Source organism: Melanaphis sacchari, unplaced genomic scaffold (assembly GCF_002803265.2).
Source record: "Melanaphis sacchari strain LSU unplaced genomic scaffold, SCAv2.0 Contig221_pilon_pilon, whole genome shotgun sequence".
Taxonomy (NCBI): domain Eukaryota; kingdom Metazoa; phylum Arthropoda; class Insecta; order Hemiptera; family Aphididae; genus Melanaphis; species Melanaphis sacchari.
This window is the reverse complement of record NW_020271098.1, coordinates 993,510-1,137,688: the sequence shown is the minus strand read 5'-3', so window position 1 is coordinate 1,137,688 and position 144,179 is coordinate 993,510. Positions and strand designations below refer to the sequence as shown.

Here is a 144,179-nt window from a genome sequence, read left to right as displayed (position 1 = left end):
ATTTTCCATCTATACATTTGCTTGTGTGTAAGAACATAAATTTGAGCTAATCTGAAGAGAATACTACAAAAGTGAAGCCAACCAGTATCCAGTGAGTCATTATCCTGAAACAGTACAACAGTTAATTTTTAATAAAGTTAAATTGAAAAATAGTGGTTTGTAAAAAGATAAAAATTAAAAAGTCTATAAATATTTTCCATCCATATTATTATTTTCTAGTTAAAATGTAATTAGTTGTATAGGTATATACTAAATGTTGTTTACACTATTTAAATCATTATTATTATTAAAAATATTACATACCTCAGCCGTCCAACTCCTCCATGTATCTATTACTATGACAATACTATGAATAATTAAACATATTGTAAAAATTAAAGATGTTTTATCAATGAAAGATAAAGGTTCTAAAGTAGGCAGTGGTCCAACTGAAAAAAAAAATGATGTTAATTATTTACCTATATTTTTAAACAAGATATTGGGTATATAATTTATACTCAAAAATAATATACAAATATAAATATACATATTATATCATTTTGTTTTTTACAATATTACTTTAAAAAAGTAAAATATAATACAGAATTCTACAAATATTAGGAATTTACATTCACTAAAGCCATTATAGAATAATTTTATGTTATTAAATTTAAAATTAATCATAAGAAAGGTGGAAAAGGCACTTATTTTTTACATGGTAGTTGTCAAATGAATCATTGAGATAGACACTAAATTTGACTCCAATGATATATCATTACATAAGAAAAATGATGCTGAGTAAAGATGGTTTGTTCAGCTTATATCACCAAGTATATTAATTCATGATACGCTTTTTAATATTTCTATTAAATTAATTTAATTTACTATTAATATTATGATATAAATTATAAAAATTTAATTTTTACCAAAATAATTTCAATTGAACATATTGTATGTATAAAATATAAAAATATATCCAATAGTTGTATTAATTTCCCTATGAATAATGTTTTTGGACTGTAATCAAATAATGAATATTGTTATTTATAGTTTAAATATTTGATTTTGTCCAAATTAAAACTACAAACACTTATTAAAAATTAATATGATTTTCTGGTAAACCTTTTTTTTCTTAAAAAGCGTACAAAGAATTTAATATTAAAATTTTAAATTTAAGGAATAAAAATTATTTATTTGATTAATTTATAGTTACAAAATAACTTGAACATTTTTATGATTTCACAAATTTTGTCAGAATTCAAAATTAAAATACATATAAAAATATAAGTACGTATTTTCAATTTTTTTTTTTTTTAATTGGAAATTGAATAACTTATAAAGAATTTAGTATTAAATTTTTAAGTATTTTTACCCAGTGAAGAATATTATAAAACGTATGTATTTAGAAACTATTAAATAAATCATCATTTCAAAAAGCATTAAAAAGTAGAGAATATAAGATTATAAGTAGAACTTTATTATTTTTATTTATAAGTATTCTATTATACCTATACCAATATAAACTCATTATTGGACTTAATTATAAATTTTAAATTTACCTCGTACAGTCGGAGGAATAACTTGTGTACAAGTATTATTTATAGAATTTTCTTCAACAATAAATACTTCTTGAGGTGGATCTAATGTAATATCACGAGTAATTTCAGCCAAATTTATTCTGGATGTCAGTTGTTGCGGTTTATTATACATTTGTTGAATAGGATGTATAGTAGTATCTAAATTATATTGTAAGAATATGAATTAATGTTAATATTAATAAACCATATACTGACCAATAGGCAGTATATTTTTTATAAAATTAAACTATACATTAATATTTTTTTTTTCTAAGTATGATCTCAGAAAATAATTTTCAACTATAAAATTGCATGCATACATCAGAACATTTAAAAATTTAACATGTAATTTAAATTTTGATAATTGGAGAATTTTTTTCATAGGTGAACTATTAATATAAAGATTAAAAAAATAAGTTTTTGAAAATGTATGTTTACTTAAAAAAAAATCATTTAATTAAAGCTATCTAGCTGAACATTATTACCAATGTAATCTACATAATTTTCTAAGTTCTTAAAATATTCTTGATAATGGAAATATAATATAATAATGAATTTTTAATACTAAGCACTACAAATAACTATTTTCGTTTTTATTTTAAAAATACAATTTTTGGATGTTAGTTACTTATGAACATATGTTTGCAAATTTTGGGAAAGTATTTTTTATTTTTGATATAGGAGAATATTTTGTCAAGTGTGTTAAGTTCATATGGCAATTAAAATACATTTATTAAGAGTAAAGAAAAATAATTAGATGAATTAGAAAAAACTAAGATATATTTTGAAGAAAAGCTCAATCACAATCTGAATTCAATTTTATTACATTTTTAAGATATTTGGTCGTATTTTTATGGGTTTTTTCTAATTTTCTAAAAAAAAGCATTAAAGTTTGTGTTATAGTAGCATACATAAGTATATATTAAATTATGCAAATACATCAAACAATTTAAAAATAAATATTTTAAATATATTACCAAATTCAATAAGATGATAGGGCCTTAAAGCTTGTTCAACTTTAAAAGGCTGATATTTTTTTGTAAATTCTCCAGCTAGTTCTTCTAAGAAGCTGTAGGCTAAGACTTGAGGATATGAAGGATTGCACATGGCCATGCAAGTTATATTTAAACATGGTAAAAAGCTAAAACAAATAAATTTAATAGATAAACATTACAATATTTAAAATTATTAATTTATTACATATCAAGTTATAGGCCATTAATATTATGAAAAATAAAATAGTCTTAAATAAAATACCTATTAAAGTTTGAATTTTATGTATCATTAAAATAAAAATGTTTTATACAAATTGTAAAAAATTCATTTTTCAGCTTGATAATTTTAGTTTTGGCATATATGTATCAAAAAATAATATAAAAATAAGATTTCATCAAAGATAGATACTAAAGTATCTATAAAGGATGAAATCTATATGTTTTTTCTTTCTTGTTGTCGGACAACATGGATAAATTGCATTCAAGCAAAATCAGATTTTTTTATATTTTTGAGTAATATTGAGAGGAAAATCACTTTTATAAAATTATAAAGAATAATATTTTAGGGAGTATACATATCAATTTGTCTAAATATTGTCTCAAAACAATATAAAATTTATTTAAATTTACAAAAAAAAAATTTTTTAAGTTAAATACTTAGTCAAATAATAATAAAATATACAGTCGATAGTCAAACACTCAAAAATATTATCCTTCATAATTTTTGTGATAAGTTTTATTTTACTCAAAAAATCATAAAAAAAAAAAAAACTATTTTATGAGATAGCATTTTATTTTGAGCGTGGGTCTATGAAAGGAAATAAATATTTTGCTGACATCTTAATAAGTGGTACAAAAATCTCAAATATTTAAAAATATGGTCTTAGAATGTATTTAAAAATTCTAAATATCCGATTTCAAATAACTCTGGTATTAAAGAAAAAATGAAGAAAACATCCTTATAATTCATTAAGTATACAGCAAATTTATACATGTTCATAATCTAAAAAATTATACATTAAAGGATTAAACACTTATTTAAACAAAAAACTCAAATATATTATTGAATATTTAATATTTATTTTTATAATAATAAAGTAACAAAAAAAATATTTATAGATATTTTACCTACAGTAAGAAAATATTATTAAAATGTATCAATTAAAAACAATTAATATATGTGCACACAGTAATTAATCAATATATGTTTAAGCATTACATTTAGTTAATATTTTAAAATATACAGTCTTTTTTTAATACTTTTTAAAGATAGTATTTTTAAACCTATATGTAAGCTTATTTTTGATTAAGTCATTCAAACATTTAAAAAAATATATACATACTAATAGGTTTTGTCGTTGATGCGAAGGAAACATTTATTTTTGGGTATATCATTTTTCTTTAAAACATTCTTTACAATCTTGTTAATTAATTTTAAGTCAATGGCACTCTTGCCATTACTACAGTGGTAATTGGTAGTGGACGTCAGAGGTAGGAGATCCCGACTTCTTAAAATTAAAGCATACAAAATCATATCCTTAAGTTGATGTACTACTAGTTTTACACTTAAGAGAAGTTCATTATTAATTAACAACAGAAATTTTTATTACTGTTTGTATATTTTAATGGCTAAATTGAGCGCTTAAATTCAAGATTAAAAATTAATAAGTAATAACTAAAAATTAATAACATTTGGAAAGTATTGAAGAATTAATATTTTAATTTTTTACACTTAATGTTAATAACTAATTTGCTAATAATAATAATTACAACTACTATATAGATATGCAGTATTATTAATTTATTATAGTTTTCGTGGCTATTATCAGTTAATCTTATCATTTTATCATTTCACCGATTCAGTTGTACCACGACCGTCCCAAAATACTATAATATCAAAGAATAATCGTAATATTTGATTTAAGAGTGGTGTTCAAGCTCAAGTCAAATCAAAATAAAATAAAAACCATTTCATTTATGAACTACTTAAATAATAATTTAGTCTAGGACCTAGATATACGTATAAGTGTATAGCCGTATAAAGTATTTATGCATAAATATGTATTTTTTATAAACGATTTTGAATTAAATTTTGATTTTAATTTAAAATAGGCAGTTTACTAAAACGGCTTACTTATATTTTTTTCTCAGATATAAAATTTTATTTAAATCGTTTTGCGTTTAATTTTAGTATGAACTGAGGTTAAATACAAAATGCGACTTTTAGTTCCTTAGAATTATTTGACTTTAAAATGTGACCATAGGTTATAAACAAAAATCGAATCATACACTGATACAACTAAATCTTACCTACACGATTACATATATGATATATATAAATAATATGTTCTACAGGAAATCGCAAATTATTCGCAATAAACAACAATTCTAGTTAGAAACTGTATGTAAACACGTATGCGGTATGTCATAATATGGTAAGCACTATTCAGTATAATTATTTTTTTTTAATATTATAAAACTATTTATTAAACCTAACAATTATAAAACAGAGTATAAATTATTAATATTTTTTTATTTATATTAATTTTTTATTGTATATTCTACAAGCATTGCTAAATTATATTATTGATACTGATGTCATTATGTACAATATGTACATAGTATAGTTTATATTAGGCAGTGGCGTAATGGTAATGCTAGAAATTAGAATTAAAAGCAGTAATTTTGTAATTACAAGAAAACTGTCAAGAACTCAAAAATATTCATCAATATGGAAAAATTATTAGCGATTTTGAATTTCTGGCATAATTTTCTATCTGTTTTAATAAAAAGTACACTCAACATTTTTAATTAATTAGAAAATGATAAAAACACAAACTTTATTTTCCTGATAATTTTATATTTGTAGTTACTGATATTCCATGGTAGCAATGCATACCATAGATTAAATTATATTATAATCATATTATTATTATTAATTATATTTAATCTATGTGCATTCATACTAAAATGTAATACAATAATGTATATAAAATGCCTATACATGTTGTTACAGGCTAAATTGTTTGAAATTATGTATTATTAATAATTGTTTTATTTTATTATACTACTAGTTATTAATTATTAAAATGAAAACTAATCAGTCAGTAGTTTAGTACTATATATCTGGAGTGTCGTTGCTGAATTTTCTTCTATTCCAGTGGTTCCTAAACTGGAGGGGGGGCACAAGCAGTCATCACAAAGTAAAATTTTTATTTATCAAATTTTATTATATTAAAAATTCCACTATAATACTATATTATTTACAATTATTTATATTTTATAATTACTATCATCAATAAAAAAGTAGTCTTTCCGAATATTATATAATATATATTTTATATATAAAATGTGAAGTAAACAAAAAAAAATTATAATTTTTTCAATTTATGGGTGGGGTTGGGCGAGATTTATGAAAATCTACAAAGGGGGCGTAGAATAAATAAGGTTGGGAACCACTGTTCTATTCAAACCACATAACTGCTAATTCTAATTTCTATTTTATTGACTTATTGTACAAACAATGACGTACCTATAGATTATTGAATTTCTCAAATAAAATTTAAAAAAAAAAAAGTTCTATACTTACATTTTATTGATACCTTAAGTATAGTTTATAGAAACTTTAATTTATCATTTATTTATAAAAATTTAATGTTCAATAGCTTGCTGATAGTTAGTTTAAAATCAAAACACTTTAGAAAAATGATTTTAGTCTGTATACGGATTTAGCTTTCGATATATTTACTTAAGAATTATTCTGCTCGTATTTATTAGTTGAAATAATATAACCCCTTTAGCTTAATCCGTAGTTATTACTTAAATTAGTTATTTTTAAATGTTTAAAATATAAATCTAGCTGTAAAATTAGTATAAATATTGTAAGTATATATAATTTTTATACTTTACAGCCTTGATTAGGTTATATTTAGTTGGCTGTCCGTCTGTACCCTAAACCTATTTTTATTGAAATTATAGGTGTACATAAATATTTAGGAACATCACACATGTTGGATAGTGATTTCCCATTGACTTTAATATGGTGGGGGAGGGGGAGGACTGATGGCTGTTCTTTTTCTTCGACAGTTGCCAGCTCTAGAGAGAAAAAAACCACCCATGACCGAGATTTGAACAGACAACGTTACACGTTGATACCATCGCCTTACTCTACTCGGCCACTCCGTATCCTAGAATTTATTAAAAATTGTTATAGTATTCATCTCACGTATTAGTTATCATATGCTCAGATATAAGTATTGAGTAGTCTTATGTCATAAACTAAGATGATTTATTAGCATTTTGTTTCCATGTATGATAGCCAGTTATTGAAAACGCCTTAAATGGCTTACATTATAGATTAATTATTTCATTGGAATTATAGTTTGTAAATGGACTGATGAAACCTCTGTGTTTATTAGATCCCATGTTATTTTTAGGAATAAGATATAATAATTCATTTAAAGAAAAAAATAGTAATTAATACCGGATTTGATAAAAAAAAACTAGTGGTGTATGTATCCTTCAGCTTGTCATTTATACGACATTCTTTTCGTCCTTTTTCTTGCTTACGCAAATGGGGAAGATGAAGAGTGAATGTCAATAATGAAAGATTGCGTCTTAATACAAGTACGATTAATGACTAAATTACATTAATAAACTGTTTTTATAACAGAGCAAAAAATGATTAAATATTACAAAATATATATAAATGTAGATATATGTATAACAATCATATAATATATATTTATTATGAAGTGATTTGGTAAAGAGTATAGTCTATAATGGTGTATGTATTTAATATTCTTATATCGTATAATACAGCTAAAATACTGTAGCCTATACTTAATTGGGCTTTTTACTATTCATCTGTAACTAATGACGTTGTTTTAATATTTTAAAACAAAAAAATCTTAAAAAATTATTTTAAATTTTAACTTTACTATTGCATGTATACATATTTTAATATCGAAAGATGGTAGTCAATGTTTAATTCTCAATTTAAATATTTGGTAGAGGTAACTATGAGTACTAGTAAGTATTTTAGTATATTTTAGTAACTACTTAAAAACATAATATTTTTGGAATAGGTATTCTTTTTGGCTAAACATTTTTTTTTTAATATATGAAAGGAATAAGCATACATAGTAAACATTTAAAATTATGAAAGGAATAAGAATACATTGTAAACATTTAAAATTATGATAATATGATAGTTAAAAATCTATAATAACCTTTAAATAAGCCTATAAAATTAAAAAAAAATATGTAGGTACCTATTTAACTAAATATTATTTAATTAAAGAAATGCATACGCATTGTGAGCCCTAACGGCTACATAGATTATTAATAAACAAATTTGAGTGAAAATACATATAGATAGTAAATGCTTTTAGGTATGTATTTTAACAATTTAGTATAATGATACAATAATACTATTATAATATAATAAGGCTATGCATATCATTTTACATGGCTCTTGTATTATAGTTGTGTTAATTATACTCGATAATTGATTCATTATATATTATTAATTATTAAAATATATAATATTTTTAATTTACGCGTTACTATTTTTGAGAATAATTAAAAATTGTAATAATAAAATACAAACATAATATTCATAATCATGTGTGTAAAAGACTTAAGTAGGAGTAAATTTATTATATACTAATATACCATTAATTATAAAATAATATAGATAATAATAATAAAATATAGTATCTACAACAAATGAGTATATTAATATCCTGTATCTTAATACATATTTTAATCAATGTTTGTTCTGAACGAGGAATATAAATCGACTAATTTCTTGTCGCACTTTTTAGTGTATAGTATAATATTATAATATTATTATTAGTTTGTATATTTATACACACATGTATTATTATTATTACATCGACATTCGAGATTCGGCATATTTGAAGGAATAGAGAAGTGTATTGTCACTATAAAATATCTAACGGACTAAACTATACATCTGGTTACCATACATATAATACACTATCAGCTATCATAAAAATTACACGTGTTTACTATAAATTGTAATATGGATTGTTTTTAATTCAGTCAATACTCAGCATTCAACATTCTTTACTCATATAACATTCTGTGACTATAGAGAATCAGTATGTTTGATCTTTAATATAATTGAAATTGTCATTAATGAGTGTCTTTTTTGTCAGGGTTTTTATATAATCATTAATTTCTTGAATATGAAGATATTTGTGAAGATTAGCATATCTTACGAACCATGGGGCATTTGCAATTATTCTTAATACTTTATTTTGAACAGTTTGAATTTGTTTAATGTGTGATATAGTAGGCGTAGGTAAGAAGTGGATGTATAATTTGTTTGTAAATTAGGAGAGAGCATTTTTTTCTGTAAGGTTGATTTTTTATTCAGTATGGGATAAAGCATAGAAATGCGCTGGTAAGCTTGCTGAATTTTGGATGAAATGTGAAGCCGTCATGTGAGTCGTTTATCGAGAATTAAAAAAGCAACGTCTAATTTATATCACAACAGTCATATAGATTTCCTTTAAGACCTTAATAAGTTGTTTCTTATTTTTCACTGTTATATTTATTTTTAAATTACAGGCTGAGCATTAGGAACGAAAATGGTTTATAACATAAATTAAACAAAAATTCAACGGTAATAATTAATAAAAATAATAACAAATAAAACTAAAATATATAAATTTTAAAACAGATTTTACAAAAATGAATAAATTAAATTTGAAAGGTGGGGTCCAAATTAGTAATGGATACTAGATATAGTCTTGTGGAGTTATATACTCGTAATTACTTTGAATTAGAAAATATGAAAATATATATGTTAATGGAAAAAATATTATGCAATATATTTATATTATAAGAAATTACAAGTTGATAATTAACTACCTATATATTATTATTTAGATTATAGATAGGTTCTATAAGATAGTATAATATTATAATAAAATTATCAATTTTATTTATTTATTTTTATCAATAAATTTTTCTTCTCATTTTGACTTTAAAGCTTGTTAGGAAATAAAGGCTTTATGCATTATGTGTACAATTTATTGTTTCTAAATGAGTAAATGCATAAATTAAAAAAATGTATTGTATTATCTATATCAGGAGTAGATGATTAAATTCTATGGGGTCCAGATAATTTGAAAAAAAATTTTCAGGGCCAGTAAATACTTCAATATTAATTAATAATTGTTGTATAATCGTGATTATTATTGTAAACAGCGATAAACAATAAATAACGCCATAGTAATTTCCAAATATATCATAAAAATAGATAAAATATCTTATTTCTGCGTATTAGGTGTGAAAAACCAGTATAAAAAAAAATGTTTTTGGTGGTTCAGTTATTCCGTTCCACGAATCGAATTTGGCCCACAGACCGCTTATTGCCGACTCCTGATCCTATATCTTAAGTTAATGGTGAAAAAAAAAGGTAATGATCTATTTTATCATTATCATTTAAATGAGTTCTAATTTTCTAAAAAAATATGCTTGCATGTAAATATGTTAAATTATTAGATTTTTAAACAACTTGGTTCTACATACTTAAATTGAATACCAAGTAAATGTTAAGTTTTATTATTTATAACATTTGTGTTGTTAATTTCTTGTATGTTATAGTCTTTTGTAAGATTATTTGTTTCGTAAGTGTAGCGATTGGCTTTATAATATACCTATAATTTTAACTAAATTATTATTGGCTCGATAAAATTTTGCTTCACCCTAAGAAAAACAAATTTCGACACTGATTAGTAATCAATATTACTCTCGCATTACATAAACTTAATATTCTATATTATATCTATGAAACTGTTTTTTCAGAAGTTACTGTGGTAGCGTAATTATTTTAAGTGTTAAATGTATTAAGGGCAACCTAGATAGTATAACGTGAAATTATTATATTATGGTAGAAGCAACCCATACACCCAGGTACTATAAAGAATAAAATAACATGTTAGAAAATGCAACATTGTACTTACTCTAAAAATCTATTTATGCTAAAAAAAAGTGATAGATATCTACGAATTTTTACTAACTTTACATATAACTCATACCTCTGAATGCTATAAGCATAGACACAAATAATGTTTGAGATTTGAGGTGCCTAATTTTCAAGACTATTTCGGACTCTTATAAGATTTGTTTGGTGTTTTAAAACCTCTAAAAAAAAATGTTTTCGCTGCGCTCAAATAAGGATAAGTACAATATTCTCACAAACGCGTTTTATCCTAGACACTCTTTTGTCTGTATACTATTTGTATTATACTATTATAGTATTATACTTACCTTATTTGCAAATATAAAATATACCTATTACCTATATTGAAACGCCTGTTTGTCAATAAATCGGAATTCAACAGCGAACGTTTTTTACACACACATATCATTTATGATAAAATATACATATTACATTTAAATATAATATATTATATTTATGTAAAACCGCGCGATGAGTAGCTATGGCGTTAGGTAGCAAATATATAATATAATACGTATAATATATAAGTTGGCCGCGTTCCCACAGAAGGCCGTCACGACATATCCAGTAAATCCTGCCGCCGGCATTTGCTACCGTGGGAGTCGGTCTGCATCGGTGGCCGGTGGATATATGTATATATACATTATACATGTATACCGATATTAAGTATATATACATATATCGAGTATATGTATATGTATTACGCGTGTATAAAAATCGTGTATATCGTCTGTACATTGTATATATACTTAGATGTATACTCGCACGCAGTAACACAGGGGTCGCTTTGCTATTATTATGTTGTTACATACGGAATATACATATACTAAGTACAATACTATTGAGATAAGTTACTATATGTATAACTTTTATCATACACTCTCAGATAAATCAAGATTGACGTTAGCAACAACTTACAAGTAATAGCATAAGAGAAGATATAGTATAATAATATATATTAGGTTTATATCGCAATTATAAACATATAAAAGGTACTCCCTTGTTGTACCTTTTATAATATTAATACTATATAATATGTATAGATATATTATTTTAGTTTATATAATATATACATACTATACTAGGTATATTTACCGACTTTTCTAGATTAAAATTAATTTATCTCTATATCATTTTTTGTTTTATTTCAGTTGAATTAGATACCTATACTGCAATTTTACGATTTTCCACTTCTTAATTCTAGAATTATTATTGATTCAAATAAAAAAATTTGAAAAAAGATTTAACAAATACTTAAAATTCGACGTAAATCCAATTTCATTAAAATTGATATTCGTCTTTATGTGTTAACATCAAAAATACATCCTGCAGAATTAAAAAAAGCAATTTATAATAAATCATAAAAGTAATCATTGTAATTTATTGTTTCCATAATTAATTGATTTTAAAGTTGTTCTTTTAATTTACTTGTAAAAAATGTATGTTCCACATTTTTATTAACTATTATAATAGCTAGTAATATCTATGAAATGTGCAACTAATGGCAACTAAAATTTTTTCGAGAATCCAAACCAAATTTTATGTGTGAACACTGTAAACTACTTTATAGACAATTTTAGTGGTTGAAATAATAAACTATAAACATTATCCGAGTCAAAAAGAATCTATTGTTAGACTTTTTATAATTAACAATTATTAAAAACAGTTAAGTCGTTGAAATTTTACACCATTATAACAGATGCACAAAATAATTATACATATAGTTACATATGGACAGTATGATTTACGTAACATGCTCATCCACCCCTCATTTTTTAATAATAATAAATTCATTAAAATTCAGGTACTGTAATATTTAAGTACTCGTATACCTATACTTAATGTCTAAAAATTATATTCTCAAGTACAATATATTATTTTCATACCACTAAAAGAGTGTACATCCTTTAACGATACAAATCTCTCTTATACACATCACAGGATACATCTTATAACTTTAAAAGTTTAAGTCCTAAAATTTTAATTTTTAATTTTTTGAGTTCAGGGGCATCAAAATATAAAGAATAACCAAACTTCATAATTTTCACATCAATAATGTACACTTGCCAAGTTAAGGGTTAATCAATAACCACCTTTTTAATCGTAAATTATTATAATGCAATTTTTTTTTTTGAATGTTGATATTTATATAACATTAAATTCAGACGAGTAGTTACATAGTATAATTTCAAACTTATTAAATATTTCGTGTGTATACTGTATACCTATTAATTATAGTAAAGATATCACTTCAATAAATATTAGACTAATATAATTATTAATTGCATATGTTTTGTATACTTTTACATAGAGAATTAAAATAATTACTAAGGATAATTTTATTATCTTTGTATAACATACTGCAAAAAGCTTAATAACTCAGAAACTATTCATTAAAATTTCATTTATTTATTTAAATAAACATTCTGATCAATAATTTAAGTTAAAAATGGTGGTTCTCGTTTGGACAAAAGGAACGTATATGACCTTTGCGGCGAGTGCACACTCCATAAATAATTAAATTACATAAAAAGTTTATCATCTTAAAATAATGTATTAAATAAATGTAATACTAAAAGATAAAACCGACGATTGCGTCGATCTATAAAACTTTAAGTTACATCATAATATCATACGTATATTATACTTTTTAATATGCATGTGCAATCGGTAGGAATACAGATGTAATAATACGTATATACGTGCATATAGTATCGAAACGCAATAACACTAGTATTTTAGGTACATCCGTACATGATAATATATACGTTTACGAATAAGGATCCCATCGCCGTATTATTTTTATACGTGTGTGTTTTAAGTATCTAGATGTACTGTTGTGTGCGTGTCCACCACTATATTATAACTATGTATTGCAGACGAAAAGTCTAAAATGCGGTTCAAGAATGCGAGTTTTGGAATTTCGTCGCGAGACTATTATGTAGTACGGCGGCGGCGGTTCGGCGGTCGCCTGTTTGGTATGGTCATCAGGTGCAACGGCGCGCGTTCGGTCACGATGCAGAAACCTGTGTGGGGCTGGCGTCTATCCGTCCGTACGTGTCTAGGACGGTCCGCAGGCCCGAATGTGCGTGCGCCCGCAGTACGTACATAGTATTATATTAGTACGTATAAATACATATATTTAATATATATATATATAAACTAAAGGCGCACGCGTAGATGTGTAATATACTAATACGTGTATGCACGTGTGGTGTGTACGTGCCGTTTATATATAATGTACTATGTGTAAGGTGTATTATATGTGTCATTATGAAATTGTGTGATGTATATGCGGCCCAAAGACAATAGGACGAGAGTCAGATAATAGGTACACTACTGCAGAGAGAAGACCTGGCACTATAAATAATAGACTAAATATTATAGAACGGTTAGGAATATTCTATCGCGGTCGATTAGATTTTTATTTCAACCGTGTCCGTTGCGTACGTTTTTTTTTTTTTTTTTTTTTTTTTTTTACCAGCCACATTTACACATAATATACTCGCGCCAAGTTTCGCGAAAGCTTTCGGACACGCGTTTTGGCAACCACGACACCCCTGTCGCCGACACATTGCAGCCACGCGACGATACGAAAATAACAACTTTTACATGTTATGTTTATAAATATATAACTGCATATGGCGTGCGTGGTGCACACATATATATATATATATATATATATACAATTATTAGTACATGTGGTGATTTTTTTTTTTTTTAACGCCATACAAAACACTCGTTCATACACTACATTTTCCCTCTCGGTGGTTTTTTTTTTTTTTTTAAACAATTTAAAATATGAATTATGAATAGAATAAGTTGAATAAAGACGTTCTAACTTTAATCTTTTATAATTTATCTACACTATTGATTTAAAATTTATAAAGCCTGAAACAAAATTTAATATATAGTAACGAAAACTTTAAAAAAAAAAGTAAAATCAGTGATATTAAAAACTGAAAATAAATTTGATTTTAAAAATGATGTATACTACAGTATGTATTTCATTTTTTTACTGAAATTAAAAATGTTAGGTTTAGTTTCCCAGAAAATTATTATTATATATAAATTGCGCTCATTATTATAGTATACTCAATGTATGGAGACATAGAATTATGTAAATGCCAACTGATGACATATGAATCCAATATACCGTTAAGGCTTTAAACAAATAGGATATAATCAAATATCCTAAGTACTATCAAGTTAGCGTGTATTTTAATAGAAATTATATAGATATTCAATAATTTATATAAATAATTACACTCATAAAGTCAATTAGTTGAATTTCAAAAAATTATTATTTTAAAAACAATCTGATATCTACACGTTCAAAAATTTACCCAAGAGAGAAGAGGCGAGAATACGAATTTAATATGATCTGTATTTCTGTTCATTATTGTTTCATTATTGTCAGCCTTTTGTATTCGCTTCGTTTATAGTATTACTTATTAGTCATTAATAGAGACAGAATGTACACGGTTTTTGTATTTTTTCCCTTTAAACATAATATCTTATTATTATCTTAGATGAATTGTCGATATTAATGCTTCATAGATTCAGAATATGAAATTTTATTTTGCATTTTAATATCTTAAAATTGTTGATCATTTATATATTGTAGATAAATATATTTTTTAATTGTTATTATATAATAATAATAATTAATAATAAACAAGATTAAATTAACATTGACATTTAGACCGACATTAATTGTTAAGGGAACTATAATAATTATTATAATTTATTTAATCTTAAGTCAGTGTGGTGAACTATTGATTCAGCTATCAAGTAAACACAATTCTATACGATCTTTTCAAAATTTTAAATTTCAACAGTAACTATTTTAAACATGCCAAAATCATAATTTCAGTCTTATGTCAGGCATGAAATAAAAGAAATAATACAATTTTTTTAAATTGACTCCGTATTAATTTAATTTGATATCATGTTTATTCTTAACTTAATTTAAATACTCCTATATTAAATAAATATAAAATCAAATAAACAAATAATTTTTCAATATATATATTTAAAATTACTGTGCAGATATCTTTGAAATATATTTTTTTAAATTGTTTATATAATTTTAAATAATTTTTAGATCATTAAAAAAATACTTTTTTAGATCATTAACACTTATCTCCAGCCATTACCCATTGTTCGTTTATCTGTGTCTGATTCTCGTCAATGTTTGTATTAAAACTATTTTCGTGTTTTTATGGTGATGTGCACTGTGATTTAAACAGTTTGATGATAATCCAAAAAATAAAGCTTAAAACATAATATTCATTACACATTTATTGATTTAGATACCAAGCCTGAAACGAACCAGTTTTAAAGATTAAAATCTTCCAATAACCTACGCTCCTGTCGGAACATCACGATGAGTGATATAAAAAATCTGGATTTTTAGTTATCTGAATTATCCGGATATCCGAATCCAAAATGTAATAACCAAATAATCCAAATAATTCAAATTTTTTAGAGATGGAAAATTTAAATCAAACTATTATTTTTAAATTTTAAGTTTTACCAAATTTAATAAAACACAGTCTAAAACCTATAAATTAAATAACAAATATTTAAATTTTGATATATAAACAACAATTTTAAAATATCCGAATAGTATTGGAATCCGAATATTATAGTGACACCACTAGTCACGATACACATAATAATCACTCGTATATTTTCACGGGTCCCTGTGATAGAAAAAGATAGTTATATAATCTCTAGTATATAGATTTGGGTTGTTGCTTAGAAATTTTTTGTATTTAAATATTATAATATACACTATGCTTTATATCATAATAATATATTATATGTAAGTTTGTAAAATCCAGGTAAAATCTTGGCAAAAATATCAGATGACGTAACATATTTTTAATATAATTTACTTTTTTTTATTTACTTTATCGTTACTTCGTGTTAAACATGTTTATTCTACTCATCATATATTCATACTGGTATAATAGATTATTATAATGGTATTATACCTATAATATTGTAACCTGAGTGTGGCGACGAATATTTGGTTTTTTCTTTGGCGTCGACTGTCGTTTATTATAATCGTGACTCGTGACATTAGTTGAGTGGCGTATTGAAAGGTATACGCATATATATAGTATACTTTTACGAATATTATACATGAGTACTTTAAAAAGTTTATTTGTATTAAAAAAAAGTTATTTTAAGATTTTTTAAAAATTAAACATATTAGATAATTTAAGCATAACAAGAAATAGATAATAAAATATTTAAAAGGTGCATTATATTGGAATATACCTATACTTATTTATTATTATCATTGTTTTAAACATTTATCAAATAAAAAATATCCAACATCTAATACACAATATAAAAATAAATACATATTTTATTTTTAAATTATATTAAATCGATTCTTTAAGGGTACTGTTTATTATGTTCAGTACTAATAAAATATTTTATAAAGTATTATTAAATTTAGTTTTTATAATGTTGACCTAAAAATATGATGTACCTACTCAACTTAAACAACCAATATCATAAAAATATTTAACAACATTCACATTTTTTGATTGTTGTAATAATTTAAATAATTATTATACCTGATATTAAAATATTCGCACGAAACAAATATAAATAATATGTATACTATCGTATTATACATATTTCTATATATAAGGGTGGCCAAAAGTCACGCAACAACCTATCGTCTCTAAGGCAACGCGCGTTACTGTGCAGTTTCTCCCTTCCACATCGTTTTATTGCGAAACTTTTGACCACTCCGATATTGTAATCAAAACAAAAATATATTTTTTTTAATTGTTATATAATAATTTTGTAGTGATTGTTATAAACTTTAGTATATAAATTAGTTACAATAGTTTAATAGTAATCATTTTAAAATATATAACTATTTATTAAAATCATATATTTAAGTATACTTGCTTTAATAGTATGAACAATAAACAGTGTGAGCAACTAACAAGTTATAATTTACAATTTTTTGAGTTAATTGTAATGTGTATTAGTTACACGAACCACATAGACATATAGTATATGTTTATTAATACAACAAACCTACTAAATCATTATTAATCACTTAAATTTCCAATTCCGTTAAAACTTTATTTACATAACTTGATAAAAAATTTTAAATGCCTATAAAGAGTTCAAAAATATCCAAAATATTTTTAAAATTATAAAATGTCTAGAATACGCAAACATAAACATGATACAATTTCAAGTCTCTAAAGTTATTATTTTTTTTTTAACTACTTCAACTATATAACAAAGTAACTTTGTCAAAAATTGATTTTTCATAAATACTACTGTTTTCCACAGTTTTTGTTTTAATTATACCAGATTATTTTTACTACAATAGGTACTAAGTAGGAACTAGGTTCAATTTATTACCACAAACCACCGTCAATTATGAAGATCGAAAGATTTCTTATGCTCCAAAACTTGATAACTTATTACGGAGAACAGACACACACAATTTTTTTTGTAAAAACACATTGTAAATTCAATATATTCATACCATCACTTAGAATTTAAAGTAGTCAAGTTTTAATGAAATAATTTCTATTATCATAATATTATAGACTAATTTCAAATTCAAATTCATTGAATGTCATATCCCATTATTATGTTTAGTTGTTAAATGTATTAGTATTAATATCACAACTCACAATCAACTATTCTGGTGGTCATGGAAATAATAATTATTTATTATACATTTTATTATTAATGTAATATTCATAGCAATTATAAGAAGATTTATAATTTATCATAACATTATATTCTAGACATTTTTTTAAGACACACGTAAAATAATTCAATGTATAACTGAATTAGATTATTTTAATACTCTTAAAACCAACCAAGTAAAATAACAATAAAAATAAATAATTAATAATCTGCTTGATGAAATTAAAAAAAAAAATTGGAAGGCGCTTTATTTTTACTTTATTGTATGTTTTGACTCAATTTTGAGTGTACCTTGTCATTCTAACTTCCAAGTATGAAGTAGATTACTTTAATAGATGTGCTAAATTTGAATTCAATGATAAATTATTGTATTTAATGAACTTCGACTTTGAGTGGAGTCAGCTTTTATTTTTAAGAATATTTTGCTTTAATGCTAAAGTAATACTGAAACTTGAATTTATTTTTTCCAATAAAAAAAATCACATATATTATATAGTTTAATTCATAATAAATTGTTAATTGTTATATAGTAACATTTTTTATATTGTTAAAAATATTATAAATATACTTGTAAATATTGTTTATTTATGATGTTGAAACTTTTAAAACCAAACCAATACTTTTTATTATATTGGTAAAAATTTAAAAATTAGTGTGATATATACAATGTTTTTAATTCATGTAATCTAAGAACACATCAGTTTAATAAACAAATTATAAAATATTTAATTAATTTTTTACAAAGTTTTATTGACTAGATAATCTATTATGATTTACGAGTATAAGTTATTGGGTGAAAAAGTATTATTCAAAAACAATTTAGTCATCAAAATTAAAATTTTTTGATTAAAAAATGTTTGCTCTTTTACTCTTTTTTTAAATAATATAAATTCATATTATGTTTACATACTATTATATTAGATCTTCATTACTATACTGTTAAAAGTTCAACTATCAGTAAAGAAGTTCAACTGAGTTTATCACATTTACTAAAAAGTTCCCACGATCCATTGACCCCAGCATGACCTATACTAACATTACTAACATAATAAAAAGATATTGAATAATATAACGTATAAAAAATACGTGTTAGATATTTAGTATTGTCATTATACATATTTTTAGTCACCTATATAGGTCACCCATTCAGGTTCGTTCAAAATAAAAAATAAATATAATATTATTGTAATTAAAATTTTTGATAAATTAATATAATGTAACTCTTTTTTTCAGCTGGTATTTTAAATTAGCTGAGTAATACCAATGTTATTCTACTTACACCTTGATCAAAATATTGTCGTAAATTGTTATTAACGAATACAATTATTCGTTATAAATAATATCTAAATAATATATCATATCATTTCGCCTTTCATTTCTCAGTTTCTTGCTTGCAATGTTGTTCACGACAAATCTTGAGTCTTATTTAATGTTTCCTAACCGCGGGATTGCTGGAATTGACTATAATAATATAATATTTGATTTATCTAAGATGTTATTACTTATAAATGTGAATAGGTATAAGTACCAAGTACAAAGTACTTAACTACATTTATTAGTATTAATATTATATTTGATTATTGACAACTAAGATAACCTAGTACACATTCCTAACCCTGTGCGTCATCTAGACTTTTTTTTTCTGTTTGAACTGACGACCGGGAGGGGACTGCTTTCGCATTACTTCCTCTAGGACGTCATCTAGACTTAGTAATGTATTAGTTTACTTTAAATATAAATAATAATTAATAAATAAAAAAATATAACTTTTCAAAAGAAATATTGTATTGTAAAATCAAAAATCTTCTTTTTTTAAAAAAAAATAATATTATTTATTATGCCACATCAAATAGGGAATACATATAAAAATTCTGCTATATTATTATCTTCACAGATTCCACTTGTATTCGTAAACGATTTGATGCAATTGACCGAAAATGCCAAATGAAAAACTTGGAGAAATTATATAAAGACGCGTACCTACCATGTAGTCGTGTAGAAGAAAAAATTGTAGTAAATTTGACCACACGAGTGTTTGAAGAGAACGTTACCACACCTACTTGCAGTAGTCGTCGTATAAATAGATCATAAATAATATAAAATCGGAAAGGTCGTCGCGACACGACCTTGTCACACAAGAAAAAAATTGCGCATTCGGCACCCCGGTCGTTACGATCTCTTTGTCTCTCCCTCTTTCTCTCTCTCTCTCTCTCTACGGTTATACGTATAGTTCTTGCGCACATGTGACGGTGTTCAGATTTTATGACCGACGGTAGGTAAGTACCTACACTATAAATTGTTTATCGTGTATCATATTTAAAAAACGAATTTTATTATTATTATTATGCGACAATAATTCGTGAGCGCGGGAGTGACTGCTGGTGAACGGGTGGTGGTCAGGGAGGCGTCGCAGACTGCATTCCTCAGGTAGCTCGGGTGCGCGCACACACACACATACACGTCGTCAAAACGTAATGGAACGTATTTATATAATATATATATATATATATATATATGTGTGTGTGTGTATATTACACATATGGAACGCGACGCAGGTATAGAGCGTATTGTGCGCACGTATTCTTCTGTATGGGTCCGGCCGGCGCCAACACGAACCCTGTTCCATTAACGACGCGCACAGGTGTATTAAAATACATATATACATCACACGATGTACAATAATAATAATAATAAAAATATTATTATCATTACTTTTGAGCGCTTATGGGTTCGTACTCGGCCGTGTGTGTGAACAAGGATAGTTTATATTGAACACATATAATAATATATATGTGTCGTTGCCGTTGCGCCCGTCCTTTCACCACCGCCTCCGCCATCACCGACCTGCAATACAATACATGCGTGACACCTGTACAGGTGAGCACCTGTGTGTGCGTGTGTGTGTATGTGTGGTGTATCGACGCCATCGTTGTGAGTGTGTGTGTGTGTGTGTGTGTGTACGAGAAGAGTCTAGACGAACTCATGGCGCCTACGTATACGTATATTATACGGTCCCCTTTCTCTCTCTTGCACACCTCGCGACTGCAGTGGCGGCGGTAGGTTCCACTCACATAACTCTCCCGAGGACCGTCGCCGCCATCACGGCCAATAATATTCACGTGCGCCCGACGCATACATAATACCATAATATTATACAGGGCACCCCGAATAACCCGGAATATTACGGCGACCGAATAAAATCTTAAAATACGTTTCGCTCATACACAACAGATGGGACTAAAAGCATCGCCGAATACGTGCTTCGTGGACTTTCGCGCTCGCGACGAAAGCCCAACGATTGTCACATTATATTAACACTGCCCGTTTGAGCATTTTCGAGTGCCCTGTATATAAAGTGCACAGACAGAGAAAAACCCGCGGTGAACCTGTTACCTACCAGGTGGCCGATTAAAATGAATACATTCCTCGTGTTAGGCGCATACCCGATCCATTATATTCTTCTTCTTATTATTATTATTACTATTATATATATATATATATATATATATATATACGTGTGTGTATGTACGCATTTGGTATCTCTTGCAGTGTGGACGAATGAATAATAATAAAAGAAAATCATTTATATTATACAAGTGTTTATGTGTATGAGCTGCGTAACTATATGCGAGTCACACAAAAGAAGGTAGCCGCTGCGTGACGCCTGATTTACCTATTGAAATAGGACCGTTTACCGTGTTCAAGAGTATAGCCCGACTGCCGAGTGCAGTTGATAAATCATATATATACAAGGGTCGACGAACTCGCGATAATCGATCGTAAATTGATTCCAGGTATCCCTTTAATATTCGTTATCGTTCAAACGGTATAATAAATATAAGAATTCCCATTGTAAAGGGACAATATGCGTCTTCGCCCTTTCGGTGGTAAGTTTATTGTGCATGTCCAATGCGGTGATATTGAATTGAATCTAGATTATTACCTTAATATCTATAAACGGAGTCCATATAGATAAAATGTCATATCTACCTATATAGCCGGTTACACACAATTAGTCAATACTTACTTAATAATTAAATTATAATGAGTGAAAAATGGAGTGTATGTTTAGATATTCACCCGTAAAATAATTATTTCGCCTCAAACAATTTTTAATATTTTGTTATATTTTCAAAAATAATAAGATAAGCATATACTTGAAATTTCAAATTATTATTTTCAATATACCTAAGTTATGATAAAATTTTAACTCTTTTTAAAATATTTATAAATATGACAAATTTTCAATTTTTTTCAGTATTTTTTTTTACTGTCGATAAAAATATATTCTCTATGTAAAAAGTACCTTATTTATATTATTTTTAATATTTTTTAATTAATTGACTCTTTATATTTATTATTAAAATTAAAGAAAGGACTCAACTCGAATAACCCACAAATATTTGCGAGACTCAATTCAATGCTAACCATCCTATGTTATACTTTAAAATTGAGTAGGATTCCTGTGTAATGATAATATATACTACACATAAATACACAATACATTTTTCCACTAAATTCAATCACCTCATAAATCACATAATTTAAAAATATTGCTATCTTACAATATAGTATAAAAATTATCTTTCCATATAAAATAATTTTATTTAAATTGTTTACGCAAAATACTTTGTTACTAATTATAAACAATAATTTTGTATATTATAGAATATAGATATTAAATTATTTTTATTATAATTTACTTTATAGAATTCAAGGTTATAATAATTTTAATTTATTTATGATACAAAAATAAAGTTTAATAATATAGAAGTAAATAAGACCAGTATTTAAATATTTAAATTACATTTTTTTTACCTACATCAAATCAACTTCCATGTTCTTTTTAAAATATAAAATTCACAGATTTTATGTTTGATTAATCATTGACAAATTTTTCTCATAATTTACCCACGAGGAATAAATAAATGCACTCACTTATACAATTATAAAGAATTGTAAAATGTATTTAAATGCATTACCAAACTTTTTATTATTTTTTTATTAGTTATTGTGTAACTTAAAATATTTCTATTTATTTATATTATACTGTATATTTGTTTCTCAATATTAATCATTTCATGGCTATCGTGTTTTTTTTAAAAATATAAAAAGTAAATATTAATTTGCACTTTAATCGAATGGGTACTAAGATAATTTAACTTTAAACTCAAACAATACATCATAGGTAGCTTATATGTATCTATATAATATACTAATACACCTAGCCCCCCCCTCCTCCGTGTTTTGTTTATGCCATTGACCTCATTTGTTTATGATTTAAATAAAATATTAGAATCTGTATTCAAAAGACAATGACAAAATCAATAATCCTACTATTTCTAATGTTAAATGTATTAATTCATTACACATAACATTTCTATTGTATATAATTATGTATAATGTGTTTAATACCACGGTCAATATTTTATGTATAAATGAATAAATGTAGCTATTATTTTAATTAAAATCATAAGATAATCTATCAATTAAATGTATTATAACAATAATTAGCCATGATGATATCATAAAGCTATAAAATCATTTTTATTGATTATATTATATTGATAGTTTTAATTTCCGTGTTGGCTGTTGCACAGTATAATATACCCTTCTTCATTCTTGTACTTCCAGTAGCATATAAAATAATCAATTGTAATTTTCATAAGAAAAATAATTTATGTATAGGTTCAAGTATTCAACTATATAATATTAAAGGTTATAATTGTCTTCTTAAATCGAAGTGATTAGTATATTTTGCCGAGTTGGTAGAGTGGCCTACCCACATAGTCACCAAATACGAGTATGTATAGATGAAATTTCTTGTTCATTAAAATTCACCCAACAGTTCACCCACAACATTGCGTGTTTAAAGACGCACAACGTGATCAAAATACACAAATCTAAAATAATTCAATTTTATCTCACAAGATTTTCTAAACACACGTAACCATGATATTATTTTTAATCATAAACTAGTTGTAAATATAATATCTATACGTTAATTATATCTATATTATATTATATTATATGGTCACGCATAAATGTATAAATTATAATTTTATTAATAGTTTGTTATACCTTTTTAACTTATATAATATTTATAATCATCTCGTAAAAAGATTATTTAAGTAAGTATACAATTAAATTATCAATTTTTCATAAAATGAACGCTCATTTAAAAAATGAAAATACATTTATAATTTATAAATTATTTATTTTATTCTTAAGCTTTATAGTTTTTAGTAAATATATCTGCCATATGTCATGTGTGTGTTGTGTATCAATCAATTTTACATACATACAAAATATAGATAAAATAGATCATTAAACACATCACTATAACATTACTTTACTTAAACCTATAACCGATATAATTTTTTTATCAATATCAATTTTAATTTAACTAAATAAATAGTTATAGTTTGACTTAAAAATATATAACAATTTATATATTATGTGTATAGATGTACTCACTTACTCGCTATGATAATATTTTAACAAGTGTATATAGTTTTCAATTTACGACATTATTGTCGTTTTGCCTTTTAGATATAAAAGTGTAAATATTTAATACGTCAAATATATTATATGATAAAAAAAAATGTGTGGTAATTAAATGAAAATAAAACTACCAATGATCAACTTATACTGGGTGATTCATCATGGATTTTGAATTTTTAAGCATGTATACTTCAAGATTATTATTTAAAATACTTAAAATTGTTAAGTCAATTAAGTGTCTCTAATAGTTCTTACAATAATAAAAATATCTATATTACTTATACTTTAGTCTATAGTACCTATAATTATTAATTAATAAGTAGATATTAGGACAAATTTGAATCCCTTAAATGTTAATAGATGAATATGAATTGCATCATTTTTATATCATCAATCATCATAGTCCTTATATCTTTTAAATCTAAACTATAGACAAATATCTTATTAGTACATATATAGTTTAATAACTTAAAAGCTTTATGTATTTATTAAGTCGTTCACATTTTAATTTACATACTAACATAAATACATCAACATTTTACTAAAACATCATCCATTTAATTGGCAAAGAAAAATTCTACTCATTAACTGGTTAACAGCATACTGTAAAATACATGGTTATTATTAAAAAAAAAAAAGATATGTTTGTAAATAAGTAAAAATTACGACACACCTTAAATGTAAAAATTAGAAAATAATACTTTGGTCTTAAAATTTGAAGTAAGCATACTTAAAAATTTCAAAAATCTGAATTTTAATTACTGTTGGTATAATAAATTAAAAAAAAAATGTAGGTAATAATGCTCGCAGGTAAATTGCTTATTTAAATTATAATTTTCGTATAAAATATTAATACGTATGTGTATATGCTATACTAAGAATAAATATTACGATGGAAAATAGAAAATAATAATATGTTTATTAAGTTCATCTTATAAAAACATTGTGTATATAATGTTATTTGTTAATTGTTTGTTTGTCTGCTAATACACTGGCATTTTCACTATCTAACATCAGAATGAAAAATTACCTATTATAACTATATTATACTGAGATCGTCGTGCTTCTCGTATACCTACATAAGCTGTGAAATCTATAAATGGATAATTTATTTCTCGATACAGAATCCTTCTTACAAACCACCTTAGATAATTATTAACATTGCCTATAATCTATAAAGACCGAATTCAGAACCGACACCATTCGAATACCCGTAATATTATATTAAATTGAATTTGTTTTTTTTCCATACAACGACAATGTGACTATATATATTGCTAACCGTGCAACAATGGTAATAATAATGATAATAACAGTAATAATAAAAATGAAAAAAATGTTGATAATAAAAACCTAATGCTGAGTATAATATATTATATTATACGATAAATTAGTATGTATTATGTTATCCTGACATCACACCCGTGATATACGGGGTTCGTTTGCTGCAGCGACTTTAATATTATTATACGTTGTACAATCGTCGTCGTCGTCATCGCCGCCGCCGCCACTGACGCGTTTTCTGGGAATTCGTTTCCCTTGTAATGTGTTTTTACGACGAAACGGTGCGCCGCGCGACGACGGTCCTTTTGTCGGCCGAAACCGATTGGCGCCTGCGGTGGCGGCGACGGCGGCTTCAACAGTGTCGGCCGCCCGCGGAGATCCCTTATTCGCAGCAACTCCGAAACAGATGTGTATGTGTGTGTGTGTGTAGTTTGAGTATGAGTATGGGTGTTGGACGTCGGTTATATATATAATACGTCAACGCTTGTGGGTGTGTGCAGTATTTGATTTTTATAATATATACATTCTATACCTAGGTATACGCTACACCTATACCAATACATAAATTATGTATATATGGTAGGAGCGCACCCTCTGGCAGTCCTTGTGACGACTATCACAATATCGGTATGTTATTATATTGTTATAATAACGATGAGTGTTTAAAATATAATTTAATATAATAAAGAGCATTAATATTTCTGCTGTGAAAAAATAATTTTACGTACACATCCCCTTTGGTCTATCGACACCGCTGAGGTACGTTTCCACCACCCATGCTGACTGAAGTAATACAACTTTGTACATGCAGTGGGCTAAATATGTGTATAAAAATTAGTGCTTTGAATTTGAGGCGGGAAAAATAACTTGAGTTTTTTTAAATATTTCACGTACCGTGTGTTTTAAACAATGTTATCTTATTGATAACTTCAACACTGACAAAAAGTTAATTTTAATACTAAATATCGCAAATATTTAGTCAAATATACAGTAACTTTTTTTCTAATTACAAGTTTTTAATAACTATAATATTTTGTAAAAGTATTTCATATTATAATATATCCAAAATATAATGTTTATAACCATACAATTTTATTAAATTTTATAAATCTTAGTTATAAGATTTAAAAGACAATATATGAATCATATGCAAGGATGTGTATGCACCAAGCTTATAGTTGGCGAGGATATCAAGAGAGAGACGACCAGAGGTATACAATATAGTGTTGATACCATTTGTTAATACAATAGACCGACGAAATTTTTTATACATCATTACACCATAATTATCCATCCTGCAGCATCTACTACATTCGATCACGTTACACCTATACAATTTCAATAAGGTTGAAAACAGTTGTAACACCCTATAATTTATTCTAGTTGGATTTTCATTTTTATTATGCAGGTGTTATATTATGTTGGATAAATTTTCTTGGGAAAAATAAAATAAAAATAATTAGAAATCCAGAAAACCTAGTGAAATTCGCGTTATTCCACCGGAACCATATTTTATTAAATGCAGCACGTGTATGCATTGTAACAATTTGTTGGCGAAAAATCGTTTCCCGAAACTTCCCCACCCGCTGACAGCGACGCTCACGAAACCACACGCCACGTAATATCATAATACGCATAACATTATACTACCGGACGTACGCACCACGCGGGACGCGGTGCGGTATACCCGGGTTGTCGTGACCACAGCGGCGGCGCTATACACCCGCGATAATTGTTGCAGCCGCCCACCCCCTCGAGCTGGCATATACGTCGCATACACTTATAATAACATGTATATGCTCGGCCGGCCAGTCCGTGGGAATGTTAACGTGATGCTTTCGTCGTCATCGACCGCGGGCGTCGTCAGACGGACTTGGTTGTTTTTATTTTTTTCCACGATACTCATTTCGACCTCCACGGCCGTCGAAGACGGTACTTTGCGTGCGTGCGTCGCCTTTATCGCGCAGTTACATAATATACTTGTACAGGTGTGTGTGTGTATCAGTTGCTGCTCGTCTATAAAAAGTGAGAGAGAAGTATTAAAAACATAATAATTCAAGAAATTATAAAATGTCCCTAGGTACCTACTTGACAACACAACAACCGTGACACATTTATCGAGCATCGTATAATATATCGTTGTGCCACCCATACCTACATTACCACGAGTTAGGCGAAAAATGTCTTTTCTATTTTGAGCGATACGAATAAAAATAAATGATAGAGAAGGAGATCCAAAAATAATTATTTTAAAACAATTTACGATGTATTACGTCAAATATGTGACATAAAAACTATTATCTCAGAAGTAAACGTTAATACGCCGATCAGTTAGGTATACTAAACGAAAGAATTTCAACTATTAGAAAAATCAGTATATGTTTTAATTTAAACGATATTATTATTACATCGATGTTTATTATGCATTTATACATTTAGTATTCATGATGTTATGATTATACTTTGTATAGACATATTTAAGTTATTCATAATAGTGTTTTTAATAAATACTTAAGTATTTCCGTAAACGTTTTTGTTTCTCACAGCAATGTTGAAAATATCTACCTAACCACTTATGTGTGCAGTGTGTGAACTGCTACAGGTAACATATATATGTATGCGATAGGCGGCGTAAACACTAACTCCCCGTAGTTATTTTACTATTAAAAATACTACGACGACGACTGTGGCAATGACTATTAATACCATGATAATATTGTCTATCCCGAGGGATTGTATACACGAAAGAGACCTTAAAATAGTTCCGCTGTCCATCCTTGAGAGACGCGATACCTACTATAAAGTCACAGCGGAGAGCATTCTGAACCGCACTCGCCGCAGGACATCTCCTCCCGAATGACATAATGATAATTATTGGTCGTTCAAATAACGTTTAATTTATAACCACTACCGAAAATGTACATTATTACTTACTATAATATTTTATAAAAATCACTTTTAAATCGCGTTCTCGCGATCAAATATTCAAATATATTTTTTAAACAAATAATAATTATTATTTGCATAAACTTCATTGCAAATTTAATGTAATACATACAATTTTTTTGTGTACAATTTGACACGCATATCTATAATCGGATACTAAATATTATAAATACAATTAACACAATTTTAATCGGTTTTCGGAAATTGTATAAAATATGAACTGTTGCGAAAAAAAAATGAACTTTTGAAATATTGGTTCCAGTACTATATAATATATTTTATAATATTATTACAAAATATTAATTAAACATAATGAAACAAACATAACCAGTGTCCAGTATCCACATAATGAACTATCTTGAAAATTTCATAGTAGATAATACAATTATCCGAATTACACGTTTCAACTTTTAATATTATTCCAGTCACGGTAAATTTTTGAAAAAAAGTTCTGCCAAAAAAAAAAGAGATAAGATAAATTATTTTTGTGTACCTTACCTTCCTTCATAAATGTGTCGTTCACTTTAACGATATCGATGAAATCCCATTATCCTTATCCTTGATTGTATTCGTAAACGTATTTAAAATGAATAAATATTAAAATTAATATTAAAATAAACTATCTTAGTAGTTAGCATATAAAATAATAAGGTTTAGTTATAATATAATATTATTTGAAATAACTCACTTACTGTAAGAGCACATTAAAAAGAAATTTATGTTAAAAAAAGTTTTGGATTTAAAACAATTTGTTTACAAGAAAAAATGTGTATCTAATTTATTATGCTACTATTTTTGCTATGCATATCAGCACATGGGTAAATATATGTGACAACGTTATAGTATCGATCTATCATTATTACTCTATTGTATTCTATATTCTATATAGAATACTGTTTGTTATTATAAACAATAGGTACAACGCACACATAAGAATATAGTGAGTCAAATAAACAAGCAAATGGTTTATTTCTTACGCGTGTGTAAACGGGTACTGTGTAAAATTGAATAAGCTTGTATGGTTTTGTGAAACTGTTTGTATTAGTAATTTTATTTCAATGATGTATATCTTTGAACAACACAAAGCGGATCTATTTAAACAATGAAATACACCTCTATTCATCCCTAAAACGATGGATAGCATTGTTATGTTACTTTTTCTCAATGGTTAACAATATTCAAATTGTGTCTTCCTCTAAAAAGTAAAATTATAACTTTACTATCAATAATATTCGTATTCAATGACTAAACTAAAATTATACAGCACATATGAAATAAATATGCTAAGTAATAAATAGACAACTATACAAAAATATTACGCAATTTTCAAAAATTCGTAAGACCATTAGATCGCTGTAATTAGAAACATTTAAAAAAATTAAGTTGAGCTATGAAAATATTTTGTAGGATAGGTGATGGTAATATATTACAATAGTCAATATAAATTATTATACAATAGATATATGAATGTATTTTTAGATATGTTTGTTGAATTATTTAATATTTTTGATAAAATATCTACTTTGTGTCATCATTTACAATATAATACAATAACAAAAAATAAATACGTTGATACTCAATACTAAAATTTAAATTAATTTTCTGTTGACATTATTATTATGTTAATGTTAACTTAAGCTCTTACGTACTAAAAGTCTAAAAGTCAAATTTTATTACCACTTAGTACTTATTGTTGTTACTGGATTACTGGAATACTAGCCACTAGGTATCCTCTTCATTTTTAATAATAATTAAATACAAAATACTATGATATTGTGTATCGTTGGGTCAGGTGGCATGGAAATTATTTTTTCCCGGAGCGTTGTTTTTTTCTTTTTTATCCCCTTAACGTAATAAAATTATAATAATTATTCGTTCGTGGACTATTAATAATTTAATATACATAATTATATGTACATCGTATATAATATAGAACATTCCGTCGTGTAGGGAAATTATGCTATCTCTCAAGCACCAGAGACTCATCTGTGAGTTACAGACCTAAAACTGGTCCATATTTCAAAGCAAAAATTCCACGCATACCCATCAATTAACCAAATAAATATCTCGATAATAAATTACACAGAGTCGATAACAATTTATAATATGTATAATGTGCAAAAATACGTCATTGAAAGATCGTGTTTACATTTTTTCAATCTTCCGAGCCCTCCAAACATAAAATAACACATATCAAATCTATTATATACACAATAGTTATAAAATATCTATATATGTATCATCATAATAATATATGTATTACACCTGTAGGATGTTTTTTTTTAGCATCCGCATCTGCCCGTGAGTGCCAAATGGTCAACACACCTGCACGTGGGATGATGTATATAGAGTAATTAGCCGGGAATAAAAGGTATAGACTTACAGAAAAACACACCCCGACGGCGTATACAAACGATTTCCTGGGTTAATTAGACCACGCGCACACGTAAAAAAGTGATGAAGAATCTTGATAAAAAAAAACTGGTCCCTGCGACATCGCAATAGGGATATTATTATTTCCTTCAGATCGGAGCCGGCGTTTCATTTATATACCTACTAGTTACTAGTTACAACATATACATTTAAGTATAACATATACTATATACTATATAGTCGTATACACCATAACGAAACATTTACACGTCTATAAACCGAGTATAACGCCTACAACTCGTCAATTTTTTTTTTTTGTGGGAGGAGGGTCATACGGGCAATGAGGGTTTGTATTATAAATTCAAGGATGTCACCGATTACTGATAGGATGTATTTTAATATATAGTGCATTCATATTACACAGTGAGCGCAGGAGGTAACACCGCGCTTACACGCGTACAGCCAGGTGTATAACGACTAAAAAACAAGGGGGAAGTTTAGGTACGTCGCACGTGCCGTTCCGGCGATACGCACCTGGATAATGTGTGTACTTGCGTTTAGTTACACGAATACATACATATACATATACACCTTATATTATAGTAAGTAATTGCAATCAGCTGCGACGAAACAATGATATTATATATATATTATATATATATATAACCTACAGTGTGTTAAAATAGTTGCAGAGAATCCTCGATTTTTAACGGTGTCTGCCGTCTGGGGATCTATTACACTCACAAATTAAAACATGCTACTCTACAAAATATACATAATACATTACTAATTTAGTGCAATATGGTATGCAATGCTTATATCGAATTTCGTCAAAATAGAAAATATTGTACGTTACACGCTTATTATTATATGTATCCGATACAGTGATATTTCCTAAAAATATACCTCAAGCTTTTTACGCGCGCTGTATGAAGTCTGTTGTCTGTACATTTAAAATTTAAATATATACATTCAGTACCTAAGTTCGAAGGGCGCTTGTTCGATTCACATGGTATTATCGACCGTCACTACAGTAGTATAATAGATAGATACGGATATCCCCAATTAGTTATATTCGGATACTGAATACATTTTTCCAATGGACGAAATGTATATACACACACAACACCCGGTCTCCGATACCTATCCTTTATATTATAGATATTTATAACATAGTAACAGCAATATAATATAATGTGTAATACGCTGACGACAGCAGTTGTTGTAAATTATAAAAATAACAATATTATAATTTAGTATCGTTACGGTATTGTTTCTTCGGTTGAAAATGAAACGTGGCAACCAATAGGCAATATTGTATATACAATTTTATTAAAGTTATAATAATATAAGAATGTGTATCTCGCGCATGTGGACACCACACGCTTAGCTGCCCGTTACCAATGAGATCCGGTCGTTTTCTTTCACGGTCAATTTGTTCATAGAGTTCGTTATAATGTATTTATGGGCTACGCGACTATCGTTTTTCGGACGCACTCGCGTGTATAACTCTCCCGCATCCGCCGCGAAGAACCGCCCCCGCGTGGCCACGGTTATGCAATTATCAAGAGGGTTTGAATTATATGTTTAAGTATAATGAGTACGTCAAATATGTTATGTATATATAATGTGCACAGTGTGACACCAACGATTGTATACTATACTTAATATATTTTTGTTTCAAAAACAAAACACTTTGAGCCTTAAACTAATTTTGAGCTATTATATAAACTAACCAAGAATTTATAGCCAATAACCGGCTTATTATATACACATGTGTATAATATTGCAATATTATATAAAGCATTAAGATTATTTTGGCGGAATGTGGCCTGCAGGAGTGATACAAGTAATAGATTCAATTTTATGATAGTTTAGTTTATGAACAATGATATTTTTCTTCCTAAATACTTTAAGTGAAAAAAAACTATTATCAAATGCATAAAATATGTACTTTATTGTTGAGGTTTAGGTATATAAGTCCTTATGATGGTCGTTAGAGATGTTTTTGTTATTAAAAAATTGGTTACTTCATTCGTGATATTAAGCTTTAAGAGCTTTGTACGTTAAACAAAGTTTATATTTTCATATCTACATAATAAAGATTCAACACATATAAAATTCTAAGTTTAAATTAATTAATTAATTGTTTTTTAATTTAAAATAGGTACTGTCTAATGTCTATATACACGACGGTATTAGTTTCCTCCCAGATTCGGCGTAATTGTATAAAGTATCTACTTAAAAAATTACTCTGGGACTGTATAAATGCCTCTCAATTCATCCCTTCTGATAAAAAAGGGTTATAAGTAATCACTTTCCGGTCACACAGACATTGTGTACATACGCATGCCTGTCCAAACACATGCGTTCGTTAAATGTTGTACAGGAGAAATTATAAACGCCTCGTTATTGTACTCATAAATGTGTATTGTGTATTTTTGTTTAAAGTATATGTTATGTACATATGAGTTTGAATTATATTAGAATACATTCATGAACGCGTGTTATTATTAATACTCAGGGTGACCGTGTTTGTGCAGTCCATTATGATATACGTGACCCCGAAACCATCTGGGCCACCCCAAGACCCACGTGCTCTTCGTTTCGGTGTAATTTCAGTGTAAAAAAAACCGCCAAGATAATAAATATCCACGTCCTTAATTAGAGTCCGTTTGTCAAATGTCCGGTATGTGTGTGTGTGTGTGTGTGTGTGTGTTTGTGTAAAGAGCGAACACGTTTAAACGTTTTTTTGCAACGCCTTATATTGGTCACATGCCGCCTGCAGCAGGAGATGACCCGCACTGTCGCAAAACAGGAAACGACCCTCTCACGATACTTTTTCCTTTCCGCTGCATACATTTTAAAAGACGTGTTATATGTGCGTAAATATATAATATAATATAAATATACATATATATATATTATATACTACGCAACCAATAATTTTTTCCTCCGTCACAATTTCGAGTTTTATATTCAGTATATCTATAATTAGGTAATTAATTAAAAATATCTAAATTATATATTAAATAGTTAAATTGTATTTTAATCATAGTATAACTTTAATAATTTTGGCAATCCAAATATTATATTATCTTTTTAATCCTTTTAGATTTATGTCATAATACAATGCAGACGATGCATTATTTATATATACATATAATTTAAGTACTAATATAATAGCAAATATTTATAGTTATTATAAGATTATTATAATGCATCAATAAAAAGACAACTTTAACAAGGGTTGTAGTTATAAACACATGAATTTGTTTAAATTAAAAAACTGCAGTTTATACTTATAAAATATATAATGTATTTTATTTTTTACATGAGTTTATTAATTTTAAATTTAACAAAATTAAAGCTTCACTTATTTTTTTTTTTAAATTTAATACGGCATTTTTTTTATAATTTTACGGGTTAGCATTTTAGAGTATTTAAACTGCAGATAAGTTATTACACCAAAAGTTGCATGTATTATAAAATATATACTTCATTACAATCAAAATTTTATACATAATAATTTATTATAAAAAATATAAGTACCTATTTATATATAATAGTTAACATTTTAATAGTGATAAATAATACTTTTAATTTGTTAGTATTATAAAGTACTTTAGCGTTACAAAACTGATTTATCAAGTAAAATAATCAATATTCATATAAGACAATTTTTTTTAAAATAGAAATTACATCTGATTTTTAAGTTTGCTGAGTTTACATTATGATTATAGTTACAATCTATACTTTTATTAATTAGGTACCTAATTTTTTATTCCCATAAAAACGGGGTCTTAATATATTTTTAAAAGGTAAAATAATTTTAAAATTGTATAATATTATTTCTAAGACAGAATTCCACATTCACAACGTGTTGAAACAAAATAAACTAAATTATTCTAAAAGCTAGAACATGTCATTTTTATAAATGTGTCAACATTTTTTATTTTTTACTTCTTACACAAGTATAAAAAAAATTTAAGTCTTTGTTAAAATATATTTTTTGTCAACTCATAGTCAAACAGATTATAAACATAGGTATATCGGGAAATATACTAAAATCGTACTTGTTTTTGGCAACAGTATAGAACTACAGTTGAGATTGAACCTATGACACATATTTACAACGGTACCTCCATATTTAAAATAACAATATATCATTGCGCTAAATATAGGAAATTAACACAAAATATTTGAAAAATTATACTGATAATAATAACTGAATATTATTACATCAAAAAATATATCCTTAAGAATATAGACTGACTCCGTTTATCTTTGTTCAAAAACTTTCTTCATATATAATGAATCAATGATTTATCATTTAATTTAAATACTTTCCACTTTTCCGTTAACACACAGTGCGTATGTGTGTGTGGTGTTGTTTTTAATTGTTATTACATCTTTAGTTACGTATTTACTTTTTGTCTTTTTTTTACTTTTTTTAATATTTGTGTTTATTACTTTTTTCGAATTATGTAAAATATACTTTTGTTCTTTACAATTAATTATTAATTATATATTCTTTTAATAATAATGGGTCGGCGTAAAAGCAACGCCACCTACAAATTCAGAAGTAGGATTGATGCAATCCAAATGGATGCAAATTGCGAAGTCGTGAAAACACATGATCACTATATCGCTGCTAATGCCTAATGGTGATGCTGACCAAGAAGGTATCGTAACACCTCCAATTATTGCACCACCTGTGAGTAGCGCAAAACACTACGTATTCCTGACTTTAACGCGATGTTTCAATTACTAATGGAACAAAATCGCATGCTTATTCAACATTTTTCAGTTTTGAATTCAAAGGACAATAACGAACAAAGTAATTCATTCTATGTTATGCCTGACTTGAATAAAAGTATCAAGTTGTTTACGGGTCACGAAACCAGCTCCGAAGCAAAAGATTGATTGGCTTAAAACTTTTGTTGGAATAGCAGAAATTAAAAAATGGTCTGATGCATTAAAAATTGATTTATTGAGTGTTAATTTGAGTGGTCTAGCCCAGCAATGGTTTAAAAGAACACATCAGTAATCAATTACGAATTATACACTTGACTTCTATAGGTACCTATGCTGTAGGTACAGCTACGTGACTTTTCCGATTTTCACTTATTAAATTGTTGTAAAATATCATTTTTTTTTTAATGTAATTGTTGGAATTATAGGAATTTTAGATTTTACAGATCCCTTTGTAATATTAAAACATTTTAAAATGCCGCCAAAGGATATAAATATCAATAAAATATGATTTATAAGAAAAAATAATAGATTATAAACAAAATAATATTTATGTATATATATATAGGTAATATAAGACATAAGTAATAGGTACTAAATTTTATGTACATAAATTGTAGATACTGTAGTGTCTGTATAGCTATACAGAAAATATATTTTAAAAGTTAATTTAAAAAATATATATATAAACTCATACAACTTTAAAATATGATGTATTATTATTTATTACCTATTCAATTTCTAAACTTTAATTAAAAGAGTTCATAATATAGAATCCAATTGATGGTTGTGTGATTATTGTCAATGTGACATATTATCTAAAGTAATGTATCTATTTATTATACATTTATGTAATAGTATATTACACAACAAAAAAATATTTTCGTGTTTTCTTAACTCTTTATACACATTTTAATGAGAAATTAAAAATATTTTACCTGCCTAAATTATTATGTTAAAAGTATGAGAATACTATTTATACGAAAATGTAAAATATTAATTGTTCGCATAATATATACACAAAAAGATAATTCGGTTAAAACATATTAAACATCAGGATATAACATGTTACTTTCAAGAATTTTCAACATTGCCATTTTTGTAAACATTCTACTTTTTTTTCCAACCGAACGTTTTCTTTTGCTTTTTTGTACTTTGATAGCTAATATTCTACAATAAAATACATAATTATATATTAAAGTGTACTAAGGTAATAGGTTTCTCTAATTAACGTAAAAAATTAAACAAAGACTAGTAAACGATGGTGGCAATAATAATACATTAATGAGACGCCACGCCTGGTCGGATTAATTTTAAAAGAGTTGTAGTCGAGGTCTTCGTGGTAATAAAAATAGGGATAACTAACGGGGCATAACAAAATAATATAGGTAATACTGTGTATGAGTACCAGTGGCGTACATATAAAATAATTTCAGGGTGGATTACAATATAGATATTAGATAGCATATAATTTAGCACCTAGTGGCTACTGTTAATACTAATTTTTAAAGAGAACTTTCAAAAACCATCCTATGCTACAGAAGCTAATAGGTAATTATTTCATGATAAACAAAGATATTTAAAGGCTAAAATGATAGTTGTTTTAATTTTAATATAAACTTTATTAATAAAAGCGAGATATTGATAAGTTATAATACTTGTAATAATTACTGCAATGACCGCAATTAAAATGTATGTGACATTAAATTATGTTTACAGAAACGTAATAATAAAATATTAGAATTCATTTAGGAATGTAGGTATATAAAAATTCAAATTTACTTTACCTACATAAACCACCAAACAAGTTATATTATAACCTTATACCTATTATAAGTACATTCTTATGATCGTTTTTCTACGCTGTCCAAAACATAGTGAAAAATAGCAAAATAGAAGTTACTGAAAAAGTAATAATAATTCCCCGTATCTAATTCAATACACAATAATAACTATATTTACGTCGTCTATCGTCAACGGATCACAAAATTTCTAACGAGTGCCTATAAATACAATTTGTAGTCCTTTATCGACGGTTTTATACGACGTAAACCGACTGTAATTTCTAGGGAGGGTTGCGGTACTCTCTAGAAAAAAAAAGAAAAAAAAAAAAAGGCCTATTCGCGCCACTGCAGATATATTACACGTTCGTGTAGTTCGTAACATTTTGTGTCAATCGATGTACACAGACAATGAGACAACATTAGTGTTGATAAACTGATATCAAAATATTGTATACACACATGTTTTTGTGTAACACACACGTTTGTGTGTACCATTTTGTTTATATCGATGTATTATAATATATTGTGTGGTTTGTGTATGTTTGAGTGTACTTCAGTGTTTGCAGTAACGTGTGTGCGCGTGTATTTTATAATAATATATAATAATAATAATAATAATAATATATTGTGTGTGCGCGCCGTATAGTAATGCTCCGCGGTGTGCGCGCGCGGGACGGTACGGGGACCACATGTTCAAACCGAACAAATGCGGCGGAGACCCGAAGACACTATACCGCAGTACCGCGCGCTGCTGACCAGCCACCAGTACTGGTCTAGAAGACGTCGCGTTCGGTTGACGGTTGTCCGACAAGAGCGGACGGTTTTTCTTGAATCGAGTGTTTCATTCGCGTTGTCCTCCGAGCGTGCGAGTGTGCCGACGACGAAAGCGTTTTATCAGAAATCAGTCGATCGATAGATCTGTGCACCGACGCCGTACCAACGCGCTTGGCTTTATCGCAATACGCGTTTACATAATGGTGACTTCGCGCGTAGCATTGGAAGGGCTTTTGCAGAATAGACTGACTACAGACATTTGCAAAGACACGTTAAGAATGCAAGGAAACGCAGCAGAATTGTTTCATTTATGTAAGTTGTAAACGATTATGTTTATTAATGTTGATTGTCAATAATAGAGACACCGGCCACGGGCCAATATCCGAATATATATTATTATATTTGACCGTTCGGCACTAATATGTTATTAACTATGTACATTTTATGTTACACAATACACTCTAGTTCCTAATAACAGTTAATAACGAATTGAATGTTTTTATTTTTTTTTTTTTTTCAAATTTACTTGCAAACATAATACCAGTAATTAACCGTTGATAATTATCTTCATTTTAGGTTTAAGAAACGTTATATGATAGCAATTTTATTTTCACACAATTTTTACTTTAAATCGCACATCTACTGCAGATTATTAATTAAATCACGTTTTGCTTTTATTTTTAAGCGTAATTTTTAAAACGGAATTTTTGTTCATTTCAAAGTTTAATAATATATGTACACAATAAAGTAATATTTAAATGTAATAAACACCACCTAACTACTATCGTCAATCAATTACCGTGGGATACCTGAAATACTATATTATAATGTAGACAATGATTTTCAGTCAATCTAGCGTACATCATAAAACTCATTGGATGACTTATCACTAAAATTTGTCATTCACGTATCTACATCTAATATAGAACATTAGATTTAAACCACACCTAAATCTAAAAAAAATCCAAAACGCCCACGCAGGGATTTATAGAGTAATATAAGCTAACACCTACGGAATAATTTTTATGAATGAATCTTCATTTAATACAATAAATCCTATTGTTGTAGAAAAAAGTTAAATAATTCTAACATTGTTTATGTTACATTAAAAATACTATGTTGTGTTAAATTTGCATACATTGTCGAATACGGAGTGATAAAGAGCGTAGGTCTACACTAGAAAAACTGCGGTCAAGATGATAATACAGACTTATAGCTATATAACTACGTATATTATTAAGTATAAAATATTTTACATATTCAATTATTATATCGTGGAAACATACGATAACACGAACAGTGTACGTAATTTAATTCTATATTTACTACGTATAGTGTGGAAATAGGTATTACTGTATACTTGAGTTTTAAAGTACTTAAATAAAACTTAATTAATAATGAAGGGTCGACATTTCTGTTAACTTTTCATGTTAAAATAATATGAAAAAATTATAGCTGTATAAATAAATTACATCAAACAACTGACACTGGTCAAATTTTAAAATGTTAACATATGCTTAAGTTACGTAAAATAATTGATGAACAAAAAGCCAAAGACATTTTTTTTTTTATATATATAAACGTTGAGTAACTATTTTTAGTATTTTTACATTTATTTTATTTATAAACTAATAGATATATTTATATACTAATTTAACTTACCTATATAATCTTGATGTTTAAATTATTCAATACAATGAAATTTTTATTTTGTGTGAAAACATACATGATGATAAACTATTAAAAAATAAAATATTCTAAATGTTTAATTAAATTAAAATAATCAAGTGCTTACAAACAATAAATTTATATATTTATAGAAACGTATTTAAAAATTTCTTAGGTTCATAATATATATTTGTGTTTTGGACCCACTTATAAAAATACACCACTGATCTATCATATTATTATAAGTTACGATATTATTACTACATGACTTATTTAATCAAAACACAAACAAAATTGTTATGAAATCAGTTAGTCTTAAATAGTACTTAATAAACACGATTATAATCGAAGAACTTGGCATTAAAATTCAAATTATTAATAATTTTAGTCTATACTAATTAGTTTTCAAGTCATTTGAACAAAAAGTATATATAGAGATATTAGATACCATTAAATACCAATATTAATAATTTTATTAGCAACCTTTTTCAGTTATGCTTATTTGCTTAAAAAATACGATTATAAAACTTTATGTAATTTCGGTGGCTGATTTTGTGGATTTCAGACAAACTATATGAAATGATTGTATCACCAATCTAATTATCAAACACAGCTGTAGATTTATGCCAATTAACAAAGTTAACCAAAGTATACGACTGATACTTACTATGTAAGCTGTGAATATATTATATAATATATAAATAATATTTTAATACTTTATTAGAAAAATAAGTATTATACGTACTGAGATGGCGAAACCAGTTGGGAATTTATTTATGTTTAAATAAAACATTTAATGCAAGGAAAACATTTTTTTCATATCATCCATAAAATAACATCTAAATATTAAAATTTTAATTCTTCATAAAAATAATTGTAACTTATAAGATTATTGCATTTGAAGTAGCATCAATAAATCACCTTTTATAATCCTTAATCAATTTATTTATTACGTTATGTATTGTAAATCTCTTATATTTTTAAAATAATTAAAAAAAAAAAGATTATTGTAAATTATGTGACTTTGATTATAACAACAATATTGTTTGTTAATAAAAAGCCATATTAAGATAAATATTTTAATTCATTGTTCATTTTCAATACAAATATTTATTTTGTTCATATTTTATTTAACATAAAGACGGAAGCAACATACCTACATAACATATTGATATTTTGCATACCTTCACAGCAATAAAACGTAGACATACAGAAAACTGTAAATATACGTATAAAATTGGAAGAATATTATTGTTAGTATTATTAGTATTAGCCACTTTCAATATAGCTATCAACCAAATTTATGTATCAATTCGTATAGTCACTCATAAAATTACCGAAGTATATATAGGTTTAAAGTTAATAATTCAATATATTTTGCGAAAACAAAATGACTGATGCAAACCAGCTGTGGCTCTGCATTACGTTTATTATGTATTTTATCAACAAGAATTGTTTTAATTTATAAATATACACATAACATATTACAAACTATATCAAAATTAAAATAAAACAAAACCACTATTTAATAATATTTATACACATTATTATTCAAAATTTAACGCAACCCGTGAATTAATATGTTTCGAGACACCTGCAGCAGCCACGAATGAAACAAAATTAAGCCAATCGTTATACCTTATATTCACCCAAGTGTGGCTGTTGCAGTGGTGGAAAACAAAACCATAATTTATAACATATAAATGAGATTTGAAATCGGGGCTAATACCTATACACTTACCTAACACCCACCGGAATTTCTCCAGGGATGACTGATAGAGAAAACAGATTACGATATTATTTATGTATTTACGATATGTATGTTTACCCCTGTGTGCATTTACATATTTTTAAACAGTAATACATTTTTAGTACTAAATTAAAATAGCCCAATTCGTAGAACTTTTATGAATAAACTTATTTTCTATCTCAACGGTCTAAACTGATTTATAGTAATTTAAAGTGAGTTATTAAAAGAGGGGAGGTGTTACAATGACTCAAAAAAAAATTCGACTTCTGTTTTTAGGTACCTAACTATATGCACACAAAAAAAAAAAAAAAATATTAGTGAAAATAATGAAAAATCGTAAAATAAAAACGTCTGGTGACAGGGGCACGTGAAATAAATAATAAAAAGATAGTATCTATCAGCTGACAACTTATACCAGGTGTTCAGTAAGTTTAGAAACTCTTAATTACCGCGAACGCATATTTTAATACCTAGTTGGATAACACTTTTTACATTTACAATGTAAAATATTTAATAACCCCGTTAATTACGTCATAACCATCGTTTGTCAGTCCCAATTAGTCTAATGACCGTTTCCAGACTTGCCGAACCCTCTGAATATAAGCAATGTGATTATTATATTAGCAATATTATTAGACTTTTAATTTGTATTAGTGTATAATGTCGTATTTTTAACGTTTCACAGACGCGGGAAAACATCACGCGGACGACACGTCGTCGTCTTCGTGCGGCGCAGAGATGATGACCACCGTGACAATCAAACGGGAAGCGCATACGCCGACCACCGACCAGAGCGAGGACTCGGGCGTGGACGTGTCGGCAGTGGCCGATGGTCGCGACGGCCACGGGACGTTCAAACGAAAACGGATGGACGATTCCGATGACGGGGACGGGTGTCCGACCGCAGCCAAGTTCAGCAGGACGGCCGACGCTGCCGCGGCCACCGTGCTGCGGTCGATCAACATGGACGCCTGTCCGCCGTTCAGGCCGTGGAGCTGCAACGAAGAGTCGTCGTCAGAAGTGGGCCTCCGGCTGTTCCACGACATACGCAACGTGGACAGGATACTGACGCTGACGCAACAGCGCCGCGGCGAACAACAGTCCCCGTTGCCGCCCCCGGCGGAACCTCAACCCTTGGACCTGACCAAAGGCCAACGCGGCGGGACGAGACCGGTGGACTCCGCCGCTGGGACCGTCGTGAACACAACCACAGCCGATGCCGACAACGGGACCTGCAGATACGCCGCGCCGTCGACTGTGGCGTCGTTCCCGTGCAGCGCAGTCGCGGAAACCGCCGCGGCCACCGGCGCATCGACCACCACCGCGACCACGACCAGGTACAGCAAAAACATGTCGCGGGCTCGGAGGATAGAGGCCAACGCCCGGGAACGGTCTCGGGTGCACACCATCAGCGCGGCATTCGACACGCTCCGAGCAACCATACCCTCGTACTCCCGGAACCAGAAGCTTTCCAAACTGTCGACGATCCGGATCGCCAGCGCTTACATACTAACGCTGTCCCGACTACTGGACATGGACTACAGCGCGGAGCGTGACAATCCGTCGGTGGCCGAGTGCGTGGATAACGTCACCGGAATCATACACATGGAGGGCAAGGCGAGAAAGCGAAAAGACGATCGGTAATAATAACTATACTGTGTAACAACGACGAGGTCAATGATGCCGCATAAACGCGGATCAATTTATTTTCCCATATTATAATAAATAATAAATATCAATATTATATTTTTTTATCGTGGTCGATTGAGATGAAATTCGAAACGGTCGCTGAGTTTATCGTACGTGTAATACCATTCAGTCTACTGTCAAAACAAAACAAAAACTAAAAAACAAGAAGATTTCGATTAGTACCTGCAGTGTTTGTATAATTTTCAAAGATATTGTATTTTTATATTTTCGTTTGGGAAATGTTATTTTTACCTAAAACCTTGTAACCTGCATTTTCGGCCGCTCGTCTCTGCGCGTTTATTGTTGATGCACACTCATCGTCGAGTCATGAAGCGCGGAATAAATCGTTTTGAGTTCGAAAGCGTTGACGATAAGAGTTGTAAAATAAACGCAACTTCTAGTCAAAAGCACGCGACGAGAAGACTGCTGAATGAAAAAGAGAAACAGAGAGATAAAACGTATATAATTTAAATACTTTACATCGTTATACATAATACGATCGCGTTGGAGCGAAATTTGAAAGTAATTCCAAAGCAGCGATGACAGATCACTTCTACCCCTCTTGGACATGGCAAGCGTCGCTCCAATACGCACAACGCACCTTTTTTCACCCTCGAAGATGATCACATAAGCCAGACTCTCGTGATCCACATGTTAAAACACATGGCCAGCACTTGTCGCGTAAATATAAGGCTGTAATATATTATATTGTTATTACGACGAGTACACAGCGCTTGCGTACTGTACATGCGTTGACCTATAAAAATAAGACTTCTAATGTACACAATAAATATTATACAATATATTATTATGTGTTGTATATTGTTATGTATTTATAAATAATATTGTACTGCACGCACGCTGAAACACGACATTTTGTAACATTTGCAATAAACGTGGTGTACGGATGCATATTATTATATATTATATTGATATAATATTTATTGTCGTACATTTTAATAATATATATATATATGTTATAAACTATAATATACTAAGTAAATTTTATAATATTGTATACACATTCCGTAAAAATTCACTTGCGTATCGCTGTAAAAAACCATCGATTGTTAAATTAATAAAATATTAACGTCGATACGTTGTCGATAACGCATATTATATGCTACAATAATTATTATGTATTATATACGCTAGTTAGGTAGTGTTTTATGTATCAATCGTCAACTTGACTACCTGATTGCCAGCGTCGACCACTGCAGTCGCGGTCACAAAGCGGTATAATCTAAGGTTACTACACCCTGCCAGTATGCCCATCCACTATTATAATATTATTATATCATATCCTATTTTTATTTTTACGTTTTGTTATTTATACATAATTACGTATACTAGTCAATTATTATTTTTTTTTTTAAAAAAAAGTCTATGCCTACAATTATTGTAATATCTTTTTTTTTTTTAAATTATAAATTAAAATTTTATTTTAACTACAATCGTCTATACTTTTATCTATCGTGTACTTAGGAACTTATTTTTACCATGATGCCAATCACTGGATTCTTCCATGTATCAATGACACTTAATGTTACTCATATATACAATTTTTTTTTACTAAAATTAATTGCAGTTAACATTTTTGATAATGAAAATAAAAATATTTAAAAATATATAATGGTATTATATTACTACAGAGCTGTTTAAAGGCACACAAACTTCTATAATAGACCATGAATTTTCCAAGGTTTTTCATTTTAAAATTATTCACAAATTATTTTAAATTTATTATTAAAATTAGGTATATAATAAATCCATAAATACAAACTATGAAACATATACGTATAACTTACCTACCATCTATCTATTAATTATTATCTAATGTGTGAGTGAGTAGTATAAATATTTAACATTATAATATATTCGTATTTATTGTACATAATTTATACCTAAGTAAAGTACTACTTTTGAAATACTTATTAAATAATACAAATTCAAACTACTAATTCAACAAAACAACACCAACAAATTTTGGTTAGACGTTTAGCATCAAACCTGCTGAAACAAAATACTAAAACTCCACTATCTCGTAATGAAATTCAATACAAATTTTTCAAACAGTACAATTAAATAACACAAAATGTTATTGCTATATTGGATTTTAGTGCTATTATCGAAGCAGCCGTTGTAAAATATGGAAAAATCAATAACTTGTAATAGCGAGGAAACACGGCATTCATTCATAAATTGATAGTGTTGAATAGAACTATAATTGAGCTATGACTTTTAACTACTGATATTGGAAGTCCATTACGTAAAGTTAACGGAGAAAATGAAGCTTCTTAAATCTTATAATTTTTTAATGGACAGAGCAAAAGTTGGAAAACGATTCTACTGAATATAGCACTAATTTAGAAATAATAAATAATAATATTAAAATAACGTAGATATATTCAAGTCCGTTTATATTATCAAAATTCATAGAAGTCTGATTTTAATATCTAAAGTTTGTAAATTGTACTCTGGATTTTTCATAAATTAATCTAACTGGAATTAAAATAAAAAAGTTTATAACATAAAATTACACCATCATCATAATTTACAATTAAGGATGGCAATTGTCGTGATGCACATAATATATTATATTATGTTAGTTTACTGTTAATAATTGATTATAATATGTGCTGTACATGGAAACCCTATGAGACACACCTCGCATCATGATGAAAGACATGCCTGTGAACATTAGACTGACCACAATATCCATACTCGCAGACGGTTTGTATGAGAACGAAACGGTGAATATTATAATGATTACCAGCTCGAGAGTAAACTGTATACCTATAATATACAGTTACGAACCGTGGTTATTGAATTTTCAAAAATTCACAATTTTGAAATACTAGAATGTTAAATTGGTTCATTTAAAATATGATAAAAACCTATACGCTGGGCCCTAGATAATAATCATACATTAAAATTTTGTCTTAAATTCACTCTAAATTTAAAAATATCAGAAAAAAATTAATTCTTCTGAACGTATAATTTATCGTGTTGTTTAGTTTTATTTAGTAGGTATAAGACAGTGAAAATTAATAATTAAGGCTATTGCATGAAAAATATTATCCTAAATTAATAATATTATACATCATTTATTATTATTTATATAATCATACCATTTGATTGGCTGATCAGTATTATGAGGAAAATGAAGTCGTCGCCGGTCGGTCTATTTCTTTGCGCCGTTCGATTTTCAATCAAACCGTCTCTGCGTCGCCATTCATGAGTGCATAAAGTGTAGTGTGTATACTGTATATAGTATATACCTACTAAAGTGTGATGAAATTTCGACACTAGTCTATAAAAATCCAGTAATCATATGTGTCAATAAATCGTATTCAAGAATTCGTAATCTTCGTGTACCTAACTGTTGACAATCTAAAAAACACTGTCACCATACTACTATTGGTGTTAAAATGTTGACATCATAATGACACTAAGCACTATTTAATGTTTAAGTCATGGCCTGTTAGTTTAAAAAAAAAATGCAGATGGAGTTCAAAGCTTAATGAACAGCGTTAACAGTTATGATTTGCAATTCGTACAAAAATACGTATGATAACTTAACGAAATAAAAAAAAAATTAACATATTTATTTATATAGCTCGGACTTGAGACAATGTGTATGGGTATATAACTGCATAAGTTGTAAATGAGTACTTTACCTACTTACGTTAGATACTCACATTAAATTACGTGCAATAAATATTAATGCATTGCGTATCAATTTAATCGCATACCGATAAAAATATTTCCTTTGGATGTTAAACATACTAAACTTTCACAAACGTAGACTTAATTAAATATGGCCGTATGAGAGGCTCGAGGTCGTTGTATTTTCATTTGACCCAAGTTTATTTCTAAAAATTTGATGTCACTGATTAGCATAATTTTAACTATTAATGCGTGTGACAGGAAGATAAACAAAATAACACTGGAGACTGAAGTTCGACAAATGTTGGTAATTTAAATACGTTCAATACTTCCTATAGGTACATTTTTTGAGTCAATTTATTTAAAATGTCAAATAAATAGTTTAGTAATATTTTAATTATTATTATTTTGATTATATTACCTGTTGTTGATCACCGGAAGTCATTGATCAATTTATAATGTATACTATATAACTGTAGCGATAACATTGCAGTGACGTTGTGGTTGTTTATTATGTAGAGGCTTTACGATAGGATTCTTATAGGTTTGGTATACTAATTCCGTGGATACCTATACAATATTTTAGACTTTTACAGCAACTTACATATAAATTATAGTTTTCATAGGTACATTTTTGGCCTTTGCAAGATCTTGACGTGATATCAGATGCGGTTAGGACAATCCTTCTGTGGTGAATCCGTATATAAATTAATTTTTATTAGACTTATATAATATTTATATTTAATTTTCAAACAAATCAACTTATCAAAGATAAGATATCTACTCGTCCACTATGGATACCAAGGGCAAATTCAAAAATTGTCCATGGGGGGTTGCGCATAGACAGCAAAAAATTGGTCATCAGATAAAAAAGCAAAAAACTTGACCCAATAATATCTTTTTTATTTAATTTTGGAAGGCGTCCCCTTCCCCCACCATTAGATTCGCCACTGACAAATAGATACCTACTTGGTATCTTATTAATATAAGCTGAGTTAATTTTCGTTTAAATGTATAATAATCCCACTACTGATCGAGTTACTCCTCGCTTTTTAGTTAAAATTAAATTTCCTTTCCTAATTTTACAGGCTATTAAGACTGTCAACTTAAAAGTAGATATGGTTAAAAATATGTACTAGCGATCGTCGAAGTAAAAGTCAACCATTAATCTCTTAGGTAGGTATATACAATTTAAATTTTAAATTTTAGATAGTTGTGTTGTAAGTTAAGTTAAACTAACCTTGCAAATTTGAAACAAACTTTTTTCCAAATATTTCAATCATGAAAGTTCTCATTAATGTAGCCAATCATAGAATACTTTTTTCCAAATATTGGTTGTTTTTTCTTGTTTGTTGGTAAGTTCCTATTATTACTACAGCAATATTTAATATAATTTAATGTTTGAACACTGTTCAAAGTCTCTATAAAATAAAATATTATATGAGGACGGGCGCTGGTAAATTCTTTATTTAGTTTTGAATGATTCGCAACAGTTTTGGTAGAATCGTTGTCATAAATAAAATTTTCTCCAAGATTAGTTACCAATAAATATTCGCTGAAACTTTTGTGAAGTTTTTAAGATTAATAAGAAACTTAGGAATTATTCTTTATTTAGCATCCAAATTTTTACACACTCTATTAATATAATTTTGAAGTAGTGATTCACTATTATTTACTAGTTGAAACTTGCAGAGTTGCAGCTATTTCCTTGCGTATAACTTTACCTTTTTTAAATGGGAACCATTTTGGCATGTAAGGTAGGGGCTCGGGAACCAATTAGATATCAGCTATTTTTTTTATTATTATTATTCATACCTAGTATTTTTTCATAGAGTTTTTATATCGTTTAATGATATTGTTTATTTCTGTTAAAAATCTACAATAATAGTTAAGGATCATCTATACCGATCTATTTATATTTTATGTGTAGTAATGAATTATATAAAATTTCTACCTGTGGTCGTACAGTGTCCTAGTGTCCTACAACCTACATAGTATACATTATCATGTTATGGGTAACAACGGTCAAATAAATCAGTAACACAGTCATTATTATGAAATATAATAAAATACACATAATTTGACTAATGACACAATACCTAACTTGAAATAGCGATAATTAAATCCGTTAAACAATTTAAACAGTTAGTCATAAATGCATAAGTCATGCAACATACAATCATACAGGCTAAAAATTATAATAACACTGAACATAATTTTAATTGTTTACCAATGAAATGATCTATGAGCTTCGAACACCTGTGCGATTGCATCAGCAATTATTGTTAAAAACATTTCTGATGTAACAATTAATGAACAGTATAATATTCGCACGATTATTTACAATATTACGACCCCTATAAATAAATAAAGTTTAAATAGCAATTAAAAAAAAAAAAAAAACTAAATATCAAAATATATAATTAATGTAGTATTATAGATAAATAGATACAATGGCGTATACCTATCGTTGCACTGTAGTTATAGAAACTAGAGCTGGCTGCAGTTACAGATTACAGTTACAACTTAAATCATAGATGAATGATCAAAAGTGCAAGGACGCTGGAGTATAATATACCTACATAATATAATACAAGGAAATAACTAATAATTATCTTATAAAAAGTAGAAAAGTGTAATTTTTTTTTTTTTTTTTTTTTTTTATTGAACTTAAGCCCGGCAACTAGGGCCATTAGCTGTTTGTAAGGGTTACGTTGTAGGTTGGTACGGTAGGTTGTATTTTTATGATTGTTACGGTTGATAGCAAACACGTGTATGTGTGGCAAGGTTTTTTAACCACTATGATCCTGAGTGGTCACCCATCCGGGAGCTAGTAGCTGTGGCCGTTACTTACTCTCAGTCGCATTCCGCGACTGGTAGCAGCCAACGCGCCACGCCAAGCCACAAAAGTGTAATTTATATTTTGTGAGAATTGAAAATAGTAATAATATTACAATGAGTAAAATCAGTGGCGCCAAATTACAAAAAATCACTATAAAAATTATTTAACATTAAACTTTAATCATTTTCGTCAATACTATGTGACTATTGTACAGGCGTAATCGCGACTGATGTGTTTTAATGTTTTTGTATTTAATACGTTTGTATTATTTATTATTATTATGTACATGGTTTATGTGACACCAATCCAACCACCACATGATTTACTATTCAGTCGCCGTACACTTAGGTATAGAGATTGTCACCACAGAATACAATATTCACATTGTTTTTGAAGGAAATGTACAAAATAACTGCCGTCTATCAACAATTAAAATAATTTTTGTAAAACTCGAATCGTGAAAATATTATTAGTTTTAATCAAATCAACTCTAGAGATACTACAATTTTCAATAATTTTATTCTTCTAATAGGTGTCTAAATTATTGTAGACACTGCCCCCATAGTGTATTACAAAAGATTTTTCTAATAATATCAAAACAATTCAGAAATATCAATACAACATGTCTTTATGTGTTAGTATGTTTGAATTTGAAATAACATTTTAATTTTTAATCAATATTAAATAAAATAAAATCTATTTTAATCCAAAACTATAACAATAAATTTTACTGCAATTTTCATGCTAAAATGATTATTAAATATAATGCAACAAATCCAAAAAAAAATGCGAGACAATATAAGATTTAGTGTAATGTAAAAATATTTACAATTTTAAAAATTTTATCTCGTAAATAGAAAATGATAACATAAATATTCGTTAAAAAATTAAGTTATCTTGTAATTCGTTACCAACACCAAAAAAAAAAAAAATAAATAGATTTTGTCGAAAATTCAAAACATTTCATCGACAACTTATCGAATAGGTTATAAACTCGCCACAAAAAATCATTGTAAAATCATTAGATTCATCGTTCCGCTCAGACTTTAAAATAATATATCTATATGTAATAACAAAATGTCCCTTCAAAGTTCAAATAATATTTTTTTTAATTACAGAAAAATAGTTAAAATTGTTATCAGGGGAAAAACAGTATTTATCGTTTAATATCCAATTATATCACTAATCACTATCACAAATTTAACTAAAAATGTCTATTAAAAAAAAAAGTTCATAATATGTACCTATATTATGTTACCATAATATGTAATAAGTAGGTACCTGTTGTTGATATTTTTTAATTAGTGCAAGAAAAACCTAAAAGAACTTTGTGTTAAATTTTCAAGCGTTTCGTTTAACAAACATAAGTTTAAAAAGAGTCTATATTAGTTTTAAATGTTTAATAAGTAACTTAAGAACAGCAAAACTACACATTTTTAAAATTTTATCATGCATAGAAAAAGTGAATACAAACAAAAACTTAATCGATTTTATCAAAATTCTCTTTATATTTTTAAAATGTATTTAGAAGTTTAGGAACTATCTGATTTTAATCTCACAAAGTGCCAAATAACTCCAATTTGCTACCAGGAATAATTGATAAAATAAAAGATTTAAGCATTTTTACTGCTCCAAAACTTCTTCACAAATCAGTTTTAAAATAGAAAAATAAAATATACTGTTAAACAAATTCATTTACTTCATCACTAAGAATGTAAAATATTTAACTATTACCCGTTTTAGCAATTAAATATTCTAATGATTTTAATGAATCTAAGAAGCCCAAAATTGAAGTTAAAATTAATGTTTCATTACAAAAAATTAAAAAATAATAATTTTTCTGACTAACAAAATTTGTTGCATGGATAAATGTTCTTAATACAATGCATGTGTAGTGAATTGAAAAAAAAATTTACCCAAACATATACACTGGCACACTGCTGTTTTAATTTTTCTAACTTTTATATTACATTTATTTAGTAATTACTCATTTTTTTAAAAAAAATAGCATTAGAACCAGACATAAATCCAAAATGAAAATTTTGTATTTATGATTGTTCATCACGCTAATAAGTAATATTTTCATTAAACATTTTTGTTTATAAAAATATCATATATTTCTATTTATCTATTTGTATACATAATCTAATTATTGAATTAGTATGTTTCTCTCAACAATTTGGTGTTAGTATCTTGTGATTGGGAGGATGGAGCTTGACTCTTATTATAAATAAGAATTTTGATGATGATCTATGCCACATTACTTTTTCAGTAAATTTCACACTTATACTTGTGTACTAATTTGTATATTTATAATATAAATGTTTAATGTTTTTTTTTTTTTTTTTACAGATATACGTAAATAACAAAATATAGACTTTACAAACCTAACAAATAATAATAATTTAATAATTTATTAAAAATAAAATTTTTTTTCATAAAAAAAAAAATGAATATAATTTGGTAATTATACAAAAACAATTTTATCAAAAAAAAAACAACATATCAATACAAATAAAATCACAATAATAACAATAAATAATAATAGGTAGAATATTTTTAAACAGGTAATGAATTTGACACTTTATTTTTCACCATAGATGAACATAAACGTCCAAAAAATGATAAACCTTTTTGACCAAATGGTATGGAGTTTAATAAAAACCAAAAAATTAGTATCAGATGAACAGTCAATGATAGTAAAGTAAATGGAGTACTCTTCATCCACAATGAAAAATACAAAGTACTTAAAAGAGTTGTAATGTAGCCAAACATGAAAGGAAGCTTTTCTTTAGACGTCACATACTTGTAATGATTCAATGGACCCGTCAAAAATGACACACTAAATTTAAAAAAAAAATTAAATATTTATGAATTTATTTAATGTAAGTTATCGACATGTGCTTTTAATTACACAAAAATACTATGTGCACATTTAGATTTCATATAAAAAATTTAAAAATGTTAAAAGTTCCAGTCTAAAAATACAGATTGGTTTTAATAAAAATAATTTTTCAAGAAATTTTCCTATTCTAAAAAATTTTAAAATAATTTAGTTCAAAATATTATTAAAAGTTATTGACTATTTATGATTTTATTTGTTTGTACTATAGACTCTATTTTTCCTGACTCATTAATATTTTTGAACTAATCCCCACTAATCTGAGTAAAGTTTTGATCTTGAACTTAAAGCTATACCTCAGTTATATGAAATCTGAGTTGTTACTATGAGAAAATATCAGTCAAAAATCAGGATAATTAAAAAAAATTAATTTTTTTCCTTTATAAAATTATGAAATAAAATAATAAATTGATCATACTGTAATAAAACAATTTATCTTTCTTTACAATCTCATCAATTTTCAACAATATTCCAAAAAATGTTGTGATCTCAAAATGTACCTATCTCAATACAATTCACCATAAAAAAGGTTAAAAATCCTTGCTCTAGACTAATTGCATTATTAGATTATACAAATCAACTTTTAATGAGATGTAATTAACTAAAAAGTTAATATTAATTGTAAATTCCTATGACAAATTAATTAATAAAAAAATAATAGATATTATTAAGGACATCTAAAAATATTAAAAAAACTTGTTATTGAAAAACAATAAGCGTCATAGATTACCTGGCAAAAGCAAAAATGCTTCCAAAAGCATATAAAATTGCAAACTTCCTAGCTTTTATCAGAAGCACAGGCAAATATAATGCTGACAAAGAGAACATCAAACAACTGATGGACACACAAACTATAAATCCCAATATTCTTTGGGTTTTACTCTGTAAAATCAAATTACAGTAAATGTAAATATTCAGGAAGACAATCATTAAAATTTAAATATAATTTAAAACCAATAAAATTGAATATATTAAGTCTTACCATTTGTGGAAAATTAAAATATGTTGTCTGTGTTGACTCCAACAGGTTTTCTGTTTGTTCTCCCGATTCGCTGTTGAGAAGTTTCTTAAATACTTTGGGAATATGAACATGGCGCCCATTATGGGTTTTATTTTTTTGACTTTTGTTAAGATACTCATCAAGTTCCAGTTTTAAATTGGACATTATGAAGTTATTTTGTCTAATGACATTATTTCAACTAAGATATTGTGAAACACTATACATAAACTTACTGGCGAGTAAAAGTACAATTTCGTAAACAGTTCCGAGTTGTATACAAATTTCACTCTTATAGTTGATTTGACATGCACACAATTAACATCGGTACCGTAGAATAAGAATATGATCGTTACTAGTGCTGAATGATTAACTCAAGTGTCAACTGTCAAGATGACAAGACGCGACTTACTACTTACAACTTTTCCCAATTTTAAAGTTGATGAATATTATGGTATTAACATCTATTCAATGATATTAATAAGACTAATGCTTATAGAATAAACAGATTACTCATTAGTCATCACCGTTTTAGAATACTCATTCTGCAATATGCATTCAACGACTACAATATTCGATATTTCGATAACATACGAATCTAAAGAACTAAGTTACATAGATAAGAATATTCTTCATCACTATGAATCTGTGGTCCGGAGATAATAATATTTTTAATTGTTATTACCACAGAACAATTCTACTGATAAACACAAATTTAGATAACGTTAATTTACAGAATATATTATAGAAATAAACTATTATGATATCTGTTATTTAGCATAAGGTCTACGGAGTATAGCTACAGCCTACAAATAGTACAAATCAATTAAGTCTGTAACGGTTTATCTTATATGTGTTTAATATTAATAATTAATATGTAACATGTACACGTTGCAAATTTGCATTCAGTAAAAGCCATTTTATACTATTGTCTATTAGCTTTAATGTTATATTCAATTTACTTATTATGAAACTTAGTCTAAAGGTATGATACAGATTATATATAATCTTAGACATCACATAGGCTTTTATTAATTTTTTTCATTTAAGAGTTCCAATATTTTACATAGTTATAATTCTATAATTCATTTAAAAAATAAATTATCGATAAAATGCTACGTAATAGACTCTATTATTAAAACTAGGAGCTTAAAATTAATTCTGTTGAAGGCAAATTTGTTATATTGTAGATGAGAGTAAAACAATCCCTCTCAAAGGTGAGCTATACCCATTTCTGTGAGGTTTAGGGGCAGTTCATCGACTGAGAAATATAAAGGTCCTTGAACTTGATGAATAAAGCCAACAGACATAGGTAGATACTATTAGTTATATAAAGTTAAAAATTAAAATTTCACGCATATGTGAAAAAACAGAAAATCAGGATATTTAAAATGCTCAATACCAAGTTCTAGGAATAAATTATAATTCTACCATCGTTCTTGGCGTAACTAGAACCATAGTTTTTAGGAACTTGTAGCCCCTCGTTTTCTATACTTGTAAATGTGTTAGAACGTTCATCCAACACTGAGTACATGTTTCTACTAAATTTGAATATATGCAAATGGCTCATAACAAATATAAATTTACATCAATATTAATCTAATAATTCATTAAGAATACTGGATAAACAACAAATGTGTTGCCAAAATTATCAAAGTAAAACTTATACCAATACATAAAACGCATGTACATCTATTTTTCTCTAAAAATAATCAGTATGGAATTCTCATAATAATCTATTCATTAAAATTCTGATTATTGGAATTTTTAAATATAATAAGGAGTATATTATCAATTATTATCTAAATATCTAAGTAAAAAATCAGCTCAATAATTTAAAGTAAAAAGAATGTTTCAATATTAAAAAAAAAAAGCTAGAATTACCACAAGTCTCTTAAATAGAATAGCAAATCTTTAGATCAACAATGCCATTACTGACGTACAGTATAATAAATCTAACTGTTTACTAAACTTGAAATATAGTATTGCAATTTGCAGCATACTTACTCATTCTTAACTCTTGTTTCTCACCAACATATAACTGTTGCTAAACATTAATAGATAATACATTTATAAGTTTTTGATTGTAGTTCAAAATAAGTTTACAATTTTTTTTTTTTTTGGCGTATGGCACGCTCATGTTCAAGAGTAGGCCTGAAAGCCTAGTTTGGACGTCTATTTGGCAGAATTTTTAGTTGGGCACCCGTAGGTTTCTGCCATGCCTGGTTAGTGGATGGCAGCCTTGCTACCTAGACAGTTGCCTGCTCAAAGAGCGATACCGCCCGTAGTCAGGATTCGAACCAGCAATAGTGTGTGTCACAATCGAGGCCTTAGTCTGCTCGGCTACTCCGTCCCCCAGTTTACAAATACGAATTGAATAATAAATCAAACAAATACTCCACAAAAATAAATTAACTAATTTCATATGAATTATTTTACATAGGTACCATTATAATGCACACTAACTGATGTAATACATTTGATTTAATTTAAATTATTATGAATGCAATACAATAACTATTGTGAAGCAACTTAAATCAATTTATAATTAGTTATTTGAAGATAAGTTTTTTAATAATAAATATGTATTCATAAAAATCAATAATACAAATGATTGTAACATATTAAAATTCTTGATTTTTTTTTTAAATTTAATCCACACATACAAGTAGTATGTACATGTGTAAATATGTACACACATATATATATTATAGTTAAAATAAAATAAGGACTAAAGAACATAAACATATTATGAGTTAAGTAAAATATTTACTGAATTAGGAAGCAATAAATGGTTAATGATGCAAAATAAAAATTATAAAAATTAAGAATTTTCAATATAATTAATGGTAAATATGACGAATAAATGAACTATAATTTTATTGTTCAAATTATAAGTTTATGTAAAATTAATTATTAACTATTGTGTAAATAAAAAAAAACCATTGAATTTAGACAAAAATTATACTATTGTTTAAAGCTTTATTACAATATTTTATGATATAATTTCATCATTTGAAAAATAAAATAATCATGAGATCAACTATTTTATACAATGAATACAAGTCGGCTTTTAACAGCTGAAAATATGATTTAAATATTACAATAATTCGCTACTTAACACCAGGTTAGGTTTTTAATATTTTTCTAAGCTTAAAAAGAAAAAATATATAATAAAGAATGATTTATTACATAACTAAAAAAAACGTGTTGAAACTGTAACTTAAATCTAAATAAATGTTTTTTAAAATACAATACATTTATAATCAAACTAAAAGTTAAAAGCTATTACTTATTTTATGAAGTCAATGAAATTTTTAATAACATTTAAATAAAATATATTTAAATATGTAAAACTATTGAACACATTTAAAATACAACATTCACATGTTGTTCACAAAAAAAAAAAAAAAAAATGCACAGCTAAAATCAGTACTAGGTGACGAAGACGAGAAGTCTCGCCTTAGTTTATGGCAGTGATAAGTTGTTATACTCAAATGTAGCTAAAAATTAAATTACTATCAAATTGAACTAAACACATTTTTGACTAAATTTGAAAAAAAATATACTAATTAACACAATAATAGTTTTAAATTAACGTCCAAAAATATTTTTTTACTAAAAAAAATTAAACAAGGAACCCAAAAATTGACCAGATGAAAATAATATAATTAATATATTGAAAAAAAAAAAATCATAAATATATTTAAATATAAAGAGGAAATGGACCATACATTTTACTTAAAATATATTGTTTTGAATTTTTATTTAGATTATTTAAATTTAGAGAAAAGAACCAAGAAACAAAATATAATTATACATAGTAATATCATTTAAAATATTTTAACCTAATACTTAAATAGGTTTATAAACCTATTAAAAATATGGTCATCAAATAAAATTTACTTATAATCAGTAACTTATCAAATATTTTTAAAAAAATACAATGGTATACATATAATGTTTTTTGGACCTCATAATATGTATGTAACTCAAGCTTTAAAATATAAGGCTCATTGTTTTGTACTACTGTATAAGTAATAACTAATAATGATGAAGATAATAAATCGAAATTCAATATCCTTATGACTGTATAGTATTATAAATTTAAAAAAAAAACATATAATTTTGTACTTCGAAAAAGTAATTTCAGAATAAAGGCACAGAAAAAAAATAATCAGATAAAAATAAAACATTAATTTGATTTTTCAGTATAAAAATATCATGTTAATAGAACATTTAAGTAAAAAAAAATGTTGAGATCTGAAAAATTCTAGAAAGGTGTGTAGCTATTACAACCAAATTTAAATTTACACATTATATATACAATATTTTTCTACTTGTTTCTTATAGTTATTATGCATTTACTATAAATGGCATTAACAGTCCTTTAAATTTTGTACAATTTATGTGAACACATGTGTGCAATGAGCTGCCATAAACTTAAATTTAAAATTTACCTTAATAGACAATTAAATGGAAAAATTCTTCATGAAATACATTTTATACTTAAGAACCGTTTACTATAAAATTTTCATGTTAAGCACGAAGTAGTTTAAGCTTTAAGAATCTACAATTTAAAAAATATATGTAGATTTAAATTATGTATAAAAGTGTAAAAGTCAAAATAGTTATCAAATAAAGAAAATGTATACATAAAGAATAGATTCATAAGCCATTATATGATGTATACATTTGTTGCTTACATATACATCACAAATCAGACAATTTACATTTTATTCATTATATATGTAAGCTGCTATGATGTTTAAACTTGTTACCTTAATAAGACTTTTAAATATAATAAACGGTTCAAAAATAAATTCAATGCTGATATTTTTCACAGTTGAGAATCATTGGTGTTCATTAATTTTTTCAAAATTAAAGTTTTGTAGAAAATATTTTTTTTAAATTAGGTAAAATACTTAAAACATTCAAATATTTTGAACTGTTTGTATACATAAATATACATACAAATACACTATATATATATATATATATATATATATATATATATATCTATATACAAACACATACATATATGTATTCATTACATATTAATAATAAAAAAAAATTTTTTTTTTTTTTTTTATCGCAGTAACTTACGTTAATTGCGCTGTAGTATTATTACTAGGTGGCAATACAGGAGTAGTATGACAATGTAATACAAAACTGTTGTAAATTTCTATTAGCTCAGACATTTTATACTCTTCTAAGCAGACAAATCCTTCCAAATTAGGAGATTGTTTCTTTGCACAAATAACACAATAAACACAATGTTTTTTCTCTTGTTCTCGGATTAAAAGAATATTGAATACTTCCACCTAAACAATTATTTAAAATTAATAAGAGCACAGAAATAATAAAATCTCAAAATTTTAATATAATTATGGTATCTAACAAAATAGCATTCGCAATTTCTTTTTTTTTTTAAGTACTATGATATAGTATTATTTGTCATTAAATGCACATAGTGGATACCAGTAGTAATAAACATAATAAATATGAAAAATAAAAATATCTTACATCACAGTCATGACAATAATGTGAAGCTTCATTTTTGCCTCTTCCGTGAAAACGAGTTTGAATTTTTTTAACTTTTATGAATTCCAAGGTTATACCGCATTGACGTAAAGAGCACATTAAGCACATTCTATTTCAACAACAACATTATTTTATTTTTTTAATAACATGTTATTAGTGAAATAACGTTATAATAACTTACTTAATAAGATCATAAAGTCTTGGGTCTGACACTTTAATATTCCTTGCTAAATTCCAACTTAAATGAATCATTGGTACAATGCTCTTATAACTTTGCAGTTTATTCCATTCGTAGCGTTCTATAGCAAGATGATATTGTCTAGCTGTTAAAGGACCAACATTCCACGCAATATTATTACACCAACCAACAGCTTGAACCCAATGAACACAACCTAATAATATAGAAATTTTAGAAATTTAATTAAACACACACGCAATAGTTTTTTTCAACCAATATTACCTGAATTAACCCAAACCATATCACCAGGTCTTTGTAAAAATCTATACAAAGGGACATTTGCTGCAAGTAAATCTTCAACCAATGGCCACCAAGATCCATGTAAGTAATTTAAGCCATATCTTTGGTAAAATAACAAAAATTGATATTTATTAAGTTATTCAATAAAAATGTTGATTTTATCAACCAATTTATTTTTTGTTAAACTTACTTTTCGCAAAGATTATTAATAACACCCCAGTAAGCATCAGGCGCAGCAAACCATTCACAATCACCAGGACCAATATTAATATTAATCGAACAAAAATTGTTATTCTCTTGATGTCCAGGTGTTCTGCTACCAGGAACCTTTTTAAAAATGAAAAAAAAAATAATAAGCTTAGTGTCTCAATAAAATTAGACACAATAATAGATAATTCTTACTTTCATGTATAACTGAACAGTATTCATGCCTAATATTGAATGTCCAACATGTGAAAGCATATTAGCAGCAGAGACTACTCTTGCAAATGCTGGTAGCTTAGTAAGTTCTTGGAGTTGTGGTCGCCATTTTTTCTCATCAGACAAATCCACATTGGTTCCAAACTTGAGCATTTTACTACCAGCAGGAGGTTTCACACCAGGTAAATTCTTTAAAATTTAAAACCATTGTTAAACAGATACTATAAGTATTGCTATAATAAACAACTCACAAAATTCTTTTTTCGTTTTTTTTCCATTGTAATTGAGTCTTTAGAATCAGAGTCAGACAAATTTGAATTAGGAACTGAATGAACACTTGGTATACCATCTTTTTCATCCTAAATTTATATTAAATATAAATAAATAAAAATTATACACAAATAATAACTAAAAGTTAACACAATTTAAACCAATAATAAAATTTATTAATTTATTTTTGCAGTTTACCATTTATTACACTAAATTCTACTTTTTAAGTATTTTTTAAAACTCAGAGATTAATTAACACACTAAAAGACTATACCCAACCATGCAGTGACACAAAATATTATTAACTTGAATAATTCAAAGTATATTAATTTATTTGAAACTTTAAGAGAGTTCACTATATTTTAAGTATTAAAATAATAAATTACTATACCTATAATAAAAAATATAATTCAAAACATTTATATAGAAGTTTACTAATTTAAATAGAAATTCTTTAATTGAAGAATACTCACTTAGATTATTTTAACTATTAAAATTAATCGATTATATTTTCATTTAATTTGTAGCCCCATCAAAAACAAAAAATTTATAAATTTTTATAACTGTAATTTAATTTATTAACATTAAAATAATTAAAAAATGTTTTACTTTGAAGTATAAAACCTATATCATATTTAAAAAAAGTAAAAATGAAAAAAATTGTACTTAAAAAAAATTGGTAAAAAAAAATATTTTATTTTGAGATAATGAGTGTACACAATTAATATTAATCACCAAGTATAAAATAAATAATATATATTTTAATTACAGTTAATAAATGACCATTAAAAAATACTAACTCTTATTGATTCATGAAAACTGGAAGCTTGGTATTGAGCATATTTAGCAATGGTTGTATGTGATCGATGACTTATACAAGCCCATCCTCTTCGATTTTGTTTTACATCCCAATTATCATCGCTACTCTGCATTACTTGAGTTCGAACTTCAACAGAATGATCTGGATTAGTTTCTACTAATGACCGAGTTGAAAATAATCCCAAATCTAAAAATAATAAATAAATAAATACATTTAAATAATAATACTAAACATTTAAACTAATAGTACAATACCAATATTTTATTTACCTAATTTTAGGGCACCAGCTAAGCATCGAACAACAGCAATAGGATTTTTTAAACAAAATTCTTGTAATCTTGGACTAAATGCATCTTTTTTATTTTCAAGCATAACCGATGGAGTAGATGGCAGTAATTGTTCACGTGTTAATTGTTGAGGAGGAGGTTCAGGAGGTGTGGGTGGCGGTCCATTTGGACTCAATACATTTCTATTCCACATACCAGGCCCTGTTTCTTTCCTAAATATATAAGTACAAATTACAAATAAATATACTCAAGTCAAGATACAATTTGAATTGTAAATAATATTTAATTTTAATTCCAAGTCGTTTGATTATATTATATTAATTAATTTGTAAAAAGTAGAAACATTAAAATTGACTTTAATAGGACTTAATATCAATTTACAATTGGCACTGAATGTTCTCAGTTTATTTTATTGTCTAGCATATCATAAACAAAAATTCCAAATGAAGAAAAATGTATTCATTATGAAACCTTAATCAAACAATTTTTAACAAATTCATTACACAACCCAAACTATATAATCGATTGAAACTTGAAACTAATATTATGCAGACAATAGTATTATAAGACCAAATATAAATCATTAAATTGTAAAAATAGGTTGTTAAGCTTTTAGTGTGTAGTGTTGATGAATAAAAAAATAAATATTTTACTAGATTGGTTATAAACAGAAAACCAATTTTCTAGGTGGCTTTTGAATATTACTTTAATACAATAATAATAAAAAAAAAAACTATTAAACAATTAAAATAGTAAATAAATAAAACAAAAAGTAAGTAATACATAGTCAGGTGTTTAAAAACAAAGAAACACAGGTGATAAGTGAACACAAAGAACACAAAATCACCTGTTAGTCAAATTGAAAATGGATGCATTTTCTCCTTAAGTGATGTTAGGTAAGATTTTTCTCATATATTTAAGACTGTATAAATTTATAATAAAATTAAATGTTTATTTTTCCCTTTTATCATCAATTAAACTTTAGTAATTATTAATCATTTTTAACTTCTAAATTTAATCATAAAAATATTTATAAAAGTATCTCATACCTCAATTTTATTATATTGTAGCTATAATTTATTTCATTAAATTTATACCATTATAAAGAAATTAAAAAAAAATATTGATAATATTAATATTATAGAAATCACATATAAATAAATATTAAGAAGATGCTATAGTGCTATACCCACATGCATTGTGGCAATCTTACAAACATAAAACATAGCAAATTAAATGTTCAGAAGAATCCTTTGAATTCTTTTATGCTTAATATTACAGTGAATGTACCTATTAATAAATTTAAAAATAAAAATATTACCAATTAAGGTACTTTTAAATTTGAATTTTAAAGCAAGTTATGAACATTGAAAAATTCAAAAATAATTTAAAATTTTAAAACACTATAAAACTTGCTTAATTAAAATATTAAAAAACCTACAAGGTTTACTAGTTAATATTCTAACTTTTAAATTTGAAATAGGTAAATTCACTATAATATTAAGCTTAAAGGAGTTAAAATAATTCTTCAGAATGTACAATTTGCTATTTTATATGTTTATAAGATGAAGAGAATGATTATAAGTGTAATGTCTTATTGAAACCCAAAGTATTAAAAGGATGTCATACTTATATAATTTATTGTGTACTATTTGTTTGTTGCGATTACAGACTATTTTGGGGTATATTTATACGTTTATTATGTTGGTGGTTCTGAAATTCCCATTTTTATTACAAAAATTACAGTATTTGTAATCAAAAATAATATTAATAATATTAACACTGCATTTAGATTTTTGGCGTGGTTATAAAACAGAAGAATTAGAAAAGGCTGGTTTTAATCACCAAACAGTTAACCACACATACTATTTTGTAAATTCAAAAACAAGTGCTCACACACAGAATATTGAACAGTTATAAAGATCAACTAAATGGCAAAACAATAAATTAGGAGAACATCTCTTCAACATCTAAATAGCTATTTAGTTGAGTTTTATGTGACATCAAGCTCTTCAAATAGATGATCCATCCTATCGTCGAAAAACCAACCAATATATCACATTTTCTACCACATGTAAATTATTAACTTAATTTTAACAATCGTTAATAGAAGCAGTACTCAAACATTGTTAATAGTCACCGACCAAAAGTACCATGTATGTCTCCATCTTCTAAACTATAAATGTGTGTTCAGAGAAACCAATTTTGTATTATTAGCTTTATTATTAGAGTAAATTAACAACCTATTATTTAACTGAAAGGTAATATTATTTGTTTTAAGGCCAATATTATTGAAAACAGTAATCACAACAAACTTAAAAATTGAATCATAAATAATGTATGTAAAAACAAAGATAATATTCTTATTTTAAGTTTGATAATTTTGCTCCAACATTTAAGTTAAAAAATAAAATTACTTTTGGTGAACTCAAATGTGTTATAGTATATGTATATGTTTGCAAGAAAATAACATGTAAAAGTTAATGATGAGGATTTAATGAGTTTGTCATTATTAATGAATACTGGATACAAAATAAACGTATGATAAATTAATACTAAGAGAACAGACATTTTTTTTAACTTGAATTCAATATAATTATGTAATTAATACCCAAGTTTTATTGAAATCACAATTTATAAATCCTAAAAAGATAATTATTGATACTTCCTTATGAATCACAGATTATTAAATAATTGAATTTATGAAGTTCCTTTAATATTATTATATCATACGTTGACAACTCAATATATTAATTATTTATGGTTTTATATAATAACAGTAAAATCAATTAATGCTGAACTTTGAATTAAATTTATTTTAATTATTACTCACTGAGCAATCTCTAAAACCTCTTCAGCAGTTAAATCCAAAGAATAATCAGTGTCCAATGAACTTGAATCTTGATACCTAACCACTTTTTCAGTTGTAGGCTGTTGTATGGTTTTAACTTCTTAAAATATTTAAATAAAGTTTGATTTTAGCAATATATATTATTGTAGTGTATAAACAAAATATAATTATTTGATTTTAAATAGTTATACCTTGAGGTGATGTAGTGGTGTTAGTTTCATTTTTAATATTTAATTCATCTGATGAACCAAACTGTTTGAGCAAATCTTCAGCTAATGAAGTAGTTAATTCCTTATGGGATAGGAGAGCTTGCAATTCTCTATCCAATTCTTGATTTTCGCTTGAACCATCAATTAAATCATTGGATTTTGAATCTCCACGATTTTGGTCAGAGAACTGTTTTATCACAGTAGTATTTTGATATTGTCCTTGTTGACTAGGGCTATTTTGCTGTTTCAACCGTAATTGTTGTTGATGTTGTTGCATCATACGATAGTTATTTTGCAGCTGTTGTAGCAAAGCCTAGATAGATTAAATCCCATAAATAAGATATACTTATGAGTAAAATCAACAAAATGCATCTATATTATTATTATTTACTTGTTGTTGATGTGATAAATTATGAGAATTTTGTTGAAGAACATTCATTGTATGCATTTGCTGACTATTTAAATAAAATGCAGGTTGAGGAGGATTACTGTTACTACCAGTTTGAGGCTCAACCTAATAGTAAAATTTTTTTTTTTTTTTTAATTTGAAAATAGAAATAATTTATTAAGCAACAAACATTTACTTTGATTCGTTTGATGTTATTTTCTAACGGGTTATCTTGTTTGGATGAATTATACGGGGGTGGTTGCCCATGGGGAGTAGCAATCATATCCTGTGACTTTTGAAATGGAGTTTGTCCAGTCTTTTGTTGTTGCTGTTGTTGCTGCTGCTGCTGCTGTTGTTGTTGTTGTTGTTGTCTTGAAGACATTTCTGCTGAAATTGGTAAATTCCAAGCCTCTTCAATTGAAGGTAATTGTCGTCGCCTAAAATATTCATACAACATATCAATACAAATTTCACCAAAATACAAGTTTAAAAAATAAAACTTACTTGCTAGTAATACTAGGCATAGGTGCATTGCATAAATGAGTTTGTAAAAATTTAATTCGCTGACCAAGATTAGGATTCATGTTCGATACAGCAGATGCTGGAACATTTAAGGTTGTTTTGATCGACGTTTCATTTATTACTGCATTACCTTTTGTTGCATTAACATAACAAGCAAGAGCGTCTTTTGGTTGGTTACAACTTTCATATAATATACCTGAAACAAAAATGTTATTAAAATTCTTATAAACTTAGTATGATCATGTAAAATTAACATACCAAGATTAGTCCAAGCTGCACTGTGGCCTTTATCTAATTGCACTGCACATATGTATGCTTGCAATGCATCCATAGGCTGATTCTGTTGTTGATAGAGTACTCTATAATACAATTAACAAATAAGTAAATTCTCAATAATGAAAAATTAAATGATTACTTGATTTTAAAACAATGCATTAGTTATTTTAATAAGTTTATTCAAGAAAAAATAAACAATATATTTTGAAAAAATATTAACTATTTTTAAGTAAAACATACATTATTTAAAATCTATTTTATTAATATAACAATTATTGTTTATGGTTATAAAATGTAATTATATCCATTTAAATCTTGAAGGTCATAATTTTTTAAAAATATTATTCAGTAAATCATAAATTATAATATCTTAAATCATGTGATAAAAATTTTAATTTACCCAATAGAACACCATGTGTCTGCATTTCCTTCAGATTTTTCCACAGAATTACGATATGCTATAAATGCGTCATGAACTTTTCCAACACTTGCATAACAACGTCCTAATAAATAAAGAGACTGTCCTGATTTATTGTCAGCTTCAATAGATTTTTGTAAATATTGAATAGCAACTGTTTCACGGTGATTTTTATCCCCTAGACATTCACAACTGTGGTACATCCATCCTATAAAAATATTTAATTCATTTTAACTTTATAAAACACCTTTTAATATCTTGTATGTACTAACCTAACTGTCTACAAATATCAGCACGTAAATGAACAGTAATTTTTGAATCATTTAAGAGTTGTTCATAATGATCTTTAGCTAACTTATACTTGCCTTGTACTTCATATAAGTGTGCTATGTGAAAACTTACTAAAAATAAAAATAAATAAATAAAGGAATAAAAAACCTTAAAAAATTATAAAAATCATACTTTCAAGTTTTGAAAATGTGCTTAAACTAACATCTGAATAAGCATGTTTTAAATGTTTTAACGCTGTTTCCCATTCGTTAAACACTTTGTACATCAAACCCAATCTAAGATGTACTTCATTGGCTCGTTGGTAATTTGGGTCAATATAAAGTAATTTTTGAAAAAACTGAATAGACCTGAAAACCAATTAGTTAAATTTATTCTACAATAAAGTATACTAGATTTGTTAAAAAAATTTGAAAGCTAAATACAAATGCATTATGTGTTCATACCAAGAGCTTAAAATAACTTTATAATAGTCAATAGGATAAATAGTGATTAGTGATGTTTGATGATTTTGACAAAATGCCAAACTGGCAGAATATACGTAAAGTATAATGTTGGTTTATTTAATTATTATTTTTTTTTAAATTATTTTAACAATCATTAAATTAAAGTATATTGAAATTAAAATTTAATAAAAGGGCGTCTCAAATATTTTAAACCTATAATGAATGATCTGATTAATAACAATTATACTTGTTATACCTACATAGATTATTGTTTTAAATGTAAAATATTGTTAAGTTATAAAATATTGAGATTTAATTTAAATATAATCCTAAATATTTTTAACAAATAACTTAGTTTCAATTTTTCAGTAAATTTTTATTCATAAAAATTATATAAAAAACATTTTTCATGCCTGAGTGTTAAAAAGAATAATTTTGACCATAATGACATCGTAATAAGATAAGATTAGTATAGAATTAATTAAGTAACTAGGTAAGTAAGGTATGAAATTTTTTAAGGCTAAAACAAAATTAGAATTAAACAATTAAAAACTATTTATTTTCTACCATTAATTGTCCATAAAATTAAAAACTTGTAACTAAAAAAATTTATAGTTGCTGATAATTATTTTTATTTAATAATTCCAAAAATAATAATTATTATTAAATAATATAAATTCATTAATACCTACTACCTATGATTTATTTTTTTAAATTTTGAATTATGAACTATTGAAAAAATGAAGCAATAAAATATTAAATAATATTAATCCAATTAACAATATAGTTAATGAAGAATATTTTTTTAAACCATTATTTGTTATAATAGGTAAATAAAATATATTTAGAATAAGTATTGGCTTAAATAGATTTAAGAAATTATTAGTTTTATAATAATACTATCTAAGTATAAATACAAATGTTTCCTTTAACATTAAAATAAAGTGTTGATAATACAAATACTTAAAGTAGAGAAATATAACTGTTATTTAACATTTGTTTTGTAATAATTATTAACTGAGAGTACCGAGTCAATAGCATAATGACCAACTATTTAGAAAGAATAAAATATTAATAATTGTTTTAAGTAAGTAGGTGTAGGACCAACTATACAATTGTTACAGCTTAGCTCCTGGCATATAATAAATAATAGGTATTCAACGCTTGTTGTCCTCGAAATAGAAATTTATATCTTTTAGCACATAAAACATTACCGTAGAATATGATAAAATATACTCAACTATTAAAATAAAAAAAAAATTGTAAATACAAATTATTGTACATGTCTTAGGTAAACAATTCATTGTTAGATAACATTTTTTAACAATTCAAACATTAATAATTAAAAAGTTATTTTAAAAATTACTCATTAAATAGATATTAAACGAAAAAAAAAACTATAACATATAAGTGTTGTCAACAAATACTGTTGATCATACTCTAACCAAACAGCAAAAATGGTAAATGCCACTACTACAAATTACAATAAAGTAGGCTACAGAGTATGACACTAAATACCTAATCATTGTTGACAACAAAACTCCATAATATTCAATAACATACCCATTATTACAATATCATAGAAATAACAAACGACGTAGACAAGATTGAATGAAAGAAACCAACACTGAACGAAGACGGTCCGTTGTATATATATATTTATCGTACTAGTTTTAGACGGTCGTACAAACGTGCAGCGTAAAGAGGAAAATCAACGACGAAGCGAAGCCACGTTTGAAAACAAAAAAATAATACAGTAACGAAAAACCCGAACGAAAACCAACTAAAACTACATATTACACAACGATGACCGCAGGCAACAGTGGCAGCAGGACGGCAAAAGGCCAATGCGCCTAGTGCCTACGCGAGACACGGTGGTTCAGCGCGTTGGCGTTTTGTTTACAAGCCGCGAGCGACACGGCCGATACTATGCGCGGTGCGGCGGTGATGATAGCGTAATGTTTATTATCTTGGGAAAAATAAAAATGCGTGAAAAAAAAAACAAAAAAAAAAAACCACTTAGCGGCGGTATGATCGTAGATCGGTCATCGGTGCCACCGCGCTGACGGATTGAACGCGCGAGAGTGCCGTCTTCGTCGTCGTCGGAGACAAGACAGGAAACATTTATAATACCTATGGTAATTATAATACTATACAACAATACACACATATATATATACATGCGTCAACATTTACCTGAGATAACAGGAGACAGTACGTGCGTATGCGCGAGGAGCACGCGCGTGAGTGTTTGAGTGTGCGCGTGTGGATGTGTGTACGACGAGTTATGAACACAGAACAAAACGAACCGTACGAACGTCGAACACTAAAACAACAGCGGTGGCTTACAAACTAATGAACACTGAACGCTACGTGCGAAATTATCAATCGGTATATGTAAACAACGACCGAAGGCATTTGAAACGGACAAACGGCGGTGACTAAAACTAACAAGAAGGAAATAAATAAAATTTATTGTCGACCCGCACGGCCGCACAGTAAAAACAAAAACGGAGGAGGGAAAGGATAAGATTTTTTTAAAAAGACGAAACAATATATAATATTATTATTGTTATAAAATGAACAGTTGCAGGTCGTGCGGTGTTGAGGACATTGTCGTCGTCGGTCGTTGTGAAAAAAAAGAGGGTCTTTCGGATGGATGTGCGTGCGTCGGGCGTCTCCCCCCCGAATAGCAGCAGCGGCGCGGTGGGAGGGAACGCAGCGCGAGTGAGAAGGGATGCGCAATGGGAAGAGACGGGCGCGTGAGAGAGACAGATTAAAAAAAACGAGTGGGAGAAGGGCTGCCCCGCCGCCGAGGCAAATTACGGGCGACCACGGTTGTGAAGAAACGACGGCAGCGGGTCGGGGGGTGGGGCGGAAACAATAATGACGAAGAGGTTATAAGAGAAGAAGGATGCCGAAGAGGAGGCGGCGGCGGCAGCGCATCCCTACTACGGCCTACGGGTGTACGTTCGAAGGCGACTACGAACACGTACAAGATATACACTGCGTCACTGCTGCGCGTACATGAAAACGCTCTAAACGTTGACCTGTGGGACGCTAATCTCGGCGCGTGAGACACTTCAGTGGTTGCCAAACTCACATCTGTCCGGTCCGTCGCCGAGCGGTATTGTTGTTATCGCGCACGCGCAAAGAGTAAACAATTGTACTCTGTTCAGTGTCGGCCAGACGGCAGTTGTCGCTGACCGGCGGACTGGTGAATAAGCTTTGAGTAGTCGGCTCTTGAAGGCAACGATTCGCGAGCTACAACTGTGATAGCCGTGTACGTTCTATCTCAGAGGAACGTATAACAGCGACCGTAAACACGATTTTAAAAACCATCATAACTATAATTATTATAATTATTACTTTATTACTGTAATTACAACAATCTACTTATTCCTTATTGGATATTAATTATTATTATCATTATGAATTTATGACGTATTGACGTTACAGAAAGCTGTATGTAAACGGACGGTTTACGCCACAGCCATCTACCCAACTGGTTTATTTTACTCCACAATATATCCTATAAAATATAAATTATAATATATACAATATACAATATCAGTACAACGTACGTAGTTATATATCGAGTGAATTTTATCAAACTAAAAGCGCTATTTTCTCAATCTACCTTTGCATTTTTAAAGGAACGAATGTATATTTCTTTATCACAACTACTAACTATTTACTTAATACTTTTAGTTCATAGATTTTTTTTTTAAGTTCCTCGTTTTAAATATTTTGAAGATCAAAATTTATTAGAATGAAACTACGTTTACACAGTTTTCTAAGCCACTTTAAATCTATTATCTAGGTTTGAAATATTTATAAATAATAGATTAATTTGTAAAACGTTTATCTGCTTTATTGATTCATAAAACTATGATAATCTTCAGTAAAAATCATCTAATTTTCTACATTTACGATACATTTATTAGATGAAATTTTAACTATCTTAAATTTATATTTACTCACAGACAAAACAGTTACAAAAGAATAAAATTAAAAACATTTTTTATGGGGATCTTTATATAAATATAGTGTTTAAAAACTGATGATTGTAAAAATAAATAATTCAAAGTAATATCTAATGAGAAATAGATATGAATGTTTTTATAGTAACTTAATTAGATCATACTTAATAACTGAATATTATTTAAAAATATACGGCCTAACCTAATTATAAATATTTAAAATTAGTTATTTCATTATTTTATATTTTTAAACTGATACATTGGTTAATCTATATTTATGTTTTTTTAAGAAAATATTTTGGTTCTAGATTTTAAATTAAATTTTTGATAATTTGTCACAATCACTTTTAGAAATATGATTATTTATTATTAATTTTAAATTTAAAAACAACCCTCCTCAATATATTACAAAAACTAACTGACATAAATTGTCAAAATTTCCATGTACCAAACAGGTATCAAAAATATTTTTTATTTTGTTTATTTTCATATTATACCTATTATATAATGAAGCTCATCTGTAAATACAAAATAAATAAATACAAATTTTTTATTTTAGTATATAACAGAGTTTATAATATATAATTTATACATTGTAATGTAAGAAGTATAATTTTATAAAAAAAAATTTTTGTTAAATCAAAATACTTTAAAAGTAAAAATAAAATTCAATACCAAATACTATAGATTAAAAAAGTTATTATTTATGTATTGTTATTGATGATTTAGAATTTAGATACTCTATTAAAAATATATAATTAAATAGCGATATGTGTAAATTACTATAGTTCTTACCATTGATATGAGTTAAAATGAAAATATACAAGACCAAGACCATACAAAAAATTAGCATCTTTCCAATGATTAGTTTCTGCATCATTATAATATTTGTGGTATGCAGACATTGCTGAAACAAAATTAAATTATAAATGTATATAATTTAAAGTAATAATGAAAACAACTACAATATAAGTTTAAAATGATAATAATGCTAACAAATATTATAAATATTAACCCAAATGTTTTTAATAGATAATATTCATAAAAATATTAACTACTAAGCTTAAAATCAAAATAAATCTTTAATAATTGAATAATAATATAACCAGGTAATAATTAATATTATTCATTGTTTGACCATAAAAGATTGACATGAACTAATAGTGATATAAGTACACAGGTACTGTGAAGTGTAATATTTTTATTTTATCAGTTATCTATTAAAATATTAAATATAACTTATAGGATTAGTTTTAATATATCAATATAGGTTTTTACTTTGGAAATAGCTCTCAATAGTGAGAAATTTTAATTTTAAATCATTACACATTTTTTATAGAATGTAACTCATAATAATAACATAAATAAAATTTAATAACATAATAAATATACTAATAGAACTCATAATAAAATACCTTTAGAATAGTTTTCCAGCAATAAATGGAAATGTCCTAGTTTACAATAAGTTTTGGAATCAATGCTGATTGCTTTAGAGGATTCATCTTCTGTTTTTTCTTTCTGCATTTGCATTAACATCCTTTCAAGGTACTTTATTGCCTAGAAATAACCAATTCATAATTTAGAATAAATTCAAACAATTATATTTTATAAAAATACTTAAAGTAATAAATAGAAATTGCTGATTAGATTGGGTATGTTGGGATCATGTATAATTAAATTTAAGCTACTACTTAAATTAATAACTCATTTTATAAACTGATTTTTTATCTATCGAAAACAAAATTAGTTTGAAATATTACAAATATAACAAAGGTATATAGTTATTTATTAGTAGAAAACAATAATAATACTATAAATTTTAAAAATATAATAAATACCCATGTATTATTAAACAATATGAGTAAACTTATTAGCCCTTATAAGGAAATAAATCTATATGATGATTATATGGTTTCAAATTATTTACATTAAAATAGTAGAAACTGCATTAGGAAATTAATCCCAAAAAACTAATGAAGGCAATCTTTAATTAATTTCATGGAAAAACTTTAAAAAAAGAAAATAGAGAAACTGATTTTAAGGTTTAAAGGTTTAAACTTTTAAATAATAGGCTATTTAAATATCAAATTAATTATTATATATAAATGTTATATGAACCTATACTTTTTTAATTCACATGTTAAGTACCAGCTATTAAAATACTTTATAGAAATATTATAATAAAATATTATTTTTAATTATCAGATTATTATCAACAAATTCAGAAAAATTAAAATTTTACTTAATTTTTTTATACTTAATTCAATGTTCTGCAGAAGAACACAACTAATCATGTAGGCACATTTTAAGTATCTGACATGTTTTTTTTGTCTTTTTCACATTAACACATTCTTTGTTTAAAAAATGTATGATGATAAATCTTGTGCATTATAAGTTTTGCTTTGGTGATAATTTATATTATAAAAAAAAATAAAAATGTATACCAAATATTCTACAATGTATCTTAATATAGCTTTTCAACAATGCGTCATTATTTAAGAACATATTTAATGCAATTATATCAATGTAAATCTTTAGGTGTAATCGTATAAATTATAGGCTTTATATAACACTCAGTAAATGCTTCAAGTACTACCACATACTTACCTAAGTTAGATTAAGTTAAATATTATACTTTTTAGCATGTGATTATGTTTTTTAATGTATATAAAGCAATATATATTTATATGATATTTTCAAAATTTAAAATAAACAGATAAATTATAAATATCTTCTTTTAAAAAATATGATTAATGTTAGAGAATAGCTAGATTTCTAATAGATATAAGAAGATGAAATATAAAAAAAAAAAATGTATCATATCTTTAATGATTGTTCAATGGTTTTATTTTTGAGATAATATTCATTATTAAGTTGTTTCATGAAGAACAAAGTTTTTAATTTTACTAAAATTCAATTTTATTTTATAAGAAATACATTATAAATAATACAAATTTTTTCACTTCAAGTTGAGGTTTAAGTGTAAAATATTTAAGCAAAATCTTGTGTTCTTTAAGAAACTATATAGTATAAATATGTTATTAATGAAAAACATATACATACCTTTAAAACTAATGTTTTTTTCTTTTCTTCTTTTGGATCATTTAACTTCAAAAATCCATACATTCGACTAGAATAAAATATATATATTATATATCAAATATAAAAATATATGTGTGTTTAATAACTTTTTTCAATTATAATTATGAATAATTAAAATATAAAAAGAATATATAGATGTACAACATCACTATTTTATATAAAAAAAAGTTAATTAATTATAGAATAAAAAAAGGTATACAAATCAAAATAATAATAGTAAATACTGTATATTACTATTATTAAAGTTCAAATAAGAGTAAATCTTAAATAATTCAAATTTTTTTTTTACTTAATTTGAAATCATTACAAAGCAATATTTTATGTAGAAAATATACTTTCAAGAACATTAATACTTTTTAAGAAAATTATTATTTATCTTCTAAAGAATTGCATTATATATTGAAAGAGCTAACACAAATAGTTGATAAAAATCTTATCTTCATATGTTATAAAATAGATCTAATGTCAGTACACTTCTATTTAAAAAGATAATTATTAATAAAATATATCATTAACAAATATCTTTAATGACAAATACTAGGTTAGGTAATTAGGTAATATGTAGATAATAGATATCACAATAACAAAAAAATAAAAAATATATAAATTTAATGTTGGTATAGTCAATAACTAACATAAAATAGTATATTATACATCAACATACTATAAATAATAATACTAATATATATATATATTAGTTAATCATAAAAAGTTAGCACTTTTAAAAAATAATTTACAAATGTATTATCAAAAAAGTTCCTTTGACCATAAGGAAAATTTACCAAGAACTATCAAGTGATTTTTTTAATTGGAATATAAAAAAGTTTCAGTAAGTTTAGTAATTAGTTATTCTGCTTAGTAAGATTTTCTCAAATATATTTTTAGATGAAATGATTTATTATTTTATTATTACTTATAATTAAAATAATATTTAAGCAACACATTTCGTGAAGATAAACCTATATTATATATTTTTAACACATAAACAAATGCATTTTGTCTATCTTGTTAAAGCAAATACTAGTTACAGTAGAACCTTTATAACCACCAGTCTTGACACTAGAGCCTTAACAGATAATCGAAAAGATAGTTAAATGAGAAATTAATATTTTTTTCATACATATACATTAATTATTATTTTTTCAAAAATTATAACTTACATAAAATAACTATTATTTAATTTACTATACATTTATTTATTATCCATACATTTAAACGTTTAATGATTATTTATTATGTATTTACAATTATTATTTTTAAAAAAGTTGGTCAATTACTTTTGTTTAACTGTACTACATTATTTCAAATAAACCAACTCACACACAAAGCAGCAATATGATTTTACTGTAAAGCGCGAGTAATGGCAATTAATTAAGTTCTACTTTACTAAAATATAATTTATATATTTTAACTATACTATTTTTTAATGATTTGGTAGAAAAACATATGAACTTTTAAACATTGATATCTAAGCACAAAAGGTAACATCAGTGTTACCCAAATCATTTTGGCGATAGATCAGTGATGTTTGTACTATTCTTTACGAAAATCAATTTTTTTAACAAAACCATTCAAGATCAATTGATTTTTATGTTACAAAAAAAACATAATTTAAAAATTCATAACAAAATTGTTAATATTTTTCGTTCTAATGATATATAGTAATTTACAAGAAATTGATACGCCCTGCAATGATATATGGCATTCAACTATAGTTATACAAAAAACTCAAACTTAAAAATCTTTCAATCATTTCAATCAATAAATCTTCATCTCCTCACTAATTTCTTGTAGTATGTCAGTAATAGATTCCTGCATCATAATCTCCCATGTTTCAATGATACCAGTGTTGACATTGTATAATTATAATAAGTTCTATAAAAACGTACTGAAACACTTTAATCCTCTAACTGCCAACCTAGCATCTATCACACTATCTGACAACCTTTCCCGTCGCCTCAAATTAAAATGGCCATGTGATTTTATCATTAATAGAAGTTAAATTGAATTCATATTGGAAGTAGTGTCAATGGATGCTCCCTTCTCTTAAGCCTTCTACCTTACTTAAAATAAATACATGTCAATACAATTACTTATTGTATTATTTGTATTCAGACTAAATTTTTTTTATTTAAATAAAAAAAAAAATATATGAATCTGTTTTTTAGAGGATTTAATATATCAAGGTTTTATGCTATAGCCTATAAATACAAAATTATAATCAAACATTATACTTCATGTTACATCACATGTTGCTCTAGTGAAGTTATAGTACATTAACTAATTTTAGCTCACAACTCAATCAAATATGGGCCACAAAACATAATTTTAGTAAAATAAACATGATATAAAAAATACAAAACATAAATCTTATTTGCTCACTGTACTTTTTTAAATATATATTTTTAACACTCTATTACAACAGTTAGCCAACTCGAAAGAATGAATTTAATACAGTAGAACCTCGATTAACTGTGACTCAATTATCCATGTTTGTGATTAACCGTGTACACTCTTCTGAAAATTTTTAAACATAATACTCGATATTGACAATCGTATTAATGACATTTTTGACGATAATAATATGAAGATAAGCAATATTGTACATCGATTATTATATTTCTAATTATAATTGAATCAAAATTTTTAAAATTTCATTATTATGAAATTGTACCAATGCATTTCTAATTATAATTAAATAAAAAATGTCATTATTATAAAAAGTCTCGATTAACCGTGATTTTCATTTATCCGTGTGACCTCTCCCCATGATTACCCGAGATAATCAAGGTTCTACTGTATTTCAATTTACAAATATTTGTTAATAATCTTTAATGCTTTAAAAATGTGTTAAATGCTTAGATATTTTAATATTTTAGCATACAAGAATAAGATTCAAGATTCAATACCTATTTTTAATGTTGAAAAATTAACGGTTTATCAATAGATATAATATAAATTATATAACTGTAATAGTTTAAGTTTGTGAGAAATATCTAAATATTATAATATATTTGAGAATCAAATAACTGAACTATTCTAAAAAACAAATTAAGTAATTATAAGTATATCATTGTTGTCCTTAAATACATTTTATTTACAACAACAACAGGTATATAATTGCTTTCAAGAGTTTCATTTCACAATTATACATTTTATTACACTGAATTTAAAACAACACATAAGAAGTACAAAAATATGGTAAATATATTAGCTTATATCTAGGAAATATAAATCTAATACTAACTATAATGATACAAGTATTTTTGTTCTTTTTTGAACTTTATGTGAAAAATATTACAGAACAAATACATTTTATATGACTTATTTTTTCTTGATCATATTAAATTAATTTGTAAAAAAATATTTAGTCTCCATTATTAGCTCAAATGTTTACATTATAAAACATTACAAACGTATCATATTTGTAAATATGTACTTAACAATAAACACTATTTTAAAATTATTAAACTAAATAAACTTAGCGGATAACTTGCAAAAAATATAATGGTATTTATTAGATTATTGTACATAAAGTTAAAGTAATGTGTATAATCACATAAATGTTTTACCTGTCTAAATCTGACAACATTTGCAATTCTTGATTAGTTAAATTAATTTCCCCGTATTCTTCCATAATCACAACAAACGATAAATTAAATATATCTATGCAATTCACCAAACAAGTATAAGTAAAATAACAATTAAATTATATATGCACAAATTATACTAAGAATTACGCTAAAGTTTTATTTTGAAAAATAGGTAGACAAATAATAATTAACACAGTAGAAAAAAATTGCACAAAACTATATTAACAAATGAAAATGGTAATACACATTGAATTAGAAAACAATATTAAATTTAATGGGTCACAGACCCATTAAAAAATATAGATAAATCGTTTAAGTTACAGAACAAAGTACCTCGGCACACACGACAGATTCGAGAATAAAAAAAAGTAGAACATGATTCAATGATCGACTACTACAGTCTATAACATATTAGACATTAGTCATATTATTACAATATTGAATATATTATATTAAACCTGATAATACAATATTATATTTTAAATAATATATAATCACACTGAAAATCCGTCGGATATTATCCGGTGACAACTGGCAAGTCGGAAGTTGATAACAGGACATGTAACATAACCTAACCTTCCTTCATATGTAGGTATTTGAGGTTACCATAATAATGTGGCTCTCCGAATGAGTATTATGCAGTTACCAAGGTCGACAGTAGATTTTTTGTCGTACTTGCCGCCGCCCAATTGACGGTCAACCGATGACACATACTTGGGGTCATTAAACTTTTTTCCGGTTTAAAGGTTAATGCACCTATTATTTATATATTAAATTAATTATTGAATATGATAATTTTAACATTCTAGTGATGATAAAAATAATATGCTTCCTAAAGGCTGTAAAAAAATATAGTAATTTCATTATTGGAATTTTTATTATAAGTACAATAGAATTTAGTAGGTATTTTACACGTATACAATTAATTACTAATTAAAACATAATGGAGTCTAAAATATTAAGTTAAAACCAATATGCCAGACACAGAGACACTACCGCACCAATATGGTAGTATTGCAGTTATTATTAATATACTAATAACTAATATAATGCTTATGAAAGTATAAGGTCTGTAAATAAGTAGGTAAAGATTTTCGTTTGTACTATTGAACTAATTTTTAAATTTTACATTTAAGAAACCATATTTTTAATATTTTTTATAAATATAAATAATGCGTACATAAAAATATGCAATCGTTTGTAGATTTTTGGTAGTCCAGAGCCTGGACTCCTGGCTGTAGAGTGTAGATATAGGACAGAAATCGTCAATCGGAGGATTAATCACCAAAAGCACATAATATTTTCTACAAAAATATTCTAAATAATCTAACTATTGCTTTAATAATTTTTATAAATGTTAATATTTGTATGTACTATAAAGTAAACTATAGTTATACCTCATATATTTAAGTATATGACTATTTAAGTGAACTGAGAGCACTGGACGCCTGTATATACAACATATTTACATGCTACATATGTATGTACCTACGAAATACAAGTGCATATAATATAATGTACGGTGTACCTCAATAATAAATATTTATTTTTTAAATACAATTGAGTATTTCAGAATTTTCGTTAAACTGTTATTCAAGATTAAAATAAATAATGCTTCTTGAATTTTCTAGAAATTAAAATATATAGTTATTATACACGTGATTATTAAATCGTTAAACAATTTTAATTAAGTAGAATATTTTATTTTATATTAAAAATGAACTGTTGATATTGACTACATAATATAATCTATATTAAATGAACTTGGCTCCCAAAAAATATTTTTAGAACAGAAAATAAATGACGTCTTTGCGGACTTTCAAGCTATAGAAAGTATAAAGGTAGTATTTACCTACCACATCGTACCTAAGTTGCTATGGATATAGGCATTAACGTAGAAACCACAACAGTAGTATAAAAGTTACAATAACTATAATAGATAATATTTTATAAGAATATAAATAATTTACTTTAATGATTAAAGCATTACCAAGTTATAGAATGTAAATAAACATATTTTTTAGACAAAATATTTACTAATTATTAATTATAATTTATAAGTATATTTTACATATAAGATAAATATTATATACTAACTAATACCAATACCCACCTTAAACATGGTAAGATCACAAAAAATATGTATTTTATCCTAATATACTCGCTTATTATATACCTAAATATTGTAACAGTAATATAATATTTTGCACTAAATTAAAGATTAAATAATGTTAATAGATTCACATTATTTTATATTAGTTGACGATTTATGGTATGTTTTTTTATATAGATCTTATCACGTGTAAAACCAGCAGTAGAACAGCAATTAGAAAAAACTAAACCAATTAATCATAAAATAACTGCTAAGGATTTCATCGAGAAAAGGGATTACACTGGTGCTGTAACCATTTTAAAAGTTTGTATACATTTTTAACTAATCACTTGAGTTATTATAATTTATAAACGTTTTATTAATTTATCCATATTAATTAAAATAAAATAAAATTAACATGCATAAAATATTTACTTCGTTTACAAAACTAATAGTTATTTTATCTACCAGTAAAAATATAATTCTCTGAAGATTTAAAACCATTTTAACGTCACTATGTAAACGTAGTAATCATTAATTAGTAATGTTTTTTTACTAGAGCCTGAAATAAACTATTCTATTATCAATGGCATTAGACATTATTATAGCTGTTATTATAATATAATAGACATAATATATTTAAACACTAACGTATGAACATACCACAATAAGCATTATAGCTATATGCATCCATGCATATAATTTTATAATTTTATCATGAACCATTGATTATTTCAAAATGCATTAACATTGTTAAAATAAATCATCTTGTATTAAGCTTATAAGAATTGTTGTTTAATAAATAATTAACTATAAACAATTATAGAACAAGAAAAAAAAAATCAAAATTGAAATACATCTCAAGAGAAGTCAAAATATTTAGAAAAATATACTATGTATTATGTAGAGGAAATGCTAACACAAAAATTTCAACATAGGTTGTGTATATAATAATATATGATATAATATTTATAATTTTATTACTGAGAGTTAAACAGTTATTTTTAATTTTTCAACAATTATATGTATTTGTATAATTTGTTAAATCGTCCGCTATAACATTAATATTTAATTACCTATAAATAGTAATTATAAATATTTTGATAATGAATTTGTCTACTATTAATTCCTTTAAAAGGGAACGATTACAACACTATTTCTATCATTGCATACGTCATTTTATACGTAAAAAAATTCAACGTTTGTTTTTAATAAAAATAAAAATAGGTAACACCTTTAAAATACATATTAATTTTCATGAGCCCCCCTCCTACAAAAATAAAAAAAAATGTTGAAAATTTGCCATGAGTTTTATTAAACAAGTAAATATCCAATCTCATAAAAATATGAACTTCAAACTCATAAAAGAAAATTATGTGGAGAACTTAATTTTATTATAGATATAAAAAATTATGAGAAATTTTGTATTAAATTTTCAAATTTTGGATATAAAAAGAAAATATTTATGAATTTTTAACTTCAAAATTATTTACAAATATTTGTAATTTTGACGAATTTCGTTAAAATTATTACTTGAAACGCTTATCATAACAGAATGTTGTGACTATAAATTTTAAATATTTTTTAATTAGTAAATAAATAATTCATGAAGAATCTTTGCAATAAAATATTAAAAAACACATATCATAGTAAAAAATAAAAATAAATTCACTCATCGCTCTGTTCGAAAACTAAAATTATATTGTTATACAATAGTTCTCTAATATCTGGTAAATGTTTAACTAATTTACTTATTTTTTTTTTTTTTAGTTTGATTTAGAAAAATCAAAACAAGATGTGGAATTAGAACTTTGGCTAGCATATTGTTATTTTCATTTAGGTGATTATAATAACGCAATGATAATTTATAAAAATCATACCAAAAATTCAGGAATAAAACATTTATTTGTCAATTTGGCTTGCTGCTATTTTTATTTAGGCATGTACTCAGAGGCTGAAGAAGTAATATATTTTAGCAAAACTCATACATGAACTATTAAAATAATTATTATTGCCCGTTACTATAAGGTATTAGAAAAGTCCGATATCTCCGACGTTAAAATTCGATTGCAATTTCATTTGTCACATAAACAAGGTGACGAAAAAAAACTTATGGAGTATCATGAACTTTTAGCAGATGTGGTTGAAGATCAACTATCATTAGCAGCTATACATTATCTTAGATCACATTATCAAGAAGCTATTGATATATATAAAAAATTGATGATCAATAATCGGTAATTATAAATTTAATCCTAGTTAATAGTATAGTTCAATACCTCAAACCTACCTAAGATACACAGATATAAAGTATAAGTAGGTATCTAATATATTTTTTTAAACATAGAAAATTACACATTTCCACAACCATAAATAATTTCTGTGTATTAATAAATTTCACTCAATTTTTTATTGGAAACTTTGTGCCGCACATTTACAAATTACAAATTACAATCAAGTATGATATGATAGTCTCTTATTTAAAAATTAAATCCTTACATGCTCCATATTATCTTAATCTCAAATTCGTAACTGGAAGACAAATATTTCTATGTAAAACACAATAGTTCACAGTAATTCAATGTCAACTTAGTTACTAATAAGGGTAGTAAAATTATTTGGTCATGATGGGAAGAGGTGGTTTTCTTAACATGTACTTACTGTTTGATCATTACAAATATAATTTATGGTTATATTTAATATTAATTTTTTAAATTATAATAAATACAAACTTTATTTGCAAATGCATTAATAATATTTTTATCAAACTATTAAATCTATTTTCTTATTTTTTTTCTTTGCTTGTTTGTTTGGCACTTTGTTATTCATTATTTACAATTTGTATTTAGAAATTATAATTCTAAGATATAGTGTAAATTATAATTTATAACTATACAATTTACGTATATATATATGTGTATAATATATATATTATACATTTAGCTTACCAAGGTGGGTGAGAAGGATGATTGAACAATCACGATAATTTGATTGAAAAATTGAAAAAAGTCTTACATTAAAATATCATACTAAAATAAAATAATGTATTTTATGTTTTCATCTTCTTCTATTAATTTTAAAATTCAAGTTTAGTTCCAAAATTGAAATATTTATTCAAACAACCCTAGTTAAGTTATTATTTAGTTGTAATGTATTTAAGCATCCAAATTTGGTGGCAATAGCCAATAGTACTATACTACTGTACCATCCAATATTCTGAATATTATAATATTAAACCGCTCTAGGAATCAATAGAAGTTAGGTAATACTACTACTAGGTTCTGATATTATTATTATACGGTGTTTAACAAGTGGTTTATGATAATAGTTTATTAGTGTAATATTTTAAGTTAATTTATTACATTTTACAGACATTTTTTGGCACTGAATATTTATATGGCTCTTTGTTATTATAAATTAGACTTTTATGATGTATCTCAAGAAATTTTAGATGTTTATATGAAAAAATATCCAGATTCTATGATATTAACTAATTTAAAAGCATGCAATTTGTACAAATTATACGATGGTAAGGCTGCTGAATCAGAATTGAAAAATCTTATTGTGAGTTAAACATTGTTAATGAAATCATTTTTATTGTTTTATATAAAATTATTTTTTATAAAAATATTACTATTTTGTTATTTAATACCAAAAAATAATAAAAGGCGAGAAGGTCATCAACATTTAAGTTTTGTGAAGATTTGATTAAACACAACATGGTTGTTTTTCGCGAAGGAGAAGGTGCTTTACAAGTGTTGCCAGCTCTTGTTGATATTCTTCCAGAAGCCCGTCTTAATTTGGTAATATATTATTTGAGACAAGGAGAAAATGAAGAAGCTTATGAGTTAATCAAAGATTTGGAACCAGCTATTCCCCAAGAATATATCTTAAAAGCCATTGTTAATGTAGTCGTTGGTCAAGAAAAAGGAGATGTAAAATAATAAAACGATCATTAATAAATAATTAAAAAATACTAAGGTAAATTTTTGTTAATATTTTTAGACTAAGCAAATCGATAACGGACAGAGTTTATTTAGTATGGTAGGAAGTAGTTCCAGTGAATGTGACACAATACCAGGTCGGCAATGCATGGCTTCCTCTTTATTTTTAGAAGGACGTTATGACGAAGTTAGCTTATATCTAAGTTCAATAAAGAGTTATTTCTCAAATGACGATAGTTTTAATTTTAATTTTGCTCAGGTATTTTTATCAACTATTTTATATTCTATAAACTAAATACCTGATACCTGAATAAGCAATACCTAACAAATAACATTATGTAAAGTATTTATATATTGTACATAGGTTAAATTATCGCTAGGCGAGTACAAGGAAGCAGAAGAGATGTATTTACAAGTAAAAAGCAACAAAATACGAGAGAGTTTTATTTATATAAACCATTTAATACATTGTTGTAAGTTTTTGATAAAATATTTTATTACTTATGGATAAGTTAAAAATATGACATATATTTAGTAATTGTCCAATTTATAAATCCAGACAAAAAATATTTTATGTCCAGTGACTCATTCTAAGGTGGTTTTGCATAGCAATTACAATTCAAGGAATGTTTTCAATTAAACTGTCTATAATGGACAGCTGAGCCTTTAGGGTATGAAAAAATAGTTTTTACCCCATAATCTTAAAAGTGGTTGATTTTTTTTTTATTTGGAGACTTACTAAATGTCCAAAAATAAATGGCCTGATATTAATGTATATATTATGTACCTATATACAATATTGAATATTATACTTAGGACACTTAGGTATTAATTATTTAGATTTAAACATTAGAATTGTTCGTTTGTAAAATTATAATAACATATTGAAATTTTTTTTTATTTAGTTATTATGAATAAAAAATCGCAGTCAGCGTGGGATTTATATTTGAAAATTGAAAATTCACAAGATTCATTGATAATATTGCAGTCGATCGCAAATGATTGTTATAAGACTAATCAGTTTTGGCAATCAGCAAAAGCATTTGATATGCTTGAAAGATTAGATTTATTACCTGAATATTGGGAGGGAAAACGAGGTGCTTGTGCTGGCATATTTCAACAAATTGTTCTTGGAAATCAACCACAGTACGTTCAAATTGCTAATATTTATTTTGAAACTTTTAAATAAACCTACTAAATGTACATCAATACCAATGGCAAAATTAAGTTAATTTAAATCCTTCCATTCTGGAATCTGGTCATCTGGATTATCTGAAGTTCTCCTTCCCCAGAATTGCGCCATTGGTAAAATCATTGTATAGTAGGTACTAACTACTAGGTACCTATATTGACGTTTCGGAATAACTACAAGTAAATAATAAAATATTTATTTTAATATAGAGATCAAATAGCTGATGTAATACATTTATTAAGAAATTCGGCAAATTCTCAAGTTGAACAAATTATAAAAATGATGAAGAAATGGGCAAAAAATAACAAAATAGTGGTTTAGATTTATTTGTTATACCTACCCTAAATAATTATATATTATTAATAACACTTAATAATCTTATTGTGGTATATTCTTACTAAATATGTTTATAATTTATAAGTTTTAATTATTAAACTACCTATGTGTATAATTATAATATAATAATACCATACGTTCATATCCACTAAGTTTGTATCGATATATAAACTACATACTATAAAGTATAAATACTAAATGCATAATATCATAGATTAAATAGAGTAGGTATATTATATTAAATTATAGTATATAATATTTAGGTATCTATTAGATATCTGGTATACTGTAAGTTGTAACTGTATGGTTACCAAATTTAGGCCGCAGATAAGATTATAAGAACAAATTCTTGGTTATGAATTCGAATATTCTATTATAATACCTATTGCCTACTTATTTTATATAATCAACAAAATTAATTGACAATACATTATATTACCACCTATATATATATTTTTATATTTTGGCTGCATTACTCCCTAAAATTATCTGAAAATTTAATATTTTGTCTTTAATGTTCTATGGACGTGTTACCTACAGAAGATGTCGTAAACATGCATTAAGAATGTAATTTGTATGAATAGATCGTAGCAATAGCCCAAAATATTTTATACTTACAACCTACGGCATAAGTGCATAACTACAAAGGCATATTAAACTAATGAACTATGAAAGATTCTCCTATACAGTAAATGCATTTATTTTAACAAATTATCAACTTTACTCATTTTTGCCACAAAAATCTGATTTCGACATTACCGGGGGCCTCAATCTTCCACTAACATATTACATAGATAATATAAAACACTTAATGTATTCATTTTACAACTAAGTGATTTTTTGTATGGGTAAATTACAATATTTACTTAATACTTATCAATAAAATAATATTTAGCTGCAAACGTATGTATAAACTATAAAACAGTCAGACTCCATTTTACAGCCACCAATATAAGGATTAAGGGTTAATGATGTGCTTAATGCCTTAATACAATAAAGTTTAAGAATTTTATCATGATGATTGATAATGTGGAAACCTAATCTCCGCATGGACTAAGTGTCTAAGTAGTAAGTATTAAGTAATATAACTCTATAGTCTCTATGACTCAATGACTCCAATACTGTATAGTGTATATTAAGGCATAAATTATGTCTAAAAATGTAACCATATTTGTAGATAGATCGTTAGTTACGTCTTTACCCTGGTAGTACTGCACTATGTAAGGTACTAACTACTAAGGTTTAATCACAGAATAGATGAAATGTAACTGTGATACCTTTTAAGTTATAAATAATATGCCTGTGTACTATTTTTATTTATTATTATTACTATTGATAAGGAATAATAAAATATAATAAGTTGTGATAGTGAACAGTGATAATATCAACTAATTTTTAATTTACCATCATCATTCATCAACCAATAATCATTATTAATGTTTAATACTTATTACAATTATTTCCATAATTTTAAGATTTTTATGTAATAGGCATCTTGCACTAATAATAAGTTATCAGATGGTTTTTTTTTTGCTACACAATATGGATTTCTTAATTTCTGAGATGGAAAAATTGTTAGTATCTGGTAAAGAGGACTGTACTATCCAAGACATTATAGGTAACTAAATACTTTTCAAAATTTTCATTTATTATATAAATTATTTTAGTAATATGAAAAATAGCTTATTTTAGTGAGCAAAATACAGTTCTGCTTAAAGTAATCACATTGGTACAAGTTGTTTTGATTCTATGAACAAGTTGATTATATAAAACATTTTTATCTTTTTACAATTATATGTGTGCTTAAATACAATTAAAATAATATGAAAAAGACAAATAAGAAATCAAACTTTGCATTTTAGATTAGACTTGAGCATCCTTAAATTTTATTTTCATGTACCCGAAATTAAAACATATATATGTATGTAATTTCCAACATTTAAGAAAAATTTTTGAATACAAATTAAAATAAACTGAACCACATATTTTACATCAATAACTTAACAATGCAACATACAAAAATATTTTGATTAATTAATTATTTAAAATCCAAACAAATAAAGAAAAGGTAAATAATAAAACCATAGCTGAGCAATAATATAACTTATTAATTAATTGCAAGTTTATTAAAAATATTAAAATATACTATGTAAGAATAGTCAGCTTTTACTAATTATATTTGTGCATCCTAAGATATACATAGTGTGTTTAGTAAAAGTCCTAATTAAATTATGATGCTTAATATTTACTGAGTACATACAAAAAATTCTATCATTAATTATTAGTAAAACCTAGTTTTACTTAATTATTTAATTTTCATGGTAACATGTATACATAAGTACTAATATTTTTCAGTTATTACCTATTTCATTTTTTTAGATTTTGAAGTTAATTCAAATTTTACCAACAAATTAATTATAAAAAAAATAATAAAAAATCTAAAAACTATAATTTAACAAGGTATGTTAAGTAAATTCTAATATTAACTAATAAAAAAATAAATTAATTTAGAGCTCTACATTTTATGGTAAATTACACATTACACTACTTAATTTTGATTCATTTTATATTTTGAATGATTGCAGGAGAATTTGCAGGTAAAAATATTGATGATTTATTGATTGAAGCTGATAAAATAATTGGTGAAACACTTCCATTCTTCCAAACATATTCAAGTACAAATAAAGTTAAATCATCAAAAGACTGTAAAAGTATACAAAATAATACTAGGATTATACTAGCACAGCCTAAAATTGAAAGGAATGATACAAAAAGAGTTATTTTTAATTTAAAAAATAATTCTCAATGTATTTTAACTCCAGAGAAACATTCAAAAACATCAAAAATTTATGGTTTGTATTAAGAATATATTAGGAAATATGACTTAAAAGATATAATTAACTGTGTTGAGAAATTTAATGGTGTTTAGCCTTATAATTAACTATTTTTTTCAAAAATTTATTTTGATTCTATTTAATTTTTTGAAAATCATAATTTTTAGGATTTGCCATCTATAATTATTTTAAATACATTTTTATTAAATTCAATATAAAACATATTTTATGTTTGTTTTTATATTATTTAAAATATGAAATAGTTCATTTATTTCAATATATTTTAAATGTACATATATATTTATTTTTTTTTTTTTTTTTTTGTTAGCTAGTACCTTAATTTGAATTATTTAATAGCTATAATTTACTTACAAATTATAGGTATACCATAAAGTTAGATTTTTATATTCTTTTTCTGTTTTTAGATACCTTTTTATTGTATAAAATATTTTTTTTAAATATTGTTACCAATTCGTAATTTATGAATTGTCAAAAATTGTTATGATAAATGTGTTAAGTTATCATAAAAAAATATAAATATTAAAATTCAAGTAAGGGATTTGTAGTAAGGGGAATGGAAATATAATATAGACAAACATTACGAGACAACCATCAATTTATATCTTATTTAGGTCTTAGAATTGAGAGTTTAAAATAAATACAATTTTAATTTTTAAATATTAATTATATTTTTAGAAAATTTAACTATAAATAAGTATGTTAAAGAAGAGGAAAGAAAACATCATAATATTCATTCTCTGTCTTTAAAAAAATGTACAACTAAATTAAAGGTAAGCTAATAGTTTTATACATTATTATTATTTTCTGAACTTATTTCATTAGCTAGCGCTGAGACTGCTGCAAATGCTTCTTTTCCAGTAGATAAAATCTCAGATGGTGGTAAGATGAATCCATATTTTCCTGTATCTTTCAATTCTACAGTGTACGAATACTTAATTTTTGCAACTCCTTTTGCCCAATCATCAGATGCTCCTAAAAAATTTTAATTGTACATTGTATTGTATTAATAAAAAATTTAATTGCATACTATATATCGTTTAATTAGAAATTTGTGTTACTAAAATATTTTATTCTTATAAAATCTTTACCATTTTTGTGGAAATTTCTAACCAGTAAGGCTTATGTAGAATATTTTTTTCACATGTTTGGTGACGGCAGTGGCGTAGTTATGATTTTATTTTGAGGGGGGATATATAATTTATTGAATAAACATAAAATGGGGGCTTTTCCTCCCCATACCCCTCTAACAAATATATTATTTTTTTAAACATAATTTTATAAATACTAACCTAACTATAATAAATTCTATAATTTATAAAGTAAGATATGATTTCTAAGTTTTTTAACGTTCGGTGACTGCGTCTAAACATTATACCACACCATGTTCTTATAATCCTATATTGCATATTATATCTGTGATTATAACATGATATTGGTAATTTTATAATTAAATAATCTTATATTGATTATAAGTCAAGGGAGGATCTTTCCCCATCATCCCCTTCTCACCATAATTATGCCATTGGATGATGGATATGTTTTCTATGTTTTTACTACACCATACATAAAATTAACTAGATATGTATGGTTTATATGGAATATACATAAGTTTAATCGTTTCACCTGTATTATCAGCATTTAGTGAATGATTTAGGTATTAATCAATTTGTATTATCAAGATGAATACATTTCTAAAATTAAAATGGGTGTCATCCATGACGGATGTCCTTCTTAGCTATAAATTATGGATGAAAATTAATCTTTGTTAGATGTCACTATGTGTACTAGTGACATTTGTAATTTGTTTATTACGAGTATCCCCAATGCTACCCACTATATGAAAAAAATAACTGCTTGAGTGACACTGGTGATATTCTTTGATGACATTGTGTAAATAATATTTATTAAATTTCATATACCAGCTGCTGGGTATAAAAGTGTTGCACTATTTCCGACAGTATATTCATTTGATGTAGCCTTTTTAATAGCTGTGACCATAGCCTGGCCCACACGGTGTACTTCTTTCTGATCAGATGTTACTCGTTTGGCATAACCCCATGGATATAAGATATATTGCCCATAACTATGAAACGTCAGAAATCCCTAAAAATATGTTTATTTAATCTATAAGTTATAGTTTAGTTATAAGTTATAACTTATTATTTAAAAATAAAAAAATTTTCTATATACTTTAAATTTATTTGGATTTTTCATAATATACTGAACCACTGCTTGAGTTTCACGTTCAGAACTAGCTTTTACTCCTTTATATATTTCTGCACATGAATATTTGCTAGAACCACTCTCGCCCCAGTGGTATGCCCAGTTACGATTAAGATCTGTTCCTATACACGAATTCGCCGTTTGCTTGTTTCGGTTTTTTCGCCATAAGCGTTCTTTTTCATGAGAATATTTGTAGCTAAATAAAAATGATATATTTACTATTTGTTAAATTATATAATTATATAATTAATACTGACCCATCTGGATTTAAAATTGGTATTATGTGAAATTCAATATTATTCATATGAGATTCCAATGATTCTCTGTTATATACCAATTCATTTATTAAATATAATACTGAAGATACTGCAATCCATTCTCGAGCATGTATTCCTCCATCGATCCATATAGCTTTTATATTAGTTGCATTTTGGTCTGGCTTAATACGTATCACTCTTAATGGGACATTTTCATATGTATTACCAATAGTTTCAATTTCCACAATATCTGGATATTCTTGAGATAAGTAATCAATGTATTTATATATATCATGTATCTTATGATAACGTTCAAATGTCAAATTATGTCCTAAAATCATTAAATTAGTAATTAATATAACTAAAATCATTACAAAGTATATTATGATAATTTTTAATTTAACTATTTATTTGTACTTTTGTGAAACACAAATTAATATTATATTAACTTGTATAAATGTATGCAGTTAAATATTTATACAGCATAATTATTATTTGTAAATAAATTTAACCTTGTATTCTGGATAATTCTGAATCGTTTTCTTTTATTGGAGGGTTTTCTTCATTGATTGCTCGTTGTATATCATCAATAAAAACATCAAATAATAATGATCCATTATTTAGTGTATTTTTTACAATTTCTGAGTTGTGTTTTTTTACCATTATATCTACTGATGTAGAATTGGTAAACCATTTTTCAATCACTAAAAATTGTGTTCAAATTAATTCAATTACATTTATTAATGAAAATTCATATTTACTTACATCCTTGATTTTCTAATTCCTTGATTTTTTTCCTATGTTTGGAGTTTACTGTTTCAACTCTAAATACTTGGTCTCCATCATAAGTTATTTTCCCTTCAACATCTCGATGTTGACCATTATTCTCTAAACATATTGTAAATGTTGTTAAAGTTAAAAGTGTAAACACACAGTAAAGCACTTTGGAACAACCATCCATTTCGAACAACTAAATGAGGATAAACTAAATTGATTCTTGACCATGGGGAATTCTATAATATATACAGAAACCGGTACTGTACTATGATCCCAATCCAAACCACACCTATTTGATATTTTATTAATACCACTGGTTATTGACCAAATTTTCTACTTTCTGACATAAACATGAATAGAATATTTTATATCTTTTTGTCATTAACTTTACATTACTATTGTATTTTAATGACTAACATAAAATAAAAATATGTTTATAATATCTACAATAGATCTTTTCATACTAACAGTTATTAATGACAATTGCGTTTGCTTTATTAATTTAATCATTAAACAATTTATATAATGGCTTGTATTAATTAAATAAAAAAAGAATTTTAAATTAAATAATTTCTAATCTTTAATAATTGTAAAGTTAAAACTTAAAAATAAACTAAAAAGTACTTAATATTTATAAACATTTTAAACATTTTAGAGTAAACAATTATTTAAATATCTAAATAATTTTTATATTTTATAATTTACTAGTATTTAAATTTGTTTTTTATTAAAAATTAATAGTTTTTAAGTACAACATTGATGTAGTCATTTTTTTTACATAAAAATAAAAAAACATATATTTTACAAATTATATTTGAATAACAAAAGGTTAAAAATATAATGTGTTGACAGTTGACTGTGTCAATAACCCCTATAACCAGTTAATAAACCACATTCCAAGAAACCAGACATCCACTGTACATACTAATGTTTGAAATTTATGGATTTGGAATATGTTGTGTATAAACTGATGTTTAATAATATAATATATTAATTTCTTTTATTATGTAGGTCATTATTTGTCAAGGTGAAGTATAATTTGTAATATTTCGAGGTGAATGTTAACCACTGTCTACTGAATGCATAACTTTGTGTACTACTAAATGTATTCAAAATTTGAATATATTCTATAAATTGAATTGCATATGCTGCTCAGATACTTAAATACCTAATTTTTATTTTAGAATCTGAGTAGAAGAATGAATGTATTAATTTTACCATGATGTGTTTAATGTATATGTATACAATTTATAATAGAAAAATTCTATAATTTTCAACTACAATATCTTTAATAGTAGGACCCTAGTGATCTAATTTATACTTTAAAGAAATCAAAATTGAAAATTTTCATACCAAAAATAAAAAAGGAAAAATCTGAAATTTTTACATAAAACTAGTTTTTGACATGATTGATTTTCTTTTATGGTGTAATTCAAAAATGATTAACTATAGAGTGTAGGTACTTGAAATTTTCACTAAATTGTCATATTTATATTTTCTATTCATGGTATAATTTTCAAAGTATTAAGCTATTTATAGACTTTTGATATTTAAATTTATTTTTTTTTAATTTTGGTAGAAATATTTTTGCTCCATTTATATGCTTGCAAATGTTATGTAAGAAAGTTCCTCATATGTAGTTATTATAGTACTGAATTCAACAACAAGTTTTACTCGACATCTAATGTAAAGTAGATTTTAAGTAACTAAATAACTATAATAACTACATTATTTAAAATATTTAAAAATGACAAATGAGTACTGCTCTACTTTACATTAGATGTCGAGTAAAACTTGTTGTTGAATTCAGTACCCATAATAAATATGAAAAGTGCTGAGCAAAAATTGTTTATTTTGGTAATTATGGTTACAAGACAATTATTTTAATAATAATATTAGATTTGTGTGAAAGTTCTCATTTTTCTTTAATTTTTTTGTTTGTTTTTCTCAATTATATAAAAAATTACTGTGAACTTTTAATATTGACTTCTTTAAAGCTTAAATTAAATTCAATTTTCTGTCTAAAACCACTTTTAAAGTTAAAAATCTTTTTTTCAACTACTTATCGTGTACATAGACACTTATAAAAAAACACTTTTTTATAAAATATACATATCTATTTTTCATTCCACTCAGAATCTAAAATACATGTGCACATTTTTTTACTCTAAACATTTAATATGATTACAACATTATAAAAAATTACAAATTTATTTATAAAGATGTTCAATTTACTTATATAGTTAAAATTGACCTAATCTTTGAGCTAACCTAACCTATGAGGTTACTCACTTGTCATAAGTAATTTATACGGAGGCTAATAAAAACTAAAAATGAATGTATACAACTATTTATTTTTATAGGCATTTCATATTCAAGTTTGAAAGAAACTAGATACTTAAATAAAGAATATCATCATTAATTATTTTATTATAATTCAAAAACATTTTTATGGAATTCGAAACTTCTATGTCTTTTATCATATTTTATTCACTCATTAACATTTTTGAAACATTTTGATTAATTTCATGTCAGATTTCAAACCAGATAATTTGTGTTTTAAGTTTTGTCTTAATTTCTTAGATATAAAAATATTTCTATAATATCAATATTGTGTGAAAACATTTATCAAATCAAAAAAATACAACAAAAAGTTTATAATGTATAATGTTTACTTTAATAATTTATTTTTACAAATGAAGCAGAACTGAAAATGCTTTGGTTGAACAAAATGTGTATTTCTTATGTCTGTTATTTTAGTCATTATGTTTTAAATCATAGAATTTGCAACAATTTTCAATTTTTAATATGGTTTTTGATATTAAATTTGAACAACTTTTTGTTAAAGAAAAGTATTAATACAATTTCCAGTACATTTACAAATAATTAGGTAACTAGAAAAAAACTATCAAACTACAGCATGAAAGAGAAAGTACACCTAAATGAATTTTGTTTTAAGTGAAAAAAAGAAATACAACAATAGAATTTAAATTTTCACCAAATATATAAATATATAAATATTCTTTAGACATAATATAATTATTTAAAAGCTTTTGGCCTCTTAAATCATTAAAACTTAATTCTTAAAATAGATAAATGTATTATATTATAAAAAATTATACTGGATCTTTATGTACTTTAATTAAACTCAATATTTATTATTTATGTTTTTTAGATTCTTGATCCTAAAATAAACTTAAAAAAATCTCAATTTAAAGTTAGTTCATCTATGCTGGAAAATCACAATCGGCTACAAATTATGTGTAACACATATGATAAATTTGCTAAAAATAATAAAACACAGAACCAAATCAATAAATTAAAAATGGAAGAAGAATTAAAATATTATAAAGTAAATAAAACATTACATTATAATATAAAATTTATTTTTTTTACATTTTGTCAACTTTTTTCAGTTTAAAAATAAAGAACTCGAAAAAAATCTTATGTTTAAAGAACAAGAAATTCACAATTTAGAAAATAAATATCAGCAATTAAATCAGTATTGTGAATCATTTTTGAAAAAAAATGTAAGTATACAAATCATTAATGAATTTTTAAACTTAATAATTAAATGTTTAGTTCAAAATTAAATAACTTGGAATGTAATATTACATTATACACAGTTTTTTCCAATATGTATCAAACGTTAAATTTGTTTAAAATAGGTCAAATTTAAATATTATTTTTAAAATGTCTAGTTGTTTTTGCTATATGTCATACCTATTTATTAATTATATTTTTTTTTATAATTTCAAGAGATTTTGATTAGATATAATTTTTTTATATTTAACTATTTTCTTATTTTTTAATTTAGATTGATAGATAATTGAATAAAATATCATAGTATGGTATATTCTAATATTATTAGTTATGTTAAATTTGTAAGTTTCATTTATAGTTTTGTAACTTCCTTATCAACAGAAAAATAGATAATATACCTATATAATTAAACTTTTACTAAACATGTAGTTTATATTTTATAATTTTATAGTTTTATACTCAAATTATAATTGAAAACTACCTTTGTTTAGGATAAAACAATCTTTGCTATTATTTCTATTATTTTTATTTTTTGCTTTAGATCGAAGAGACATTAAAGAGTTATGATTTTCAATTAAATGAACTAATTGAACGTAACATGACTAGAGAATCACAGTTACATATTATAATTGGTAATCTCCTTGAAGAAATTGGACAATCACATAATCAATACAGAATAAAATTATCAGAAAAAAATAAACAAATACGCAATTATCTTGATCAAATAGAAACAATACTTGATAATGTTTACAAAATTAAAAATAAAAATATAAAAATTTAATATTTGTAAAATGTATTGATATCACATTGACATGACAATCATTTAAAAAAGAAATTTTACATTTGAGTGAACACATTAAAAAATGGAGTACGATCAAGTAAGAAATTGTATTTTTAAGCTTAATTTCTTATAAATGCATTTATTGTTTTGTTTATACATTTAAGCCTGTATATTTATTTATTACAATATATATATAATATTTATACTCTAGTCGGTAAATATATGTATAGTCAAATTTTCTTAAATTTTACTGAGGAAATTAGTATTTAAATAAATTCTGTATAACATTATGTTTTTTTATATAATATTATACCAATAAAATATAGTTGATAATAGGTGCAAAAAAATTAATTAAAACACAAATATAGTTGTTCTGGAAGAAAAATGTAATCATATATTCATTATTTCATTAATATTTTTGATAATTTTTTTATAATATTTATACTATGAGTTCACTAACATATTCTTTTAAGTAACGATTCTAATTACTTAACGTTTTTACTGTGCATCCCAAAATAGTAAAGTCCAAGTACACCAATTGCTGACTGAACAAAATTTGAGAATGGCCTAAAAAATATACACGTTTAATTATAACATAACATTATATACTAATATGAATGGAAATTTACCATGAAGACGCGTCGTCTTTATCTTTAATAGCAATCATACCAATCTATAAACATATATAAATATATTTTAGATTAATTTATTACATCTGTATGAATATTGATGAGTACTTACCTGTCTAGTATGCGCTGTTCTGCTTCTTTTGTCTGTTTTATCTCGATTTATTTGCACATCGTAATTCCTATCTCTTACTTCACGTCTAAAAATTCTTTCATCAGAACGATGTTCTAAAATCTTTCTGCCGTTCCGTTCTAAAGCTCTTTGGTGAAGAATGCCTCTTATATCAATGTCTCTCTCTCTTGCATTCCGAATTCGTTCGCGACGGATGTTAGGTAATGATTCCGATCTTGTCAATCTGCCCTTTCTAATATCGTCAATTCTAACCCAAACCCTGCGCTCTTGTTCTTTTCCGTCTACGCTAATCTTACGTCTCTCGGATCGTATGTTCAAATTTCTAGTTCTGTACGTGTCTCTAATGTAATAGTTGTCTATAGGGTTAAATTTGCATTGATCTGTCTCATTTGAAATCATCACCAATTCATTATTTGATATTTTTCGATAAACATCACTGTAAATAAATTATATAATTATTTATTAATACAAATGTTCTCAAGTAATTTTAATTATTTTTTGGTTATTCAAAATGTACGTTATTGCAAAGTTCGCATTATTTATTTCTCTCTTTAACCCTCGTGCAACCTAACATATTTCAATATTTACTCTCAGCAGAGTATTTAAAGCCATTATTAATAGTTTTAACATTGGAGTGAATTGCCCTATTATCAAACTTAATATTAGGAATTTAAGAACATTATTTTCTGTTTGTATGTTGGATTGTTTACGATATTTAAGTTTGTATGCAAGTATGTATTATTACAATTTAAATATGCATATATTGTAGAAATAATGAATTATCGTAAAAATTTCAATGTACACACACAGTTCACAAATATTATTCTTTAGTTCTTTATTTAATGTTAAATAATAGGTCAATTTACTTTAATATTAACACTAACAACAGAAAATTGGTTCTGCTGAGCGAGTATTTACCATATTCCACGTAGTCGTGAGAAAAAACAAATAGTTTAGTCGTCGACTTAATTCGTATGAGTAGGTATAAACCGCTAAGACTTGAAATTTATTATCATTCCGTATACCTTATTATTTTTTTTTACAGTATAGGACATAAGTACACTTGTACACCATAAGATTATCTAAATATCTGGGCTATTTTTAAGCTATTTATATTACAAACATATTATGTCCTTTTTACATTTTACATCATTATAATATATCAGTACATATTAGCTTATAAAATTGTAATATGTAGATATTGTTTTTTAGTTTTTAACTAAAACTCACTGAATTAAAAAAGTACTTAATATTATATTTACAGTAGAAGATAAACTATTCGGAAATTATTTACATTACGTACAAAATTAACCAAACTATCATCGGGTCATGTGGTATAACTGTATAAGTATGTGTATATGTAGTATTTATCAAATTTTTTGAACTCAAGGCCATTTCAAAAAAAAAAAATTTAGTGAGGGGGTCCAAAACCTGTATAATGTATATTGTATATTTACTAAATTAACGTTTTGACATTTTGTTAATAGACAAAAAAATATTTAAGCTTATTTTATATGTTATATGATTAAATAATCAAAAATCCTTTAACATAATGTCACTGTACACTATATTTAATAAAATAATTCAACGTATTTATTACAGTTTGGCAGACGACAGTATATTATTATAATAATATTATCATAAATTGTATTATAATAACATAATGAAAATGAATGCAATGTTTTCAAAAATATTTAAATAAATCTACAGTGATACTAATAAGTAATAATAAAATAAATTACTTTATTAGCAATATTAATGAACATTTTCTAAAATATACTAAGCTGTCAGATAGTCTTCGTTCAGAATTTATTTTTCGTATTTAATGGTTTATCATTAAATTAAAATTTAATTCATTCACTATTATAAACCTCTCGAAATTTATAGGTACTGTTAAACAAGATAGTACTCACTTGCCCACTTTTTAATCTTATAATATTTAGTTTATTAAAATTCCTGTTCTAATTTCTATTTAATTTTATTCATATCATATTAACATTAATTTCCTTAAATACTTTAAACTTTTTAGTTAATACTGTAAATTTTAAATGATTTTATTTTTATAGGATCAACTGATGGATTTCAGTTATTATAGTCAGTAAATATCAATTTTAAATAATAATATAACTGATCAAAAGTTACTTACAAAGTATTTTCCGAAATCGTGCACACGTTTGCATTCGAGTGTGAGCCAAGAAGAGCCAAGAAGAAAATAACGCCAACCACGATTGATAGAATCCTAAAATCATACCAATTGACAGTGTTAATTTAACACTTTAATATACAAATCGTAAATTGTAAATGAATACTGTATATGTGTAGCATACAAATAGTAATAATTTAATCATGTTGTAATACGATTTACGATTGTATAAGAAATGTGAAAAAATACGAGTACGCAAAATATATTTGTTGCTCCTAATACTTGAACTTACGTCTTATTCATTTTGTGTAGTGACGACAATGTTTTAAAGTCACAATACACTCTTGGGGACCTCAACGAGGTCTTTTTATACTAGAATGATAGGTGTAAATTTTCCGGTTGCTTTCATAATATTAAATATGATGATTGTTTTCCAACCCATCGATCTGTATTATATTTATGATGTGTAAAATTACCTATTCATTTTTAAACCCTTATCTGAACGAAACATAAACCACTTACACGCTAAAGATCAATTTAACTCTATACTTTATTGCGTGGTGTATATTTTTCGAATCATTGCGCTCAGAGATAGCTGCACGCGGCTATATATTAGGACTTTTGTGTAATGTATTATACACTTTATTAAACTGCTACAATGATTCATATTATCATATAGGTAAGAATATTAAAAATGCTTGAATGAACATTGAATCTGATTAAGTTTTTGAATATTTTATCTTTATGTCACAAAGTTTGATACAAAAATATATTTTATGATCTTCTAGACTCTAATACAGTGTATTTTATGTATTGTGTGTATCCAGTAGCTACAGTAAAAAATATTGCGATATTCAACTTATATAGTGACCAAAATATAAAGGTATATTTTGTGATGTAGATATACTTACTGAGGTACAGAACTCATTCATCTTCATAACTTGATATTTATTAGATACCATATATTTCTAAATAATTTTAGTAATTTTTACATTGTTATTTTTGAAAATTAATATTGAAATATTGTATTATGTACGAGGTCTCTTCAAAAAGTGTCAGGATTTTATTTTTAATAACTACAAAAATTAAGTTACATATTATTTAAAGATATTTCCTTCAAATTACTCCTAAAGAATAACGATATTGCCATTTTTCGAAAGTTCTTTGGAACTGTTCCAAAGTGATAGCTTTAAGAACTGTTGCCATATTTGCTGTATTTTTTTTTCACTGAGATGAATAGAACTTGGTTTCCGGATCGTATCCATCAACAAAACGATTTTTAAGTTTTTAACAAATTGTCAAACAATTTTTTTTTATTTTGCTCCAATTTCAAAAATCGCGGGATGAATTTGACTGCAATCCTTCTCATCTGCAAATTTTCATGACAAGATCCAATTTAAATTCCTGCCATATATGCTAACTCACTAACTAACGATTAATCTGCGGTCATTTTGCACTTTTTCGTAAATTTTCGCCACATCACTGTTTCTGGATGTCGACAGTCTTCTAGCACATGGATCATCTTCAGTTGGCCGTCCTTGAAACTTTAAACCACTCGAAAGTCACGGAATAACTTAATGAATTATCCCCAAAAGTAGTTTAAATCATTGCTTACATTTCTGTTACATTTTTACCAAGTTTCAAGAAAAACTTAATTTACACACGTTGTTCGTTAATTTCAGATATATCGAAAACGGTGCACGAAATAAACCAATTAGATTTAACCACGTGTAATACTAGACTGAGATGTGATAGTGACTTTGGATTTTGTTTAAAAAATTCACTTATACTTGGGAAATTCATCTATTTATAATTTAAAACCTTATCATGTGTAGATTAGTCGTAATAACATTACGACTAATGTTACTAACATTACTCATTTGTTCTGGTTCTTTTTGATCAGACTTCTTATTATTGGGTATGTTAAATAACTTAGTAACTAATATAATAGAGATATTGTTGATAATATAGTATTATTATACTATTTAAAAATGTTTTAACCTAGTGGTTCTCAATCTTTTTTAGAACCACGACTCAGAATTTTCCTTGAAATTTTATCGCGACCCACATGGTCTAACTATTACAGGCTTAATAAGTAGTAAATAGTTCTAGAAAAATCAAAGTTTACTTATTAATTTTATTACTTACTAACTGAATTACCCGTCGTTGCTGGGTTTAAGTATAAAAATGTATATAATTTGGCAAGGTTAAATGTTGTTTATTCTATTTAAATAAAATTTAATTAAGATTGTTGAAATAATATTTTATACATATTAATTAGTTATTAAGACAATTTTATTATTATCATAATCTATTCTTTAGTTACAGGCAAGGACGCCCATATTGGTGGCAAGAGAGGGACATGTTCCCCTCTAGAAAGTGTTGAAAAATTGTTTACACAAGATCTACAATAAGTGGAGATTGACTTGATGGATTATGCATGATAAATGTACATAGGGAAAAAAATGATGATACAACGAATGAATACATAGAACAAGTAATAAATATATTTGAAGGTGTTAAAAAAATAATTTTGCAATTTTTATTTGTAAATTAATATTTTAATAAATTTATGTTATTAATCAAATGAAAATTTAATAAATTACTTTTATGGTTAATTGGTTAAATAATTATTATTTCATAATCTTCCAATTTGATATATAGTAATAGTATAATATATGGAGCTAGGAGAATTGGGTCCGTGATAATTTGGGTTCGTTTTGAAAGCGGTAAGTTTAGTCCCGGGTATAAAATGGTGGTAGGTAAGTTGGGTCCCGGCTATAAGAAGGTAATAAGTAAGTTGGGTCCCGGCTATAAATCATTGGCGCAATTATGTCTAAAATATTAAAAACTTAAAACTTTAATATTTCATATTTATATAATTTACTTTTGAATAATTGTTACAATAATACGTCATATTGCATACAGTGTGGTACATTATCTGGACACCAATTAATTCTAAGCATGATGTTAATGTGTGTATAGACAGGTATATTGTAAAATTTGACGTACTTTATTATTTAGCTTATTAACATTTTTAATATTATTTATACCATATATTGTAAAATTTGACGTATTATATTATTTAGTGTATTGACATTTTTTTCCCGGTACACAATTTTTTAATCATTTATAGGTACCATATAAATATATAATATTATTTATTGAGAACATAATATTATAAAAACCACATACATTTTAATTTATATATTTTTTCCGAGACCCAACTTACCTACAACCTTTATTTTTCCGGGACCCAATTTACCAATCCCGTAATATATAATAGTAATAATAATATAATGTTAAATTGTAAACTCCTTCCTACTCATGGACATGATTAAAATTTTTTCCCCCTTAAGAAGTTTTCTATGGGCGCGCTTGGTTATAGGCGTTATAGCTTTTGGCTGTATGCCTGTATAGCTTCGTTTGCGATAAGTTTTAACGGTAAAGGTTTAAAAATATTTTACTAATAATTATTCAAAATATTATCAACAAAACTTCTTTGTAGAACATATTTTTCGCTGATCTAATAATAGGAGCCAAAATCATCAAACTACTGAGTGAGTTTACACGTGGGTTGCAAGCTACGGAGAACTGCGGACTGCTCATGTAAAAAAACAGTTTCCTCGCAAGTCTATTTTCACAAATTTGAAATTCTGACATTGAGACTTGTTTATGGACATTGTAAAGCAGACTTTGAAGGGAAACTGTAATCGTTTAAATTCGAACAGAAGATCGTTCAAAATTAAAGGAATTTGTGGTACAAATACAGTTTACCCTTTCGCACATCCAGTTAAAATTGTGGCTTCCATTATATTGCGATGTACGGCTTTGACTTTAAGCCTGGTCCCATTACACAGTTTAGGTGGTTTCAAATTTCGCAACTACATAACCGGCGTGCCTGCACACTGCTGAATAAGCCTATGATTTAGCATATCTGGTGGTTTCAACGAATTTAAAAATTCAACAGGATAATTATTAATGTATCGTTTATGTTGATCACCGTGTCTATATCAAAGCATATACTTTTCTTCCCCCATAAAAGACATGGATGTCTACGTCATGAAACAACTACTGGCCGAATTTCATCCCCATATAGCTTCAGCGGTTTTGATTAGGCATTTTTTTCTAATTTTACACTTTTCAATCCTTTTTAACTTTTTATAGGGGTTGAATTTCACAAAACAAAATTTTTAGACAATGTTTACTTGTGTAATAGGGTATGTATACTTAATTAAAAAAAAAAAAAAATCTGAACAAAAAACTTTTCAATTATATTACCACGTGCGAGACGACGGACAATAGGTACTATCGTTGATTTGTCCACCATTATATAATAGATTAAAATTATAGATATTTTATTATTAACTTTCGACCATAAATAAAGACCACACAATAATAACAGGAGGCTATGGTATTGCATGCCACTCTGGCACTCTAGACCGGGTTTAAAAAATGTTCTTGCTACAATTACCACCGCGATAAAATTAGTACGGTAAAATTGTATCATCTAAATTCAAGAAATTTTACAAATGAGAAAAACATATTAAAATGTGAAAAAAGCAATAACACGAGGAACTCGCGAAATCGTGCATTTAAATGCCCTTACCGGTTAAATATGCAAAAATGAAATTCACAGCCCTGTTTATCAGTATTTGATATTTTTATGGGTAAATTCTTTACGAGAAACGAAGTGCGCGGGTACTGCTGACACGATCATAAAATCATTAAAACCATTACATTTTTTAAATTCTCTTCGCGTATAGATAGTTGTATTATTGTAATTATTAAAATAAATATTATTTCAATAATAAATTTCATAATTTTTGTATGTCAAAATTTGATACTTTTCAGTTTTAGAAAAGTTAAAGAGTTTTCATAAAAATGTTTTTATGGTTTTCATTATTTTGCAATTTAGGTATCTTAAGTTAAGTTAGATACCTAAAATCATAAGTTCAACCAAAAATGTTATATATCGTTGTTAATTATAAAGTATTACTATATTAACTGTGAACTGTAAAGTAATAAAGGTAATAAATTAATAAGTAGGTATACAATATATTTAGTGCTATCCAAAATCGATTAGTCAGATTATCAAAATATTTGTACCCAGCCCAGGCCAAACACACGTATGTGTTGAAACAAATCAGTAAAATATACATTTAATATAAATAAAATGTAACATTTTTTAAGATATCAAAAGATGTAAAAGAACGATTTTCCCACACAAGTCTCTCGTCCTCTTAATTCTTATTTAACTTTAATTACATATTTGTTGGTACATCATACTTCATGATTGAAAATGCTTAAATGTACAATATGTACATTACATAGGTACTCTGCTTTGTATTTAATTTGGTAAGAAAATATTTTTAATTTTCTTTCAGTGTTAATGAAGTATGATTAATTATTAATATGAATATCAGACATCAGTCCAAAATTTTGCTAGTTTAGTCTATAATAATTTAATGAAGTAAGAGCATAGATAAAATATGAAAAAATAACACATTAATTATTAGGTAAGTATATAGTTCACAAAAATCTATAATATTTACATAGGTAGTGGTGATAAAAATAATTAGGTTTATAATAAATTAAAAATTAATATCATGTACCTATAGATAATTTATTAATTAAAAAAAAAAATGTAACAGAACAAATCTAATGGCAAGAAAAAAAAACAAAATATTAAAATAATGAAATTTTTAACATAAAACATTTATTTTATATAATTAGATCTATTAGTAATTGGTATGGTATAAATTAATAATAAAAATGATATCCTTATAATACACAAAATATTGAGTACTCATTATTCATGCCTATAAATTAAGTATGAAAATAAACTTATTTTTTGAAACAAAATTAAATTGGAAATACCAAAACAAAAAATTACACATATTTTTTTTTTTTTTTTTGTCACTAAGGAACTAGACATTATAATTATATAAATATACAATGATTGTAAATAAAATATGATAATTTTTTACGGTTATTAATTGAAAAATGTACGTATGCGTATATTAAATATCATGCTTATATTTTTAATTTATCTATAAACTACTAGCACAAAATTTTAAAATTTTAAATAAAAATTATTAATAAGTCAAACCGAAGATACCAATTAAATACACATATACAAAATGTTTACCAATTATATTTTGATCAATTAAATTTTATGATTCACAGAATGTGTAAAATTATTTTTGATTTCACACACAAGTTATGCAAACATGGTATGGACCACTAAAAAAACAATTACATTGTTGCTATAATATTACTTGTGAGTAAACACAAAACACAACATGAAAATAAATTACATAGAAATTATTCATCTGTTATTTTTTAGTCAACAATAATACTAAACAATCATATTATCATTTGACAATATTACAGCTAATAGTAAGATAGAGTAGATGTTTTAGTGAATTTAAAATTATTTTCAAATAAAGAATAATGTATTCATTGTTAAGAAAAAATAAAATACAATACATCTAATACATAAAAGATTCATTTTTTTTTTAATATTTGGTTATTAATAAAAATAAAAAGCAAAATAATTTTAAAATTTGAACACAATTGTTTTTTTTTTTATAAAATAAATGAATAAATATTTCATATCATTATATTAAAAAAATTAAGATTTTCAAAATTTGGTAGTATATACAATATTATAATTGGTATATTTTAGTGATATACATAAAATATATTATATAGAATATTTCAGAAAATACACAATAATTAGTTTAATATAATTTCAATAGACATTTTGTCTTGGAATGATTATAAATATATTACAATATAAAAAAGAAGTACAAGTTATACTAAAACAGTAAAATAATTACGTTATTTTTCTAGAAGTTTATACAATTACAAAAAAATTATCTGTCTAATAATGATCCTTATCAATAATATTTATTTAAAATCTGATTATACTCAAGAACAAAAGTTTATTCTCTGAATTAAACATAAAACACATATTAAAATACAATTTATAATACACATTAAAATAAAATAAATAAATAATAAAACATTTAAATAAACTATGGTTTTGTACGACTTAGTTTTTACTATACACATAATATAAATGGACTTAAATTAATATATTGGAACATAATTTCTCTAGTTACTTACTGGATTTATAAATTATTTATAAAACATACATTTGTTGTACAATATTTTGTTTTTTTTGTATGAATAAAAGAATGTAAAAAAATTAATAGTAAATAAATACTAAGAAAACAATTATAAATATTTTATGGTTACAATGGAAATTAAAAGTTTTAAACCTGGTAAATTATTTTCTTCATTTAATAGAATGAATTATACTTATTTTTAATGACCAGATTTTTTATCATTTAATATTACTTTATAAAAATTGTAGTAATGGAAAATAATGAGGAGAAAATAATTGAAATGTTAATAAAATTACTAAAACATTAGTTTAAGAAGCTCTTATTAAATGTATAATTGATAAATTTAAAAAATAATATTCTTAGTTTTCAGAAAAAAAATCACAATTTTAAAATAATAACGGTTTTAGAGCTTATGGAGAATTGTGTTGCAATAATAACTGTTAGTTGTAATGGTAATAAGTAATAACTATTTAACTATTGATGTATTTTAATATGAGCATCATAGTTATATTTACGCATAAATATTTTTCCACAAATGTCACAGCTATATGATGCTTTTTTAACATAATTATGCACCAACATGTGTAGGTCTAGGTTACTTTTGCTCAAAAATGACTTGTTACATAGTGAACAGGTGAATGGTTTATCACCTGTATAAGATACACTCATCTCATGGGTTCTTTTGTGAACAACAAGGTATGAATTTAATTTAAAAGTTCGCCCACAAACATCACACGAATGCAATGTTCCGTTTTCATGTCCTGATACATGTTCCTTCAGTTTTGACTTATTTGAAAACTTTTTTGTGCAAATGTGACATGTATATGAAATACGACGTCCAGCGTTTTGTTTTTTGTGAGCTGCTATGTGACTGACAATTTGAGTTCTAAGTTTATACACTTTGCCACAAAGTGAACATTCAAAACGATTATCTGTACCACAGTGTATGGCTATATGTTTTTCCAATCGAGTAGCTTGTTCAAATGTTTTATTACATATAGCACAACGATGTATTTTATGTTCAGTGTGCATTCGCATGTGTTGTTTTAATTGTAAAGGTGTTTTAACCTTATATAGGCAAAGTTGACAAACCATCCATTCAGATTGTCCATTTGATTGCGAAACATCATCATCATAATTAGGAAAACTAGAATTTTTGCACTGGTTGTTAGGTGTTTCAGAGCAAGAAGAAGAACTAGAACTGGTATATGAACTACTTGATTCACCATCAGAATCAGATGATGATGAAGAAGAAGAACCAGAGTTATTTACATCATCAGCAGGAGGACTTTCAGCAGTCACATCGCCCATCATAACACTGAAAACAATTAAAAATAATTTTACACATTATATAAAAAATAAAAATAAAATATTTTTATCTAACTAATTTTATTTCAAAGAGAATTTATATCATACGTTCTTGTGTATGAAATATATTTTAGTGATGTTAAAATTTAAAAGAAAAATAGCTGGACTGCTGTTGATGGATGGTCTCTCCAATCAAGCTACACAACTATCAATTTCAATTCAAATAGTTTCTGCTTAATGTACTAAGAATGTACAGATTTCTGAATTACTCAAATAAAATTTAAAAAAAAAAAAAGAAGAATAAGAATTTAAAAAATTTTTTTTAGAAATCTTCACTTTATTTAAAATATCAAATTTGAATAACATATTTAAAAAGTTCATCAAGATACAAGTCATAAACATTTTACTTAGTTACCAAAATTAAAGATAAACCTATACAATAAATAGCAGTAGACACTATTAAGATATAAATATATAAAATAATTTCTAATTAATCCTTATGAGGTAATTTCTCACTGATGTAATATTGTATAAAATAAATATATTTTTCCTATTTAATTAAGTCCTAAAGGTAGCACGCATTAAAGATATCTAGGCTTATACTTTTTTTACAGAACAAAGTTTTAGTTGCTCTAGAAATTGTTTAACAGGTATATTATATACTTTAATATATACACAACTAACAGGTTACCTGTCACGGCTTTGTGCGCAATATTTTAATAGATATATAACAACAATTTTACTATAAAACTTCTCTATAAACTACATTTGGTGCAAAAATCACTAAACTTGTGGGCATACTGACTCTGGAGCATGTCACATAAAATTGTCCATGTGAAAAGTCTAAAAACATAAGCTAGAAGCTCATGAATTATAAGCGCTTACTCATCGATGTATATAGGTATATAATTTACATGTAAAATTTTGTTTATTGCTAATTTCAACCCCCTAAAATTAAAATGTTGATACATTTTTACTTAGAACACGGTAAAATTATAATATTAATATACCTTCAAATTTAAAATCGATAACTCTTATAGGTTTGGCTCTGCGTTAATAATGAATCAGTCACTTAGGACAGTCTTATTTATAAATACAAATATACTTAGGTATTATAATCAGTGCTTGATTTAGAAACAGGTGCTGCCCTAGGCCTTTATAAATATGCTGCCCTAACTCCAAGAAAAAAAAAAATGTAGAATTTATTTTTCAAATTCATGGATTTACAGATTTACTTCTATATTTTTTAATTTATGTACATTAAATATTATATAATATTAATTTACACTGTTACATAAATGCATAAAATATTTATATGATTTTTTTTTTCATTTCTTACAAAATTTGCTGCCCTAGGTCCAAGCTTCACGGGCCTAAGTGTAAATCCAACCCTGACTATAATTGTCATATTTGAAAATGTTAAGTTTCACAAATTTCAAAAATGTCATTGGTATGGTTATAAATACATATTTACTTGACTATTTTTATAAACAATAAAAATATATAAGTACAATTTTTTAAGTATTATAAGAAATTATTTAAAATAAATATTTTGCATCAATTAAGGTAATATCTTACAATACCTATTGATGCTCAATATGAACAATTACTAATATTCCACAATTAAAGTAAAAATAGAGAAAATGAAACATCAATAAAAATATTTTATAATTAAAAATAAAGATATTAAATACTAGGTATTTAAGAAACAGTCCAGTAAAATAATTAAGAAATTAATTTAGTTCCACAGCATAATAATCAATTAAAATTTTAGGAACATTTACCCAATATTATGGATAAGTAGCTTTTAAGTAGATTATAACAAGGTTATTGTAAATTGTAAGAAAATATAAAATATATATTACCTATTTGATTAAATTCACTTACCTATATAAACTCAAATAGTGTATTGGTAACTGTTCTAATATAATACGTGTAAAACTTATTTAATCACTTACAATTAAAAATATATATATATTAAATTACAGTATTGGTTTAGTAAACAATGCATTAATTGCGTTTGGAATATATTAAATAAAATGTACTAATATTATTATTATTTGTAATAAGTATAAGTTGAATAAAATAAAAAATATGTAATATTGTTGTTGATATGGGCGAGCCGTCAAAGTTGGGAACGTATCCGTTTCGATTGTTTATCTCAGTACGATTGGTAGCGTGATAAACGCTGTACTTCAGTACGTGAATACATTATCCTTAAAGGATTAAATTGAATTATAATTAAAATAAAAAGTTAACAGGATTTTTTTGTTCAAGTAGTAACAATTATATTTTAAGTTTAAAATAAAAAAATAATAATCATTTTATCAGCTTTATAATATAGAGTTTTTACCACCATATTATATTCATGTACTACCCAAGTAGTAAATACCAATGATAGTCTACTATAACACAATACATCGCGAAAAACAATAAATATTATTATTATTTATAATAATTGTTGTCAATTTAATATACTAATAGATATAAGATATAATATGATATTATTTATTATGGGAGCTTCAGAGAAGTCCGTTACTACCATCATATAAGTGTTTGCCGCCCACGCAACCGGGTACCGTGCAGATCAACATTGCTGTCTGGCGAGACTTCCGTGTATCACTTATTATCAAAACTCTAAAGATTAAAGAATTGAAATTGAAGACGAGTACACATTAACCGTAGCCCGTATGCCAAACTGCTGAAGTGATAATAGTCCACATGATCACATCGTCCACATCCCGTTTCACTTAATGACTTTTAGTAATTCAGTTATTTGGTCTATTAGTCGTTTTCTACAATTTTTTTATGGACAGCAGTGAACAGATCGCAGCCAGTTTTTTGAGAGAACGATTTCTAAATATCATTTCAAAAATAGAAGGTAAGTACTTTTACATTTTATTATGATCCACATAAATACCATTCAATACATTTAGGTACGATTGGTATGTTATACCATTGATTGAATATATAACATAATCAATGATTATACTGAGTAAATTTTTTTTATCAAACAACATTCATTATTTTAATCTTAACGCTTTTGGAGATATTTTTTTAATAATTTTTACTCGTAAACTATTTGTTCGAATTTAGATTATAATCTATAGAAATAATCTGAAAAATATTTTGCTTCAGAATATAAATTTAAAAATATGTGTTGTATTTCAAAAAGTAAAAAGCTTAAAAAATTAAAACTATAAAAATATTTAAAAAAAATGTTAATAGATTTTGATGTATACAATCTGTTCTTTTGGGAATAAGAATATGTGATGATAGATATTTTACACGATTAATTTGATGAGAGGAGTCACCCAGTGGTCACACTATTCTTATTTGTTATTTGACCCCATACAATAAAATAAAATCATTAAGTTGTGTTTTGGGATATTTTACACAACTAGATGTTATTGACTTAGGTGTTTACCATAGAAATAACATAAAATAATAGAAATATATCTACTTATTGCGTTTTATTTTGTTCAATATTGCCAAAAATTGCGTGTATTAGTAGTATTTAATATACTTCTAGTAAAAGTTGCTAAATATAGAATACTCAACAGCCTATTCAACTTATTTTGTAAATATATTTATACGCTGCCTAATAATAATAATTTATCTTATATCTTATATTTTTATGATAATCATTGACATTTCTAGACTAGTATATAGGTAGGTGTGCTATCTAACTATTTATTGTTTATTACTAAACATTTTCTAACAAACTTACTTTTTTTATATTTTTAATTGTATATTAAATCAATACAGTTATTATATATGTATATTATCCTTTTCTTTTTTTTTACTCCAAATTAGTTATCTTTTCCAAGGCCGATGGTATAAGCAATCATTAAAAATAATACCTATCATTATTTTTAGTTAATAAGTTATACCTCATACCTCATAAGTACTCTCTCGGCTCACAGTTCCTTTCACTATAAAAGTAGCATCAATTATTATAACATCATATATATTTCTCGATATTTATAATAATTTGACATATTCAAATGTAATTTTATATAAAATGACATATCTTTATGATATATCGTGTATTATGTATATTATAAAATATTGTAATAGTTTCATTAAAAAAAAAAATAATAAATGTATAAGATAAAATAACATGATATTTACACCACCCCTTTGATAATTATAAAATTATGATGTTTCAATAGCCAGCATAATTTATTCATACTTAAAATTAAAAAAAAAGAATAACAATTGCTTACACAAATCACATACTTTGTTTCATTGCCAATGGTAACTCCATAAATATGAGGTCCAGACATCCGCTATAATTGTGCATTGTACATTGACTGAATCCATTAAAATTGTGACAGATATAACTAACAAGTATAAGCAACATTTATATGTATAACACATCTAAGCTTCTCTAAAATTACTTATGGGTCTTAAAATAAATTATGATTTTTAACTAATATGTATACATGGATAGATTAGGTAATGTTTATTTTTTCTGTTAAATGTCTGTTCAATTTTGATGAAAGTTTGAACTATATTATATTAACTTAAAGATTTTGTACAACTTAAATAGTTACATAATGTATAATATTAATATGTGACATTTAATGTTTTAGATAAACGTTGTACAGCCATCTTATATGATAATTCTAAAGTAAAAGCTACATTTGTTGCAACAACTGGAGCCTACAACCATATTGGTGTTAAAGATATACATACTCCAATAGGAGTTATTTCAAGTGCTCTGATAAGAACAAAAGATATTCAAAGTCTTATAATAGATATTGGTAAAAATAACTAATAAATATTGTTAATTAATTTTTTTTTTTGTTTTAAAATGAATTTTTTTCAGAAATTGAAAATGTCTGATTTGGATTTGTTTGTTTCTATTGGTCTTTCTGAGGCTAAAGCTAAAGAAACGTTAAAAAATAAAAATTTGACTTCCAATTTAAAAAGTGTCATCAATGAATTTCCCAAGACAGATCAACCGTTAACTAACTATGGTACTTTATTGTATCATCTAGCTTCCAAATTAAAAAGTCAAGATTCTAAGTATGTAGGTCTTATTGACTCATATATTTTTGAAAACAAATTGGATACTCCCCAAAGAATTGATTGCTGTTTGGATTACTTACGTTCATTAATATCTGAAAATATAGATTTATTGGAGTTAGATAAAGCATGTGGAGTTGGTATTGTTATTACAATAGAAGAAATAAAACAAACAGTTGAAGAAATTTTATCTCAAAACAAGAATGAATTGTTAGAGAAAAGATATAAATATAACATAGGTGGTTTAATGCAAGAAGTTAGAAAAAAACTAGTATGGGCTGATGGAAAAGTTATAAAAAATGAAGTAGACAATCAAATTCTGAATATTTTAGGTGCTAAAACTGAAGCTGATTTAGCACCTGTTCAAAAGCAGAAAAAAATTAAAGAAATCAAACCTATAGAAAAGAAAACTCTTGCTTATCAACCACTGTCCATTGAAGAGATAATGAGTAAAGTGGATTTCCACAAGCCCGGGGAAAATTTTAAAACTGATGGTTATGTTATTACCAAAAATACTGAAATGTTATTAGCCCAACATTTAAAAGAAACTAGTGGTAAAGTTATTACTAGATTCCCTCCAGAACCTAATGGAATTTTACACATTGGACATGCCAAGGCCATAAATATTAATTTTGGGTTTGCTAAAGCTTCTAATGGTGAATGTATTCTCAGGTATATATATATATAAAAGTTAATATTATTAATAAATAAAATTAAAGTGCAATAAAAAGCGTTCATTAAAAAACAATCTTAAATTTATCCATCAAGAACACATTTTAATTTATAGATAGTATAGGTACTTTGATAAACGCTAAATTAACTTTATAGAATTCTTAATTGATATGTCTAGTATCAATACTAAAGTATACTCATTAAATATAATTTTAAACACACATCAAAAATGCATCGCCTTTATAAGCTTTTATTGATTTGTACCATAAATAAGTATATAATCATAATGATCAATTGCAAATTAAATGAAATTTATTTTTCAATCATTATTGATAAAAAAAAAAAAAGCATTTGGTATTCAATTCTGAACCCTATTGATATAGTTAAAATTGTTTTAATCATTTTTTGTATACTTTTAGGTATGATGATACAAATCCAGAGAAAGAAGAAGAAAAATATTTTACTGGTATCAAAGAAATGGTAGAATGGTTAGGCTATAAACCTCATAGAATTACCCATTCTTCGGACTATTTTGATAAACTCTATAATTGGGCTATTGCTCTAACAAAAAAAGGATTGGCTTATGTCTGCCATCAAAGACAACAAGACATGCAAGGATTTAATCCACCACCATCTCCATGGCGTAATCGTCCAATTGAGGAAAATCTATCTTTACTTAATGATATGAAAAATGGAATTTTCGATGAAGGAGAAGCTACATTAAGAATGAAAGTTACTCTTGAAGAAGGTAAACAAGATCCAGTTGCTTATCGTATCAAATTTTTACCACATCATCGTTCTAAAGATAAATGGTGTATATATCCTACTTATGATTATACCCATTGTCTTTGTGATTCTATTGAAAATATTACACATTCTCTTTGCACTAAAGAATTTCAAAATCGAAGATCTACGTATTACTGGCTATGTAATTCTCTAGATCTTTATTGCCCTGTACAATGGGAATATGGTCGACTTAACATGAATTATACAGTTGTATCAAAAAGAAAAATTAGTAAATTAATTGAAAATAAAATTGTTAATGATTGGGACGACCCTAGGTTGTTTACATTATCAGCATTGCGGCGTAGAGGCTTTCCTGCAAAATCTATAAATTCATTTTGTGCTCGTATGGGTGTAACTGGAGCTCAAGCTATTGTTGATCCACAAATGCTCGAATCTGAAGTTCAAGATTACTTAAATCTTACAGCGTCTAGAACTATGGTTGCCCTAGAGCCATTAAAAATAATAATAACAAACTTTGACGAATTAAATAAGCCATATTCATTAAGTGTTCCTGATTTTCCTAATGATCCAGACAAAGGTTGGCACGATGTTAAGTTCTCCTCAATATTGTACATTGAATCCAATGATTTTAGTCAAAATGCAGATAAAGATTATCGTCGTCTAACCATTGATCAAACTGTTGGCTTAAGATATGCAGGAATTGTTATCAAAGCGATCAAGGTGGTAACTGTTGGGACAACTATAAAAGAAATTCATGTTGAAGCAACAGATGTTAAAACCGCACCAAAACCAAAAGCATTTATACATTGGGTTTCAAATCCTGTTGAGATTGAAGTCAGATTATATGATCGATTATTTATGCATAAAAATCCAGAAGACATTAATCTAGTGCCAAACGGTTATCTTAGTGATATTAATTCAGATTCATTAAAAATAGTCAACGCTTATGCTGACGTACACATATTAAAATCACCAGTGTTAAAGAATTATCAGTTTGAAAGACTGGGATATTTTTGTGTTGATTTGGATTCTAATGATACTAAATTAGTGTTTAACAGAACAATTACATTAAAAGATAGCTCTTCAAAATAAAGATCTTATTGTAAGAAATGCATATTTATATTTGATTATTTATTTTATGTTTAAATATTCAATCAATAAAATTGTGGTATTAATTATTATGAGTTATGAGTTATGACTTATTGTTTTTTTTTTTTAACAAAAAATTATTTATAAGATGTTTCTAATGTCTAATGACATGTTTTAATGCAGTCTGTGCACTAATAAACTGGTTTGAAGTTATTCACCTTTTTAAAAAAAATTTCAAGGTGTAAGACAAATAAGATTAATGGATTAACAAAATTATGATCTATAACTGCTTCATTAAATTCCGTTTCGTATATATCATTTTCAAGTTCGGTTGCATTGGGATCAAGTTTTGCTGCTGGTTGAATATCTGCAATTGATGTCAAAATATTTTTATCCTGTTCCAGGGTGAGATTTTTCTGATCTAAAACTGCACCGTATGATTCTATTCTTTATATTATCTCTTCAAGTATGGTTGCACAGAGATCGAGTTCTATTTCTGGTGAATATCCGCAATTGATATCAAAATATTTTTATTTTGTTCCAATGTGAGATTTTCTTGACTTACAGTTTCTCCATTTGATACTATTTGTATGACTGTTACGTTTGTCGGTTTTAATTCTTTAGGTTTATTCATTTCCTCTTCCACATGTAAAAATTGTTTGTAGCATTTGCGATGGCATATTATATTTTAGTGCAGTCTATGTTTACATTTATACACGGACTTGGTTTTTAATTTTCTACAATGCCTATGTATATACTTTTTAAGGCGAAAAGAAAGTAGAGTTGAAATTGTGGTTGTAATCCATTTCTTTATTATTTTAGAAAGAATATTAAAGATTTCTTTTGTAAATTCAATTAATGAAAACTTGTTATATTGTTTTATTAGGTATATAAATCTTTACTTAATGCTTGAAAACACGTGTTACTAACAGTTTCCCACAAATAACGCAATTAATTGTTTTTATTTCAGCCTAATAATATTTTATTTGTTAAAAAGATTTTTTACATTGAACACCCTTCTTTTATTAATTAGAAATTTCGAGTAGTTCTACTAATAGATCTAATTATTTTCCTAAGCATTATATAAATGTATGGATGTAATTAAACACGGATCCAAAGCAAAGATCTGAGGAGGGGTAAAAAAAATTTTATTGGTGCTTAATTCATAATTTAAAATTTTTGTCATAATAGTAGGTATATGTAATCAATTTAATAAATAAATTAATGATTATTTAGTATAATATAATATTTATAATATTTATAATAAAATCTAAATGTCTATTTACATTTTCGCTTTTTCCGATAAATATGTATCCACCTTGTATAATATATTATATTATCAGACATATATTTGATTTGAAATATAATAATATCAAGATCTGTAGAATTATAAAGCCCCTTTTGATCCGTCCCTGGATTTAATACATTTGTAATACTGAAAGAAGTAATATAACATTATATAAAAAAAAAATATATATATATTTATTTGTATTACAATCAATTGTTATTAAAATTCTTTTATAAACATATTTTTGTAGGTTCTAAGAATGAAAAAAATTGTTGGTGATTTAATTGGTAAAATATGGGTAACCTGGATAAATTTCAATCTCCAGGCCTGAATTTAGTTCCTTCTCTACCCCTGGATACTTACTAAACAATACTAGATATATACATATTGAATACATACAACATACCTACCACGCAGTGTCAGTTCCAGAAGACTCAGAGCTCAAAAGTAAAAATTGCAAGTATTTTTTTTTTTTGTTATAATCAGAAAGTATGAAAAAAAACTAAGGAAAACCCAACATTTTTAGGTAATTATTTCTCTTTAAACAATTTTTAGATTATCATTTTCAAAATACATTACACCCGCGTGCTGTGTCTTTGTCTTCCAAATCTATAGCATAGCTCAGGGATCTCCAAACTTTGTTTATCAGAGGGCTACATAAAATAAAAAAGCTCTTAGCAGGCCAAAATATATGAACATATTTAATTTGCATATAATAAAATTTATAAATTACAGCCAATACAGCTGATAATTGCTCGTGGGCATGATAACGACTATGGAAACTATACATATTTTTAGAATATCGTTTAACTATTTGGCAGACGTATAAGTATACTTAAAACCCGTCGTTGGTACACATGTGAGCGCGCCGCTCACACAGATAGAATTTCGAGCGTTATTCGTACAAATATTATTGAATTAATCTGATACTATACATACCTTCAAATAACATGTCTATACATATTTATAAAAATAAATAATTACGCTATTTGTCGTTGTCTATCAGTTATCGTTAGACAAAGTCGACAGTACCGATTAAGTGAGTGTCGCGCTACCACTGTACTAACCGCACAATATTTTTATCACCACCATCGTAGTCGATTACGTACACAGTTTTGTGTATACAGTTTTTTATTTTTATTTTATAAATTATGAAATGTACATAAAAAATATTTATATACTTTTTAGTGAAGGATAAAAATATATATAATTCTAGATATGGTTTGATGTTTTAAGTTAATAGATCAATTAATAATAATATAAAAAGTGAAGTGTGAGCGCTGCGCTCACAGTGTAACAATCATGTTACAAACTATATGTGTACTAACGACGGGTTAAATAAATATAAATATGTAACCACTATTGTATTTTTCATAATTAATACTGTATAAACAAAATGTTGACTAATTATTTAACATTGCAATATTGACCTTAGCTATTTGTAATTTGTAATATGTATTTTAAAATGGCATTTTACTTAGTTTCCATATTATATTATCACGTCTTTTAAAGATTTAATCATTACTGATTTTTTTTTTATCTTAGCTTATTTTTACTCGGAGTTATAACGAAGTGTTTTTGGTGAGATATCAACTTTTTTTTTTAAAATTATTTATTGATTGATTGATTGATTTAATTTTATATATTTTTTAATGTTTTTGTGTTAATATTCTGCAAGCATTGCTATTATTATTACTAGTATTATAATAGTAAGAAAGAAATAATAACCAAGTCGAAACGGCCAACACCAAATCTCAAAACAACTACTTGTTGCAGCGAGTACTAATGAGATTAATTAAAATTTAAAATCGTAATATCTCATCAAAGTAACGGCCATTCAGCACCAGTATAAACGTTGCGCGTAATTAAGTGCTAGACACTAGTCACGAATGTCGAAAATACGAAATGGTAATGGTAAAGGCCAAATGGTTTTTCTTTATCAATTGTCATCGTTAGTCTTAGTTGTTTCCGCGTCCGCCCGCCGCCGCCGTGAGACCGCGCCATCGTTACTCGTCGTACGTCGCGCTGGATATTCATAGGCATCCGAGACCTGAGAGACCGCACCGTCGTTCCCGTCGTCGCACCGTTGCGATGAGAGTAGTGGGGATTGATAAGCGGTGGATAGGAGGACATATATATTTCGTTACAGGGGCGGCCTTGGCCGACGGGTGGATGGGTGATCGCCCCCTGAGATGTTAGAATTTTCGGCCTTACGATAATAATAATTGTACATTTTAATTGACAGTTAAGGACATAAAAAAATTTTTTAAATATATGATGATTGAATAATTGGGAGAGAGAAGAGTCACTAATTCTATCTGTTTAAGCTATTACTATTAAAAAATGTATGCTGATCTAATGCTATTGGTGTAATACCTGAGCTGCTGGGCCTTTATCTATGATTGCCCGGACCGATTTTTTACGCCAGTCCACCCCTGTTTCGTTAGGTCTTCAAAGTACTTAAATATTTTTAGTTATAACTTGTAAACCGTTTAACTAATCTGTTTACGAGTTCCCCTGTTCCTATCTACACAATATTTCTGATCGATTGATACCTCATACGACATTATATGTTCAGCCGTTTGCCCTATAGGACTGGACAAAAGATTAACATAAATTAAGACGGGTTTTCAATGGTTAAACATTTAAAATCTGTACATTATATACAATAAGCAAATATGATACGGTATTATAAGATAATATAAAAATGGCTTCGAGTAACGTGTAGGAAGGCTCGCAGTCGAGTCACCTATTACAATGAAATAAAATTTGTATGAGTAATATAAATGTATTTTATGGGTTAAGAAGATCTCTGCACCAGTTACGGTTAAGACGTCTTGTGGGATTATCTGAAAGAGTTTTTAAGGCCAGTTGAGAGATGAGGTGGTTGTGGTTCATAAGGAGTTTCCCATGAAACCTTTTGTAGAAATTGGTGGCTGTGTCATGAATGGTTTTGATTTGAAGGTCATCGTGAAGTAATTTGTTCGTTACGTACCAGTGAGCTTTGGCAATGATTCGGAAACAAATTGATTGAAAAGCTTGAATCGTATGAGTATTTGGTTTCTTAGCTGGGCCCCAGAATATAATGCCTTATGTCCAGATGGGACGGAGGAGACATTTGTATATAATAATTTTGTTTTGAATATTGATGTTGGATCTTAGTAAGGGTCTGAATAGGTGAAATCTGCAGTTTAATTTTTTTTCTTTTGTCCATAAGATGAGAACCCCAGGTAAGTCTTCTATCGAGGATAAGACCGAGATATTTAACTTGGGTGCAATGCGGAATAGTTGAGTTGTTCAAGGTGATCCGCGGGCAATCTAGTGAGTTGTGATCGTAGAGAATAGGTAATATCAATATGCGATGATTCGGTGTTGGTGAGTTGCGACCCAGTCCCAAAATAACGTACGAGTTGCGGCCCGGGTTTATGAGAGGTACGTACGAATTGCGGCCATACAATAATGTAAATATATTACATATATATGTGGCAGTGGGATGTAAGATTATTTGAAGCAATTGCTTCATGTCTGAAATATATGGGTTAGTAGCCAAGTCCGGGTGGGTGTATAATTGTAAGATTTCAACATAAATATTATTAATATAATAATATACTAGTAGGCTACCAAGTCACTGTGCCGACATGCGCGTGTTGTCGTAGTTATTTTAGTTCTGTTTTATCTAATCTAACAAAAGATAGCAAATTTTTAAGTTTAGTTTGAATATAAATGTATACCACTAATATATTCATTTAAATTTAAAATATTATTAATAATATAATATGATGATAATTGATAATAATACAATCTTAAATAAATATAATATTAAAATGTACATTTTTTTAGAATAGTAATTTGCGTTAAATTGTTAATTATTTTAAGCTTTAGTAAAACATTATCAATTATAAACATTAAAGACTGTTGTAAGGAATTTCATTGTTTATTTATTTATTTATAATCTAAATTTTAAAATGTGTGAAAAAAATTGATTCTCATTGAGGTGGTCCGTGACGTATCGAAAGTTCTCAAAGTGGACTGTAGACTGTAGTAGCAAAAAGGTTGAGAATCACTGATCTATATTATATAAAAATATAACTTCCCATATACATTGTGAATCTTTCATTTATAGTTATGTAATATGTATATATAACTTAGGTAATGATAATTACTCGGGCCGCAACTAACCTATACCTAAAATATTACCGGGCCGCAATTCACTGGTCATCAACACCGGAAACGACAAGTCGGACCGCAACTCACCCTCAACCCGATGATTTGGTTTCATTGATTAGGCATTGATTATAGACTATACAGTAGACAGATAGGCAATGGTGTAGGGATTTTTGGTGACTAACATTTTATTTATAATAGCTGCCGATAGATAATTTTATATGAATTAATATTATATTATTATTATTATTAATGATAAATAATATAATATTCCTAGATCGGTTTTTTGGTGATAAGTCATTACCAAAAACTAATGACAGAAAAAGCGATAAGTCTATAATTTATTTTATAATGGATAAACCGATATTTTCTGTGTATCGCGCTATCGCCAAAAAAATAGTCACTTATTATGTCGTGTTGTACGCAACAGAAAGTAATATTTTATTTTATTACGAAAAATTAATTTAATTTGCAATGTTATGATTTAGTAAAATCTGCTTTGTGTGCAAGTATATTATTAAACTAAACACATTAGTACATTACATTAGATTTACCAAATTTTAACAATAAAACAAAATATCTTTATCCATATTGTAATTTTTATTTTTATTGCATTTTAATACTTTGTGGTTTTTTTTATAAAATAAAATAAATTATTTGTGATAAAATTTTAAAAAGAATAAAAACGCAACATCGCAAATAATATACATAATGAAATTATGACTATAATTTATAAATAAAATAATACAGTTGTGTTTTGTTATTGAGCAGGTACATATTGAATGTGTTAAATTTAAAAATTAACGACAAGTCTGTATAATATGATGAAAAACGATTCTGAAATTTTTGCTAATTTTGAGGTTATTGAAAATAATTTTTTTTTAATTAAATATTTTGCAAATTAAAAGTTGTTTAATTATGTATATTTTATGATCTATATTATATGCAGTTTGTCAATGATTCATCAAGCTAATTTTTAATTTTATTGTATTATTTGTTTACGCGCTCTGTTAGTTGTAGTGATCGCTGTGCAGGACACGTTGAACACAGTACAATTAATTCTTTAAACGACATAGCACGTCGTCGTCAGTCTTGAGATGTTGTGGTTTGAGAAAAATAGATAAAAGAAATTAACACTCACAAGTATTAATATTAAATAATTTATTACTATATGTAAAATACAATTACTTCATAAAATGCTAATTTTGCACATATTACAAATAATTCATTTTGACAGTTATCACAATTAAATTTTTTCATACATTTATAACCTAAAATATATCCTTCGAAGTATGAAACAGAACAATCTTCTAAAGTAACATTATTATTCATTAATTATATTTAACTATTTTAGTTAAAAGAATCTTCATCAGATGACAGAGGAAAGAAAGATAAATTAGAAATACTTGAAGAAATTTTGTTTATCTAACTCTTATGTTTTTTATGTCATTAAATGAAATTATATTGCGATCACTTCATATGTAACAAACTTTAATTAAATTATTTCTAACACTTTTAAGTAAACGTGGTACATCAAAAAAAGTAAATATTTTATTGTTGTCGATAAAAGAATAAGGCCTATTTTCAGAAACATTTAACGATTTTAAGGTACTAAAATATTGTTTGGGCCTTGCTCACATATTATAATTTTTGGGCACAATCCAACCTCGAATAATTTTTTAAGAACATCTTGTATTAAATTTTTTTTTGTTTAATCCAAAATGAGAAAAAATATGCAATTAGATTTTTTTACTGAAGTCTGTGAAAAAAAGTCTGTGTAATTATGACCGAGGGCCATAATTACTAGAACATAGTTCGCACTTTCATTGGTCCTTCCATAATGACCAGTCTTAAAAACATTCAATAAAATCAAATTCTTTTTAATATTCCACAAATTCTTTTACATACATCTCATCAAATCAAACAGAACACACTTTTTCTTTGTAATCAGGTAACTTAAATTTTCAACTTCAATTCTATAATCAATGGTTTTACTCGAAATATCGTTATATATGGCATCGTAATAAGCGAATTATCTATTGATTAAATTGATTAAATTTGTATTCTTAATCTTAATGGCTGTTAATTATTATAATGGTTTTATAATACATATTTTTAAATTTAAAAGATATGATAGCTTAATTGCACATCATTACACCTTTATTATTATACATTGTTATTATTACTAGACAATAATTTGGTCATGATGATTTTATAATTTTTAATTAATTACACAGTTGAACGTTATTAATTAACTGTATTAACTATAATTAATAATCATTATTTATTTATGATTTAAAAATAACTGTGGTATTTAGTAAAGAAACTTTTATCCGAATATAATTACAACTTAACCAACAAGACAAATTAATTACCTCCCTTATTAGTTATTATAGAGAATACCACAGATTTTAGAATAAATATTGATAATTGAACCATTTTTTAAATTTCTTAAGTATGTCGCTGTATATGTATACTAATAAAACAACACATCATTGTAAAATCAATATATTCATCACTCCGTTCAGAATCTAAAATAAATAAATAAGAAACCTACATCGTCAATGATAATTTAATAATCTTATCATAAACCAATGTTGTAGAATACTTAAAACACTAGGTATATACCTATAGTTAATATTTTAATAAATAAAAATAACCAATAAATAAAACTGAAAAAAAGGAAAGCCGTTTATTTATAATATTTAGTAATTCAGTATGTAAAAAGTTATTTATTAATTATTTTCTATGCTTGATGATATTCAATAAAGTATTTAATAAAAGAAAATTAAAAAAATATATTAATAATTGGAAAACAAAGTTCATTTCTTAAGCTGTTTAAAACGATATTCTTTAGGGTACGGGTACAACTAAGGCAGCGACGCAGCTAGCTTCACAAATTCCAAAAGCTGCATTACACGCGGCTAACGCGGGTGTAGCAGCAATCACTGCTCCAGGGACAGTGCCGAAAGTAAACCCAGCTGCTGAAAAACAAGCAACAGTGACAGCTGCACATCCGGCATAACAAATTCCCGCTGTCAGTGGACCAGCATGAGCGGAAGATGATAGTAAGAGCCCGACCAATACCAAACTCAACATCTTTTGTGCAACCATGATGACTGAAACAAACAAATAAAATATTGTATACTATAATTTTCAGGTTTCTTACAAGCAGAAGATTGCAGAAGCAAATTTGGCAACTGTGAAAATAAGAATAGGATTAGAATCGGTGGCTAAGAAACTAGTGTTGTCGGCAAAAGTATTGAGAATAGCGAAGGGAGATGTGGATATATCTGCAGTATAGATTAGATATAAGAGAGGAGAAATAGGTCACCTTGAGGTACATTGGTGTCATCAGAAATTGGTTTGAAAGAGTTATTTATATTTATTTGGGAAGATCGATGACTGAGATACAATTTGAGTATTAAATACTGTGGGGTTGGGAAGTTCTTTTTTAATTAATGGAGAAGTCCGCTGTACCGCCCGTACCATACTTTGTCAAACGCTTGCGCAACGTCAAAGAAGATACTTGAGCAGTATTTTTTTTCTCGTTTAATGGATGATTAGAAGTTTTTTGAAAAACTTTTCAAGGAATGGAAAGAGACTGATTAGACGGTAGTATTTTTGGGTTTGGCCTGATTTAGGTAGGAATATGATTGAGCATTGCATTGAAGTCATTGAAGATATATAAGTTATGTTGAGAACTGTTTTGTTTGTAAGTTGTTTGAGTATATTATTTGCAATGAGATTATCATATCCTGGGGCTTTTCCATTTTTTAATTTGTTAATTGCATGTAGTTTTAATGATGATTTGGTCTTTGATTTTCATTTTAGGACAGAGGGAGCCATTAGTTGATTTAAGTTAAGTGATATTATTTTGATAGCATTTAATTTTCAAATGTTCAATTTTAATTCTATAAAAAAAATTTTTTAATCTATTTGATATAGAATTTGTTAAGATGATGTCTAGTTATTTGCCATCTGGCTCTAGCTCTTCTCTTTGAAATGAAGACTGGATTCGAATCATTAATGTTCTTAGAACGTATTACCATAAGGATATTATTAAGTCTATTTAATTACAAATTTATAACATGCAATAATAAAAACAATATTATTCCTTGTTAATTCTTATTTATCGTAAACTGGACTTACATACAGTGACTTTATGCAATACTTTTGTATATTACGATTATAAACACAAATAATGTTCAAATTTTTCTGTGGACCACCAAATTTTTACAATGAACCACTAATGGTCAGAGGACGATGCAGTCATCCAAAAAATGCATGACGTAATCAAATTCCACTGTCGCGTAGTAATTCAACTAACATTAATACACTATTCGTCTAGTTTTATCAAGGAATTTCTTAATGTTCATTAAAATCATAGGCGTAACTAGGGGGGACTTGGGGGGTTTAGTCCCCCCAACATAAATTTTAGCCCCCCTGTCATAATTCCTAGTCCCACACTCCCGCCAATAATAGTAACATTTTTAAACTTAAATTTAAACTATATTATTGTATGTAATGATTCTGTGTAAAACGTATCATGCTGTGTAATTTTTACTACATAAATACTCCCTACTAAGAAGTTGTCAATAAACTAAAAATTGTTAAATTATTTATATCTAAAATAATACTTAATAATATGTTAATATAACCACTCCTTTCCCTTCTCACCTCACTATTAAATAAATCCTAAATTTAATAATCTAATCTTTTCTCATATACTTGATTCTATACCATTTTATATTGTTAAACTTTATCTTCTAATTAAATTTACAGTGACGACAAGTTATTATTATATTACTCACGCACCATTATATTACTCTTATCTATTTCTTTGATTCATTGTACTTTCTTAATTATCTGTCTATTTTTGTTTTTATTAATTCGAATATTTAATTGTTAAAATTGTTAATTTTCTGTTACATAACTTTAATTGTTATATATATTATTGTAATTGTTGAAACTAATGGTTTTCACCAAGTTTCTAATAAAAAAAAAATATGTTAATATATAAATATTTAACCTCAATACCACTTGGTTTATTATTTTTTTTATAATTAAATATTCATTTACATTTATATTACATGTATAATCAATGAATGTAAGGTGTTTGGGGGGTATGGAGGACAAAGCCTCCAACTCAATTTACTTATTATAAAAATTCTAGGGCTGAAGTCCCCCCTAACTTTAAGGTCTAGTTACGCTTATGATTAAAATGTTTAAAACATTGAAACTATTAATTAGATCATTTAGAGGTTGTTCCTGGCATCATTTATCTCATACTCAACATAATTGTAGGAATAAAATATTTAAAACTATGAATTTTCATAAAATTAAAAAATGGTTTCGTATAGCTTAAATTTTAAATTAATATTATTTGTGAACAGTTTAAAATAGTTACCCAGTATCCACAGTATTAATTTACAGATAAATATTCAAAGAAAAAAATAAATATGATACTATATTAATTATATAAAACTATTCAAATAGGAAAAATTCTCACCAGTTAATTAATGCGGTAGGTAGCCACCTAGAAACGACTTGGAGAAAATAAAATATAAATTATAACTTTATTTTAAAAGATAAAAATCACAATATTCCAGAAAAAAATAAGCCAAGTGTCTCACAACCACATGTAACAAATAATAAGACACCTCTAACTAGTGATGGGCACAACCGAGTGAAAACTATCGAAGTACTCTTTAGACGTATGTTCCGCTAGCAATATTTGATAAGCGTAACAAGGGTTCCCAAACACGACTATAATCAACAAAAATTACAAAACATCTCTTTAGTTTAAAGTTTAAACTATCTAATTACTCGGTTGTTTTATAAAACTACTAGCTGACCCGGCCACGCGTTGCTGTGGCTAAAGTTTTTGTTATATTACATTATAGTAAACAATCTAAGAGGAACAATAAGAGAACATTAGTCACGGAGTCCACTATGCTTTTTCACACAGATGGTATTTGTAAAAAAATATGGTAATCTCCTTATTTGACTTTCTACTACTATAACCCTTTAGTACAATGAAATTATTGACGAAAATGTTGATGTTGGTATACAAATTCACTGGATTGAGATTTGAAGGGGAAGTACATTGAACACAATTAATTAAAATGTTCTTACACTTGATATTAAGCAGAAATCAATAGGTACAAAATAAAAATTTATCAGATTTATTATTTCCATTTAATTTTATAACAAATATAAGTATATTACAGTATAATACAGTAAATGACATGTGACGCTTAAACTCATGAATGAGATAGGCAAGGCAGACAGTCTTAAACTTTTAAACATTAATAACTATTTTTTTGAATTATAAATACTTTCAATTTCAATTTAATTTAACACCAATCGGTGCACAATTAATCTGTCTTTAGCTAACACAAATAGATTCGACGGTTTCCCAACACGTGAACACGCAACATATAGTTGCCCATGAGAAAAACATGGATTTTCCAAATCTAAACCACAAATGGACATTGTTTGAAAAATAATTTTCAATGGAGGTTAAATAAAAATAATATAAAAATTTTTGTACAATTATTGAAAAAGTGTGGGGAGCTTTGTGCCATTTTCTCATTGATATATTAATTAACAAAAGTTTGTGATATTACTTACATGTATAAATTGAAATTATTATTCCTGTGCTCCTACTGTGGCTATGTCTCGTTTTATTAATAGGTTATTACGTACCTATGAGAAAATATATTTTTTTTTATTTGTAGTTTATTAGTGGTTTTGGAAATCATAGAGCATAGTAAACTATTGAGTATGTCAAATGGTGCACAATATTTTTTTTTAACCTAACCTTGGCTGTATTAACAATTCATATCTACACGTATTATGGCGATAATTCTCGGAACAATTCATATCTACACGCCACCGACGATAAAACATATACAATAGAAAAAAGGTCAGGTTACAGATAGATACAATTATCGCGGTCGGCCACGGAAAAACCCGAAATACACTATGCAATCATACAAATTTATTAAAAAGTTAATTAAAATATTTAATGTATTAAAAAATTTGAAATAAAAACTATCCTATCTTTAAAGTTGGACCAAATTACACGCGGTGTAAAAAATTTCATCAAAATCGGTTAAGAGGTTTAGGAATCCATTGAGGACAAACATTGTGACACGAGATTTATATATATTAAAAAAAAAAGATAAAACTATCGAAAAACTATCGAACTATCGAAAAACTATCGAACTATTGAAAAACTATCGAACTATTGAAAATTAATAAGTGAAAATTATCAAGTAAATTCGGTCGATAATACCGAAAAATCACTCGATTGTTTTTTTTTAACTCGATAGTCAAAACTAGTTGGTAACGCCCATCACTACACTTAACTCAACCTAACCACCGAATTCAAACTATTGATTTATTCGATTGTTTTAAACTATCTAGTTATTCGATAATTTTCAAAAACTATTGAATAATATAAATTATAATAACTATTTGGACTACGGAATGAATACTATCGATATTTTTACATTTGAACTTTGAAGAAACATCAACGAATATTTAGCTAAACATTTGAAAAATGGAGATGGACTATGGATCCATATTATATTATCTAACCTGGGATAGTGTTATTACTTATTACTGTTATTGGTCATTTAGACCAGTTATTTTTGTTTTGGATATATTAAATTCTGTATTACTCAATATCTAAGAAATTTCCCATATTTTCGAACACGTATAGGTGCATTAGGTAGATAACAGTTTAACGTAATTTTAGATAAATAATATTTATTATTTTACACTTGGTATAAATTAATAAGTTATTAAGTTATTATTAATAATCAGTAAATCGGATAGATGTACGTAAAACCCAATCGAATTTAGTTGACAATTAAGTTTGAATGTTATCCTATAAAATTGGTTGATTTATTTGTATTTTTAAAAGTTTAATTATCTTTATTATTTTAATATGTATTATTTATGGGTTGGTGGGGAGGGAATTTTATCTTTGACGATGGTCTTTACTCTGTAGTTTAGTGTATCTTTATTATAGTATGGTTTTAAAGCATAATAATCACCCAAATAAGTAACCAAGTTAGTTAATGAACTTATGAGAAATATAAAATGAACGTTTTGTTACCTTTCCGAGGCTAATAAGGTAGAAGGAGATGTTTTTAAAAATCTGCACCTTATAGATAAAAATGCTGTTACTGTTTATGGCAACGACTAATGAATAATATAATGGCTTGATTAATAACTAAACAATCTTACAAATAGTTTTCAAATCAATAGTGATTAGTGAATAGACATTAAAATAATTCTATTCACTAACTACATTTTTTAATGATCAAGAAGGTAAAAAACGAGACACTGTCGATATAACAAAAATCAATAATTATATATTACCTTAAATGGACATAATCTTTATTTACAAATCTAAAAGTTTTAGAAAAATTGAAAAACAAAAAATATTGTATTGATAAAAATTAAATAATTCATAATAATAATAAAGAAAAATACTCTCAAAAATAAATTGTTTTACACATTAAAACTTAAAAATTAAATAATAACATTAATAGCACCAAAATATTTTATGTAATTTAATAGTATATTATAAACATTTCCAAATAAACTTTTTTGTTAAATATTTTCAAACAATAACAAAATACGATATAATTTTAAACATATTAATAATTGATTCAATTTGAATACAAATTATTTAATTACAGTGATATCACAGTAAAAAAAATATTTGTAGCCCACAGTTATCTAAAATCATTTATTTTTAAGAAAATAAAAAATTATTATCATTATTATTCTGGGGTGATTTTAATTATATATTAGAAAAAATTTTCTTTTTCGGTATGCATTTTGGTTATTTAAATTCACTACATTATACAAAAAAGTATGTGTAAATTTATGTTGTTGTTTATTTTATCAATACTATAAAAATCAAATTGAATAATTCATAAGATCACGATGAATATAAATAAATAGAATTCGACTAGTATGAATTCCAAGAATGGCAAAATTAATATTCTATTAATTTAAACAACAATTCAGACTTCAAGGATTACAGACATTATTGTAAATTTAAATGAGATCATTGATTATCAACTAAATTGTGAATAATTGATTTATTAACTATTATTTAAATACTGTGATTAATAATTTGTATTGTGTTTTATTAAAAATAATATTTGAAAATTTCAAATTGAATTAATAGGACATACAACTAAAATGTATAATTTGTTTACATTAATGATCATATGTTATTGATAAATGTTTGAAAACATTGATGTAAAATTTTTTTCAAATCAGTAATACAAAATGTTGTAATGTTACATTAACATTAAACTATAAGTACAACATAACTCATTAAATATGATTATGTTCAACTTATAAAATACCTTGTTAAAATTATTTTAACAATCTAATAAATTAATGGTTACTGGAGGTGTAATCTGATCAACTTCATATTCAGCCAACAACAATGCTGCCATCCATCGTAAATGATCTTCTTTAGTAGTACCAGCAATTGACCAACCAAAATTATCTCTTAATCTAAAAATGATTTATTAGTTTAAAATAAATGATGTTTTCCAATTCATTTTAACTTACTCTTTAGGTAGGTCATTCTTTAAAATAAATGTTATACACCATCTAAACAAAAATAGGAGATAAATTATAAAATAACATTTGGATAAGTAATTATTACAATATCAAAATTAATATATTATTATAGCTCAAACAATTGATATAATAAAATTAAGAAATATACTGAAAATATTTATTATTGACAAGTTACTAAACAAAATTGATCAATTATACTAATTAAATCACATTCAAAGGACTATTAGTTAATTATTGATTGACTAAATCTTTTAATAGAAATTTATCAAACCCATTGTAAGTATTCTATTTTAATATTAAGCAATAGTAAATCTAGTAGAAAAAATGAATACTTGTCATTGCCACCAAAATACTTTACGTTGAATTTGCTACTCTATAAAAAAATAACAAATATATTAATATTTACCTAGCATGTGGGTTTCTTTTAGGTTCAAATCCAATATACCAAATCAAATCCTCTATAAACCATTCATACAATATTGTTGATCCCTAAAGCAAACATTTATAAGTAAATCACAGTACACAAAACATAAATTTACATAAAATAAATAATAATTACAGATTTATCTTTATAACATATTAATTTTTTGTCACTTATTTCAAATAAATAAGACTTAAACGATTTACTCTTTTGTTCTGAAAATTTTAATTCTGCACATATAGTTAAATGTTCTTTAGCCTATAAAAATAATATTCATTAATAATGCATGATTATAATTTTAAATTTAAATCCTATATGACACCTATATCACATTTATTACTTACGAATGGTACAATTTCAATAAGTAAAGAATTTGGTTGGAGACAAACAATGTAATTTTCCTTTCTATAATTTACATCCCAGTAAGCCCATAATAGTACTATGTCTAATAACAACTCGGTATGATGAATTGGACGAATCATTGTTCCGTTACAAACTACTTCTTGTAAACCAAGTAAATATCCACCACGAGCTCCCATTTTATTTGCAAGTTCGTCACATATCATTAATGCAGTTTTATTTGGACTCAACTAAATAAAAAAAAAAAATTTTAATAATAAATATATATATTTAAAAATTATAAACTTACAGTGACGTTGACACAATTTTCACTATCTTTTGAACCAAGATATATCCAAATTTTTAAATCTCCAGAAGGTTTTGATGGCTGAGGGACATTACCATTTGATAAATTATATTGTATTAATGCTTCCATAATTCTATCTTCTCGCTTTATTTCATCTTCTTCTACATAAAACAATTTAGGATATAAGAGTATAAGATCATTTACAGCTTCAGATTCTACTTTTGACCAGTTAAGTGAATCATTATCCTGAAATAAATATTAAAAATATGAAACAAATTATAAATTTTATAATAGTATAAATTAAACATACTTCTATGTGCATTAAAGTTGGACCCCAAATAGATGCTAAATTTTGCACAGTCATCAAATTTTTTTCACTTTGAAGTTGGATGTAATATAAGTGACTCAGAAGTTTACGTACAGTCACATAATTAATAGCTGGTAGTCGTTCTAATAAACTTCTGTAAAGTATTACTTTTTCATCTTCAGAACAATTACATTTTACAGCATTACAAAGATGCGTATGGAGTTCAGTAGTAAGCACAGGTTCTGGCAAATCTCTAAAAAATCGTTTTAATACACTTGCTACATCGTATACTGAATAATCTTGTTGGCTGAATTGTACAGCCCAAGCATCTTTTCTGAATGCAGATAAAAGTTTAGTAGTATTAGAACAAGAACCACTACGTCTATAGACTCCTTCTGTCAAGCACCCTTTGTTAAAAAAATTATTATTTTATTTTAAATTTCTTCTATTAATTGTTAAAATATGCATTAATATTTCATACCATGAGCATAAATAAATTTCAAACATTTTTCAACGATAACTGGAACTTGATCTTTACTCAGCTGCTGATCTTTTAAATGTGGACTAGTATTTACGGTTTCAGCTTTTATTATATGTTGCCAATTCAAAATCTCTGAATCTTCATCAAACTTCAAATAAATTGATTTTGTAATATAATTTACAACTAGTACAGTTATTCTCAACTCTTCATCTTCTTGAGTCACTGAAATATTTTTTATTATTATTAATAATGTTAAACATAAACTTAATTTTATAAAATATATACTGACCTACGTTTCTGACTTTTCTTAAATCAATTAATTCTGGTCCATAAGTTTGTTTAACAAATGTTAATACTCTATTATGTAACAATAACCAAGCTTGTTTCCATTCTCCGTTTATACCTTCCTATAAACATATGATATTGAAAATTAAACTAATACAAATTAATAATTGTTAGGATTAAAATTTAAAAAGTATTTAAATCAGTGGTTCTCAACCTTTTAATGCTCACGGCGTATTTCTTAAAACTATACAGTTTGACGGAACACTATAGTAATAAAATAATAAAAAGCAAACAAAAAAAGGCATTTTTATATTTTTAATCATTAATATATTATATAAATTAAAATTAAAATCTAATAACACTATACACATGTACCATGGACACCAGTTAAGAAACACTGATTTAAATTATATCAATGAACTTACTTTTAATGTTGCATAACCAGCTCTACTAAATTCAGAAGATATTTTAAGTGGAAATAAACCAGTCACAGATCCTAAGAATTTTTGCATCCATACAAGACGTTCAGTAGTACATAAAGCTCCAAACAGAATTGATTGAGGACGTGACAAAAACTTTACTTTGAAACAAAATATATCTTCTCCTTCACTGCAATAGAAAAATATTTTAAAAGTTTTATATAATGAAATTAAAACAAATGAACAGATCAAGAATAAATTTACATTTGTTTAGGCTCATTGATAGTTTGAATACTTAATAATGATGCTAATGAGATTGAATTTCCTGTTTGGTTTTTATTAGTTGAGTACTTAAGTTGGCCACCAACTATTTGACACCATTTCTTTTCAAAATCTTTATTTTTTTCATCAGTACTAACAAATAAAATACCATTGTGAAAGATATTGGAAACTTCTATTTCTAAATTATCTTCTTTTTCAATTTTTTCTTCTGATTTTAGTATTGATTTCATTTTCCTAACTGAGCCTGTTGATCCATCAGCTACTTTTTTTAAAGTACGTTTCATACTGAGCCAACTTGTTAAAGAATTTTTTCTTGGCTTTTCTTCATAAACAGGTTCAACTTGAATTTCTTCTTTACAATCAATGTTTATTATATCATCATCTTGTACCACTAATGAATTATTAGGTTCTTCAATTGAATCTAAGCGATCTGGAGGTTCAGGAACAGTATACAAATCTTCATTTAAATCATTAAGATTAAAGTTTACAACACTTCTAGATTCAACAGTACTGTAATGTGATGAATATAATATTTCATCAATTTCTTGTAGTAGTGAGCAATCTTCTTTTTCTTCTTTTTGTTTATCCAATAAATTGCTAAATGAACTATGTAAAGGATCGAATTGTAATACAACAGATTTAGTGTTATTAGGTGTTTTATCATCAGTAAATAAACAGGTTTGATGAAAATTTTCATCATTATCCGATTTACTATGTTTAGTTTCGTTATTAATATTACTTTTATCACTTGAGCTAAAACTTTTCTCATTCGTTGGATTCCAGTTTTCATAGGCTTGTGATTTTGTCTGCCCAGTTAAGATAAGTTCATATATATTTTCTGTAGAATATGATCCACATTGACTACTAGAATTGCTTGATCTCGGCACCTTATCATACAATACATCTTGAGGTAAAGGAGGTGGTGGAAAATTTGGAGGCTGTGAACTCCAAAAATCTGATTCAGAATAATAATTACTAAATGATCGGTCAGAGTTGCTGTCTGATGGAATTGGAGAGTCAAAACTTAATGTAGAAAATATGTCATTATCAATTGGAGATTCACTGATGTCTGGTTTAAAGTCTTCTGATGTTTGACTAATTGTATGACGACGCGTAGGTCTAGGTAAAAGGCTACGAAAAGATTTTTCAATACAAATACTCATACTTCTAGTATTTTCAATAACAGATTTTTTTCGCTCTAAACTATTTTCAGATGTCATTTTTATTTCTGGTTTGAAACTTTTTTTTAACAAAACATTTATTTCTTTAAAATTTGAAGAAATTAAACTTGAATCATCTTTCAAATCACTATTATAAACGTTTACATTCTTGCGTGGTAATGGTACTGGTGGCTTTTTTTTTGTGCATTTACTAGTAACTTTATTCCTAGGAGGTGGCAATGGACGGTAGTTAGTATTCTCCATCACTCATCTAAAAATTAAAAACAATTATTAAAATCACGTGTAAAACAAATTTAAATAATATTTATGATTACTAATATATTTAACTACTATTATGATGGTGGAATGTTAAGATAAAATTGCAAAAGAAAATTATATTAAAATAACAATAGTACATTCTTTAGTTAGATAAACATAATAAAATGTAATTATAAAATAGAGATTTAAACAAAAATAGCTATGAACTATTACTTATAATAATTATTTCTAATTAAATAGGTATGTTAATAATTGTTCTAAGAATTAAAAATTATTAGAATAATATAATATAAACAACAAAAACAAAACAAAATGCAATAACAGAAGACAAAAACAATTTAACCATATAAAATTGAAGGGGGAATAGGCATTAAATTATGTAGATAATAGAAAATATTTCAATAGATTTTTATCATAAAGAAAGTTAATCAGTTTCACGTTTGTATAGTTTCAGTTAAGCTGAATAGTATAATAGCTATATAATTATATTAATAAGAAAAGGACAATTATTTAACAAAATGATTATACCTATATAACATTATATTAGACTCTTACCTATTTAAAACCTACATAGTTTAGTAACAATTAAAATGTTATTAAAAAATCCTTATCCTTTTATTATTCTATTTTTTTCAAGGAAATATTAACAATTACTGAATTTTAACTAGCTAAGATAATAATTTATTTTATAGTAAAATTTAACTTGTTAGTAATATCTTCTTAACACAATTATATATTTCTAAAAATAATAATTTATTTATGGATTTAATTGATTGTGTAGGCAAATGTCAAATAGAAGGTAACTTATTTAAGTTATACTCTTATATAATGTACCCTTGGTATAAGGATTATGGTAATTATTTAAAATTTGAATCAATGAGTAAATCATTAATCATGTAACTAGTTCTACAGCTTAACCTTTAAATGTTTTTTAAAAAATTTCATTGAAGCGATATATTTTACAATTAAATATTCATGGAAAATTACCCAATTAAAAAAAAGTTAACTTATATAAAAAAAAAAATTTATTAAGTTGAAAAATTGTTTAAAATAGGTATGCCATATTTTCATTATCATAATTTTATTAAATTATTATAATATTTAAAATGAAACTCACAGTACTATTAAGACAATTTTTTTTTATAATAAAGATAGATACCTAGTATTAATGTTTTAAATTTTGTCTACAGTAAGTTTTAAAATAATTATAAGCAAGAAATTTAAAATTGGGTAAAAATGAAACTAACATATTATTACTAACAGGTATAAACATTTTATAAATTTACAATTGTACAAAACAAATTATATTATATTAAACTAGAATTTAAAATATGTATAGAAATTAATCTAAAAAGTATGCACATGCACACACTGTAAAATGTGTAAAATGTACTTGTGTAAAAGTAGTAAGAACTCAAGGCCATTTTATAATATACACCTGGAATATATTTAAATTGGTAAATTCTATTCTAAACATAAATTTAAATCTAAAAACTTTATTAAAATTAAAATAATTTTATTTATTTAACATTAAAACAATATTTTTACAAAAAATCTTGTTCAAATTAATATTAGGGTTGGGTAATTATAGTATCAATTATAAATTAATGAACGATAAATTATTATTATTCATAAGAACCAGGTAGAATTGTGTAGCAATAATTGTATATTTTACCTTTAATATTATCTATCTATCAATGAATTATTACTTTTCCATTCTTTTACGTAATAAAATGTAAAAACTTACAAAACTAAAGTTAACAAATGACAAAAAATTATTTAAAATATATAGTAAATATAATTTATGTATATGTGCATTCAATTTTATTTTATTGAAGTATGAAAAAAATGTATGTTATAGTGATTAGCAGTAACTGGTAAAACTAGATTTTAAAGTAAATTAGAATAATATCATAAGATATATCTTGTAAGATTCATTATAAATTACAAATAAACAAATTGTTAAAGATGAATAAATATGTTTATATAAACACAATCATTTCAAAAACATTATTTACTTTAAACCATTGTTTAGCACCCCAAAATCTTTCTATTTAAAATAAAGAGTTGAAAAAGTTTAATGTACATTTTTAACGAGATTTAATTATGTTACACACCTAGGAGTTAGGACTAATAAATCCTAAAAAATATATATTTAGGAACTTTTCGGCTTAGAAGACAGACAAGACGTTAATATTGTATTTTATATATGTTCTATTAAATGGTAACATTGATTGTTTACGATTACTATCAGAATTCAATTAGCTAACAAGGTTTTCACCTTTCTAGATGTCTTTATGTCTAATTGTGATTATTCTTAATTTAAAGATTTTTTATATGGTCTTATAATATAATATTATTCATGTATCTTAACATCTTTTTTCTTTTTTTTTAAATGTGTATTTATTATACATTTTTCCTTTAAACTCTAAATTTATGTAATTTTTATTTGGTTAAACGTATTGTTAAAGGACTTTGATCAGTTAAATTAAGCTAAAATAAAAATAATCAAGAACAGAAGAAATAAATACATTTTGAATATATTAAGATAACAAGATTTATCATGAAAACGTATTGAAATTAGAATAAATAAAAACACAATAATACCTAAATAAACAATAGTCAATTTAAAATATGTAATTTTGAACTTTGTAGTCATTTTATGACAATTCAATTTAAATTTAAAAAAAAAATCAAGATTTAAAATGAAACTTTTGTTTATTCTTATTGTTGCTGTAACAAAATGTTGTTTTATTAAAAATGTTTTAAACAAAAACAAAAATAATACTACTAGGACAGGGTTGATTGTAATTGACTCAATTTAAACTAAATGCTTTAAATTGTTTAAAAATGATTTCAAGGGTTTCATAACTGATAATACCTTTTCTGTAAAGCAGCAAATTGCTTTTGTTAATATTGTTTCATGTAAATTCAAGAGGTTAGGTTAGGTTAAGTTATGTGGTTTATATTAAGGCCAAAAGATTAATTATAAAGTGATATATTTTATTAGACTATCTATGGTTATTTATTAAATATTTTATAATTTTATATATTCCCATTACTCTATAACTGATAACATATAGTAAATAAATGAAGTCCAGATAAAAAAAATCTTTGTTAAATCTTTAAAATAAATTAATAAAATAAACTACTTGAGATATTTTGACGGTCCAATTTACTGCCTTCAAATCCAGACCTGGGTCCGTCAGTTGTTGACCATTGTATTACGCCCAAATAAGAAATAGTACATACTATACCTAATAATACATAGTAATTACATAATTATTTTAACAAAATACCTTATTCTAATAACTTAATAGTTAATTCATTAATCATTATATTGTGGGAAAATAAAATATAAAATTAAAAATACTGTAACCACATTGAAAGATAATTTTCACTAATACTGTACACTTGACACTTGTAGTCAAACCTGATATCAATATGTACAAAAATATTACATCATGTTTTGTTTTTAAAAGATATACATAACTAATACGCATTACAATAATAATATTATTATTATTTTATTGTGCATTGATTAAATAATACTAAACCATAGGTACTTGATAATACCAGCTTTTTAAACAATGATTATATCCATTACAATTACATATGTAATACTGTTACAGAATAGATTAATTGTGTGCACTAAACCTAATTGATTTAATTTTTACAACACATATTTACATAGATTAATTTGGTCAACCTAAATTATAAAATACAAGTATTGATAAAATATAAATCGCGTCGCTAAAATGTGCGTATTTTAAAATTAAATAAAGCATAGCAATAATTAATATTTACCTCGATTATCCTTCGAAATTTTCTACCGATAACAATGAAAAATGAATAATGATTGACGAATAAATGCGAAATTATAGAAAGACTGAAGAGTTAATATGTAGACAAAGTAGTGAATACTGTAGGTACACTAAGAAAAAAAATATTTCTAAATATTGTGAAATGCAAGTTTATGTTATCACATTACAACTGTAGAACATAAACGTACCTACTACCTGTTGATTTCATTGAATATTAGTTAAGCATTATCGTGATTGCACCATATTTGATATTTTCAATTTTGTGCTACTCGTGCTAGTGCTAGTATCACTAATCACTATCACTTAATATTATGTGATATTAAACAAGGTACTAACTAATAACTATAGATAAATATATAATATATAACATAAATATCTGTGGTACTAACGTATGTTTTAGTTGCCATGTCTTACCACCTTCAACGTAGGTACTTTTTATTAAAAAATAAACATAGATATTAGATACCCACATATTTAATAGTTAATACATTAAACATGGACCAAGATATTATATTAGTTTATATAGTAAATAGGTAGTTAAATCGTGCTTATTATTTATCAGTTACCATTTTTTAATTTTCTCTTATTATTTATTAAGTACGTAGTAACAACGATCTATACGAGTTATAGTCTACACACAGGGATGGGCAAGATACTCAAAAATCAGTATCGCGGTACTAGATATTCGATACTTACATTTTAAATATTTAGATACTCGATACTTGTTACATTTGAAAAAATTACTCATAGGATTTTTTTTTTAATTTTATTTACACACAATTAGGTAGATTGTAAAGGTTTATACAATTTTAACTCTTCCAGAACACCACTGTGCATTCTTTGATATTTAAAACAATAGTATAATAATAATTAATATGTAATAGTTTTAATATAATATCTATACATTTCAACATTTGTCATTTCAAATATAATTAATCATATAATTCTATTTTTTATGAGTATTCTAATAAACTAAATTGAGCTACTAGTATTAATCAATAAGGTTTTGAAATGTAATATAAATCAAATTACAAATTTACAAGGTTAGGTATACAAATACATAATTATACAACTCAAAATATAATTACATCTGTCAATAAATACCGAAAAAAAAAATTAATATTTAATGCCTATAGTAAAATTCATAATAATTTAATATACGTAAAAGTTTTAAGTTCCCACGAATAATGTTTTTAAATTATAAGAAAATAACTAACATTGTTGTTTATTGTTTAAATATAAAATAGGTAAGTAATTTCGTCCAAATTGGAACTTAAAATATCTATAAAAAATAACTGTTTTTATTCATTATTTAGAATTCAGGATTTCACTATAAACTACACATAAGAAGAATTTTATACCAATAAAATTTTCAAAAATAAGATACAAAAAGTAAAATTTTTATGAATTTTTTACATCAAAATAGTTTGTAATGTTTTGCAATTTTAATATAATTTCGTTAAATATTTTAAATCATGTCTATGTATTTTTAATATTTTTATACAAATATATCAGAATAACTTTTATGGGATCTTGTATTAAATTTTCAAAAATGTTGACCCAACGAATGATATTTATTGATATTTATAGAAAATGTTTTACATTTGGTGAAAGTTTCAAGTATCTACGATTATTCGTTTATTAGTTACACCAAAAAAACACTATTATTTTAGTCAAATGTTGGATTTGCATAAAAATTCCGTTTTATTCTTGATTTTTTCATCGGTTAATTTAAAACATAATGGAAATGTTTGACCTATTGAAAGATCAAACTAGATCCAATTTTCTAACCAGAACCACCTTCAAAGTCAAAAACCAAAAGAGTTTATTGACTACATATACTTATCACATATACAATATACTTATAAGTATAAGAAAAACTCATCATTAAAAAATCAATACATTCATCATTCAGAATCAAAAATTATATTAATTAAAAATATCCTCTTCCTCCTCGACAAAAGGCTAACCTGGTTTAACCACATTAAATCAAAAAGAACATCACTTAATCACAGATTCACTACTTCGATTTAAAATTACTCTTAAGAAAAAAATAAATAAACAAATATTACGTCTCGCGATGACGCGTATGACATATAATGTTGAGGAACATCTAAACAATCGAACCAAGTTAAATTTCAAACGTTTCAATATTATTAACTAGAATATATATCAATGGTAATAATTAATATCTTGAATATAGTGGTAATGTATTTTTACATAATAGAAAACAAAGTATAAAATCGTTAATTCATAAATTCTGACAAAAATATCTAGATAAAAAAAAAAAACTGAAAATATTCCAAACACAAAAAATTGAATATACCTAAACAAATGTAAAATATTTTAAACTTTGTTTCATTGTGGCCTTAGGCCACTGGCTTATTGTAAGGATATAATGATAAAAAATAAAATATTCGTCAAACTTACAAAAATTTCAAAATTCTTTTGCAGTTAATTTAACTAAAATGTTAATAGATAATGCTTGGAATTTTAATAATTTTAATATTAAAAATTGTTCTTTCATTATTTTATCTTTTAAATAAAAAGGTAGACATGATTTTTTTCATAAAACGAATTGTCTATGTATATTTTAAATTATAATTTAGTTAAAATTGGATATTTAAACTAAAAACGATAGTCAGACAAAAGATATTAATATGAATAAATTAAAAATATATCTTTAAAAATAAAGACTAGGTAACACACTACCTCCCATTAAAATTGTTTTTTGTAAGCAACAGCAACGATTTATCATTGAGTTCAAATTTAACAAATTTTCCATTATAGTTATCTATAATGTAAATACTTAAAATATATTAGGATTAAGTATAAAACATAATACAACGAGAGGAAAATATGTTTGTTATGCTTGTCGTTACATAGTTATCAACAAGTTTTGAAATGCAGTGTGTCTTTATATAAATTTCCAGCATCCCTAGTGTAACTATGGTAACCCTGGATATGCAATAAAAATCAATAATAATAAATGTACGTACAATATATTTAACTTTCGTTGAGTATCAGTACCTACTACCTACATCGTATCTACTTGGTTTTAATAAGATAAATTTATTTTATTTTTTTATAAAATAACATGTCAAAAACAACATCGTTGGACATCGATGGAATGAGTAAGTTAAAAAAAAAAAATCATCAATTTATAAAATAAAATATTACTTTTAAGAGTTTTAATTTTATTTTATGGGTATTGTATTACCTAAATAAATACAATAGAGTTCATATTTTCAATTTCAAATGTTACAAAAACATTAATGTAATGATTTACCAATAGTTATGTTCATCTTTTATTTTTTTAAACGCAGTTAATCGTTAAAAGTTAAAATTCATATTTTTAATTTTTTTTACTACTTAAGGAGTATTGAGTGTAGATACAAACTTCTATTTATCAAATGTAAATTCATTTTTTCTATTGTAAATTATCTAGCGGATATTTTTTCTGAAATTCTTATACCAAAATCAAATTTCAAACGAGTGATTTTTTTAACTATTCATTTTTGTTTACTTAGGATAATAGGTTGTTCATGATAATGGGTTTGGAAGATATGGGGCTAGGCAATTTTACATTTTAGTTAATAAATATTCATCTATAAACTTTTACATTGCCCCATAGGGCACCCTTTTAATAAGTAGTACATAGGAATTTGAAAATATTGTCTTTAATTAAATATTAATATTCCAGTAATTATAAATTATATGCATTAATTATTAAAGGATAACATGAAAGCGATTATGCTTGGTGAATCACCAAAATATCTATACCATAGTCACACATTAATACATTAAACATAGTACATACCTTCTATAAAATAAAAATCATAAAATATAATCATTTAACTGACGTATAAAATTGTATGATGCAGTAGTATTATAGTACATTAGATAATACGATTTATGGATTTAGCTATTATAACAGTATTATCATATATTTTATATTATAATATGATATATAATACTATACCTTATACAATATAATATATGTAAATCAATAAGATAATACAATATCATTACGTACAATAGAATACAATCCATTGTATAAATTAAATTGCATAAAGAAATTGTTCATTAAATAAATTACTTTATACATCAGAACATAAAATAACGTAATATCTACTTATTACTTAATTTAAACTTTTATTTATAATACATTTAATAATTAGGAATTAATTTCTGTTGTCATGCGATATTTGTAGATTTGTTGCAGCATTAACAAGCTCACACTATTAAATTATTTTTGTGTTGGTGAATGAAATATGCCATACGTGTAGTAATACTTTTATCAATAATATAATATAGTAATTAAAACATTTTTCCTTTTATATATTGTTATACCTAATTAAATTTAAAAGAAAATTAAGTAGCACTTTGTTCTTTTATAAGTAAATAAAGTAATTATATTATTATATAATACAATATTACATAATACCAGTATACCTCATTACCACATTGATTCCTGTGTAAACCGAACTAGTGCATAAAATACATTGCACCTGTAATTATTGAAAAACATATAGCACGTGTAAAATGTATAATTAAAGTTTAAAAGGATCTATTGTCTAATTGTCTTTACATGTAACATGATATTATGATTGTGGTGATCTTTTTATTTTTTTTCTAAACTCTTTTACCCACTCTCTCGCCGCGAAAATAAGTCCTAGCTCTATGGACTTGACATGTTGATTCCCCTCTACCTTATCACTAATTAGTAATCAGGCAACTGCGGTAGTGCGATATACAATTATTGTAGCCTGTAAGTAGTGATTAGCGTTTGAGATACATATGAATAGTACGTTATTAATAACACGTATATATCTGTTATTTATAAATTATTATACTTTTCTAGGGCTGTTATAATGTCTAGGACAACGGCGTATGTACAAACACTTAAATTAAAAACTAATAACAAAAAACACGAAAAAAATTACACGACACTATCATTCTCATGTAGATAACATTTTATAGATATTAAATACTTCCCTAGTTTATTTAATATTAATATTATAGAACAAATTTCAATATTATTTTTTGTTCTCAGGCGCTGAAGAGAAAATTGAACAAATTAAAATGATGCGAGATTTGATTCGTTTGAAAGAGAAGTCTGGAGATGGGTGTAGTTCTGCGTTTCAAAAAATCGGGAAAAAAAAAAATCTTATCAGCGATACAGTAATGTCAGCTGTATTTGTTACCAGTTTTGTTTTAATCGTGGCAATGGCATTATATTCGTTTCGAACTCTATACCTAGCCATACAGAAAAAATTTCCTTCTCAACACACAGAATTGTAATAACAGACACAAAACAATCAAAAATGTATCTTTGACTTAGACATTTACTTTAATATAATAATATGTAAGTAGTTTTAAAATTTAATAGTCAATATAGATTATCGTCATACATAAAAAAAAAAAAAAAAAAAAAAAAATACAATAATTAAAGTAATATCTAATATTGTACGTGTCTTTGAGACTCATTAGTCATTAGTTTTTAATTCAATTGACACTTATTTATTTCCAGATTCTATTAATTTTTTTAAAATTGTCATATTTTCTGAAGCCACAGCTTGTCGATAAGAAGTTATTGTATCTGTTCTGTTATTGTTTACTAAAATAACAAAACAAAATAAGATTGTATTTATAACTTTTAATTGATTTATTTATTTGACAGTGTTATAAACACTATAATCAATAGTTATTATCTATTAAAATATAGATATGTACTAATAAACATAAAATATAGATGATAAGAATAAACAACTTTAATATTGTAAAATGTATTTGATAATTTTATATTGATTGCATAGATTTTCGTTTCTCGTAAATTAAATTTTCAAAGTTGTCAAGTAAAATTATAACGAAATCCAAGAAAAGTCAGAAAAATATTTAAATTATTAACATATCTGTATGAACGGATATACCTATTATACTACATACAATTATATGTTAACCTTATTTTATTTTTAGTATACTAATATGGATTGTTTATACTAATAATTATTAGGTATATAAG

The 144,179-nt window shown here is 26.0% G+C and overlaps 14 protein-coding genes across 24 annotated transcripts in view; 5 read left to right on the top strand and 9 right to left on the bottom strand.

Moving 5' to 3' along the window:
• Positions 1-4,232, bottom strand: part of LOC112594196 (vesicle-trafficking protein SEC22a-like) — a 4,446-nt gene extending 214 nt beyond the window's left edge. The window contains exons 1-5 of the mRNA XM_025338862.1: positions 3,895-4,232; positions 2,534-2,697; positions 1,539-1,715; positions 304-428; positions 1-104 (exon numbers count right to left, since the gene is read on the bottom strand). The exon at positions 1-104 is cut by the window's left edge and continues 214 nt beyond it. Coding sequence (XP_025194647.1) covers positions 1-104; positions 304-428; positions 1,539-1,715; positions 2,534-2,697; positions 3,895-4,085 — 761 coding nt within the window. The 5' untranslated portion in view covers positions 4,086-4,232. The remainder of the gene's footprint in view (positions 105-303; positions 429-1,538; positions 1,716-2,533; positions 2,698-3,894) is intronic.
• Positions 4,233-38,631: 34,399 nt separating this feature from the next.
• On the top strand, positions 38,632-45,134 carry LOC112594198. Its single transcript, XM_025338864.1, has 2 exons — positions 38,632-38,986; positions 42,778-45,134. The coding sequence occupies exons 1-2, from the start codon at positions 38,875-38,877 to the stop codon at positions 43,734-43,736; spliced, it is 1,071 nt and encodes a 356-aa protein (XP_025194649.1). The 5' UTR covers positions 38,632-38,874; the 3' UTR covers positions 43,737-45,134.
• A 7,675-nt stretch (positions 45,135-52,809) lies between these two features.
• Positions 52,810-54,827, bottom strand: LOC112594173 (protein transport protein sft2). The gene is made up of 3 exons (XM_025338830.1): positions 54,177-54,827; positions 53,925-54,076; positions 52,810-53,134 (listed from the first exon to the last, which is right to left on the bottom strand). The coding sequence occupies exons 1-3, from the start codon at positions 54,357-54,359 to the stop codon at positions 52,852-52,854; spliced, it is 618 nt and encodes a 205-aa protein (XP_025194615.1). The 5' UTR covers positions 54,360-54,827; the 3' UTR covers positions 52,810-52,851.
• A 4,405-nt stretch (positions 54,828-59,232) lies between these two features.
• On the bottom strand, positions 59,233-78,531 carry LOC112594117 (lysine-specific demethylase 6A). Of its 4 annotated transcripts, none has more exons than XM_025338748.1 (22): positions 78,066-78,531; positions 74,455-74,521; positions 72,807-72,948; positions 72,187-72,298; positions 67,137-67,312; positions 66,947-67,075; positions 66,657-66,882; positions 66,239-66,339; positions 65,963-66,176; positions 65,655-65,895; positions 65,462-65,584; positions 65,053-65,383; positions 64,844-64,958; positions 61,993-62,222; positions 61,704-61,909; positions 60,885-60,992; positions 60,616-60,822; positions 60,404-60,540; positions 60,196-60,314; positions 59,917-60,127; positions 59,718-59,844; positions 59,233-59,515 (listed from the first exon to the last, which is right to left on the bottom strand). In XM_025338748.1, exons 1-22 carry the CDS (start codon positions 78,128-78,130, stop codon positions 59,294-59,296), a joined length of 3,609 nt encoding a protein of 1,202 aa, XP_025194533.1. In that variant the 5' UTR covers positions 78,131-78,531; the 3' UTR covers positions 59,233-59,293. The 4 variants fall into 4 exon arrangements, with proteins under 4 accessions (XP_025194533.1, XP_025194532.1, XP_025194535.1 ...); XM_025338747.1 differs by having other exon boundaries at positions 59,234-59,515; positions 64,844-64,961; positions 78,066-78,130; XM_025338750.1 differs by lacking the exons at positions 72,187-72,298; positions 72,807-72,948; positions 74,455-74,521; positions 78,066-78,531 and adding an exon at positions 69,605-69,689 and having other exon boundaries at positions 59,294-59,515; positions 64,844-64,961.
• A 1,606-nt stretch (positions 78,532-80,137) lies between these two features.
• Positions 80,138-85,644, top strand: LOC112594189 (intraflagellar transport protein 56). Its single transcript, XM_025338855.1, has 10 exons — positions 80,138-80,209; positions 80,377-80,502; positions 81,949-82,140; positions 82,207-82,415; positions 83,550-83,742; positions 83,847-84,113; positions 84,184-84,381; positions 84,487-84,595; positions 85,028-85,268; positions 85,524-85,644. The coding sequence occupies exons 1-10, from the start codon at positions 80,207-80,209 to the stop codon at positions 85,633-85,635; spliced, it is 1,650 nt and encodes a 549-aa protein (XP_025194640.1). The 5' UTR covers positions 80,138-80,206; the 3' UTR covers positions 85,636-85,644.
• A 1,469-nt stretch (positions 85,645-87,113) lies between these two features.
• Positions 87,114-96,116, top strand: LOC112594164 (interaptin-like). Its single transcript, XM_025338820.1, has 6 exons — positions 87,114-87,268; positions 88,236-88,502; positions 89,181-89,275; positions 94,938-95,114; positions 95,179-95,292; positions 95,847-96,116. The coding sequence occupies exons 1-6, from the start codon at positions 87,169-87,171 to the stop codon at positions 96,084-96,086; spliced, it is 993 nt and encodes a 330-aa protein (XP_025194605.1). The 5' UTR covers positions 87,114-87,168; the 3' UTR covers positions 96,087-96,116.
• On the bottom strand, positions 89,239-92,034 carry LOC112594163 (carboxypeptidase B-like). The gene is made up of 6 exons (XM_025338819.1): positions 91,751-92,034; positions 91,498-91,689; positions 90,986-91,316; positions 90,696-90,924; positions 90,425-90,608; positions 89,239-89,477 (listed from the first exon to the last, which is right to left on the bottom strand). Exons 1-6 carry the CDS (start codon positions 91,944-91,946, stop codon positions 89,290-89,292), a joined length of 1,320 nt encoding a protein of 439 aa, XP_025194604.1. The 5' UTR covers positions 91,947-92,034; the 3' UTR covers positions 89,239-89,289.
• Positions 96,117-96,465: 349 nt separating the features above from the next.
• Positions 96,466-99,628, bottom strand: LOC112594150. The gene is made up of 5 exons (XM_025338806.1): positions 99,281-99,628; positions 98,992-99,084; positions 96,828-97,281; positions 96,716-96,759; positions 96,466-96,653 (listed from the first exon to the last, which is right to left on the bottom strand). The coding sequence occupies exons 1-5, from the start codon at positions 99,289-99,291 to the stop codon at positions 96,572-96,574; spliced, it is 684 nt and encodes a 227-aa protein (XP_025194591.1). The 5' UTR covers positions 99,292-99,628; the 3' UTR covers positions 96,466-96,571.
• A 6,848-nt stretch (positions 99,629-106,476) lies between these two features.
• On the bottom strand, positions 106,477-109,668 carry LOC112594171 (zinc finger protein 616-like). Its single transcript, XM_025338828.1, has 2 exons — positions 109,320-109,668; positions 106,477-107,442 (listed from the first exon to the last, which is right to left on the bottom strand). The coding sequence occupies exon 2, from the start codon at positions 107,436-107,438 to the stop codon at positions 106,599-106,601; it is 840 nt and encodes a 279-aa protein (XP_025194613.1). The 5' UTR covers positions 107,439-107,442; positions 109,320-109,668; the 3' UTR covers positions 106,477-106,598.
• A 348-nt stretch (positions 109,669-110,016) lies between these two features.
• LOC112594167 (probable glutamine--tRNA ligase) lies at positions 110,017-115,066 on the top strand. 2 transcript variants are annotated; one of them, XM_025338824.1, is made up of 4 exons: positions 110,017-110,313; positions 112,031-112,201; positions 112,267-113,138; positions 113,558-115,066. In XM_025338824.1, exons 3-4 carry the CDS (start codon positions 112,276-112,278, stop codon positions 114,975-114,977), a joined length of 2,283 nt encoding a protein of 760 aa, XP_025194609.1. In that variant the 5' UTR covers positions 110,017-110,313; positions 112,031-112,201; positions 112,267-112,275; the 3' UTR covers positions 114,978-115,066. The 2 variants fall into 2 exon arrangements, with proteins under 2 accessions (XP_025194609.1, XP_025194608.1); XM_025338823.1 differs by lacking the exons at positions 110,017-110,313; positions 112,031-112,201 and having other exon boundaries at positions 112,253-113,138.
• Positions 115,067-123,182: 8,116 nt separating this feature from the next.
• On the bottom strand, positions 123,183-127,225 carry LOC112594148. 2 transcript variants are annotated; one of them, XM_025338803.1, is made up of 2 exons: positions 127,063-127,225; positions 123,183-123,545 (listed from the first exon to the last, which is right to left on the bottom strand). In XM_025338803.1, the coding sequence occupies exon 2, from the start codon at positions 123,538-123,540 to the stop codon at positions 123,280-123,282; it is 261 nt and encodes an 86-aa protein (XP_025194588.1). In that variant the 5' UTR covers positions 123,541-123,545; positions 127,063-127,225; the 3' UTR covers positions 123,183-123,279. The 2 variants fall into 2 exon arrangements, with proteins under 2 accessions (XP_025194588.1, XP_025194587.1); XM_025338802.1 differs by lacking the exon at positions 127,063-127,225 and adding an exon at positions 125,939-126,133.
• A 2,469-nt stretch (positions 127,226-129,694) lies between these two features.
• LOC112594193 (arf-GAP with Rho-GAP domain, ANK repeat and PH domain-containing protein 2) lies at positions 129,695-138,369 on the bottom strand. 2 transcript variants are annotated; one of them, XM_025338857.1, is made up of 13 exons: positions 138,138-138,369; positions 137,483-137,587; positions 132,874-134,322; positions 132,616-132,799; positions 132,195-132,312; positions 131,906-132,127; positions 131,428-131,831; positions 131,121-131,363; positions 130,816-131,061; positions 130,610-130,729; positions 130,457-130,539; positions 130,039-130,080; positions 129,695-129,981 (listed from the first exon to the last, which is right to left on the bottom strand). In XM_025338857.1, exons 3-13 carry the CDS (start codon positions 134,313-134,315, stop codon positions 129,843-129,845), a joined length of 3,243 nt encoding a protein of 1,080 aa, XP_025194642.1. In that variant the 5' UTR covers positions 134,316-134,322; positions 137,483-137,587; positions 138,138-138,369; the 3' UTR covers positions 129,695-129,842. The 2 variants fall into 2 exon arrangements, with proteins under 2 accessions (XP_025194642.1, XP_025194643.1); XM_025338858.1 differs by lacking the exon at positions 137,483-137,587.
• A 2,811-nt stretch (positions 138,370-141,180) lies between these two features.
• Positions 141,181-143,544, top strand: LOC112594129. 2 transcript variants are annotated; one of them, XM_025338774.1, is made up of 2 exons: positions 141,181-141,288; positions 143,211-143,540. In XM_025338774.1, exons 1-2 carry the CDS (start codon positions 141,252-141,254, stop codon positions 143,456-143,458), a joined length of 285 nt encoding a protein of 94 aa, XP_025194559.1. In that variant the 5' UTR covers positions 141,181-141,251; the 3' UTR covers positions 143,459-143,540. The 2 variants fall into 2 exon arrangements, with proteins under 2 accessions (XP_025194559.1, XP_025194558.1); XM_025338773.1 differs by lacking the exon at positions 141,181-141,288 and adding an exon at positions 143,019-143,119 and having other exon boundaries at positions 143,211-143,544.
• Positions 143,545-143,639: 95 nt separating this feature from the next.
• LOC112594127 (Bardet-Biedl syndrome 2 protein homolog) overlaps positions 143,640-144,179 on the bottom strand; it is a 17,892-nt gene continuing 17,352 nt past the window's right edge. For all 4 annotated transcript variants that reach the window (XM_025338768.1, XM_025338769.1, XM_025338771.1 and 1 more), the window contains one exon: positions 143,640-143,774. In XM_025338768.1, the coding sequence (XP_025194553.1) occupies positions 143,674-143,774 (101 nt within the window). In that variant the 3' untranslated portion in view covers positions 143,640-143,673. The remainder of the gene's footprint in view (positions 143,775-144,179) is intronic.

Coding starts and splice junctions, on each gene's coding strand:
- LOC112594129 (XM_025338773.1), top strand. CDS start 143,029: ATGTCTAGGACAACGGCGTATGTACAAACACTTAAATTAAAAACTAAT. Junction 143,120..143,210: donor CACGACACTATCATTCTCAT/GTAGATAACATT, acceptor TTTTGTTCTCAG/GCGCTGAAGAGAAAATTGAA.
- LOC112594189 (XM_025338855.1), top strand. Junction 83,743..83,846: donor CAGAATTGAAAAATCTTATT/GTGAGTTAAACA, acceptor AAATAATAAAAG/GCGAGAAGGTCATCAACATT. Junction 84,114..84,183: donor TTGGTCAAGAAAAAGGAGAT/GTAAAATAATAA, acceptor TAATATTTTTAG/ACTAAGCAAATCGATAACGG.
- LOC112594148 (XM_025338803.1), bottom strand. CDS start 123,540: ATGGTTGCACAAAAGATGTTGAGTTTGGTATTGGTCGGGCTCTTACTA.
- LOC112594163 (XM_025338819.1), bottom strand. CDS start 91,946: ATGGATGGTTGTTCCAAAGTGCTTTACTGTGTGTTTACACTTTTAACT. Junction 90,925..90,985: donor CCAATTTTAAATCCAGATGG/GTCAGTATTAAT, acceptor ATTTTTATTTAG/CTACAAATATTCTCATGAAA. Junction 90,609..90,695: donor AAAATCCAAATAAATTTAAA/GTATATAGAAAA, acceptor ACATATTTTTAG/GGATTTCTGACGTTTCATAG.
- LOC112594164 (XM_025338820.1), top strand. CDS start 87,169: ATGGTTTTTTTTTTGCTACACAATATGGATTTCTTAATTTCTGAGATG. Junction 89,276..94,937: donor AATGTACAACTAAATTAAAG/GTAAGCTAATAG, acceptor TATGTTTTTTAG/ATTCTTGATCCTAAAATAAA. Junction 95,293..95,846: donor AATCATTTTTGAAAAAAAAT/GTAAGTATACAA, acceptor TTTTTGCTTTAG/ATCGAAGAGACATTAAAGAG.
- LOC112594150 (XM_025338806.1), bottom strand. Junction 96,760..96,827: donor GAACAGCGCATACTAGACAG/GTAAGTACTCAT, acceptor ATATGTTTATAG/ATTGGTATGATTGCTATTAA. Junction 96,654..96,715: donor AAAGACGACGCGTCTTCATG/GTAAATTTCCAT, acceptor TATATTTTTTAG/GCCATTCTCAAATTTTGTTC.
- LOC112594173 (XM_025338830.1), bottom strand. CDS start 54,359: ATGTCCAATTTAAAACTGGAACTTGATGAGTATCTTAACAAAAGTCAA. Junction 54,077..54,176: donor ATTTTAATTTTCCACAAATG/GTAAGACTTAAT, acceptor TTGATTTTACAG/AGTAAAACCCAAAGAATATT. Junction 53,135..53,924: donor AGCATTTTTGCTTTTGCCAG/GTAATCTATGAC, acceptor TTTTAAATTTAG/TGTGTCATTTTTGACGGGTC.
- LOC112594117 (XM_025338747.1), bottom strand. CDS start 78,130: ATGGAAGAATACGGGGAAATTAATTTAACTAATCAAGAATTGCAAATG. Junction 67,313..72,186: donor CATTTTAACTCATATCAATG/GTAAGAACTATA, acceptor ATTGGTTTTCAG/GTCTATTCAGTTTTTTCAAA. Junction 64,962..65,052: donor CACCACTACATCACCTCAAG/GTATAACTATTT, acceptor AAATATTTTAAG/AAGTTAAAACCATACAACAG.
- LOC112594193 (XM_025338857.1), bottom strand. CDS start 134,315: ATGGAGAATACTAACTACCGTCCATTGCCACCTCCTAGGAATAAAGTT. Junction 131,364..131,427: donor CAACTTTAATGCACATAGAA/GTATGTTTAATT, acceptor TATTTATTTCAG/GATAATGATTCACTTAACTG. Junction 130,540..130,609: donor TATGTTATAAAGATAAATCT/GTAATTATTATT, acceptor TGTTTGCTTTAG/GGATCAACAATATTGTATGA.
- LOC112594198 (XM_025338864.1), top strand. CDS start 38,875: ATGGTGACTTCGCGCGTAGCATTGGAAGGGCTTTTGCAGAATAGACTG. Junction 38,987..42,777: donor AGCAGAATTGTTTCATTTAT/GTAAGTTGTAAA, acceptor AACGTTTCACAG/ACGCGGGAAAACATCACGCG.
- LOC112594167 (XM_025338824.1), top strand. CDS start 112,276: ATGTCTGATTTGGATTTGTTTGTTTCTATTGGTCTTTCTGAGGCTAAA. Junction 113,139..113,557: donor AATGGTGAATGTATTCTCAG/GTATATATATAT, acceptor GTATACTTTTAG/GTATGATGATACAAATCCAG.
- LOC112594171 (XM_025338828.1), bottom strand. CDS start 107,438: ATGATGGGCGATGTGACTGCTGAAAGTCCTCCTGCTGATGATGTAAAT.